The sequence below is a fragment of the Atractosteus spatula genome, chromosome 3, assembly GCF_055471065.1.
Source record: "Atractosteus spatula isolate fAtrSpa1 chromosome 3, fAtrSpa1.hap1, whole genome shotgun sequence".
NCBI classification, from domain to species: domain Eukaryota; kingdom Metazoa; phylum Chordata; class Actinopteri; order Semionotiformes; family Lepisosteidae; genus Atractosteus; species Atractosteus spatula.
In genome coordinates this window covers 6,622,492-6,765,179 of record NC_142708.1, presented here as the reverse complement: position 1 = coordinate 6,765,179, position 142,688 = coordinate 6,622,492, and the positions used below count along the sequence as shown (strand labels likewise).

At 47.8% G+C, this 142,688-nt stretch overlaps 5 protein-coding genes and 1 long non-coding RNA gene across 9 annotated transcripts; 2 read left to right on the top strand and 4 right to left on the bottom strand.

Annotated features, from left to right (window-relative positions):
* Positions 1-13,968: 13,968 nt before the first annotated feature.
* On the bottom strand, positions 13,969-17,949 carry LOC148837316 (uncharacterized). Its single transcript, XR_016090833.1, has 3 exons — positions 17,783-17,949; positions 16,992-17,096; positions 13,969-14,706 (listed from the first exon to the last, which is right to left on the bottom strand). It is a non-coding gene; the product is annotated as an uncharacterized LOC148837316 (long non-coding RNA).
* A 1,334-nt stretch (positions 17,950-19,283) lies between these two features.
* LOC148837315 (uncharacterized) lies at positions 19,284-25,926 on the bottom strand. Its single transcript, XM_088910464.1, has 5 exons — positions 25,456-25,926; positions 23,207-23,731; positions 22,419-22,562; positions 21,112-21,202; positions 19,284-20,829 (listed from the first exon to the last, which is right to left on the bottom strand). The coding sequence occupies exons 1-5, from the start codon at positions 25,511-25,513 to the stop codon at positions 20,616-20,618; spliced, it is 1,032 nt and encodes a 343-aa protein (XP_088766590.1). The 5' UTR covers positions 25,514-25,926; the 3' UTR covers positions 19,284-20,615.
* Positions 25,927-32,764: 6,838 nt separating this feature from the next.
* LOC148837314 (uncharacterized) lies at positions 32,765-40,316 on the top strand. Its single transcript, XM_088910885.1, has 3 exons — positions 32,765-32,972; positions 36,586-37,245; positions 37,783-40,316. The coding sequence occupies exons 1-3, from the start codon at positions 32,915-32,917 to the stop codon at positions 38,679-38,681; spliced, it is 1,617 nt and encodes a 538-aa protein (XP_088767011.1). The 5' UTR covers positions 32,765-32,914; the 3' UTR covers positions 38,682-40,316.
* Positions 40,317-40,763: 447 nt separating this feature from the next.
* On the bottom strand, positions 40,764-44,084 carry c20h2orf81 (chromosome 20 C2orf81 homolog). Its single transcript, XM_088909903.1, has 3 exons — positions 43,848-44,084; positions 42,890-43,099; positions 40,764-41,726 (listed from the first exon to the last, which is right to left on the bottom strand). Exons 1-3 carry the CDS (start codon positions 44,082-44,084, stop codon positions 40,764-40,766), a joined length of 1,410 nt encoding a protein of 469 aa, XP_088766029.1.
* A 2,996-nt stretch (positions 44,085-47,080) lies between these two features.
* Positions 47,081-57,507, top strand: wdr54 (WD repeat domain 54). Its single transcript, XM_088911740.1, has 10 exons — positions 47,081-47,301; positions 49,658-49,922; positions 51,099-51,161; positions 51,284-51,350; positions 51,486-51,542; positions 53,538-53,665; positions 53,882-53,982; positions 55,543-55,705; positions 55,921-55,995; positions 56,171-57,507. Exons 2-10 carry the CDS (start codon positions 49,698-49,700, stop codon positions 56,300-56,302), a joined length of 1,011 nt encoding a protein of 336 aa, XP_088767866.1. The 5' UTR covers positions 47,081-47,301; positions 49,658-49,697; the 3' UTR covers positions 56,303-57,507.
* An 8,110-nt stretch (positions 57,508-65,617) lies between these two features.
* Positions 65,618-137,919, bottom strand: rhobtb4 (Rho related BTB domain containing 4). 4 transcript variants are annotated; one of them, XM_088911553.1, is made up of 11 exons: positions 137,851-137,919; positions 93,253-93,454; positions 92,539-92,642; positions 86,337-86,522; positions 84,289-85,102; positions 83,265-83,484; positions 79,467-79,585; positions 69,474-69,624; positions 66,793-66,881; positions 66,272-66,377; positions 65,618-65,893 (listed from the first exon to the last, which is right to left on the bottom strand). In XM_088911553.1, the coding sequence occupies exons 2-11, from the start codon at positions 93,442-93,444 to the stop codon at positions 65,715-65,717; spliced, it is 2,160 nt and encodes a 719-aa protein (XP_088767679.1). In that variant the 5' UTR covers positions 93,445-93,454; positions 137,851-137,919; the 3' UTR covers positions 65,618-65,714. The 4 variants fall into 4 exon arrangements, with proteins under 4 accessions (XP_088767679.1, XP_088767680.1, XP_088767677.1 ...); XM_088911554.1 differs by lacking the exon at positions 137,851-137,919 and adding an exon at positions 125,675-125,723; XM_088911551.1 differs by lacking the exon at positions 137,851-137,919 and adding an exon at positions 108,206-108,249.
* Between the last annotated feature and the right edge of the window lie 4,769 nt (positions 137,920-142,688).

Here is a 142,688-nt window from a genome sequence, read left to right as displayed (position 1 = left end):
CTGGTCTAATAACTCACCCTTCGTTCTGTACTTTGAAATGTTTCATCTGTGTAGTTTTAAGGAGACTGAGAAAAGAATACAGCTGGTAAATTGGATCTTACCCCAGTAAAACAGCCTTCTTGCTGTCTGAGTTAGGCCCAAAAGTGCTTGTGCCTTTAAGTGTTGACTTCTGTCCTGTAAAATAAGACAGATGAACCCTGACTGTATGGTCTATATGGTCTACATACTGACTGCATTGCAGGGAACACTCAGAAATAATAAGATGGGATGAATGTTATCTCTGTTCTTACCGGGTGCTGTGCTAAGTGCTCCCTGATAAATTGTTTTGATAGCTAATTGATTGTAATTTTTATACAAATTGTTATTCTTCAGTTATACATTTACTGTGCTCTGTTTGAGATACTGTGACAAGATGTCTCCCAGTAAAATAAAAACAGGCTATTTTAATGATATAGGTGCTCTATGTGTAGGATGTACAGTAATGAGTCCTTTAAGATAAGGGCCCCCCCACTCCGAGGGAGAGACAGCATGAATTTAACATCTGAGAAAAGAATTCGGTGCTCATCTGGAGTAAAGTAAAAATTCGATTAACTTTCCAAGAATCTAAACCACTAATGAGAAGACACTAATGAGAGGGTGGAGATGGAGGAATTCACTCTTATCAGATGATATTTCACCCCGGGACTCCTCATCTTCTTCAGATAAACACAGCATCCTCAGCAAACTTCACAGTCTGGGGGCTGAGTTCCTTCTGATGCCAGTGGCCACAGAGATGTTTGGCAAGGCAGTACCAGGCTATCTCAGGCTGAGACTCAACTGGACAAAACCTGGACCTGGACCTGGACCCCTCCCACATGAGCACACAGCCCTCTCCTCACCACAGAGACGGTACAGCTTTCTACAGCCAGAGAGTTTAGTCTTCAGTAGCTGCTGAAGCAACTGAATGACATGAGCTGGAATAGGTTTCTTTCTCAGTGATCAGAGAAAGAAAAAACAAATCCATTAAGTTGCATTTCTTCATTTTTATGTTTGCTCTAAGTTATACAGTGAAGTAGCAGAAGTAAGCAGTGGAAATTACATTGTCTAATGTGCGTGGCTTGCAATCAGAGATCAGGTGTAAACTGACCATTAGATGCTGCAGTCTGTATCATAATCTTTAGGGTATAATTTGCCACCGGCTGCTTATGTGAACTACAAATATAGAAGAAATGTTTCCTTCAACTGCCTGTGCTTTCTGAATTAACACTACAGTATTCCTTGACAAGCTTTTCCTGTCTTCAGACAGATTGGAGTAATTCAACAGGAAAAGAGTGACTGGTCTGTGATAGTCTTTCCTTCCTCTCTGGTAACAAAGTCCTTTAGGTTCAATGACAATCATTCTGCATGGATCATACACAGAACATGAAACACAGCTTCCCTACCACATTTTAATAGTACTACCATACCCCTCCCACATCTTCCACAGTCCTGACCACACCCATTGTAATACCCCTCCTACATCTTCCACAGTCCTGACCACGCCCATTGTAATACCCCTCCTACATCTTCCACAGTCCTGACCACGCCCATTGTAATACCCCTCCCACATCTTCCACAGTCCTGACCACGCCCATTGTAATACCCCTCCCACATCTTCATCACCGCACATCTTCCACAGTCCTGACCACACCCATTGTAATACCCTTCCCACATCTTCCACAGTCCTGACCACGCCCATTGTAATACCCCTCCCACATCTTCCACAGTCCTGACCACGCCCATTGTAATACCCCTCCCACATCTTCATCACCCCACATCTTCCACAGTCCTGACCACACCCATTGTAATACCCCTTCCACATCTTCCACAGTCCTGACCACGCCCATTGTAATACCCCTCCCACATCTTCCACAGTCCTGACCACGCCCATTGTAATATCCCTCCCACATCTTCCACAGTCCTGACCACACCCATTGTAATACCCCTCCCACATCTTCATCACCGCACATCTTCCACAGTCCTGACCACACCCATTGTTATACCCTTCCCACATCTTCATCACCCCACATCTTCCACAGTCCTGACCACACCCATTGTAATACCCCCCAAGTCTCTCTTCCAGGATGTAGTCCTGCACTCCAGCTAATGGCTCTAGGCATTGCTCTAGGTTGCTATGACACTTACCTAGAATAAATGGAAGTTATTAACTGAAGCTCTGGAGGGATAACAATGAGAAGTCAATATCTCACACCACTGCACCTAATCACCATTACCACCAAACTAGCTACATAAACTCAACTCAAATGCCTCCCTTCACATTCGTCTCCAGGATTCCTCCTCCTCCACCATCTCCACCTTGCAGCTACCCCACGGTTCACTCGGTCAGAATGGTATTTGTGCCTCTTTGTCCTGTGGCCAGGAGGCTACCTATTAACCAAGCAGGTTAAGCCATACTTCTCTCACCAAGTATTCCAAGCATTCCCAATCATTCAATCCCTGGATGTCATTGTCCCTAGTGAAGTAGCTTTTTGATTGTTGTTGGATGGATACTGTTCCAGAATTGACTCAAAGTTTATATAACATCAGAAGATGGAACTTGGCTAACAGATTTTCATAGAATGAGGACTGGATAACCTGATTAATCAGTGCTTTTCAGCCAGAGGCAATAAATAAAAACATTCCAGGTGATGGCTGGCAGGCAGTCAGATGGGCTGGCAGGGATGCTGACTGAGTGTTGAGTGGAAGATACCGAGTCTACAGGTCAAGCTGCTGACAGCCAAGATTGCTGTGAATTGTTAAAAATTTGGGTTGAAACTATCAGGTTCAAGTTAAGTACATGCGAGATATCAGCTCCTTACACCTGAATGTATTTCCATCTGCTCACACTGAGATAACACTTGTGCGGCTATGCTTCTGGGTGTGTTCATTTGCTTTTCATGCTGTGTGCTGTGTTTTATGCTGGTGTGTACTCGTGGCTGTTTAACGGCAGGGGACCTTCATTTCTGAACCCCAGCAGGTCTCCCCAGTTCACGTGCGAGGTCCCTGAACAGGAAGCTGAGCTCACAAAGCAGAAACTAATCAGAGTGGTGAAGCTCAGACTGCAGTTACTCCACACACGTAAAGCAGGCCGTCAGCTCCAGAGCTCACTCTGACAGATGACTGCTGTGAGGCGACCTGGGAAAAGCACAATGTGCCACAGTAAAGCACAGAAACATCCTTGTGTTTGTGTGGGAGGGGGTTTCGCATCAGAAAGAATCCTGCTGTAAATCTTGCAGGTTGTGTCTGGCCAGTGATATATTACTGAACTCCTCTCGTGCCAATTGGACATAAATTAAAAGAGAAAAGGGGCACAGAGAAAGTTATAATTCATGGGAAACCATGGCAATTCACTGCAAACAGAGTGTACACATGGGGACAAAATGTAACTTTTGCAGTTAATATTTTCCAAGATAGATTTTAGAACACAGACCAGGGAAGCCCTGAAAAGGCTGACAGGATCTTGCCCCGGCTGCTGCGCTCACACTCCTCACCGGCGCTGTGGTGCTGTGCCACCTGTCTCGGGAGTGCCGTTTCTCAGGCCTGTCTGTTTGCGCGCTAAGGGCTTGGCTGCGGAGGTCTGTTTGGGCAGGCCAGCGGACTCAGAGAAGAGACCTCCCCGCCCCTGACCGGAGCGCCGCTCGTATTCGATGCGCAGAAAACAAATACAGAGTCCTGCAGATTGTTTTTTTTGGCCAAGATTATATTTTGGTCTGAAACGTGTATTGCCATGATGATTCACAGATACCATCCCTGTTAACATTTGCCAAATGGCTTGATATCAACTTAATTTACTTTCAATGCTTTTTTTAAATTTCACTTATGACTGAAGGCCGCACAAAGCATGTAAAACTGCCATCAGTTTAAAAACACAATTTTACGGACTCCATCCAGCATGCAGCCCATCCCAGCAAGCAATGGGCACAAGGCAGGATACACCCTGGATGGGATGCCAGACACCAAGGCCAAATTTCCCAGAAGCCAGTTCACCCACCAGTATGTCTTTGGACTGTGGGAAATATCCAGAGTGCCTGGGGGAAATCCACACAGAGAGCACCCCAGGAACTGACCTCAGATCTCTAGGACTGCAAGGCTGTGGTAATTAACGTGTTCTGGAGATTTAGGACAGGTGGAAAGAGATACTTCTTAAAAGACAAAATCATGAACGTGTGAATCAGCATACAAAGTAGTAGCAGTTTAAATACTGGATTTTTAATTTAACCTTGACAAGCCTGAGTGCCCATTCTATGTTTGTACAGTATTATTGTATATTGAACACAGACTGCTAGAACTATAGATAAGATATTTTCCTCATTGTCACTAGAACCAGGCCACTTTGGGAGACATTTCTAAATAAAGGAATCCAATAGCATCTCTGAGTCTGTACTAGGAAATACAATTATATTATTCTCCACTACAGTATATATATATATTATACTATGCTGAAGTGGTAGGAGTTTCTTCTTCCAGATTTAAGAATGCTAATGTAAAGAAACTAGAACTAGAGACAGCTTCTATATGTTATTATATACACAGAGAAAATAACACAAGCACAATAACAATATGTGCATACACACCTCCAGCAACGGTGCTGTCGGTTTGTGGTTTAGTTTAGTGCAGCAGGTGACTCTGACACCTGCTGGCCAGTTGGCCAAGTGTGTCTCACAGGGAGCGTGCCGCCCCGAGCTAGAAAGAAATGGCTTTTCTATCCTCCTGTTTTAATAATAATAATAATAATTTAATAATTGCTTACACTTATATAGCACTTTTTTGGGCACTCCACTCAAAGTGCTTTACACCACCACCAATGTGCAGCCCCACCTGGGTGATGCGACGGCAGCCATAATGCGCCAGAACGCTCACCACACATCAGCTATCAGTGGGGAGGAAAGCAGAGTAATGAAGCCAATTCAGAGATGGGGATTATTAGGAGATCATGACTGGTAAGGGCCAATGGGAAAGTTGGCCAGGACTCCAGGGTTACACCCCTACTCTTTTCGAGAAATGCCCTGGGATTTTTAATGACCACAGAGAGTCAGGACCTCGGTTTTATGTCTTATCCGAAGAACGGCGCCTGTTTACAGTATAGTGTCCCTGTCACTATACTGGGGCATTAGGACCCACGTGGACTGCAGGGTGAGCGCCCCCTGCTGGCCCCACTAACACCTCTTCCAGCAGCAACCTTAGTTTTTCCCAGGGGTCTCCCATCCAGGTACTGACCAGGCTCACACCTGCTTACCTTCAGTGGGCTGCCAGCTTCTGGAGCCAGGTAAAGGGGAAACACTCCGGGTCACTGGTCCACCTCCTACAGTGGGACTGTCTCGCTGTCTTTTGCCTGCTCTGATGTGAAGTGCTGGGGTTAAAGATAGAGCCAAGGAAGGGAGCTGGAGTGGGCACAGACCTCACCCTTCCTGAGCACAGCGAAGCGGTCTTCTATAGGAATTGTTCTAAACAGGAATTGTTAATTAGAACGGAAGCCCCTTGTCTCTTCAGAGCCTCAGTATTAATCAATGTTAATTAATGACTGCTTGTGCTTTCCTGTATTTAGGCTGGACTTCTTGTGGCCTTGGATCTTTTAACTTTACATCGTACACAAGTCAGGAAAGGAGAGAAGCGAATGCAGGAAGCTATCAGCAGGACTGCGTTCTAGAATTGAGAGCACTTCCGGTCTGTGGAACTACTGAAGACATCCTCAGTTCCCAGGCAGAAGGCTTAATCTAGACTCAGACTAAGACGGGGATGTTCTTTAAGTCTGTCTGTATCAGGTCAGCTCAAATGGCTCTGAATGTCGCTTACCAGGAGTCTGGTCCAGTCGCACTGTACCCTCTGGAATTGGAGCTCCCTAACCATGAGCCAACTGGAGCTTCAGCACCAGCGCCAACAAGACGCTCCCTGACTGAGGCTACGGCCGAAATAAGAGACTGATTCTCCAGTTAAACACTCTACAGCTTTGGCACCTAGAAAGGGGCTCAGAAGAGAGGATTAGCCTAACTGACAGGCTGCAGGTTCAAGCCATTGCTCCAGTCATTGTTGCACGTTCGAGGAGGTACTGAACCACCCAAGAGCATTTCATGCAATGTACCTATTACCCCATGGCAGACAAGTGTGGACGTGCAAGGGGGCTTCACTGAAGAATAGGTTGGCCACAGACACAAACTTCAATTTGGTGGGTAACTCACAAAGACACTTTAGGTATTTTCTTAACCTTACATAATAACGATGACACCAGAGAACCCCAAACAGCTTGAGGATTTTCAGGGACGACCCAAACCCACTTGCTTTTAGCCGTGAGTGAACCTAATCTAAGGGCATCTGAAATGTATTGCCCAGAGTCTAACACTTTCTGTAGGAGAGCAGCTGGAAGTAGGTCACCCGTCAAGCAGGTGACGCCTGTTATGGGCATAAAAAGAGAGCTACAAGTCTGTACCAGGTTTTAGTATGATGTAACATGCCACTGTCAAGTCAGTTAGTGCAGTGCTTTCTAAGGCTGCGGCAGTTTGGATCTGGGAATGAAATGGCAGACAGCCATTGTGGTTTAAGCTAAACCCTATTTCAACAACTGCCAATTGTATTAACAGTAAATTGATATCAAAGGAGGAATTAAGTGTCCAAACAGCTTGTACCCAATAAGTCTTTGCTGTGTGGGATGTTTATTGAGAAGATGTTGTTTTGCAATATCATACTACATTAGCATCAACACTGGCATGCTACCTTCCAAGTTTGAAGCTACTGTAATTGGACAGTTTTAGAACATTTGCAAATTTGGTGGTTTCACCACACAGGTGATGCACAGTGTGGGTGTTTAATGAAATCTGCACGCTCGTTAAAAATGTTAACTATAAGGTTTGGTGTCAATAGGCCAAATGTTTGTTAAACGGGAGTTATTTGCGTGAGAAGCCACATTTCTCCAAGCAATTATGAAATGCTGTGGGCGGAAAAAAATAATTGCAGCAGGTTGAAATTTGCAGATTGGAAATTTACTGTAGTTTCAGTTCAGCTGGTGAAGCAAGACAAAGGCAGTTTGACCTGTCAGAAATAATGTTAGCTTTTAGTGTTACGGTGTTATCAATAATGACTAAAAAGAAATAGCAGATAGCCAACTTGTTTACTCAGAAACTGCACTAACCTCATGTTTGAGTCTGTTAGTACTAAAATTACTTATAAAAATTGGATTTAAACGGACAAAAGCTTTTTGGGAAAAAGGAGTTGGTTCAATGAACCACGTATTTCAGAGTAGTCCATGACATGTTTCAAAGGCTGTCATTTTATTTTTCATGTGCAAACCTGAAAAAGCTTTTTGTAAAACATAAAATCCACCAAGCAGGTTCATTCAGCGCAGCCGTTCTGAAGAAGAATGTTGTGAAATTTACAGGTCTGGTCACCACGGCGATAGACAGAGGCCCCACTTTTTTAATGATTTATCTGGGTAATTGTGGCACAGTGGTTAGCATTGTTCCCAAGTAGCGCTGAGGGCCTGGGTTCAATTCCTTGGGTGCTGTCTGTGTGGAGTTGGTATGTTGTCCCATGTTTGAGTGGGTTTCCCTCGTGTGCTGTAGTTTCCTCCCACAGTCCATAGACATGCTGTTACTGTGGGTTAATTGGGTTCTTGGCAAATAGGCCCTGGTGTGGGTATGTCCAAGTTCGTGCCAGGCAATTGACTGGCATCCTGTCCTGTGGGTAACCAACCTTGTGCCCACTGCTTGCCAGGATAGGCTCCAGCTCCCCCATGACCCTGTACTGGATAAAGCAGTTAGGAAATGGATGGATTGATCTCAGTATTCCTGCTTCGTATGCGTTTGCTACTGTATGTTTTCCACTCTCCGAACACAAGCTAAGTTTCAAAAGCGGGAACAGAAAAAAACTCTTAAAGTCACTAGAGGCTTGTAGTACTTGAAAGCCTAATGAGAACATATGAAAGGTTTTAAATTAGAGGGAGGTATTTGGCCCACATTGCTCAATTCCACCCTTTACAAGTGATCTCATCTGTTTGGCTTTTTCGTGTACAAGGTGTTTGGCCTTTCAAGATAAAAATCTTTCTTTTCAAGAGCTTAGAAAAAAACATCTAGGCTCATTTGGAAGAAGACAAAATCTCGTGCCCACGACTGAGACAATACCTTTACCCAAACCACATTCCCCAGAATGCTGTGGGGCGTGGGCTGCTGCCCTCGGTCACCTGACCAGTTGGGAGACAACAAGTGATGATTTAAAACTCAGGAAACAGGGGGCTCCAAGGCTGATCTGCCATGTGGGAACAGAGGACAGATCTCCTGCAGGTGAGCTCACCAGAAGGACCGACTGCGACTGGAATGTAAACGGTTCAAGCAGGGAGCTGCGTCAGCATGCGCAGGCTGCATAGGACCAAGCAAAGATTTATTCCCTGCTGAAGAACACACCTGAAAAAGGTTCCACAGCAGAAACATTGTATTTCTTTTCGTCTCCTTTTTGAGCATGGGATAAACCTTTATTTGTTCCTTATGGAATGTAAGCATTGGGTTTTAGAGACAATTTGTGCGAGTAACAGAGAGCAACTCAGTTTTGAGAAGAGAATCAGAACAGGGACCTTAATGAGAAAGCTGGCCCTAGCTGCCCAGTGTGTGTATTGAAGAAGCTGAGGCTGGCATAGTACACACTGCTGTACCCATTCATGCGGTTCCTTCAAGAAATGGCTAGCTGAAATCGATTAACTACTAACGTCCATGTTCTGAATGGCTTCACCTTTGTTACCTTTCTTCTGTTCCTTGATCTTATTTTCTGAGCTAGCTCCTCAAAGAGGAGCTCAGGCTTTTGTTTTGTGTGTGCTGCTTTGTCTTCATTTCCCCTCATCATGAACAAGAGGAACGCTGTTTTCCTACCGTTCGGCTGTGATTGTGTTTATTTTCCTGACCCCATCTATTTTAAAGATCCCGTTACAGCGCCCCAGCCCCTGGGTGTGTCGCCGCACGGTATTGTTTTATTGTGTATTCCTGTGTGCACTGCCCTGTTTCTTACATACAACCACCGCCACTGAAACACCTTGCATTTCATTCCACAGGGCCTGACAAGGAATGTTGCCAAATTAACACACTGTAAAAAAATTAATAGCAGCAAGTTTAAAAGCTCTATTCTATTCTCTATTCTGCAGAACAAGCCACAAATTTCAAAGTAATTTTCACAACAAGATCATTCTAGTATGAATTTAATGAGGAAAACATAATTAGGTTTATAAGTAGTTTCCTACTTGAAGTGTTTTCAGAGGGTTAGTATGCAGGAATATGTTCATTGTTCAACATTATGCAGATGCAGATCAAATAGATGCTCAATGATGAAACCGGAGCTTTAAAAATTGTTTTGCAAAAGTTATTGTTGCTTTTCATAGTTTCCTGAAATTAAGTAGATTAATTCAATAATATCTCTTATTCAGTATAGCTCATATACAGGTAGGTGCTGTGTTTCCTTGGGAATAAATACAAATCTTGTTTGGAAATCCACAACTGGTCATTGTGCCCACAGGTGGAGCTGGTTCTGTCTATTGCATAAGACAACAATGACAACACCCCTCCACTCCACTCCACTCCCTCTCAAAGCACCAGCATGATGGCTGCCAGCTCTACTGCCGCTACAGAGATGGCACAGAGCCAGCAGCCTCTCACTGTGAGGTCACAAACAAGGGGTGAAACAAACAGAATGTACCACAATGCTAAATAATGAAAGCAGCAAAAAATGCAACAAAAAACAGGAAAGTAATACAATCACATCGGTCCCAATCCCAGCAGCCCATCCACTCTGGAGCTAGAGATAGTCTCTTCCTGTCCTACTGTTCCGGCATAACAATACGAATCGCAGAGGCCTTTGGGTGCAACATTGCCCTCACCTGTGACTGAGCATCTCTGTAGGCTTCAGGCCATCCCCCCAGGCAACTAAGACATCTGTATACTAAATAAGTTCTCCATATAACCAGGTGCTGTCTGTTGGAGCTCTCTGCTACCCCTCTGGGTTCCCAGCTCCACTGGGAGACCATCAGTCTCTTAATTATTGTTCATGGTTGGAGACTCCAGAAGAAAAAAAAATCACTTCCCCTTGCTCTTCTGGGATCCTACAGTTCTCTGCAGGGACAGGAGTTTCTCTGCCCTCCTGGTTCTGTAGGGAGTCAACTCGTCATGACGAAGCACCACCGCTGACCCATAGTGCTCGGCAGTCCCTGGAAAATCCTTGTCTGATTGCTGGCAGTGGCTCTCCCAGGTTGGGACGTGGGAACCGCCTTGTACTGTTGGAGCTGTAGACCCGAACAAGTTTCCCAGTGGTCTTTTATTGGACTAATAACACTCGACCAATAGAAAGGCAGCTTTTGAAAGACCCTTTGGGGCCATATCTAGCTGCCATTGCCCACTAAATCAGTGGGAATCAGAGATGTTCTCCACAGCCTCATCAATACACAGTAAAGGATACAAGGTTTTTTTTTTTGCCTAAGTGGCAACTAAGACATCTGTATACTTAGTTGCCATTGTTCTGGGTCAGCCCCTCTTTGCAGTGGCTTGACCACTGTACCAGTCTTGGTGGCGATCTCGAAGCAATGCCACCCTCTGATTGTTTTTCACCCACAGTCAGCACCTTTTTCAAGGGGTGAGTGCCTTCCCTCCCACAACTGCTCCATCACAGTCCTAAATGTGATGCTCCAACCTGTACAAAGACAACATCAGGACCAGAGACTGGTTCCTTCTCCTGGCTGGAAGTCAGCTGCAGGGATTTCTCCCCGGCAAAACTAGCTGGTCTATAGGAAAAGCTTTCATTTTTGGTGGTTGGACTGGGATAGTGTCTCAACATTGTTAAAGTGTTTGTGCAGGAGGTAGCTGCCCAGCAAGAGACAAGTCACTACCAAGATGCTAGTAAGGTACAGTAGGAAGATACTGACACCAGATAGCCATCGTCCAGGAACAACTCGCTGCGTAAAAAGAGTTCAGCAGTGTTCAAACAGAATGAGCGCAAGACCAGCTGATAAATCAAAAAGGAATGACGGTGAACAGGGCAAAATGTGGACGTAGACGTGGATGAATACCTGGCTTCCTGGGAGAATGGCAGGAAGGTTAAGTAAGCCTGAGGATCTGGACCTGTGGGCTGTGAAAGTAGCACCAATTTACATGAGCAAAGCCCATGTCAAGCCACAGATTTCTAAAGGTTGATGTCAATCACACAAACATAAAATTGTACAACTATAAGCCCGAGGTAACAGCACGGTCCCAGATTCTGATGTAAAACATGTTGTTTGAAAATGGCTACAGCCTGAGTAAACCCCACCCACTAAGACAGTAAATTGTTATTTCCAGATGTTTATCTAAGGAGCCTTTCCACTGACCTTTGTAATTACACTGGGAGAGGTGATCCTAGGAACATGACCAAGTTCATGGCCCTGGTAAAACGGAACCTATCATCTAAGGAAGTGACATACTCTATTACCCTCAGCTCTCCCTGGACAGATCCTGGGAAACTGACAGTAGCCAGGGCCTGGGGAGGGATGACAGAGTTTCTCCAACAATGCCTGAAAGATACACAAGAGATTACTAGAGGACCCAGACTCCCCGTGCACAGTGCATAATGACAGGGATCTGACAGGCAATAAGAAGTATTGATTTATGCTCCGTCTTAGGTGAGACCGCCTGTACCATGGGAAGAATAACCCAGTAGCTGAAAAGCATTTATGGCCAGCCAAAAGAGCTGTCAAAGCTTCTCTATCTTACCTACTGGCTTGGTTTGCTCCAGTCGCAGACCATGCTGGACTCTCCAGGATGCAGGACGACTGGGGGAAGAATGCACGGGGCCAAGCACTGGTCTCGGACTCTGCAAGCTGGCTTGTTTAAGCCTGTGGTGTACAGGCAGGAGCACAGCATGCGACTGCTGATGCCAAACGTTCCAAGAGCACGTGTGGGGATTGTAATGCGGTACATCAGTGGGAGGAGAAGGGCTTCCCTTTATAAGAAGCCATTCTGCCACAATCTGGTAGACCTTTATATTTCAGCAGTGGTGGCAGCTGTTGTGTTTGTACATCTTTTGCAGCTGTCGTTTTCTGTAAGAGATGTACAACACTTTCGAAGGGAGAGGACAGCAAACCCTAAATCTGGATAAGGTGTCCCAGGCTTTTATAGATCTGATAAAACCTCTGATGCCCAGCTCTTTTGCAAGCTGAGAATGCAACTAAATTCAAACCAATCACCACTTCTCCTCTGTGCAGAGTGGGTATTCAAACGAAAGACCAGCCCCCTCTCCCAGCCGAAAGTGAGCTGCAGGTACTTCCTCTTGGAAGAGACCCATTAGGCAGCTGAGTTGTGTTTAGGCCTTTAATTAAATTGTGCTCTTGTGTTTTTGTTTATTTACACAGACCTCACTCGGGAAACTGGAGTATTATCTCACATCCTTTCTAAGGATGGCTTCTTCTAGTTTGTTTATTGAATGTAATTGTCTGCAGCACTCGATGACAGATGAGCTGACATGAGTGCATGGTAAAACCTTCCCTATTGTTAACGTTTTTCATTAGACAGCTGACATTGTAACAGTGCTTTTTGTCTTGCATAGCTGTGCTGCCGAGACTGAACACACAGTAGGTGTGTGCGTTTGGAACAGGATCAGAAGAGGACAGATAATTTGCCACAGGGCACATCCAGAGTGACACAGAGTGACAGTGAACGATAATGCTCCATAGGTTTGTATGTAAATGTATTATGGCTTGTCTTTGTTGTAAATGTCTGTAGGTTTTATTTTATTGTTTTGTTTCATGTTAATTTTTTTTAAAATTTGCTTTGGCAACACTGATCGTACTCATCGGTCATGCCAATAAAGCATCTTGAATTGAATTGAATTGAAATTGACACTGGCCCAGAGGGTAATTCCAGGGATGCCTTATCTGGCCGTATCTGAGCCAAACACCCTGAGACTAGATGTGTCTGAGTGTATGTTAACTGCAGTCATTTGATGGCCTAAATTCACTTAAACAATTAGAAATTGTATTAGTACAATAGAAGTAAATACAGAGTGAGTTATACAGCTACTAGTAATCCATCCATCAGAGCCATCAGCAATTTACAGACAGAGATTCAATGAATACAAGGTAACAGCATTATTAGCACACTAATAAAATGTGGTAATTAAGCCACTACAACAGTTGGTGTAGAAGAGAGAAACAGACAATCAGTATTGCCCCCATTGACAGCGGCCTGGTCTGGGTGCCGGAATTCCAGGGCATCCTGGTTATCTCAGGAACAGTTCTATGGACCTTGACCACTTCCTGGATTTAGTTTTAAGGCATGATAAAGATGAATATCCTCATCTTTGTGAACGATCAAACTTTTGCTCTCTGGTGTAAAAGAAGATCTGCATTGTACCGTGTGAAGTCATAGCATACAATGTACTCTAACTAAATGTTGTTATCCCTTTTACATATCTTTTATTTCAATATTGACAGTTATTATCAATTTTTAGTTTTTGATATAAAGCAAAGAAGTCTGGATTTGTTGCATTGTGGCGTAGTGGAAACGCTTTCCAAAATGCTTTTAGAAAATCTTTTTATCTGCTTTCATTGCACACATTGCTAAGCCCTTGAGCTCTTTCTCTGCCACAGGTCAAAGCTATTCTGACTTCAGCCGATGTGACTGCAGGTCAGGGTTTGTCGCGTGTTTATAAGGACATGTTCTCTTCAGGAAAGCCTGTAAACGTGCTGTATCTTATTATTATACATGTTAATGGGCAGACCTGGGGAACACATTTTGGTTTCGTGGGACTACTCTATTACTCTACTGTATGTAGATTTGTCCCCACATTGTCGATTATTCAAATCAAATCGACCATATTGATAACAATTCCTATAAGGAGACAGGTTTCAGAAATAATGTGTAATTAAGAGAAATCCGAGAAACACAGCCTGGGATATTCCCCGACATGCTGGGGATTAAAGTGCATGCAGATGACTTGACCTTAATCAGTAAATTATTTTCTTCTTTTTTTTCCCCAAAATGTTATTGAACAACAAATTACAGAACCAAAGGAGAAAAGGTATCCAAAAAGTTAAGTGAACCTCAAAAAAATCACGTAACACCACACTGCCAGAGGGAATTACAAATCGGAACATCAAAAACTGAGATTCGTCTCTTTTTTCCATTTGTGAATATGATATCTACCCGTTAATCAGCGCGTTTTGGAGGAAGGCCTGCTGAACTCTGTATCAATGCTCAGTGCTAACGTGTGATGTGTTGCCATCTAGTGGAAGAATGTGAAAATGAATATATTCGGCGAAGGGAAAATATTCCACTTCCCGGCCCACTAACTTCAAAACGACGCTAAAGATATATTTCAAAAGGAAGACTACAAACCATCGAGAAATAGCTTTCTCTAATTAAGAAAATCTAGATTTGAAAAACTTTATATATATAAAAATCTACCTTAGTGGCATTGTCCTTGCTTCCAGGTTGGCCAATTCTGCACATACACAATCGGCAATAATTATATATTGTAGCACTCCGGGGTTCACGTGGGTACGCGCCCTCGCCTCTGCCGCCCCAAGTCGGCCCCCTACCGTCGGGGACTCGAACCCGGGTCTCCGGCGTCGCTCAACAGGGACCCACCCTCTTAAGCCAAAAGGAAACCTCCCATCAGCCCGACAGCTGCGGTCCCTGCTATTCACAGGGAAGGGTGGTGACGTCACCGCGCTGGTAAGCCGGCTCGAACAACCTGCAATGGATTTTGACATTTTATTGTACTGTTTAGTAGAAAATTTGGAAAAAGAGCATTTATTTATAGTCAATTTATTAATCATTCTTGGTAAATTTCACATCCATAAATCCAAATGGTCTAATAATACTCCCCTTTTTAGTGCTTTTGAGGTGGAGCTGAAACACTATTTAAATTCTATTAAAAATGTGAGAAATAATAAAGCACGGAAAACATATGATATATGTAAAAAATACAATTTAATCATATAACTTACTTATTACCTCTGGCGGTTAACTGTTTATTTTTCTGTTTGTGTTTGTTCTCTTGTACCTAATTTGATCCTCTGATTGTATTTGTATTTGTAAATTCTTTACACATTTAATAAAAATTCTTTAAAAAAAAACAACCTGCAACGGTGGCCGTATGCGTTACAACATTACTACCTGATGTGAAATAGCTAGCTGTATAGTTTTCACATTTTGGCTCACAGCTACCAGCCGCGCAACCTCGCGCAGGAGAAAGTTCCCCATCCGCTCACATTTCAGCCACTCGCTTTCCAACACGTCACACGCAGGCCCGCCCCCCGCCAGAGGTCTCGGTGCCAGTTGCAGGGGAGGCGTGTCCGTCACAGACGGTACTGCGGGAGTCGCTGTGTCGCGAGATCCTGCCCTGCAGTGGGCGTCGCCCAGCGATCCCGGTCACGGTCGGCTAGTGACGCGACCCAGGCTCGAGCCCCCGCAATCGCTACATTACCTTTGCCTACTGCCCTGTCTTTCTCACACCTGAAGAAGGCTCCACGGCCGAAACGTGGTGTTCTCTTTCTTCTCTTTTCAGCAGGGAATAAACCTCTTACTTGGATCTTTAAGAGTTGTATTTTCTAAATGAAATGAAATCCCAAACCCGTGACTACAAACAAAATGCATATATTCTAATACTATGAAAATCGAATAAAGCAGAGGTGTCCAAACTACGGCCCACGGGCCAATTGCTGCCCGCCACTGTTACTGAAACAGCCCGCGAGTTAATTTAGAACTACAATTAGGTTTGGCCCGATATTAAGTTAAAAATGCAGTTCCTATTTTGAACACTCGGTGCCGCCATCACATCTAAAATCACATCTCAAAACTGATTAGCTACCCCCTTCCCTCCTCTTTACCCTCTTCAAAACTTTAATTCTGCAATTTAACGTTAGCAAGCTTTTCAAAATGGCGGAACCAAAGAAATGAAAAATTGACAGCGAATGCAGGAGATTCCAGCCATGCTGGCAAAATGAATACTTTTTCACCGAGTTCAGAGGCAAGTGTGTGTAATTTGCCAAGAATCAGTTGCTGTGATGAAGGAATTTAATGTAAAGAGACATTATGAAACGAAACACCTATTAGGGTAGTCCCCTAAATTAAAAGGCAATTTGGTTATTGGAATGCACTCATATCTGGTATTTTTTGTTTATTTTATTATTAGAGGTACAGCAGTCTGTGGCCTGCTGCTCCATATTTTGTTTCTCCATCTGGCCCCCAATAAAAAAAGGTTTGGACACCCTTGGAACAATGCGACTTCTTAGATTAAGTAAGGCTTAATTATCTAACTGGGGTGGGATGGAATGAACACCAGCAAATGTGTGGATCACCAGGACCAGCAGTGGGAACCGATGATTTAAAGTTCGCTTGTTCTGTAGGGTCAACAGGTCATTGGATGGTGCCGTTCACTGCATTTTGCAACATCTACAGTCTTCAGGCACTATGTAAAAATGATTTCAGTGCAATCCTGTGTTTAATAGTGTCATTCAAGAACTCCTTTACAATAAATTGTTACTGTTGAATTTCCATCTGCCAGTGGATTTACTGTGGCCCTTATCTGTCAGACTGGTAGGATGTGTGCTTTGCCCATTACCCTATTCCTTGTACACCAATGACTGCACCTCCAGCGACTCCACCATCAGACGAATTACATTTGCAGATGACATCACATATGTAGGTCACTAATGATGATGAGACCCTGTACAGGAGGGAGGGAGGTTGGTTGGCATCATGGTGTGTTAAGAACCACCTGGAGCTTAACAGCCTTAAAACAGTAAAATCTTTCCAGCAACATTCTCCAGAACCTCTCTCCCTGGCAATCAATGCTGTGGCTGTGAGTAATATAGGAGTCCTTTAGGTTTTTGGGAATGATGATCTCTGATACAATTAAATTGGACATGAATTTCACCAGTGTCATGATGAAAGCAGAGCAGAGAATGTACTTTCTGTGACAACTCAACCAATTCTGTTACAGCTCTGTGGACCCATTATTGAGAGCATTCTGACCTGGTTTTGCAATGCGTCTTCCCACTTCAAAGGCAAACTGCAGTGTGTTACTCGCTCTGTGATCACTGGCTGTCATCTGCCCTCCATTGGCCATTTGTTCAATTCCTGAGCAAAAAAGCAGGCATGAAAGATTGAAGCCTCCTCCCACCCACATTACCATGTCTTTCATAAATGTCCCTCAGGAAGACAGTAACGGACCATTAAAACCAGAACTACAGTACTTGACCGGTTTCTATCCTAGGGCTGTTTTTTTTTGTTTAACCAGAATTCCTAGTTATATATGCTCTGACTTAATGAAGTCTATTGTCTTGTTTGTGTGGTATACTGTATGTAGAATGTTTTTGCAACACCAAGTACACCTGAGTAAATTCCTTGTACATGAAATGTACTTGGCAAATGAGGGTGATCCTGATTCTGGGTCTGATTCTGAAATATCATTGGATCATCTCGTCAACATAGAGCTGAGTACACAGAAAAGGGATGAAGGAATAAGAAAATAGAAAGGTATTGGATTTCCAATACCGATTTTACAAAAAAGTAATAGAAATTTGTACGTCAGTTGCGAGAAGCAATATCCTTTATCTCAAACTTCAGAAGAATATTGAGAAGTAGGAAACAACAGAACACGAGGTCAAACCACTCCCTGTGTGTTTTCTTTCACAGAGAAAGCACCTCGTTTAATTACCTCAGTGTAATTATTAACATTTGGCTGACGCTTTTATTCAAAGCAACTCACATCCAGTGTGTACCCATCTGCACAGCCAAGCATTTGTACAGTCTGAGTGCAGTACCTCGCTCAGGGGCACAACGGTGGCGCCCCACCCAGGATTTCAGCCTCCATTCTTCTAGTTACAGGTCCCAACATCCAGCCACTACCGCCTCGCAGCCTGAAGAACAGCCGTCAGGAGCACGTCAGGACAAGACCCGCACTTCCACCGCCATCCGCCGCCTGAACCTCCAAGGCAACAGAAGGGTGAGAAAGCGCCAGAAATGAGAGTTACCGACCGGCATCTGAGCTGATCATTAGAAATTCTCGGAAAGCCTCTGCGCTGCCAGCACTCTGACGCCTGAGCTGACCCCACCTTTTCCAGAAAATTAAACAGAATAATGGATATTGAATAAAAACAAGCTACATTACCTCATGAAACCACGGCTTTCTCCAACAATGGAGACATTGACAGCAGATGCTGTTGTTATACTAAGGATTTGGCCCAATATTGGCAGAGGTTTAACAAAGAGAACGTCAACAGGGCTTGTACAAGAGTATTTTTAGACTGGTCTGTTTAATCTCTTCTGCATGCCCCCATACCTCTGTCCTAGCAGCAAAACCCCCTACATTCACCCCCTACTCAGAAGCTCGACAATTCCACGCCAGAGACAGAAAGGCTTGTATGAAAAACAGGTCTGATTTACTGTATGCTGCTTTCTGATCTTGCCGGAAGAAAAGAGTTGAACCAGTAATTGTACACGAGCACAGGAACAGAGAGGTCGTTCTGCATCGGTACATAAAGCCAGTTGTCACACTGTCAAATGCCAAGGTATCGCCGATGCAACAGGCACCGGGCATCAGAGAGCAACACTGGGTTCGCCAGCGGGCGGGGAAGGGTGGCAAAGGGTCAGCAAGAAGAAAGTACATTTAATTATTGTAGAAGCAGTGGGAAAAAGTGCTAAATTATTGTGCAACATCAGTGTGGCAAACATTCTTAGAAGAAGGGAACATCCCAGAGCTGTGCCTTGAGAGCAGTTTGAGAGGGAATGGGTGGGGAACCATTCCTGTGAAAAGGTAGGGGAGGAACTCATGCAGGAGAGATTTTGTGAGCTCTCAGTGGGATTTGGCAATCACCCTGGGGTTCCACCCCTGCCCTTAAAACTAGTGCCTGGAGATCTCAGGGCCTGAGTCCCACCTCTGTGTCCTGGGAAAACTGTCAATCCCTAGACAGATACTCTCAACAGGCATGCCCTGAGACACCTCCAGTGCACTGGGGTACCCCACACTGTGAGCCAGCCTCAAGACAGATTCGAAGATTGCAGCACAATTGGTCTTTTTTAAAACTGAATCATCATAATTGTAAGCAAACAGTAGTAAGTGTGAAAGATTAGTCCTAGTAACGTTAACTGTATTAGCTGTGGCGTTATTATAGCGTGAGTAGTTGTATATAAAAACAAACAGGAAACCTGTCTCTCCAACTCCTGCACTATCCAAAATTCACCCTACTGAACCTGCAGGCTTTGATTCTCAGCAGCCCTCTCTTCCTTACCGTCGCATAAATCACTGACACAGAGCAGTCCAGATTCAAGCCCGTCCTTTATTGAAACATTAGGTCACAGTTTTCAAGTGTACAGATCCTTGTGTTAATTGTTGGCTATGTCATTTAAAAATCTGATACACCCTCAAAGCCTTTACAACAGAAACTGAGAATCACCAGTTAGACAAATACAGCAAATAGTGAACCCTCATAAACAATAAGGGCTTTCTTGCAGCTACTGTACATAGAATAGCACAATCGGCCCAGAAGAATTACAACGCCTTACAAAACATCTGTGAAGGCAAGGGTTCTATGAATCAACCCTCTAAATACACTATGATGTTATACTGGAATGTATAAGAATGCCAGTAAGGGCACCAGCTATGGTCATTTTAAGCAGATGTTTAGTATTTTCTAGAATTAAAATAGTAGTGTTCAAATCATTTTAAAACTGAAAAAAACATTACATTTTGAACCACTTTCAAGTTCATAAGGTCAGACATTCGGTGGCATTCCGTTTAATACACAAAAGAAGGATGTAAGAATGTAATTAATATTTTTCAAATTATTAAACATTTTCTGGAAAATAACAAACTGGTATTACAAAGTGCTGTAAATGTCCCCCTAATTTAAAATGAAGAAATAAAAAATAACTGATCAAAAATGATGTGCGATCCTGACAACAATTTCTGAAAGGGGATGTTTTATTAATAAAGAGTTTCCTTCTGTACTGGGTAAAACCTGTACACCTCGCAGCTCTGTTAAAAGGTACTGCTGTCTAGCTCTCTTTTCCCCATTTACCCTCAGCAACAGACCAAGAACATGCTGGATCTACAACACACAAACGCAATGTGACACAGCTTTCTCGCACCCACGCACACTGGGGTACACGACCGACTGATTTAAATCTGAGCGACTGAGCGCCCATCGCTCTGCCCTGACTGAGCCCACTGCTGGCCCACAACCCCCTCCTTGGCCTGAGATGGGTTCCCGAAGTCACTGTCAGAGTTCAAGGGAAGGAAATATTGTCCCCTTGGTTCGAATAAGCTAATGGTTGGCTAGTAAGAGTCTGAACAAAATATTGGAGACGCTCCTCAAACGGTATTTCCCCATAGCGGAAATACAAACACTAAGATTCTGAATTTTGAAATATGGGAGGAAAAAAAAGGGGGAGAGGTTATCCTGGAACACACTAAATTATAAAAGATTGATTTCTATATAATGAACCGTTGATGAATAATTCAGAATCCTCGTTCCCCTCCAGGCACAATCCATACATACAGATCCGGCAATGTTCACGTGAACACACACACGCGTGTGCATGCACACACGGGCGCACACCGCCCTGACACGGGCACTCCCGCGCAGACACGTCCCATCAGTCTATCATGTAGCTGCCATTGTCGAAGAGAGGGGTGACCGTGCCGTCCTTCCACTCGATGAGGATCTCCCCGCGCTGCAGGGAGGGGGAGCGGGAGGGCTGGGGGGGGCGCTGGGTGAGGGGCGCCCTCTCGTCTGGCACCCCACAGACCGCCTGGCCGCTCGTGTCCCCCTGGCTGTAGGACTTCAACACACACACTATCTTCTTCTTCCTGAGGGGCACACAGCGGCAAGAAAAACACACTCAAGACCACGGCCGCTGTCTGTGACACTCTGTTAGCCAAAACATGTGCAGCACGTCAGGGTGCAATGAGCTTTCTGGCTGTGGCTTTGTTATAAAGCATTTTAAATTGCCCGTATTAGTCCCCTTATTCATGTATATTACAGGAAACAGAGCTTCCAGTCAAACTGACAACATCTCTTACCTGTAATAGAAGATAAAAAACAGGTCGTGCACGAGGCACTAAAGACTGATACCCAGACTGGAACCTCACCTGTTGTAGTGGACATTGAGGATGAGGATGGTCAAGCCCAGAAGCAGAGCCAGGGAGCACAGAACCAGCATGGCGATCTTCCAGCTCACCCCTGAAAACAGCACACAGGGTCGGTGGAAGAGGACAGCAGCCCCAGGTCAGCTCTCAGCACCAGAACACACTGCACACCCCGTGCACACACGTCCTGAAGACTCTAGGGGTGGGAGCTGACACAGGGGATAACATCCTGGTGGTGATGGCGAGGGCTCCATCAGCCTCTTGTTCTTTATCATTGGAGCTGCCCCTCTTTGCCATTTTCATGTTACTGTCATAAACAGAGCCTATCCTAGCAAGCAGAGGACGGAAGGCAGGACACACGCTGGTTTGGTTGCCAGTCCATTACAGGGCTATACACAATCACAGACATGCCCACACTCACACCAGGGCCAACTTTACAGATGCTGATAAATCTACCAGTACAGTAAACAGTAAACATGGGGAGGACATACAGTAAAACCTCCATGAAAATAGCACCCCAACTCCAGAACTGGACCCAGGGCCAGTTGTGTGCGACAGCAACGCTAACCACACCACCACAGGACACTGTGCCACTAAACAGTATTGTACTCAGAAAGTGCTAGTTTTCAGGTTCAATGATGATATGTTTAGTATTAATTCTACAGAATACATCAGAAAGGACAAAGGTAGGCGTTTCTCCCACTTAACTAAATAAAGTAATGCAATGATTTAACAAGAATTAGGATTGACAACATGCTCATCCAGAATGCTGTTAAAACTTGTCAGCGCTTTGTCAGTTTGAGTACAAAAGCAAACTTTAAAAGGAGCTTCAGGTTGCAGTAATTTCTGCTTCTTTTTGACAGCAATCCAAGTCTTTTCTTTTAAAGGCCCTCATGCTGACAAGCTTTTAAAAAATATAATTAAAAAATGTATATACAGAACATCTGTCCATTTCCACATCTGCAGGATCTATTCTTCCGTTTAGATTTGCTGATGCATTTTATGGACAATGGCATTACAATCCTCCTGGGTTTCAGCTCAGCCTCCCCCATCCTTGTCCTAGACTGCCATCACATGGACAGGCCTGGAAAGGACAGACTCCGGAAAGAGCATTCAAGAACAATTAAGATCAGCTCCAGACCAGTGGTGAGGGAGCCCAGTTGAAACTATTGCATCCATCAATTTCATTAAAAAATAAAGACTAATCCAGCTCCATAGGCACAAGGAGTACAAGTCTAGAGTATCAGCAAGTGCATGATGCGATGAAGATCTCCTAATGCTGGGCCAGAGCGTCGCTGTCCAGTACTCACCGTAGTCCGCACTAATGAAGGCTACAGAGGGCTCCGCTGGGGGAACGCTGGTGTCAGGGAGAGGTGTGAGCTCATTCTTCCAGGCTGCACCAGTAGGGGCTGACAGCGCAAAGTCATCTCCCACTGGGGCGCCCATGCCAACCTCTGGAAACACAAGAATTTCCATTCAATATGAGACAGTCCTGTCACACACTCTTGTAAAAGAGAAACTGAATAAGTGCAAACATGGTCTAGTTTAGAGTTCCATCCTTCATGTTACACTTTGTTCACTGTGTGTGCAGTTGTAGTCTGCATGTGTAGCTCTGCCACTTTGTCCCCAGCTATGACATTAATTGATTACTGAACTTCATCTGCACCAGTGAGGTCATTCAAGACCTGTCTCCAGTTCTCCTTGGTAACGTAATTAAACCGAGGTATGACAGTTTTCCTATGGAGTTCACGATTTAAAGATGCTTTCAAATCAAGAGAGCGTCACAGTGAACAAGAACTCATCTCGGACTTTAAAAAGAAGAAACGGGATTCTGAGGTTCTTTACTTCAGACCTGAAAACAACAGTTATGGCGTCTAAGAGACAAACAGCGATATTAATAAGGTCCTGATATGCTATGCCCATCAGGACTCTGCAGAGTCAGATGATGTGATGCGCTCTAAAAAGCAGATGAGACACTAGAAGCACACAGGTGTGGTGTCACTACAGAAACAGGCGTGCGTTCTACAGGAGCTTCTACGACTGGCATGGCTTTGCTGCTATGATGCGTCTCCAGCTGCAGCGGGGTGACGGCTCTTACTCTCTGAGGAGACTGTGCTGCCAGACAGGGGCGTGCTGTAGGCGGGTGGTGTTTCCAGGCGCTGAGCGGTGGTTGTCATGGCTGCCGTGCTGTCATGGCGATGCTGGGAGGGTGCCTGGGTAGCCCCAGCACAGATGCTCTGGTTGCCCAGAGTCCTCCACTTGCTGTTGCGGCCGCGGTCTCTGGAGAGGAACACCTTGGCAGAGCCCAGCCGAGCGCTGAGGTGCAGCGCCTTGCCATGCAGAGTCAGGTGGCCCTTCCTGGAGCAGCCCCAGGCCTGTCCTTCCCCGTCTGCCGGCCGGCAGGGCTGCAGGCGCACTGGCTCGTGCTCCTGGAGCCGTGGGGCGCTCAGGCACTCCCCAGTCCGTAGGCTGGTCAGCATCTGGGTGTCCGGGTGCCAGCGCCACAGCTGGAGCTCTGACCCGGGCACGCAGTCCTCCAGAGACACCCTGCCCCTGCCCTTGGCCGCCCACATCTGCACACACCTCCCCAGCTGCGCATTCCTGATGCTAAACCCCACAGCCTCTGCCAGCAAGAGTGAACATGAGGAAGGGTTACCCTCTGGCAGGAGCCTCTCTGCCGATTGCTCCCAGTGCTACTGGGTGGCTATGGAAGGCTGTAGCTGAGAATGAAGTGCCGGATCTGTCAAGATCGTCATCCCTCCTCTAGAGGGCGCTCCTACCCTTTCGTATTTAAGTTTCGATATTGCGTGCGCCTGCCCCCTGTTTGCTGGTTATTATTTAAGTGTAGCGTTTCCATAGCTCTCGACTCTGCATTTGGAAGATGGACGCTACAAGGCTTGCCTGTTCCCCGGGCTCGTGCGTAGCCCAAAGGTGGGTCTTATTCCCCGGCATCCTGACCGTCTGGGTCCGGGGCTCGGAGCACCCGGCTCCATTGTGATTTTACTTTGTTGTTCATGATTCCTCGTCCTCGTCCCCGTTCCTGCGTCTGTTTGGATGGATCACCCGGCAGTAGACTTCTGGACTGCTACCTGGTTTCCCCTTCCGGATTGTTTTGAACTTGTTTGCCTGCGCCACGCCTCCCCGAGCACCAGAATACTGCCATCACGCCCCCCTGTCAGTCATCCCGTCCTGATCCTGTTGTGTTTCCCTGTTGCCCTTCTCCGGTCTCTTCCGGATTTTACCGTCTGCATAGGGTCCTAAAGATGCACTACACTACACGGGAGTCAGGACCGGCTCCCGTTACAGCATCGTCTATTTCAAAGACCACGCCATCCCCTTAAGGAAGAGCTACACAACCGTGAGCTACACCGAGAGTTCTGTCAAGTCCGGGTAGGGGCCTGCCTCAGCATGCACAGGCTGCAGTGGAACAGGTAAAGGTTTAGTCCGTGCTGAAAGGAAAAGAAACACCCCCTTTCAGCTGTGGAGCCTTCTGCAGGTGTGTGTTGACGCCTGAAGAAGGCTCCGCCAGCAGAACGCCTTTCTTTTCCTTTCGGTATGGACTAAACCTTTACCTGTTCTGTAACGGGGCCTCATTGGAACTGAGTATTATGCGACGTGAGTTCTCTCCATCATCCGATAGCGGCCTGCTCCTGGTTAAGGATTGATGCAGCCTGGAGCACAGAATACAGGGCAGGACTGTATGCAAGTCAGAACGGCAGCCCATCACCAGGCACACTCATAAACACCAATTAACATGGCCAGGGGAGCGCTTGCGAATAGCCCACGACCGCAGGAGAGCACGACAGCTTCACGCAGTCTGCAGTCCAGCGCCAGCGCCAACCAACACCAGACTGCCCTGCCCTGAATCCGGCTCCCCAAGGCGCTTGGAAGTGCGGCAAGTTTTGTAGTTTACCGAATCCTGATTTGATTGATCAAAACTAATTAAAATAACGACAGGGAGGGGAATGCTCAGCCTTATGTCTGCTGCTCACGTTCTCCTCCATCTTCTTTTTGCTGACTTTTACAAAGTACGACCCTGCCATGTCGATGTACTGTACGTGTAGCATTGTACTTGTCCGCAAACTCGAATAACCTCAAGCGTTGCTTTCTTCGGCACAAACAGTATACATATACCAAAATATCAGCGGATTAATTAAGAAGCCTAAATACAAAGGCTTTAAAATAAACCCCTCAAAAATGATTTAGACTCCTTAAAATCCAACAGTATCCTCTGTACGGGAGTTTTTAAAAACGCTTGTAACGCTCTCGCGGAAAACACGCCGTTTCTTTACGCGGAAACATGTATGGTTTGGTTAAAAAAAAAAACAACAGTAAAAAAAATCTCACCTGCAACAGCGAGAATGTGCAGCAGGAAAGCGGCGACCAGCAGCGCTTGCTTCTCCATGACTCCAGAACCCGTCTCCCTTAACAACGGGGAAGGAATTTGAAGTGCGCTGGCCCGGGAGAAATCCAGTCACAGCCCTACTTACCACCCCGGGCTCGGCCCGACAGGAACTCGAGCAACAGTGCAAGTGCCCCTTTTTTTACTTTAAAATCTACGCAAAAGGTGCTTCATGTAATTCCAGTACGAGTTCCCCCCCCCCCCTTTTTAAAACAAACAAAGTCTTAACTAATTACACTCCTGCGTGTGAGTTGAAACTTAACATTTGTTTCCCTTTTTTCCTCTCCGTCCCAGATATTTACAGTATAAATCGTTTGTCTCTCATCAGGCCCAAGACACATTTCAAAGGCGTCTGGGGACAAACGGGTGGCGCCTTGAGAGATCAGCGGTGTCTCTGCGCGCAGAGGAGTGGGACCGGGGTTAGATGACTGTGCGGAGGACAGAGTCGTTGTGGGGAGAATACTAATGACGAACAGAGATGGCAATTTTCCTGAAGGGATGAGAGCAGCGACTAACCCTGTGACTGACTTCTCGGTGCAGTATTTAGCATTGAAGCCGTACCAGTTCCACAATGCTGAATTTGACGCTTAACTAACATCGAATAAACGAGACTAATAAATCCACTGACAAATATGTGCTGCCTATGCAAATCCTTTATTGCCAAGGGGGGAAAAAGACCAAATAATGGAAAAGTCCAAGTCAGCAAAATTTCTAGAGTATTACACTGCGAAGAGCCCAAATAAACGAGTATCCCTCAGACGCCAAGAAACTACGGAAGCCAGTTTCCGCCAGGGAGTGAAAAAAAAACGCGCTATCGTATCTCAGAATTCCGACTTTATATCTCGCAATTGCGACTTTTTGTCTCACATTTGCGACTTCGAAATAGCCCACATTTCATTGTCTGTCCTTTCGTTATTGTAACGGATTCGGGTGCTAGGGCTTGTGCGCTCGCCGCTCCCACCCTACTTCGTGATGCTACTCTTCAGTGCCTTCGCCTCGTTTCCTCCGGTGTTTTTACTTCAAAAGTGATGTGTTTTTTTGTTCCTCGACAAAGGGAAGGGAGGTTCTCAAAGCCCCCCCACCAGTTCGGGCAGTTCTTCACAAGAGAAACGCAACCACACAATCGCAGGAAGAGAAACGCGAATGAAGCCCGTTGCACAATGGGATGCAATGATACACAAGTTCTTGGCCGGTTCTCATGCCTTCTGGGGTGCCATTACACTCCACAAACTGTGCAAAGCCTCACCCCCTTCCCGATCGCACTACACACACACACACAACACAGGAGCAGCGAATGTGATCTTCTGCCCTGTCCAAAACCAGTATTACTCTGCTTTGGCTTTAGAATTCCAGCACACTCTTGCTGTATTGTGTACAGCAAAGTGAGCTGTGTGTGGGTGGAGGGAGCAGTTTTCTGAGAGTGATATCACCCAGCAAAACCGCAGATCCTGCCTTGAGCGAGCTGAACATGCTTCACTCCAGGTGCGGGTCTGGTGTCTTACTCGTCTAGAAGTGCGCTCCACAAACTGCACTACAGGGCACACAAACTGCACTCCATCTCGTCCACGAAAAGTACCTGGAGCGGCTTTTGTTAACACTTAATGTTTCAGGGTGTCATGCAGTTTGACGTCAATCAGTTTTGACGTCAGGAGTAACGTTTATCCCCTCGTGATCAAGTTTTATTATGCTCCGCGGAAAATGAAAAAAAAAACCTCCAGCTTTTGGTATTTGTTCCCGGACACAGGCTTCCATGTACGCACTTATAACTAAGACAGCATCCGAGGGTGGGCACAGCAGGCTTGTTGGTGCAATTGTGTGTATTTGTATACAGAGTCGTAAAATGGTCTGAAATGCACCGGTACATCATGAAAGCATTCATTAAAACATGCAGCTAGCAAAAACTCGATGGCTCAAAGTGCAACGCACCGAGGCATTTTAGTTTGTATTACGTCAGCAGAAGTAGAACCAGGACTGATGAAATATTCCCCATATTGTCTGACGTCTCAGCGGCGACTGTGCTCTGTTTGAAGAGCCCACAGAGAGACTAGCTTAGCCTCTCGCAGGGCTACTCGAACTCAGGAGCACCTCAAGTTAAAATAAACGAGCAAGTCTTCCGGAGCGAGTGGGAAACATTTACAGCGAACTCGACAAAACCGGGGCACTTCAATTTTAAAGGCTCTTGTCCGTCTCGATCGAGGACACCGAACCTTTCATCCACTTGAAGTATGTGCTCAAGTACATTGTGATGATTCCTCTTTCAGTAAGTGGGCCTCATTAGATAAAAGAACATAATCTTGGCAACACCAGTGTAATCCCTACGTTCTCTGTAAATACAAACATGTAGGGTGTAAATACAATTCGCCTTCCCTTGTTCTTATACTAAGCAGGTGTTACATATGGAAATGGACAAAGTTTATATAAGCTAGAATGAATCAAACTTCATTCTAATATTTATAGAAAAATATTTTAGTTGAAAAATACCCGATTGCTAATCGAAATTCAGTCCAATCAATCTGACGTTGTGATTTCAAATCTTGGGCGGTGCATAGTGAGATTTCCTGCACATTTCACCAAATTGTGAAGTTGCCAGACTCTCTCTTCTCTTCCAGATTTAACGGGAATGAAAACCGTTGTTTCTCTTTAAGGCGCACATGGTGCTGTTGATTAATGAGATTATGAAAGTCACTTGCTGACGAAATTGAATTTGAAATGACAAAACTGAGAAAGAAACTATTTCACCCCACTGTTTTTCAGGCGGCAGCAGTAATGTTACACAGTTGTGTTTGCGCTGAGGACGTGTATCAGGCTGTGGGACAACAGGTGTCAGGACTGTGCTGGCCTTAAGCTTGAATCACATGGCCGGTGTGTCCCTGTGGGTTGAAGTGTTTTCCCTCTTGTTCTGTGAGGTTCCCTTGATCACAGCTTCTCCTTGCACAGACACTCATTATAACCCAAACAGGGCTTGCAAGACGCGTGGAACTGAGCCCCAGACCGAGATGCTAACATATTAAATATTAATGGGCTAGTTGGGCTGAAAGCTAATTTTTCAGATATTCTTTCTTATGTTTTATGGGTCGGTTATTATCTTTTCAGTTCAGAATATTCAGATATTTTTAAAGTGTCTGAATATAATTCATAATTTTCTGAACATACAAACCATCTTTTTCCGATTCAGCATATGGATCAAGTTAGCAGTTCAAAACAGGTGACACATATTTAAACACAAATTTGAAACTGACCACACACGTTTTTCGCGTTCACAATGTCAGCAAGAAGGCATTACAGTATGAGTCTGAGGTTACGATTTTAGTTATTTGTCTAAGAAATATTTTTAAACGTTTAAATTGGTGAATATCATAAACCCGGTCAAGGTCGACAACTTTTGCTGGGCGTGTTATTTCAAAATTCCACGGGTTTTGTTTTTCCGTTTGTGGTGTTTAAAATGTGCAATGGGCGCTGAAGACAAGAGTCCGTACGATACGATCCTGGGCTCGGAGACCAGGGAAGCTGGAGCTGGTGTTTCCTTGGGAAGAGTCTCGGAGGAGATCTCGATGAGAGGAGGAGAGCGGAGTACGAGGGAGCGGACAGTGAGCGATTGTCGCAGGGCTGGAAGACTGGGTAGGTAAGTTCAAGTTCATTTGTCATTCCGGCCGTTTACAAGTATACAGTGGAACGAAATATCGTTCCTCCTGGTCCACGGTGCAAATACAGACGAGACACTGGCATAGACATTGTAGACAGTCTAGACTTTGCATCTGGGCAGGGGCAACATTGACATTGACCTGGTTTTGGACTAAACAGTCAACTCTCTGCTACATCTGGCTTTCCCGTGTAAACTCTCCCGTTTACAACCGTTTTGGTGCAATATATGCCTGGGACTTGCAATACATTTATATTTATATTGTCCAATACAACTTTTTGTGTACTGTTCCTGGGGTGAGTTTCCCGAAAGCATCGTAGCGCTAAGAACATTGTAAACTTGCTCTTAAGATCGATCGTTAATTTACGAGTGTTTCCCAAAACCCATCGTAACTAAAGTAGCACGTTAAATCCTTCGTAATCTACGTGCTCCCCGACCCACTCGTTAATCACTAAGTGCTTCTTAAACTGGCTACCTCTTGCGCCAACCTTAGCGACAGAGCTCGCCAGACAGAGCACATTCAATTCACGTCATGGGAATTCTCTGGAAATATAGAATACTAAGATTTTATATTAAGGATTTTGATATTTTGTTGTACTATGTAAGAGGAAATTCGAAAAAAGAACATTTATTTATACAGTATTGAATTTATTAGTCATCTTGGGTAAATTTCATATTCATAAGTCAAATGTTTTAATAATACTCCCTCTTTTAGTACTTTTGGGGTGGGGTTTAAATTGTTTTTAAATTCCATAAAGAAGGTGAAACATGTAACATGTATTACAGTGTAGCGCCACGCAGGGCGGGCTGAGAACAGCACCTGGGGACTACCGGACTGTGTATAGTGGGACGGAGGCTGAGATACAGTCTCTTCCCTTCGTGTGTGTGTATGTTAGTGTAGGTGCAGCGCTGTAACCCCTGTCCCTGTGTGTGTACCTTTCCTGATTCGAGTTAATAAATGTGTTGTTCAACCCCATTCCCTGAGTCCCACGCCTGCTCCATTCCGTACCGAAACCCGCGGTCGATACAATATTTTAAGTTCGAATGCCTTTTTATGTTCTGTCGTGATTGTTGACGGTAAAGCTTAGACCTACTTGTTTTTAAATGTGATTATAGGTCCTGTATTTGTTGAGTGACACGTGCCAAGCTTAGTAGTTAATTTTTCCAGATGTCATGTTAATAAGACCAATTAAAATGGAGTTCCAACACACCCAACAACTTTAAATATCAACAGTATTTTCTCATGAAACACTGTGATTCTTAACGATGGCAGCGTGACAAAAAATGTTGCTTTAAATCAAAGACGTTGTACAGGATGCATACACTGTCCACGCAGTTAAACTTGGTTTTCTTTTACGGCATGTCAGTCATTTGTTTTCTTTTCTCTTAGAAACAGTAAGTGTCCCATTTTGTGCCTGTCTATACACTTTCGCTTAAATGGTTGTTAAATTATGATGTCATGTTTGCTTCATATACCTTTTCACAACTTTATTTCATCCCACTGAAGGACCAAAACCGACACCATATAATGAAACTATTGTCAATCGATTGTTTGTCAATCGTCTTGTGATGCTTTTTGCTGAGCGACTTCAGGGGAGGGGTTAACAAAGAAGTACTTTATACTCGCTCGTAAAATGATCGATTAAGAGGGGTTTTGGGAAACGCACGAAAAAGTAGCACGTGCGTAACGTACGTACATCGTAAAGTTGCTCGTTAGTCTCTAAGATTAATCGTTTTTCGGGAAACTCACCCCTGGTTTGTTCTTTGTATGTTATGGACTGTGAGTAACTCTTCTTAGTGCACTTCGACTGATTGCATTGTACAGTATGTATTGTGTTATTATTGTATCATTCGTTACACTGTGCTGTGTTGACTGTGTTAAGCTGCTGTTGCACTGCGATTTCCCTCAAGGGATCAACAAAGTATCTATCTATCACATACAGTAGTGCAAATTACTACTGATACTACTAATACTAATATTAAAAAAAAAAGAAACTGAGACAGTGTAAGGAGTAGGAGAAAGAGAGTCCTGCAGCATTCTGGGGGCAAAACAGGAGAAGAGTCACGAGCGAGGCCAGCGATGCCACAGGCTCCAGAATATTCTCCTGGATCAGAACGAGCGGTCTGTGGGGGTCTGTTTAGAGCCCCCCGGACACATGGGAAAGTTTGCTCGGCGTCAGAATTGTTGCCTTGGCAACAGTGTCTGAGAAGCACCCACAGATGTTATGTTTTCCCGACCGTGTAGTGGGAAAGGATAAACTCACGGCCCTAACAACCATTTTAACAGAAGGTGTTTGTTTGTTTTTCTGATAGAGTTCCGGCTTATCAACAAACACGGGTTTCTCCAGAGAGATGGGTGCTGAGATGTTATACAAGTTATGTGTTTGCACAGATGTTTGAGAACATCGGCAAGTCTGCACGTGAGAGATGGCCATGTGGCTCATCCAACTCACTCGGTTTCTCGCAGTGTTAGTGGAAAGAACAGAGGCTCCACTCCAACCGTTTCTTGATGGAAGCCAGGATACCAGCTTGGTGAACACAGCTTAGTTTTGCTCACACTCCCACAAACATTTGTGTGAATAATTACCTCTTGTTTATTTTGTTTCAGTGATACTTATGCGACACATTCTGCTGTTTTACAAACTTTATAAATCATTCACAACATCCAGCAGCCATATCACCCTGTAACTCCCAGCTGGCAGCCGACTGAAGCTCAGCAGGTGTGAGCCTGGTCAGTACCTGGGAGACTCCTGGGAAAAACTAAGGTTGCTGCTGGAAGAGGTGTTAGTGGGGCCAGCAGGGGGCGCTCACCCTGTGGTCTGTGTGGGTCCTAATGCCCCAGCAGAGTGACAGGGAGACTATACTGTAAAAGGGTGCTGTCCTTGGGTGAGATGTAAAACTGTCCTGAATCTCTGTGATCATTAAAAATCCCAGGGCGTTTCTGTCCCTTACCAGTCATGGCCTCCTAACCCCCCCCCCCATCTATGAACTGGCTTCATCACTCTGCTCTCCTTCCCACTGGTAGCTGATGTGTAGTGTGTGCACTATGGCTGCTGTCGCAGCATTATTATAATTCAGCTGCTAATGTGATAACATGCTGCTTTTCATTTAAAAATCCCCAACCGTGCTGCTGTGAACCAATATGTAAGAATCGACTGTTTCAAACGGAGGAGGTATGGAACCCCAGACACAAAAAAGATACGAGGACGTATTACTGTGCACGCCTGAACGTTAGGGGTACGTGTGTTGAATCCCGGATTCCTGTATACCCTAGTTTGATGGGGGTATTTATGATCACGCACTCGTGCTACAGGGCTCAGGAAGACTTTTTAAAAATTATTTTCCTTGTGAAATACATCCCTCGTGGTCGTTCTCGCACCTCAAAGAGCAACATGCTTTCTCTGATCCGCCCTCTGTAAGATCTTAATCACGAGCTTGCGGTCCAACGCTGATTGGTCGGATGGGACCAAGTCGCTTCCTAGGTGGAATTTCATTGCCAGCCGCTGATTGGACGTCCTCTCCTTTCGTCACGCAACACCAGCGCGGGATTGGTGCGTTATTGAGAAGGGGCGTGTCGGCCGCTCTCCTGCCTACTGCGCCTGCGGGCTTTCTGAGGTTGCTCTTAAATGGCTGGTATTGAATAATGCCCGTGTGGAGTGGACGAGATTGCGTTTTTAATGCGTTTGTTTGTCAGTCGCCCGAATTTAGCTGACCTGCATTTAAAAAAAAAGTACTCCAAATAAAGACAGTGAAGGGCGACAAAAATGAAACTGCGACCAAAAAAAGGAAACGGGCCGAAATGTCCGTCTGCCGTGCAAACAGGTGAGATTGTTATTTTTCTTCTTTTTAATGGAGCCGCAGACTTGAATTTTGTGTGCATTTTTATAAGTTTTTCTGTGGGGGTGGCGGCACTAAGAGCTTTTATAAACGTTTAAGAAGAGGCTGGCGCTGGCACGGGTCTTATCAGGATTGTGAGAGCGGAGCGGTTTTACTGCTGCAGTTAATAGTATGATTTTGTGGTGACAGGCTGATTTGTTTTTTTTTTAAGTCTGATTTGTTTGCATGTAAGAAAATAGCCTGTCTCTAGCCCTGTCATGTATGTTTCTACAGTATATTGTTTAGGAAATTAGGTGACTCGCAGTTGGTGGAGCACTGACTATGAAGACCAGAAGCAGTAAGATATCCACCTCCCAAACTGGGGTGTCTGTAGAACAAAATGCCCAGATGCTGGCATTGAACTTCAGCAGGAGTTCTTTGGGATTTCCAGGAGAACTGGATTTCCTTGGAGGTCTCTCATCCTAGGGCGGACCAAGCCTAGATCACAAAAGCTGCTGAAATTGGGCAATATTTGTCATTTCCAGCATCTCCAAGCACTTCTGCAATCAAAGAGAGGTGGCCATGTCCATTTTTTGGGATATTTCAAGGTAGATAGAACCATCCTAGGACTTTTCTTGCAAGTCTTTTATTGACAGTGTCTTTACTGTGTCTCTTGTTGGATTGGAAACATCAGTACCATTGATTATAAAAGGCTGGGAAAGTTAGTCAGAATAAGTAGCAAATTACTGGTGGCAAATCAGATCGTCTTAAACATCATCTACAAACGGAGGGTGGCAAAGAAAGCAAAGAGTATTCTGCATTGTGTCTCTCAGCCCCTCTGCTGTGTTCACATTCCTCCCATCTCCCAGTCTGGGAGGTGCCTCTGTCTCCCCAGGTGTCAGAATACACACAGCTGATCCTTCATCCCTGCTGCAATATCTCTTCTCAACAAATCTACTGTAGCAATCCTCTCGCTTGTCTTGCTGTCACACTGACCTCTTGGTTGGTAAATGTTGTCTGTCACTGTTATGTTGGGAGTGCGCTGTGAAATGAATTTCCCCAAATGGAACAGTAAAGCTGGAACTGAATGTACAGGTTAAAACAGCACATTAAAGAGAATTAGAAGCTCAATTATAGAAGTGTGTTTTAAGGCAGGATTGGGAGCACTTACGTGCAAGGTCTTAAGTGGGCTGGGAGATCATTCCACAGTCCCGGAGTATCAGAGTGTTCGGAGCCGGGAACTGGGAACTGGAAGAAGGCCCTAATCCAATGAGAGCAAATGACTTGTAGGTGTGTAGAGAGAGAAGAGTTCACTGCCATCGAGCCCTTAAAGCTGAGGAGCAGCATTCTGAATCTTTCATTTTTGCTCACAGAAGCTGAAACAGATGCTATTTTATTGTGTGTTTTAGTTTCCAATTCTGAACAAGCTGTGCCTTGTCATGAACACATTTGGACGCTCTGGCAAGCACTGCAACCAATTACTAAGCCTGGAAAAGGCGGAAGCATGCTTCCGATTCCTGTCTCGGACTGGTAGGGATGTGTATGGATACCCACGTTGTTGTGAAGATGAGAAAAGTTAGTACGAGTGCACACGTGATCTTAACTTTGCATCTGAAGCTTAAAACTGCCCTGGGATTCCTAACCATTTCTGTTCCAGCAATGAGAACTTTTCATTTTGGAAGGAAACTACTGTGCAATAGTTTTCTCAGCAGCAGCAGTGCAAGAATGTGCACTGGTGATCTTGGGCTTTGGTTTCTTGTCAGTCAGATCCTAGTTTTGTCTGTCAAATGGGGCTTGATGTGAAAATTGACTTGCTTAAGTGCCCCAGGGTAACACTTCATGAGCTCAGGACAGGTGCCTCTTGTTCATATGGGATGTACAGGGGTATTGTCCGATCTTTTGCAGGTCTAAAATGTTTTTCCTAAGTCTGAGCTGTAGAATAGGCTTCCTTGAATGAGAATAGCATTAAATATATCAACTGCAGTTGCCCCACAGTGCAATACACAGTATATATAAGAACAGAAAAATGAGAAGATTTGTGGGAAATAAAAGAAGTGGGAAAACAGTTACAGATTCGAATTATAGTGTATTTGAATACACTCCCATTTAACTTTGTTTGAGAACTAGGCAACTATATAACAATTGGTTTCACAAAATATTTGCTCCGTGATTGAAAAATAAGTAGAGGAAATCTGTGCATTTTACATTCTAACTGTCCCCTACTGTGGTCTGTGCTGTGAAGCTGAGCGTAGCCCTGGGTCCGGAGCGCAGTGACAGCTCCCTGGGGTGATAGGTGCAGCCGGCGTGCGTGTCTCTCTTGCACCGTCAGCTCTCCGAGTGCCAGAAGGTGAAATTCAAAGTGCTTAAGCAGCGCAGTAGAGTGTGCGACAGGCGTGGGATCGCCATCTCTGTAAAGAAAAGAAGCTCGAGAGGAGACGGGAGGTTTGGATCCGGTTAATTAAACGCGGAGTGTGAGTTTCCACTACAGAAATATTAAAACACGCTCTTCCAACACACATGTCCTATGTGGAGCCAAAGCAGTACGTTAACATGCACAAATCAGAATTAACATTGCTGCTGTCTGCACTGCTACCTGCGACTTAACACATTCATAAATAACATTAAAGAAACTCTTAACATCTTTAGACAACATCATGAATTACAAGAAATCACAGGCGTCCTGTGCCATCGTTTACAGGTATAAAGGAAAGGCAGGCAGCTTGCAGCATTAGTCAACAATGTTGTTTTTCCTGTCCTGTAAATAAGAGGAGACTTCTAGTTTGAGTGCTGTTGTTGACCCTAGTGATTTCGCCCAGGAGCGTGACTGAGTGACCGATCCTGTGTGACCACTGTATGAAAGCAATGTTTCCAGTCTGCTCTGCAGTGTTTCAGATGGGTGGAAGAGCTGGTCAGGGGTATTGGTAATAGTTGTGCTCTGAATCATATGACTCTTATTTGAATTTTCAAGTGGTAAAACCTCCCTTACTGCAGCTAATAATTGCTTACACTTACATAGCACTTTTCTGGACACTCCACTCAAATCGCTGGACGGGTAATGGGGATCCCCTCCACCACCACCAGTGTGCAGCCCCACCTGGATGATGCAACAGCAGCCAGAGTGCGCAAGAATGCTCACCACACACCAGCTCTCAGTGGGGAGGAGAACAGAGTGATGCAAATCGAATAGGAAAAAAAAGGCGTGAGAAATATCTTTTATTGGAATAACGTCTGCTACTCACACAAATGGATGGTTTTACAGCACAGCAGCTCTCAGTGGGGAGGAGAGCAGAGGGGCGAAGCCAGTCCAGACACTCATAGATGTTCATGTTTTCAGCTGAGCCTGTGCTGTAAAAGCGTGGCGTTGTGCGGTGTTTCTCTTGCTCATTGCGATGTAGTCCTCCACTGTCCAGCGGTCAGGTGTGCCGATCTCTCTGTGTTTCACCGCTGAGGAAGCCGGGGATTAGTTAGCAGAGCCCTGGAGGGTCTGGAGGACTGGGGTTGTGGGGGGGGGAGTCTAAAACATCCTGTGTCTTGGCTTTGGGATGAGGTCTACCCCCTCCGAACCTCTGAACCACATCCCTCTCTGCCCTCTTCCCTCTCGCTCCCTGCCCCTTCACAGACGCCAGCAGGGCACCGCCCGCAGTCCCGGAGGGCCCTCAGGTCAAGGAAGAGCCTCCTGACCCCGTGGAGATCAAGCAGGAGATGGCGGAGCCCCTGCCCATCTCGGTGAAGCAGGAGGTGGAGGGGGAACCCCAGGAGCCCCGCGCTGCGGCTCACGGCCGCCGCCCGGCCGCTGCGGGTCCCGCATCGGCGACGCCCCCTCCTGCCGCCGGCGCCACAGCGCAGAGGAGCGCTCGTCTGAAGAGGGCGGCAGCGGGCACAGCCGGGCACACCCCGCGGGCCCGGGGCGCGGGGGGCAGGCACGCTTGCCGGGACTGCGATGGCGCTTTCGCGAGCGTGGCGGAGCTGCGGGCCCACCAGCAGGAGGCGCACAGCGAGCTGCGGCCCTACGCCTGCGGGCAGTGCGGCAAGCGCTTCCGCTACTCCTGCGTGCTGACCAACCACCTGCGCACGCACACCGGCGAGCGGCCCTTCGCCTGCGACCAGTGCCCCATGCGCTTCACGCAGCTCAGCAGCTGCCGCACCCACCAGCGGCGGCACTCCGGCGAGCGCCCCTTCGGCTGCGCGGTCTGCGGGCGCACCTTCTCCCGGCGCAGCGACCTGGGCACGCACGAGCGCACCCACACCGAGGAGCGGCTGCACGGCTGCGCCGAGTGCGGTGAGTCCGGGGCTGTGGGTTTGCAGGTTCAAATCTGCTGCTGCTGCTGCTGCTGCTGTGCCCTTGAGCAAGGCTTCGCTCCCACCAATGTGAGACGGGTTTTGGCTCAAAGTGTCAGCGGGATTAATAATAATCTAGTAGATGGTAGATGCTCGGTATGAGCCATGTTGAACCACGGGAAAATTCATGTTGCCACCAGGCTGTTTCCGTGCTCTTTGTTCATTTTTATTTACTGCAGCCTTCAATCGTGTGCAGTTACCAGAAGCCTTTCAAGTGTCAAGGGCTTAAAATGTTTTTTACAAGCTCCTGATTTTTAGAATACTTGTGCAGCACCTCTAAGAAATATTTATGGGTGGGTAATGAAATATTTTAAGTGTTTTACCTGAGAATTTAATTGCAAACTGCACTAGAAGAGTGTCGAGGGGGAATCTCTGCGGTCTGTAATGCTTTGAACAGACGAGCCCTGCTGGATGAATTCAATGTTGCGGGCTCTGCGGTTCGTGGCCTAACGAACGTTTCTTGTGCCCCCCCCCCTAGGGAAGAGCTTCCGGCGGGCGGCGCACCTGCGCTCCCATGCGCTGATCCACACGGGGGAGCTGCCCTTCCCCTGCCCGGACTGCGGCAAGCGCTTCCGGCACCTCACCAACCTGCGCACCCACCGCCGCATCCACTCGGGCGAGCAGCCCTACCGCTGCCCCGACTGCGGCAAGGGCTTCCGCCAGCGGGGCCACCTGAAGCTGCACCGGCGCGTGCACACGGGCGAGCGGCCCCACCGCTGCCCCGACTGCGGCAAGGACTTCGGCCGGCTGGTGTACCTGCAGTCCCACCGGCGCGTGCACACGGGCGAGACGCCCTACTACTGCGAGGACTGCGGCCGCTGCTTCAGCCGGCCGGGCAACCTGCAGATCCACCGGCTGGTGCACTCCCAGGAGAAGCGCTACCGCTGCGGGCAGTGCGGGAAGGACTTCCGCCACTACAGCGGGATGAAGGCCCACGAGCGGGTGCACACCGAGGAGCGGCCGTACCGCTGCGGGGAGTGCGGGAAGGCCTTCCGGGGCTCGGGCGGGCTGCAGATCCACAAGCGCAGCCACACGGGGCTCCGGCCCTACGCCTGCCCGCAGTGCGGCAAGTCCTTCAAGGAGTCCGGCGTGCTGAAGAACCACCTGCGGCTGCACTCGGGGGAGCTGCCCTACCACTGCCAGGACTGCGGCAAGCGCTTCCGGCAGCTGGGCTCCTACCGCACCCACCTGCGGCTCCACAGCGGGGAGAAGCCCTACGCCTGCGCCCACTGCCCCAAGCGCTTCCGCCACTCCAACAGCCTGCAGGCGCACAACAAGATCCACACCGGGGAGGCCCCCTTCCCCTGCCCCGACTGCGGCCAGCTCTACAAACACATGAGGAGCCTCGTCCTGCACCGCAAGACGCACACGGCCTGAGGGCGCCCGCCGCCGCCGGGCCGGCCCTGCCCGAGAGACGAGACCCGTACACACACGCACGCACGCGCGCGCGCGCACACTTGCTAGGAAGGGAGAGAGGCACGCCGACCCTGATTGACCCCAGCTGCCACAGGGGAGACGGCAGTGCTGCTGGCGATGACTGCACCGACGTGCCCAGGGGGATCAGATCAAGAGAGCCCGAGAGGTGTGAGTACAGGAGCTCAAGCGGGACAGTCGTCAGTGCAGACGTTCAGGCGAAGGAAGAGAGCGCTTGAAGAACAAAGCATGGGGGGAAGAGAGCTGGGATCAGTAAGGACCACGCCATCCTCACTTAAGCCGCGAGTTCTCCCAGCCCTGTTAACTTAATGACCTAACGGTATGGGCTTGCCTGTACCAGTGCAGCGACCCCTGACTCATCAGCCCCTTCCTCTGTTTTTGAAAAGGTAGAGGAAGTGGCATTGGTTTTGAGTGACCCCATAAAACCCAGAAATCGAGAGTGCCAAGGCTGGTGGTGCGACAGCTTGGTAAGAAGCAGGTGTGAGCGCGGTTTTGGTTTAGCTCTTCCACAGTCCTTGCTGAAATGAAAGGTTAACACTTGCTACAGCGTCCAGGAAGCTGTGGGTGGCAATTGGCAAGGATGAACCGGAAGCACGATGAACACTTCTGTCGGCAGCGGTTTTCCTCACGCGAATAAATAGATCTGCTTTTTTTTCTGGCAGATCTCGGCCATATCAGTAAGGTTTTGTACAGAAAGTGAACCTATGTACCCAAGTATTCATACATTTGGTCACGCGTCCCTGGACCTTAACACAACAGCTGTTGTTTTAGTGGAAGCTGTGCATTGGGCTCGGTGTAGCAAGGGACTTTTCATTTTGTGACTCTGTAGGAATAATGTAATTTGTCATGGTTAGGGGTCGGGGCTGGGGCTGATGGGATGATAAGGATGTGGAAATTGTCCAAACTGCTGTTGATGGGGGTGGGGTGGGGTGGGGTGGGGTGGGGGGATTAGCCACCCCTGTTTTCCGATCATAACTTACAAACAGGTGGCCTTTGCTAGTCCATCCTTTTTTTTTGCCTGTTTTTATTTTGCCTTTTAATTTCTACAAGAGTAAAGGAGAGTGTAATTACAGCCTTTAGGCCAATTATTTTTTTTTCCCATTTAAATGTACCATGTCTGGTTGTATGCAAATATGTACATACTCCGTGTAAAAACAGATTGTTTTAAATGACACTGCAAATCTCATTTGTGTCAACAGATTTGTTTCACTCCTTTTTGTTTCCAGTTCTTACAGTGCTGTGGGATGCTTTCATGAAAGGCACTCTGTAAAATAAATGTAAATATCATTGCCTGTGATTTAGTAGCTATTTTGGCCGTAATTCTTTGTTTTTCCTCTGTCATAGTTAATGCCACCACATCCTGTAACTCAATAGTTTATATATTATATATGACGCTTAATAATATTTGATTGGTTGAGTCTAATCCTGATTTGCTGAATACTATGATCCATGTGACTGACTATGCAGAATTGGACACACCTGGTTTAAAGGTAATGTGTAGCTGGATTCTGTATAGAATGTCAGAAAACAATAACTGAGAGCAGCTATTTCAAAAAGCCAAATAAAGTTAACATTGAATTACATTTTTTTCAACACCTTTTGAATTTCAGAAATTCCTATTCATTTGAATGAGTTTATCCCAACTAGACAGCCATATGGAATCAGTGTCCATAAGAGATCCATCCTTAAAAGTCTATAATAACACTAATTGCACGATTAATGCTGGAATAATCACAAAAAAAATGTCAGGTGTTTGGCATAATATTGGAATTTAATAAACTGCTAAGGCATACATCCATTTTGAATGGCAGAGAGTGGGCACAAGGCGGGGTGCACCCTAGACAGGATCCCTGTCCTAGTCAGCACACGCAAAAGCACATCTGCACATTTTACAGCCATGTTGGTTTTATTTCCACTTTTTATAAAAACACGTTTTACACTGTGCATGAGAGTACATAAAGATCACTTTCGTAGCTATAGATTTCATAGCTGCTGTCCTGAGGCACTGTAGGGGACCCTGCGGCCCTAGGTCTGCCCGGCCAGTGTCGTCTGGGGTGTGACCTGCGGGTGGTGCCCTGTGATCAGCTGCTCCAGGGAGATAAGAGGGGGAGACAAAGTCGTTCTGATGGGTTTCAGAGCTGTGCTGCTCCGGGGCTGTGCTAAGGCTTCCTTCCAGGGGCCCGTGCGGATACCACGGGTATCCTTCAGTGACACGCCGGGGGAGAGCTCCATGGAGTCCAGCAGCAGGCTGGCGGCGAGGGGCAAGGGAGCCCGGAAAAGGCTGGTATCCTCCCAGGCGTCTCGGTCAGCGGATACTCGAGAGGAAGTGCTTGGCAGCGGTACGTTGCTCCTCTGAAGTTTCTGGGCATCTCTGTTTGATACGCGGACCCGTGGAAGAGGAGGAGAAGCCCCATCCTGTTTATGTCGTCTCTCCAGCACGGGCCTCGGCAGAAGAGCACCCCCTGTCTTTCCAGAGTTGCACTGCAGGGTTTCTGGCTCCAGTACCTCGAACCCGGGGCAGATCCGATGTCGTGGCAGGCGAGCTAGGCTCAGCTTCTGCATGGCTCCCTCCACTGCACTGATGGCGTTTAGCGGCTGGGGGAGGCACGCGTTGGGGGCTGGCCCGTCCTGCTTTGCCTGGTTGGGCTGGGATTCCTGCTGCACTGTCGAGCCACCCTGTGACGGCAGGGACTTGGAGGGATGCTGTGCCAGGGGCGTTGGCGCGGCTGCTCGATGGGAATACTGCTTTCTCCTTTTCTCCGTCTTTGGAGGGGGGGCGGGGGTCAGCCCATGAGGTTTTGGTTTCTTCAGGCCTTGTGGTCCTTTCTTCTCGTTTTCACCTCTGATGTCAACATCCAGCCTGTTCTGGGACAAATGTTCCGTAATTGCCGTTTCCCTCCTGGTCCCCTCCTCCTCTGGCTCCATTTTGGTCTCGGGCTGTCGACTGCCTGGGGAATCTGCCTCTCCAACAGTGGCTTCCACTGCCCTCTGCGAAAAGACAGGCTTGGGATTACACTGGCAGTAAAAACAGAAAACTCCTGAATTGCAATATTAGCCATTTCTTAACCCATTGTGACTTATTGCATGTTGAGTTAGTTTTGAAGTATCTTCTTATCAAGCCTGTAACTGTAGTTCTAGGGAGACCACATCTAGCAGATTTTACAAGTAACCATTACAGTCATTCATTTCTGAAGACCTGGAAAAATGTAGGCGTGGTCATTTAAGTGGGTCATGCTAAATTAATTTCGATACCGTTTGGCACACATATGAATGCCCTTTATTCCACAAAGATCAGAATTTCTTTATTTGAAGAAATTCCAGTAATTGCTTAATCAATAACTTCCAAATTTGTATTCTTTAGAAAGGTTTAGGTTATGCTTAGGATAGAAGTCAATTAGACTGACCTGTAAGACCTACTAGATTAAGGCTCTCCAACACCAGTGTTGAAGAAGCCCCATTCTAAACATGCTCACTGTTTTACAGACTATATACATTAACCAACCACATTTGTCAAAACCTGCATCAAGAACCGCTTTGTAACACAGCTTCTATTACAACACACTCAAAAATGTGTCAAAACTGGTTTTAACATCAATAAAATTAGTGTTTTAGTGCCAATTATATTACAAAACCAAGACCTACATCAGAGTTTGCTAACCTAAAATTCACGACTGGGCAAACACCTGCCCAGGCAGCCGAAGTGTAATGTAGACAAGTGCAGAGTTTTGCATGCAAGTAATAAAAAACAATTCTAAATACAAAATAGGAGCTACTGAGCTTGAAGACCTTTACTTATGAAAAAGACTTCTGTGTTTATGTTGACACATCATTTGCATCGTCTAGACCCTAGACAATGAACAGTAGGAAAGCAACTGAAAAGGCAAAGCAAAACTGAAGGACATGTAGTTTGAAGTGCAGAATTTAAATCAAGAGATGTTTGGTTAAAATTGTAAACACACTAGTAAGGCCTCATTTAGAATACTGTATACAGTTTTGTTCACCGTTTAACGAAATCGCCGTTCTGGAATCTATCTAGCCGATAGAGAAACTAGCCGTACAGTATATGTGCATTAGAAATGATATCCAATACAAAATGGGATTTTTCCCCCCATGTTCTGAAGGCCTTGCACTTATTCAGTCTCCCGGGGTACCTGTGTGAGAGGGGTGCGCGGGGTGAGTCCTGTGTGCAGGACGGGCACGCAGCCCTGCGCCCAGGAGTCGGGGCCACAGGGCTGGGGCTCCAGGTCCTCTTCCCAGGAGGGGGCGCTCTCGGGCCCCTCGCCTTCATCCCGCACGAGGAACCGCCACTCCACCATCTGGATCAGCGCCTCCCGCGCCTGGGACACTGTGAAGGGCACCAGCTGGGCAGGAGAGACGGCACGTTCAGTACAGGAACATGAAGAAGGCTTCACAGCCGAAACGTTGTGTTTTCTCTCTTCTCTTTTCAGCATGGAATAAACCTATTACTTGTTCCTGATCATGTGTATATATATATCCTGGATGAATGGGTAAGCGTGTGAAAGAATTAGAGAGTAAGATGTAAAACCCTCCATACAGTACTAAAAGAAAAGTTTATTTTGTTACATGCACTGGAATTGAACGGGTAGTTTTGTTTAATACATATTACATAGCCACGGAATTACAACGAAATCCATCACTTCATTTGGTTCAGTGACCCTTAACTGTCATCAAGAGACTGGTGACAGCCACCGCACACCTTCCATTTTTATTTTAAAGGACTCTCTACTGGTAAAATGAGCGTCTCAAAAGCTTTGCATCCAAAGCTCACTGGGAACGTGCTGTGTGTTCCAAATAGATTTCGACCATTTTGTAACTGCAAAGCTTTCGCCAGTGTCGTGGGACCACCCCTAAGCAAAACCAACCATAATGAAAAACGTGTCAGAACGAGCTAAACAAGATATGAGAACCTTATGATAACAGATAACGAGGTTAATTCCATCCTGACGAGCAGACTGAAAACAGTGTTGGATGAAGCCTGACAGCTGTTACTCAGCGGGGAATTGCACTTGTTCTCTTGGAGCTCGAGCACTGACCCAGCACCATGGTCGCTCCCAGGAATCTTCCTTGCCCAGCGGCCGCACGGCTCACCTGTCTCTGCAGGTACACTCTGTAGCACTCCTCCATCACCCGGGCCATCAGCCCCTCCACGACGTCCACCACCACCTCCTCGCCCTCCTCCCGCGTCACCATGGAGACCCAGTCGGACTCGGCCAGCCGCCCGGGAACGATGTCCGCGGGCGCAGAGGCGCTGGGGGCGGGGGGCGCCGCGGGCACTGAGGGGGCACGAGACTTCTCGGCTCGGGACTTGGACAGGGAGCGAGACATGCTGGTGGGGCGCGGGCCAGCTGGGTGACAGGGGAGAGAGCGATCCACAGTACAGATGGGAGAAACACACACCGGCGCTGCTGGTCAGCAAGCCATCCCGTTTCTTTGATCGAGAAACGCCTGCCTTAATACCCAGCGTCCCCATTTCCTTTACCTCTCACGCACTACATAGCTGAATGAGCTTATGGAACACAAACGAATGGACACAGGAAAGGTTACAAATGACGGCCCATTTGGCCTCTAACCCTGTTCAGGAATTAGCAGCTAATTGCTGATTGAACCAAGGATCTCATCCAGCACTTTCTTGACTTAAAAATAAAATTAAAGAAAATATCGGCTTCAACAACATGGCTGAGCAGCTTGTCCCAGGCTCCCACAATCCTCTAGGTTAAAGACGTGCCTCCTGTTCTCAGTTTTAAATGCATTTTCATGTAGTTTTCACTTGTGTCCTCTGGTTCTTGGTCCACTGTTCATTCTGAAGAAATCAGAATCATGAGCTGACACCATTTAAATGAGAATATGTACCATCTTCTAATGATCTGAACAAATGGCACTATGGGAATTTTGGAACAGGACTGTGGCATGGACTTTTTCTATTATTTAATAATACTGACGTATACAGTTGTATGCAAACTTTTGGGCACCCCTGGCCAAATTACATGTTTTGTTGAGTTTCTAAGTGAAAAGAAGTTAACACAACCTCTACAGCGAACAAACATAAATGTGACATATTTCTGCAAATTTTAATGCACGGGTACTATTTATTTGCTGAATTTAACAGATTGGAAAAAATAAAACAGTAAAAGTGGCATGTGCAAACGTTTGGGCACCCTGTCAGTCAGTACTTAGTAACACCCCCTTTGACGGAAATCACAGCCTCCAAATGTTTCTTGTAGTCAGCTAACAGTCTTTCTATTCTTGCTTTAGGATTTTTTCCCCACTCTTCCTTGCAGAATGCCTCTAGTTCAGAAATATTCTTAGGTCGTCTTGCATGCGCTGCATGTTTGAGATCTACCCACAGATTTTCAATAATATTCAAGTCTGGGGGCTGTGAAGGCCATTCCAAAACCTTAATCTTTTGTTTCTTGAATAAGTAAAATCTAACTTCTTTCAGCTTCAGTTTCAGTTTCATCACTGACATGAGCTTCCAGGATTTGTTGATAGTAGAATCCATTCTTCCCTCTACCCGCACAATACTTCCTGTGCCACTGGCTGCCACACAACCCCAAAGCATAACAGATCCACCCCCATGCTTAACAGTTGGCAAGGTGTTCTTTTCTTCAAATGCTTCTCCTTTCTTTCTCCAAACGTACCTTTGGTGATTATAGCCAAAGAATTCAATTTTTACTTCATCAGACCACAGCACTTGGTTCCAAAACACTTCTGGCTTATCTAAGTGCCATGTTACATACTTCAGACGTTCCTTCTGAAGACTCTTCCATGCAGATCGTGTTTGTGTAAGCAATGCTGCACAGTGGACCGGTGCACCACTACTCCAGTGCCAGCTAAACCTTCCTGCAGGTCCTTTGCAGTGATATGGGGGTTTTGTTTTGCATTCCTGACCAGTCTACAAGCAGTTCTATCGGAGATTTTTCTTGGTTTTCCAGATCTTGTCTTGACTTCAACAGTTCCCCTTAACTTCCATTTCTAAATGACATTTCCAACAGTGGATATTGCAAGCAGGAAGTGTTTAGATGTCTTTTTATAGCCTTCCCCGGCTTTGTAAGAGTCAATTATCTTCATTTTCTGATCCTCAGTCGACAGCTGCTTAGGGGAGTCCATGGTTTTGAGTGTCAACACACCACCCTGAGAGGTTCGAAGTGTCAGAGAATTTATTAATCTCTGGAATTGTACTCACCTGACTTAGATTAAGGCCTTACAACAAAATAACACTAGTGGATCAACTTTTGCACATGCTACATTTACTGTTTTATTACATTTAAATCTGTTAAATTTAGCAAATAAATACTAACTGTGTATTAATATTTGCAGAAATATGTCAAGTTTAAGTTTGTACGCTGCAGAGGTTGTGTTAACTTCTTTACACTTAGAGAATCAACAAAACATGTCATTTTGGCCAAGAAAACAATCAATTTGGCCAGGGGGGCCCAGACCTTTGTGTAAAACTGTAGTGTTGAATAAAAACAGTTCTGGGAAGTTAAGTTTAAAATGACGAAAAGGGAAAGTAGTAATCCCATTAGGACGTTGTGCATGCCCACTTAGAATGTGGTGTGAAGTTTTGCTTTACATTTATGAAAATAGATAAGTTACTACCACAAAACAGTGACCATTAACCATCTTCCAGCAGCACTATCACCTGCCACTGAAGCTCAGCAGGTGAGAGCCTGGCCAGTACCTGGATGGGAAACCTCCTGGGGAAAGTAAGGTGCTGATGGGGGTGGTGGAGGAGGGGGAGTTCCCGTTACCTGGAAGGAATTTTTAGTGGAAAAGCGCTCCATACATGTGTAAGGAATTGTCATTACAAAAAAAAATAAAAACGCGTGACGATGCTCATCACGGGGGGGCATTGAGAAATTCTAGTTTTTTTATTTTAAAAAGGAAGAAGACTCTTTATGAAAAGTTGAAGATCACACGCCTGAAGCTCAAGAGTGAGCGAGCCCCCACTCTCCGTTGAAGGACCTGCAGAGACACGCCTGCGGGTTTAGGCAAATCTGAGCTATATCACCTCCCGAGCAACCTTTCGCGTGTTGTTAAAGAGATCGAATAGCGTGCAATAGCTCTCATCGTCCAGCAACACTGCAGAAAACATGTTTTCCAATGAAAAACACGGGAATACACAACTCACCTTTACGGCAAAGACGTTGTTTTGGATGTTTTTTTTATCACAGCTCCTCCACTGGGTTTCTCTATTTGGGAGACGCCGCCTAGTTGCTTAGCAACCGCAAACGCGCGGCCGGTGGTGACGAGAGATGACGTTGAACACGCCTTGTCCTCCTCTCCTACACAGCTCTCGGTGACGTCGGCGAAAACTGACCTGTCACTATGGCTGCGGTCGATGCGATCTGACGAGGGGGCGGTGTAACAGAAGAAGATGTTTTATTAAGCCAACGGCAGCGGATAGCAAAGGAAAGGATCGACAGATATTTTTAATTTCATTATCCGTCGTCAAAGACGGAATTGCCGCTGAGCACGACAGTTTTGTCATACCCTGGTGATATCCTGCCTACAGGACCAGAAAGACTAAGCTGACATCAGGGTAAGCCGGTTAATTAAAGGATTGTGGCGAGATCTTTATTTCTATAGTATTTTAACACATTAATTTATTGTATTTTCACACATACTGTCATCCATGTTATTTGCTAAATTGTATTATGCATTATACGTGTTTAGAATTTCAGCGTGTGTGTATTATTAAACTCCCTGCAGTTTCTGTCTGTTTCAGTCCACTTTGCTCCAGACTAATCAGTCTTTATGATCAGTTTCTACAGACCCCCACCCATTAACTCTTAAGCAATACGATCTTGTTAAGGACTGCACCGAACTGGACTCCTAAGTATAGGATTGCAAAGCTGGGCTTCACCCTGGCTGGACTCCTGGCCATTTCAGGACACGCACTTCAGAGACACCAGTTGACCTAGCCTGCGTGTCACTGGGAGGTGGGAGGAAACTCTTTGAGTACAGGGAAACCATGCTAGCTCCTCACAGACAGACATCCCAGGCTGGAATTGAGTGCAGGACTCAAGAGCGGCACCACACTGTGATGCCCACATAGACAGACATCAGATCAGATAACCCCGGACATCCTCATCGTACAGCCGATACCAGTCCTGACGTGTCCAAGTGAGATCTCTCTAGCGAGTATCAGTGCTGGACAGAGATCATTGCAGCACGATTGTGGTGAAATATTCAAATTGAATGGCTTTCTAGGGAGGTCCTGGTGTCAGTAATCCTAACGCAGAAGATAAAACACATGAGAGAGAGAGAAGGCACAACTGAACAGTAGGAGCAGCTGTTCATCGCACTATCCATTTCTTCTCTCTTTCATATGCAGAGAATAGACATCCGTAAATAAGCGGCCAAAATATGTTGATAAGTTAGTTAAATGTTGGAGAAGTCCCTGTCGTGGTGACCCGTGGCACTGGTTTAATGTGAGACAGCAGTGCACTCGCACCCGCAGTCCAGACTCGCAGGGGGGCAGGGCTTGCTGAGAAGCTTTAACAGGGGTCCGCAGAAAGCCGTCCAGAGCCCCCGGCAAAGCTGGGACTGCCCTGTCCTTCAGCGCCTTGATATAAATGACTGGACCTGCATCCATTTTCAGGGCTAAAGTAGCTCTCTGCTCTTCAGTGGTCTTATTTTCTCTCTGTTCACGTCTGTACATCACTTTGGATTCCAGTACTGCATGAGAAGATTCCCCCTGTCATTCTGGGCACTGGTAGGGGATTAAGAAGAAATGTACTAAAATAGTTCTTAGTGTCAGGGACCAGTAGGTGGCAGATTCAGACCCTGTGCGGGGTTGAGGTGAACGGGCGAGGGAGTGAGAGAGTGTCCAGTAACCGAAGTCCAAATCGTAATAATAATAATAATAATTGCTTACACTTATATAGCGCTTTTCTGGACACTCCACTCAAAGCTCTTTACAGGTAATGGGGATCCCCTCCACCACCACCAATGTGCAGCCCCACCTGGATGATGCGACGGCAGCTATAGTGTGCCAGAACACTCACCACACACCAGCTCTCAGTGGGGAGGAGAGCAGAGTAATGAAGCCAATTCATAGATGGGGATTATTAGGAGGCCATGACTGGGACTGGTAAAGGCCAATGGGAATTTGGCCAGGACACTGGGGTTACACCCCTTCTCTTTTTGAGAAACACCCTGGGATTTTTAATGACCACAGAGAGTCAGGACCTCAGTTTTACGTCTCATCCGAAGGATGGCGCCTGTTTACATTATAGTGTCCTCATCACTATACTGGGGCATTAGGACCCACACAAACCCCAGGGTGAGCGCCCCCTGCTGGCCCCACTAACACCTCTTCCAGCAGCAACCTTAGTTTTTCCCAGGAGGTCTCCCCTCCAGGTACTGACCAGCCTCTCGCCTGCTGAGCTCCAGTGGGTTCACAGTAAGGCAGTTCCGTGGTCAGGAGGAGGGCAGAGATCGGTAAACCAGAGAGTCGAGTGTGATTACCAAGTCCGATCCGTGAGGCAGGTCCGTAGTCGGTGGGAAAAGCAAAATCCATAATCCAAAGCGGCGAGACAATGAGGCGGCGAGAGAGGTGGAGCTCAACAGTGAGCGTGGAGAGGTGCGCTAGAAAGGGAAGAGTAGAGAACAGGGGGGAAAGGCTGCTGGATGACAGGTTGATGGCGGTGAACAGAGCGCGTTGGAATGTGGCGGCGAGTGCGTGGTTGCATGGAGACTCTGACACGTAGGCAAGAGAATGTCTGAGTCCCAGAACCTAACGCTCTACTTTTAAATGAGTTCTAATGGAGCAGACGGATTCATTATCTGCATGTTTCTGGAGCATATCTCCAGTGTATACCAGAGCTTGACTGCACTCCTTAAGGGCTCCAGCTCCTAGTTCCTGACGCGGTTCTAATTAGCCTGCCTTCCAGTTCACAGTGGTGCCCTGCCTCTGCCCCCGGGGCCTCCGCCATGTACCACAAGGAGAAGAGCATCCAGATCAAGAGCAGCGCCTCGGCGCTCTACAACAACCTGAGCGTGCTGCCCATCGCCGAGCGGAGCCTCACCTACTTCACCGTGGTGCACGGCAACGTGGTCAACATGGTGAGCGCCTCGGGCGACGGCCTCAACTTCTCCCACCGCCAGCTGCAGTCCAAGGAGGGCAGCATCGCCGCCAGCTCCTCGCTCATCATCCAGGTGCGTGAGAGGGCCCGTGGGCGCCCCCTGGTGGCTCCAGCATCCAGACGCCCAGCCGCGTCCCGCAGTCTGTTCCTTCTCCAATCCGTTGTACCAGGGTGGGATTTTCCTTTCCTGCTGCTCTGATAATCAGGGCGTGAGGCAGCAGACGCCAAACTCATGGCACGACTGTACCTCGTACTGCAGACCCAGTGATCTCATACTCCAGTCCACCACATACAAACACCACCTGACTGTGTTCATACTGCACAATTAGACATGGACAGTGCACAAGCAGACCTGTCAGCACTCATTTGTAGTGTAGAACTGTAATGAAAGGTATATTAGATGCTTTATCACTGGATTAAATTATTTTGCGATTTTGCATGGAGCAATGATGAAAAGTGTAATTGCATTTTTATTTTTATACTGCTTGAATTCATTTATGCTTTCGTTTTCATGTTGGTGCATTAAGAATAAATGTAGTAAAATACTTATGTGAGTGTATGTCTGAGTCCCAGAACTGAACCCCCCTCTTTTTAATTAATCCTAATGGAGGAAATTGATTAATTGCTCTTGATTCTCTATACAGTGCATGTTTCTAGAGCATATCTCCAGTGTACACCAGGGCTTGACTATACTCTTTCAGGGCTCCTGCGGACTCTCATTGAGTGCTTCTTCCTGAGCTGCTAGTTTCTAATATTTAGCCTGTTTACATACTGGACAAAAACCGCTTCTCACCAAACTACAGTTTGCTACCCCTGGTGCACAGCCGCACAGAAGAATATTCAGAAAGTATTAACCCACGAATAACTAGAGCCCTGCTCTCGTCTTCGAAGCAGGGATGTGTCTGGTCATGCAGGAGTATTTAAAGGTTTGTCTGTCACTGGTGAGTCCTGTCTCGTATCTCAGAGACGTTAGGAAGCCGGGCACTTTCTCACAGTTCAGATGAAAAACCAGTGATGTCTATCTACCTCAAGTCATGGAGGACCGCCGAGCTTTCTGCTTTCTGTTCCAGCTCTTGATGAGTTCATCTTCTTAACAGACGCAGTCAGAGTCAACAGCTTTCCTGGAGACGTTTTGCAGTGTTTCATAATAGACATTTTTCTTAAATTAATCATTTTTACCTGATTAAACGGGCGATTAAAAGGGGTTCTGCACTTTTGAGGTCTCTGAGTGAACTGTGTGTCTGTGCAGGCGTCCTGGTGTGTTCTGCCTTCGCGGGTGCTGCTGGTCCTCACCTCACAGAAGGGAATCCAGGTGGGTTGGCGGCTTCTGACCTGCACTGAGCTTGGCCACTGTGTGAACCACTTCTGTGACCTGTTCGCTGGTACTACCGCCGCTGCTACAGTGTTTATGCATGTGTCTGGTCTGTGTTTCAGATGTATGAATCAGATGGGTCCATTATGGTGTATTGGCATGCCCTGGATATCCCAGAAACACCAACAGGTAAGGCCGAAGATCAGGGGCACTTAGATAAAAACAGAAGAAGCAGAGCATGGCACAGGCAGACCGAGAGAGAGTGAAAAGATCAGTGCACCACTGTGGTATGTGTGTAAATGCTCCGGGCCCTGTCTCTTACAGCTCAGGCTGTGTTTGCTCGGGGGATTGCAGCAGCTCGGGGAAACTACATCTGTGTGGGTGAGTACAGTAGCTTCTCTGGCAAGCAGCAGTAACTGCCAGAGTTCACAGGTTAATGCACAGGCATGTCCTTCACTCCTTTCAGTGTATAAAATGGAGTAATCGCCACTGTCACACTTTGACTACCTCACTCACACTCATTCTCATTCCTTCACACTAACTTACACTACACCACCTCACTCTCTCCCTCACACTGACCACACTCTCGTTATCTCACACCAGCTCACACTCACACCATCTCACTCTCTCCCTCACACTGACCGCACTCTCGTTATCTCACACCAGCTCACACTCACACCATCTCACTCTCTCCCTCACATTGACATCACTCTCGTTATCTCACACCAGCTCACACTCACTCCAACTCACTCTCTCCCTCACACTGACCGCACTCTCGTTATCTCACACCAGCTCACACTCACACCACCTCACTCTCTCCCTCACACTGACCACACTCTCGTTATCTCACACCAGCTCACACTCACACCATCTCACTCTCTCCCTCACACTGACCGCACTCTCGTTATCTCTCACCAGCTCACACTCGCACCATCTCACTCTCTCCCTCACACTGACCGCACTCTCGTTATCTCACACCAGCTCACACTCACACCACCTCACTCTCTCCCTCACACTGACCGCACTCTCGTTATCTCACACCAGCTCACACTCACTCCATCTCACTCTCTCCCTCACACTGACCGCACTCTCGTTATCTCACACCAGCTCACACTCACACCACCTCACTCTCTCCCTCACACTGACCACACTCTCGTTATCTCACACCAGCTCACACTCACACCATCTCACTCTCTCCCTCACACTGACCGCACTCTCGTTATCTCACACCAGCTCACACTCACACCATCTCACTCTCTCCCTCACACTGACCGCACTCTCGTTATCTCACACCAGCTCACACTCACACCACCTCACTCTCTCCCTCACACTGACCGCACTCTCGTTATCTCACACCAGCTCACACTCACTCCATCTCACTCTCTCCCTCACACTGACCGCACTCTTGTTATCTCACACCAGCTCACACTCACACCACCTCACTCTCTCCCTCACACTGACCACACTCTCGTTATCTCACACCAGCTCACACTCACACCATCTCACTCTCTCCCTCACACTGACCGCACTCTCGTTATCTCACACCAGCTCACACTCACACCATCTCACTCTCTCCCTCACACTGACCGCACTCTCGTTATCTCACACCAGCTCACACTCACACCATCTCACTCTCTCCCTCACACTGACCTCACTCTCGTTATCTCACACCAGCTCACACTCACTCCATCTCATTCTCTCCCTCACACTGACCGCACTCTCGTTATCTCACACCAGCTCACACTCACACCATCTCACTCTCTCCCTCACACTGACCGCACTCTCGTTATCTCACACCAGCTCACACTCACTCCATCTCACTCTCTCCCTCACACTGACCGCACTCTCGTTATCTCACACCAGCTCACACTCACAGCCTCTCACTCTCTCCCTCACACTGACCGCACTCTCGTTATCTCACACCAGCTCACACTCACAGCATCTCACTCTCTCCCTCACACTGACCTCACTCTCGTTATCTCACACCAGCTCACACTCACTCCATCTCATTCTCTCCCTCACACTGACCGCACTCTCGTTATCTCACACTCACGTTCTATATACTCACACTCTTATACTGATTCACACTCACACAAACTAAAACTCATTCTCTCACACTCACATCACTCTGTCACTGGCTCACTCACATCATCTGACTTTTTCCTCTCAGTCTCATTTCTTTCACACAGGCACCACTTCTCTTGGACTAACGCCCGCCACCTCACATTCATTCTCTCACACTAACTCTGACACACACCAGCTCACCATGTTTGTCTCACACTGCCTCGCACTCACTCTGCCTCACTCTCTTTCTCTTTCGCTGACTTGTTGACGTGCCCTCTGTCCTGCTCGTCCTCTTCCTGTCTCTCACTCCAGGTACTTCCTGTGGCTCAGTGTTGGTGTTTGACGTGCCCAGTAAAGGCAGCAATATCACGCTGTCAGAAGTGCTAGAGGAACACAGGGAACCAATCACTGACATCGCCTCAGAGTCGTCCAGAAACGAGGTACAGTGCTTCACCCTTGGAAAAGTTGTTTTAGCACTGGGTGTCCTCATTGCTGACAAAGGTTTGGTAATCAAACATCCAGTTGGATCTGTCCAGTTGATTTTGGCTCCTGTACTTGTGTCTCTGACTGTCCTTGTCCTGTCTTTCTTCTGTACTGATCTATCACCCTCTTGACCCACAATGCCCCTCTCTTTCCGAACCCCTTTGCCCTGTCAGGACGGTATGGCTGACCTGGTCACGGCGGACGACTCGGGGCTCCTCTGCGTGTGGAAGTCGGGAGAGGACTTCAGTCTGGTCAACAAGATCCCTGCTTACGGGTGAGACTGGGGAGCGAGGGAGGGCCAGGTTTAGAATACCGACCAGTCGCCTCTAAGTGCACAAAGCTATTATCAGGAAACCGACTGTCAGGTGGCAGAGGTATTCCTGTGGTATTCCGTCTCGCTCCTGCTGTTGCAGGCTGTACTCAGTGGTCTCCGCGCCCGAGATGCCACACACCAGCCCAGCTCATTCCACATGTAAATCAATAAAGCGGAAGTCTGGCAAGTACAGCTTCCATGGCACAGCCGTCGCTGTCGTTCTGGTGTGGCAAGAAAACCAGCAGCGCCAGTTAAAACACTGTCCTGCCGGAATGTTGTCATGTCAGGATGCGTCCACAGGGGGGCAGCAGTGGAATTCCCAGAACATGATCAGCTTGAGCACTCCTGCCAAGACCTTCACAGCTAGGTTATGACTTTTCGATTTTAGACAGGAATCATAACTAGGACTAGCTTCTAGGACTAAATCTCAGACTTATGGTGACTGTGTCATTTCTGTCACTGGTCTGTTGTTATGGAACGCCCTTTCTAAGACCCCACGAGAGACAAATTCTCTCTCTTCAAATCCTATCCTACATTCTATTATGTATAAAACTGTATGCTCTTGTTTACAGCGTCCTTGGGTTTGAAAAGGTTCTTTATAAATAGAAGATATTATTTTATGATGATGATGATGATGACTAGTGATCTTCTAGACCATGGCCTGTCCCCGACAGACTGTTTGTCCAATAATGTATACCAGGTAAAAAAAAATACTGTCTGGGAACACCCCAGAGTGAGCAATTGTGTGCTAACTTAATCCAGCCTCCAACATACTGACGGCACTAAGACATTGTTCTCTGAATAAACAAGGCTTATTCTGTGTACTTCTTTCTTGACTTACAGCAGACATGACGCTGAGCAGGTTAAGTCACCTGTGCCCAGACCATATTATGGTCAGTCATGGATTGTCAATTGACCAAAAATGATGCCAAAAACTTTTATTCAATATCAAAAATATGTGCACTTTATTTTTTTAATACATGAATAGAGCATCTTTGGATGCTCTGTGTATATTGACGAGTAGTAAGAGAAGGAAGAGGAGAATAATGAGAAAGCAGCAGACAGGTGAAGCAGGTATGTGGTGAGAAAGCAGCATCAGAGACAGTGGAACAGGAAAAGGTTTATTCCATGCTGAATGGAAAAGAAAAGAGACAACGTTTCGGCCGTGGAGCCTTCTTCATGGTGCTTTGTGAGAGACGTAAGGACATATTTTGTCTCGTAAATGAGGAATATAATTTTGGTAAAGCGGGCTCTCTTTTTCACTCTGCAGGAGACATTGATTGTGGGTGAAGAGTCTGAAGAGATGTAATAACAAATGAGCATCTGCTCCAACTGTTCCTCTCATATGTCTCTCTCATACTGTTGGTCTCTGCCTCTCTTGCATGCTTCGTCTTTTGTTGTCGCTAACGCTCATACTCCCTCTGTCTTTCCTGGTGTTCCTGTGCTGGCGTAGGTTTTACAGCGTCTTTCTCCTCTCTTACACTGAGACCCGCCTCTCTGTCGCCCCCTGTCGGCGTGCAGGTGCAGCTGTTCGTCAGTGAAGCTGTGGTGCGGGGTGGTGGTGGCAGGGTATGGCAGTGGCCAGATCCGGCTGTACGACGGGGTGTCGGGCTCCGTGTACGCCGAAGTCAACGCCCACGCTCGCTGGATTTACGCCTTGGACGTGGCGCCGGACACCGGCACAGTGAGTCTCACGCTAGCTGAGGTTTCTAAGAATCATCTTTGTTGTTGTTGTTGCTGCTGCTGAAAAAGCTAGCAGTTCAGGTGTTGACGAGGTGGAAATGAGAGACAATGTACAACAGTTTAGATTTTGATCAATCTGAGGTGTGCTTAACCTGCAGTGCTCTTCCAGCCCGTGCTGGCTACTGTGATAACACCTGTCTGTCGGTCTGCGCACAGCTGCTGTCGGGCGCAGAGGACTCTTTGGTGCGGATCTGGAAGTTGAGCCGGACCCCAGAGACCGACAGGATTGAGGTAACGACAAACTCCCAGCCCTTGTGGGCTCGGGTGTACGCAGCACTGTGATGAGCCCAGAGCAGCTCGAACCTTGTGCCTTGCAGCCCCCTGCTCTGCCAGATTTAGCATCGGCTCAACCACTGCTGTCAGTCCATTGATCCGTTCGGCGTTTCTCTTTCCCTGTCCCTCCCAGATCGAGCATCGGCACACTGAGTGCGTCACGGATGTCCAGATCTGCGGCGCCAAGTTCTGTGACAGCGAGGGGAATGCCTTTGCTGTGACAGGATATGACCTGAGCGAGATCATCCGCTACACACTGGTGTAGGACTGTGCAGAGGCCGCTTGTCCCTGTCTGAGCAAGGCAGGCACTGTTTGTGTGGTTCTCTGCCCATGTGGCTTTGCATGTGGCTGTTCGGTGACAAAACCTGCACAGAGCAGTGAAGTCATTCCCATAAACGGCAACAGTGGGCGACTCGCCACAAAGTGACCAAAGAAAAGTGAAACACGCCGGAGAGTTTCAAATTTCCTCCCAGCATGGTAGCACCCTGGGCAAGGGATAACAGGCGGTAAAGAGGTTGTTTTTTTACCTGGGAGATTTAAACTCAATCAAAAAAAAAAACTGACAGAAAAGCTACATGAAAACTCTTTGGCATGTTTCATCTTGGCAGTGCAAAGAATTGTTAATATACTGTAATAAAATACACTACACCTCCATAGAAAGAAAAAGAGAGGAATGTTCAGCTTGGATTAATGACCAAATCAAAGAATTCAAAATGGAGCAGACATCAAAAGCCCTTTAATAGAAACCCACCACTAACCTTGAGCCCCGAGCAGATACGCAGAGCGCGTGTGGAGGAGTGTTAGCGGAGCCCTGTGCAGAATGCTGCTGGACTGGTGTGACTCTCCTGTGATGAGACTGTATGCCGATGCTGTCCTTGCTGAAGTCCTGGTGTTATTTTTGTAACGGTCTGTGTAGGCGTGAACGCGTTTGTGAATGTGTCTTATACACTCTCGTCCAAGCCAGCTGCTTCTGAAACAATGTGCTGCAAATCACGCCTGTGCTGCGGTACACGCGTGGGTCATGCTTACAGGAGTAGAGCCTCAGAGGTCATTTTTAACAACCGGATTGGAGCAGCAGATTCGAAATTACTGTAGCCATCTTCTCACCCTAATACGTCTAGATCACTGTAATAGTTTTCCAGAGAAAAATCTGGATTCTTTAAACAGTCAATAGGGCGCTGTTTCAACCAGCACAATGTAGTCACAGGGGTTTTTGTTCTTAGAATGACCATTTACGTCCACTTAATGTCTGCAGTACCAGTGTAAATCTGTGTATTAAAGAGTGGAAATTGGGTTTCTGGAATCTTCTAAAAAAATATTTGATTTTATTTTTCAGTCTGCTAGGCTTCTAGGTTTCTTTGTATTATACGGAGAAAAAAAAAATCAGGAATTACTTTAGTGCAAAAAATAGCAGCGCAAGCCAAGCCAGTCTTACCTGATCGTGTTCTGTTAACACCATGTATTTGTGAAAATCACTGCAATAAACACTTAAAAAAAACGAGAAGGCTTTAGCCAGCATGTTTAAGCGACTCGTCGAGGCTTTTGCACTCACTCCAGTGAGGTACCCACCCTGTGCCGGTTGCTTGCGGGAATAGGCAACTGTACTGTACTGAATAAAGAGGTTAGTAATGGATTTATGGATGGTGACCACTAACTGAGGTCAGGTTTGAGTGTGTACTGTATATGTGCAGGGGTTCAGCTATAAGAGAAACAAGACTAGTAGCAGCAGAACTGCTCTGACTACACAGTACTTCAGTCCTGGTCCAGCAGGTGGCAGTCAAGGACTGCCACCCTTCTCTCGCTCTTCACAGCTGCTGCCCTCCCAGTAGACTGCTTGTGTCTTTTCCTGTTGACACATTTCTTCTTCCGTTTCTTCTCTTAATTGAAGAGCTGGAGAGCACTGTGAAAGAGAATTGGCAAGAAGCAGAAGACCTCACTGCTGTGCAGCCCTGCTCAGTACGAGCCTGGTCCTCTGTTCCCGGACTTGTGCGCTCTTCTTTCCTCTGAGACCTCTCTAGCGCAGCCCTGCCAGCCCTGTTACATACTGTACATGCTTATTTCACTGTGCATCTTCATCACAACACTTGGCATTTAAAATATAAACCAGGAGTCCGGTTTAAATAGTTTAGCAAAGTTTTAATAAAAGTCAAGTCAAACATTAAAATACTGAAATGGCAAAAAGTTAACATTTTTCTACATTTTTGTTTAGTTTTTGTACAAATCACAGTGGTTCAAAAATATTACAAAGGATTTGTTTACCTTTTTTTTTTGCAACAGCAGCAAAACATTCTGATTTTATTTTTAAAAAACAAGCCCTTAAAGTGTTTTTTTTTCTATTTTGTTGTTCTAACTGTTTAAGGTCCGCACAAAGAAGCTCAGAAAGATTCTGTAGAATAAAGAATAAAAGTGCACAGGTACTTAAAAATCATACCAACAGAAAAAGGTAACAGCCCAGCACCCCTGTGGACCAGTCACAGTTACTGAACCCCCTCTCCCAGCTGCGAGCATGCTCCCATAGACAAAACACCCCTCCTTCAGAAACCGCAGGAAATCCAACTGGGCAAACTGGTGAGCTGTAACAGCCAGAGAAGGGGGAAAAGTTGCTTGTGACTGGTCAGGTAGTCAGTGTATCTGGGTAACAATAATAAAACAGTGCAGGTAAGTCCTTCAGGTGAAGAGTGCTGAGTGCAATTACAGCTGTACCTAGAGCTGAACAGCATGGTTATTCCCATTTTCCCAGTGTTAGGAACCAATGGAAGAGTATGCAGCATCCTTAGCTTAATATTGAAGGCAGTGAGTGGGGAGAGAAATTGGAGTCTTAGGTCCCAGGTTGCACACGACTGTGCAGCTAATGGAGTTGCCTGCCATTGAGGAGACAAGCTGATGTATAACTACCGGCTACCAGAGACTATGTCATATAAGGACACAAGGTGAACACCAACTGTGCCCCTCGCCGTTTGGAAAAAAAAAACAATTATCTGATTACTTATTACACCCTGCTGGGACCCAAGCAGGAACTCCTATATCCTGGACCAAGCACGCTACACTTTCGCTGAAGAGGAAACTTTTTGCAGGTTTTAAGTGTCTTTGTGTGCTTGTCTCACTAGCATGAGTAAAAAATAAAAAAAAATCACAAGACCAAAAGCAGTACTGCACTAATGAAACACAGACAGGTTGAAATACCGCACTGACACTGTGAGAGGTTTGATTGATACAATCGATCAGCATGCACACTAATGTTTCAAGAGTGTGCATAGCTAATGTGGGAAACTAAATATAAAGTAACACCTGTACAATTGAAAAGCATGCTCTTATTTTTTATATATAGGCAAAATACCTGACATTTGTGTCAAAAAGACCTTGTTTAGAGGGAAGTAACTAGTTTCAGGAGCAGTAAAGTTCATGTTCACTATTAATACTTTTTTTCCCAAGATCTTCTTGAGTTCCTCCCGTGTTTTCTTTCTTATAACTTACTTTCTACCCACTAATCCAAAATCATCAACCCCTTCACCCAGCTACCGCTAGTACACAAATCAAAATGCCTACGTATCCAAAGGGAGCTGGCTTAAAGAATTCAGCACGGTCAGTACAAGGGTCCAGTTCCTTACAAACGAACATTTCTAGCTGAACTTTGCTGTTCCTACTTATTGCCCACTAGTTTTTAATGTGTTGCATATTATCTTACAGGAGAACAAACACGAAACTCTAAATAGAAAAGGAAGAAAATTCCAAAGGCAGCTTTCAACACCTTCCAGCTTGTGCCAGCACTTCTAACTTGGGAATACTCTGTAACAGGGCTCGTGAACAAACAGACGTTTAACACTTTGGACATACGAATCACACTTTAAATAAATACCAGCAAAAAAAAAAAAAAAAAGCATGAGTTACAGAAATAACATCCACCCCGCCACGTGTCAAGCAAATCACACCTGTGAACTCGACGTGAATTTGTAAGAACACCCAGCTGATCATCTTGTGGCTCGGCCTGCGTGACTTCTTTGTCATTCCAAGCCAGCACTTCCTACCCATTCCCTGGCTGTGTGTTTGTGCTGGAAGCACACGGTGCGGAGAGGCTGACACGACCGGTCTGATCAGACTGAACCAGCACACGAGTTCACATCACAACAGCGAAGACAGCAGCAACGAGCAGACTGACACCACATCACTGCAACGTCAGAATGAAAGAGCTGCCTCACAAGCATGAAAACGCATTGGCCAGCGTCCACTCGTATGTGTTGGCTGCAGGACCGGTCTAAACATGAGCACCTGAGCTGAGAGGTCACAGGCAGCGTGAGAGAGGCTCTCCACAGTCCCACTCGGCAGGGTAAGGCTGCAGAGACAGGCAACACAGTATAAGAAGGCACAGGAAATACCAAGGTTAAACAAAAGGGGGCGCTCTCTCATTCTGCCCCGGTTAAGGAGGCCCTGAGCAACACGTCTCTCCCTTTACAGCTTAAGAAGTGATGCTGCCTCGAAGCCCCACCCCAGCCCAGGACTTAGTCCAGGACTTCGTCCTCTCCCTAGCTTGAACAGCCCTTGGTCGTTGTGCAACTTTAAAAAATAACCAGAACCAGGAGGTAAAGCGTTGTTTGCAGTTTCAGTGGTGCTGGAAGTCAGGCTGTGGAAGAGACAGCAGATTTGTGCACTAAAGTTGCACTTTAACAGGTTTCTGCCACTGAGCTACTCCCAGAGAGAGTCAACACTCGCACTACAGTACAGTCACATCCATTGTCATTCTGATTTCCAGGCATCATTACACACAATGTTCAACACTGACCAATTACCACCTGACCACTACCACATTGTGAACAACAGTATTCACATCTCTCCCCTGCAAGCTGAAATGAACAGAAGCTGCATACCAACAAATGTTACTTACTTCAGTCTTCTTTCCTCAACCACAAGCATGGCCTGCACTCTGTGGGTCAGGAAAGATCCTGCGTAGATCCTGAACATTACACTATGGAATTAGAGGATGGGAACTCTGCGGAGACAGGACGTCCTAGAACGGTTCCCAACAGGGAGGGCAGCTGTGTGCCCTGATTGGACAGGGAGGATATGTCCTAGAACTCATTCTGATTGCCGTGGTTTTTAAAGAAGTGGACACCAGAGCCGCCAGTGAAGAACTGCAGTAATGAGCAGCAGCAGACGAAGAAATGTCAACTTGGCATTAAATCTACAAAGGAATCTCTCATGCTGCTAGCAGGCTGCGTCAGCTATTGTTCATCTGAATGAAGCAACAGTCTCAGACCTATACCACTGCTGTATATAACCAGCAAGCCCTGCACCACTAGAGCTCGCAGCCCAGTCACTCACCCACATCAATATGTTTTAGCTTGCTCAGAGTTTTGCTTTGTTGCACGCCTCTCTGCAGTTTTCCACCCCAGCTCTCGGCCAGACAGACCCTGAAATCCCTGGATATTCCAAAAGATTCAGGATATCTCCTGCACCTGAATGGGTTAACGCTGTCCACATCTGGCGTGCAGCGAGAACAAGGAAATGAAAACTCCCCCCTAAACTGTCGTCCATATTTTCTTAAACAAGTCCACACGATTAATTCCACCACCGGGGAACAAACCAACCTCCTTTCAATTTGTTTTTTTAGCTTTTTCCCTGTCCACATCCCCCGCAACACACACACGAGTCCCATTAAGGTTCAAAAGACGTCTCGAAGCACAACTAAATACCGACATGCATGCATAAACGCACAGCATTTTAAATTTCAATGAACACTCAAAGTCAAGACAGATTGCTATATGTCTTGCAGAATTCAGGCGTTCTCTGCTGCTACCCGCACTCCAGCGCAAACTGGAAACTGCCAGCCGCCTGAAGTAGACAGTGCTCGGCGCCAAGTGAAAGAGCTGCTCTGGTGAGAAGCCCAGGAAGACCTGTGAACAGGCCACAGTGGAGAAGGAAGACAGGTGACACTGACACTCCAGCCCAGGCCCGACCTCACAGTCTGGAGCGACCTTCTATCACACTGAACTACCGTCTATATGAGCAGAACAACATTATGTAATAATACAGAACACAAAGGCATTTATAATTTAGCAACATTTGCAAAGAGCCCATGTGAGACTACTCATTTAAACACTACCTTCAGAAGCTACTGCAATCTGTCCAGACAGACTGACCCCCGCCTGTCAAAAAGACAACACAAGCAGAGAATAAAGTGCTCTCAAGACACACCTTCAAACTGCATCCATACAGCTTGTGTGGGAACCACTATACTTGAGAGCGCGCCAGTTACAGTATACACACGACAAAGATGCACGACGATATATCAAAGGCCCTCTGTCTTGTACCTACAAAGAATTACTGTATATAAAGCCAAGCCTAAAAGTTTGCAAATCTTTTATTACTAATGAGAAAATAAAGAGGTGTGGAAAATAAAGTGTTTAAAAACAATTATGCATGATCTAAAATAAAGTCCTGCTCCAGGAGGCCACGTCAGTGCACCTGTGCGCAGTACGTGTGCTCCCGCGTCTCGTAAGAAAAATTCCTCTGCATGCTTTCGTTATCGCAGGTTTTTCTGGAGAGCCGTGCACCAGCAACAGCGAAGACAGTACATGCTGCTGGTGAGGGGCTGTTCTAGCTCCAGTCCTTACTGGCTCCTGTTAAGCAGCTCTGTCACAGCCTTGCAGGCCTGCTCAGACAAGCCCACTGCCCCCACTACACTGTTCATGTCGCCAGATCAGGGCCCCTAGACCTAGACATGATGCACTGGTTCGACAGTGCAGCATGGCGCGTACTGGACACAGGTACACACCTCTAATTTTTTAATAAGCAAACCTCAAGACAGTGGAATGGTCTCAACTTTCAGGCTCGGTTTCTGCTCCTGTTCCTTCATTTTCAGCCCAAGTTTCATGACCATCTACAATCAGGCCCTGCGTGTTTCTAACTTTTTTCCTCAGTCCTGAGATTGCAGTTTATTGCCATGGTACTATTTCACGGTCTGTACTAATCATCCTACTACAGAAGGGATCTGTACCTCAGATCCAAATGCAATTTATAAATACGATTGTGGAGTAACGGTATCTGGCGCAAATATCTGCAAATATCTGCAGCACTAATACTGCTCTTGTTTACAGCCACAGCTGCACTGAAACCACAACGCCTATCCCCTTTGTGGTGTTATTGTTTACCAGGTATTCCAGCATTAGATTGTTAGGTTTGCTCTACTTGTCGTTATCAGAGAACATGCACAAGTAATGCCTCTCACACACATCGCACAGTAAATGGAGACAAGTTGGTGTCACACACACACACACACACTAGCAACACACCAAGCAACTCAATAAGGAGAACTACTCAGGAAACTAGGCAGGCAGGACCCTGTTCGTAAAATATCCATTGTACAATTCTGGAGAAACAATAAGAAGCTCCCCTGAAGTTAAGCATATAAATGACCAGCAGAGACTCGGAGATTGGAGCTCTTAAAGATCTATGGGAGAAATCATAACTTCGCAGCACAGGTTCTTACGAGAAAACAAAGGTGTAAATGTTTTGCGAAAACCTACAAGCACTGTGCCCGGTGTTCTGTGTAGGCTGATCTTTTGAAACTGTAAGCACAGCTCTGTTCTGTCTGCACAGCTTCTATAATGAGCTCCCACAGTTTTGTAACCTCTGTTTCCACAACACTACACCATCATGTTGTCTGGCCACCTGGACAGCATCCCGTCTCGACCGCTCTCGCTGTGCCAGGGGGAGAAAGAGGAAGGCGGGGGGGGAGGTCAAGGGTCTGGAGAGTCACATTGTGCTTAAAGTCAAAGAACCTTCACAGCTTCGTTTTTGGTTTGCGACGAGAATTATGGGTGAAGTACAACCACTTTGTAAAAAAATAGATAAATTAGCCATTAACTACTGATGTCAGAACAGTCAACCAAGCTGACCTCACAAAGCTTTGAGGAAAAAATATTAATAAAGAAAAACAGAGGAGAAGTCTTGGGGAAGGGGGACTGTGTGCTGTGGAAGTGCTGCCCTCAAGTGGTGAGGAGGTATAAAGCCGAGACTAACGGGGTTCGGAGGAAGGGTGTGTGTGTGAGTATTAAGGGGAGAGTGGCAGACACTTGTTCCCACTTGGTGTGTCTCAGCAGCTGGGCCTGGGGTCCCAGGCGTCCCACCTTCCTCCTCCTCCTCCTCATCCTCAGTGCGATGGTGCGAGCAACAGGAGCTCACGGTCTCCAGAGAACAGGCGCGGCCCGGCCCAGCGGTGTGGGGCAGGGAGCCTGTGTGAGCACTCCTGCCAGACAGACGGTAAAGAGGCAGAAGGTCAAGAAACAACAAAAAAAAAACAGGGGTGCAGCTCCTGCAGGCAGGCGAGGCTGGACACTTCTTCCTTTAGAACAGAAAATCCGGTTCACCCATTTCCTTTCCTGCCACCTTTCCCATTTTCCGACAGCAAATCCGATTTTCTGGGGGCCATGACTAAGCCTGTAAGCAGTTTCCAGGTTAGAGCCCTCGTCAGGAAAACCACTTCCCATCGTATCGCTGATCTCTCTGCATGGAAAGAAAGGCTTTATCGCACTGACCTGGGGCACTGCTGTTTTTTTTGCACGTTGTACAATAACAGTCTAAAAAAAGAGAAAAAATGCCCCCCCCCCCCAAAAAAAAGATCCTGTCTCTGAAATCCTGTTTTGCGGAGGGAGCCTGGAGTTTGGGCGCTGTCACGTCCCGTCAGGATCCATCCCAGTCTCTGGGTCCCGGGCCTCACAGCGCCACTGTGCGTCCTCACCGGAGACTGTGCTCTCTCACGCTCCATCACATCAGATCAGGCACTACGCACCTGTGCAGCCACTGAGCAGGGTAATCAGCCCAGGTTTTGCCATTATCAGAAGTGATTGCATAAATAATGATCAGCGAGTGTGCGAAGTGTGGAAGAGTTACCGTGCTCACCAAGTGCAGATGCGACCTGAGCCGGTAACTGAGCCAGGCGCTCTGCGCTGCGAGGAGCTTTATCATCAGTCCTAGTGTTAAAACGTCACCTCTCCCGATGTTTTACCAGTTTCGGAGCAATCCTCCTCTCTCCGAAACGAATGGCAAAAGTCTCAGAACTGGTCAGTCCAGCATGAAACATGCGATTAAGATCCAATAGATGATGATGATGATGATTATTATTATTAGCCTTGTTAACAGAATTGGAAAACGAACTGGCAGTTTGCTTGGAGAAGGGTCATTTTTGCACTGGAGCAAAAGAGCTTTGAAACGAACGGAGACGTTACTGTGGTTCCCTCACTCCAGCTCCATCCTCATGAGAGTGCGCGGCTGGGGGTGGGCATGAGGCAGGCCGGGCCGCTGCCCCGACAGGGAGCACAGCGCTCAGCGGCTCTGTCTGTCGCCGGCAGTTCCTCCTTATCGCATGAGAGCAAAAGGAAGTGACAAAACGCATGGGGCCACGCAGCCCATCTTCCTTGTTTGGTTGCTAGTTGCTTAGATGCCGAGTTGCTTATGACCCAAGATTCCCACCTCGCCCCTGCCTGGAGGATCCAGAGCACTCGTCTCCAGAAGCGGCCCGGCCGGGATGTCTCCTGGGGTTAGCCTCCACGAGGCCTTCTCCGAGCGCGAGAGTGAGAAACTGGGGTGTCTGCCGTCCTGGGCGGGGGGTGGGGGGGGGGTTAGGGTAAGAAAGATCTGGGCGTGGGCCCCCTGCCCTGTGCTGGGGTGTCTGGGGGGGCCCCTCAGGAGATGTGGGGGGAGGAGGGGGAGTGCCTCCAGAAGCACCAGCCCCGTTTGTGATGCTGTTTGCGCAGGATCTCCTCCTCCCGCTCCCTCTCCTTCTGCGATCGCAGGTAGCGGTCCTCCTCCTTCAGGAACCACACGGGCGGCCAGCGCTGCTTCTCGAAGTGCCGCTGGTTGTCTGCGCGGAGTCGGAGCAGCAGGCGGGGAGGAGGAAGAGCGAGGGGGAGAGACGGGAATACACAGAGTTACTCGGATCTGTGGCACAGAAGCACCTCAGACACGGCCAGGGAAAATGAGTCAAGCGTGAATTTAAAGAGCTGGCGCAAGTCAATTCTCATTGGAAAAATGAGCAAAATACCAGAGTCCCATAAATAAGCAGTTTTTCCTCCTGGGATTCTATTGCATTTCGAGCTATACTTCTGTTGACACAGTGCACTTATTTTGGGCATCAGCAACAGAAAAACAACATGCAGTGGAGAGCACATGTTAAACCCTTCCCCCGTACACTGAAAGAAACATCTCACAGAAACGGCAGTGGGAGGGGTCGGAGCGTTACCTGGGGACATGGCCTTCATGTCTTTGGGGAACTTGCGGCACACGCTGTTGTAGTTCGTACAGATGTGATGCAGGCACCAGGCCGCCAGCTGCTTGGCATTGTGAAACTGCAGAGCACCGGAAAGGGAAACGGAAGAAGCTGCATCACAATACTATCAGCGCGCTCTCCCTCAGAGCCCACAAGCTCCCCGCCGAAGTGAAAGCAGAAGATCGGAACACAATGAATCCTGGGCTTTCAGGTGCCTTTCTGACAGCTGACAACAAGTTGCTGCTCCAGGGAGGCGCGAGGAAGCAGCTGTGCTTTGTTACGAGCTGCAATGAGCAACTCCGCCCCAGCCTCCCTGACACTGATCCAAGGACGGAAACAGGAGCGAGAGCCCCGAGTCCTGAGCCCTTCCCAAAGTACTGCTTTGCCCCGGCAGACACCTCAATACGACGGCGCTCCGACCTCCCACCGCACAGGCACGACGGGGCTAATGTGTCCCTACAGTCTACGCCATGTGGGTGCGTGCTGCTGCTCACCTGAGCCGTCTCCAGGTAAGTGAGCACCTGTCCATCGATGTCGACGCCCTGCACCGCGGACTGCAGCAGCTCCTCTACCGCGTGCTGCTCTGTGGACAACGAGACAGGGGCAACGTGAGTATCCGGACCGTGCACTGCACTCTGCAGACCCTGCGTCAGTGGCACACTTCTGAACGCACAGGATTTAACCTCACTCCAATTAATGTCAATTAAGCCTCAGACTTTTAAAAAATTAATTTAATCTCGCTGTGGGACACGCAACAGGATAGTGGTTTGCAACAGCCTTGGAAATGCATAAAAAAAGGTGGCAACAAACATTCTGATATATACAGTCTAGCAATCTTCAGTGCACCTTGCAACAACTGTTAGATGTGCATTTTAATATCTAAGGAAAAATTAGGAACATATGGAGTGAGCAGCAATTGGAGTTATACCGTCGCTACTTTAAAACTGACCCTTTTTCCACAACAGCCAACGTCAGCGTCAATGTTGGCCGCTTTAAGAACTTTGGGAAAACACAAGCGATGCTGTCATGGCCGCGTGCCAATAAAGTCCTCTGAATCCGAGAGCGGTGGAGAGACGGTGAGGCAGGCAAAGAGGAAGAGAAGGAACAGCCCGTAACAAGCCAGAACTCCCCTCGTCTCTTCCCTGGCTGCCATCCGGCCATGCTGTTGCCATGGAGACGGGTTCTTCCAGGCTCTCGGCCGTGTAAAGGAGTGTGTGAATACAGGCCAGTCAACTGGGAGCAACAGACACCCCCCCCCCCAGGCCCTCCCCCCCGTATGGCGCATCCTGCTGGAAGCCAGCGTTTACTGAAGAGCGAGTCAGGAGTGAACACGTTCAACATGCTACAGCTCATGCCAGACCCCGCGTGTCCAGCTGGGGTCCCCACTGTAGCACTCCGGGGCCAAACCTGCTCCCCTTTTCATGTCGCGTAGTAACCAAGACGTAATTTCACCCGGAAAAAACAATCCAGGCTGAAGTCTCACTGGAATTGTACATTTAAACTGGTGTCATAGCTCCCTGCAAACAGGAAGAGCGCTGCGTTATGGAACAAAAAGGCTTGAAAAGGAGCCTCTTAATGGGCTGTTGAAAAATGTTTTTTCCATTAAGATGTAGGTAAAACAATATTAATATGATAGCTTCTGTCAATATTTGATTAAATACAAATGGTAAAAAGTTTACTTTGGCTGATTTTTGACAAATTGCCAGTGATTGCAGCACCAGTCTCCTCTACTCTCAGCTCCTCACAGTCTGTCTCACTCCTCAGTTTCCTCTCTTCTCCTCACAGTCTGTCTCATTCCTCACAGTCTCCTCTCATCTCCTCACAGTCTCCTCTCATCTCCTCAGTTTCCTCTCTGCTCTTCACAGTCTGTCTCATTCCTCACAGTCTCCTCTCATCTCCTCACAGTCTGTCTCACTCCTCAGTTTCCTCTCTGCTCCTCACAGTCTGTCTCATTCCTCACAGTCTCCTCTCATCTCCTCACAGTCTGTCCTACTCCTCGCAGTTTCCTCTCTGCTCCTCACAGTCTGTCTCACTCCTCAGTTTCCTCTCTGCTCCTTACAGTCTGTCTCATTCCTCACAGTCTCCTCTCATCTCCTCACAGTCTGACCTACTCCTCGCAGTTTCCTCTCTGCTCCTCACAGTCTGTCTCACTCCTTAGTCTTTTCTCATCTCCTCACAGTCTGTCTCACTCCTCACAGTCTGTCTCACTCCTCACAGTCTCCTCTCAGCTCTCACAGTCTCCTCTCAGCTCTCACAGTCTGTCCTACTCCTCGCAGTCTCCTCTCAGCTCTCACAGTCTGTCCTACTCCTCGCAGTTTCCTCTCTGCTCCTCACAGTCTCCTCTCTGCTCCTCACAGTCTCCTCTCGGCTCCTCACAGTCTGTCCTACTCCTCGCAGTCTCCTCTCAGTTCCTCACAGTGTGGCCTACTCCTCACAGTCTCCTCTCGGCTCCTCACAGTCTCCTCTCGGCTCTCACAGTCTGTCCTACTCCTCGCAGTCTCCTCTCAGTTCCTCACAGTGTGGCCTACTCCTCACAGTCTCCTCTCGGCTCCTCACAGTCTGTCTTACTCCTCACAGTCTCCTCTCATCTCCTCACAGTCTGTCCTACTCCTCGCAGTTTCCTCTCTGCTCCTCACAGTCTGTCTCACTGCTCACAGTCTCCTCTCTGCTCCTCACAGTCTCCTCTCGGCTCCTCACAGTCTGTCCTACTCCTCGCAGTCTCCTCTCAGTTCCTCACAGTGTGGCCTACTCCTCACAGTCTCCTCTCGGCTCCTCACAGTCTCCTCTCGGCTCTCACAGTCTGTCCTACTCCTCGCAGTCTCCTCTCAGTTCCTCACAGTGTGGCCTACTCCTCACAGTCTCCTCTCGGCTCCTCACAGTCTCCTCTCGGCTCTCACAGTCTGTCCTACTCCTCGCAGTCTCCTCTCAGTTCCTCACAGTGTGGCCTACTCCTCACAGTCTCCTCTCGGCTCCTCACAGTCTCCTCTCGGCTCCTCACAGTCTGTCTTACTCCTCACAGTTTCCTCTCAGTTCCTCACAGTCTGTCTTACTCCTCACAGTCTCCTCTCAGCTCCTCACAGTCTGAACGCGAGCCGACTCCTCCCATCTCTACTGCTGCCTTCACCACCACTCCAAAAGACGGACCCCTGGCCCCCGGCGCCGCCGGCCCAGCTACCTGTGAGGGCGACGAGCCGGGGCAAGCACAGCCGGTTGGCCAGCACGATGAGCTCCATGGGCTGCAGGGAGGGGGTGGGCATCAGCAGACCGCAGTACAGGTACTCCAGCACCGCTCGCATACAGGCACGACTGGTGTTAGGGATGGAGACCTGGGGGAGAGGAGGAGACAGAACAGCATTACTTCAGGCCATTTCAGGCCTTCCATTCCACATGAGACGGACTGGAGGCACCCGCACAAGCACTCCTGCAGCTGGCCGTCCCCATGAAAACACAGCCAGCGCAAAAAGGCTGACAGATTACGCCATAGCACTCGGAAGGTTTGTTTTCAACACACCAGAAAGTTGCAGCTCATGCTATCGATGAGATACAGTATGACCTGTAGCATAATGGTAGCTGTGGTTCTCTCTAGGGGAGAGAGAGAACTGCTCACCTCTGTGTCGCCTGTCGCCTGGCAGCTGAGCTGCACAGAAACGCACCAGGGCTGCCGTGCAGAAGGCTGGGGACACAGCTGTTTCTGAGACCAGGCGCTCCAAACGGCTCATCTGGCTGTTTGCAAGCTTAGTGACCTGGAAAAACTTTTCGAACTACATTTCCCGGAAACATCCCAGAAAATTGGCCTGCACAGGCTAGTACATTCATGCCTCTTGCAGCATTGAGAATCCTGACCCCAACCTCATGTACATGTGAAGAGTGCTTTCTGGGTTTTTGGTCTGCAGAGGAGGTGCTGATCTCCACACTTCAAGGGCTGTGGCATCACCTGGCTTTGAATCCAACCTAAGCTCTTAATTACTGGAATGAACAATGATTTGGTTAATTGAACAATAGAACCTTTTCCATCAGGTGTCTGTGGTTGGTGATCTTTATGGCCTGTAGACCCAGCTGTGCAGGACCTATGAGTAAGCACTAGGGTAATGAGGGCTCACCTAGAGATTCACTTCACTCTGCAGCAAAACTGCTGTCAAGCTTTAATGATTTGCTCTTTCCTTCATACCTATACTTCAAAACGGCTGCTGAAGCACTGTTGATTTAAAGTCAATCCTTGGGTGTCCAACTGCACGTATTTCTATAGCACACAATTTCTCCCAAAACAAGACTGATGTAGAAACTACAAACAAACCATGCCTGGTCCTTACCTAAGAAGGCGTGAGATAAATAACGGTGGAAAATTAGAGCTGAACCAGCAGCACAGAGACAGCAGAACACAACACACTTTGATATGGAGAGCAAGAACTGATGTCACAGGAAAAGCAGAGACAGGTGAAGTGCTCTTCTGCCAGACGCAGAGAGAAGTCAGCTCCTCTGTAAAGGGCAGTCTCACTGTGGGGTCTTTTATCCCGTGCAGATAAAAGCCCAGCTGCAGTAACAAAGATACTGATGGCCAGGCCAGCAACTTCGTCCCTCAAAGCCCCCACTACAGTCCCCGTTCCAGCACGCTGAGCCTCCCTGTCGACACCGTCAGACAGCTGGCCCGAAAGACCATGACGTCCGGCTGGAGACCTTTCTGAGCCCTGGATAAACACTGAAAAATGCAAACAATGGCGTACTTTCCCTGAATGGTCTAAAGACCTGAACCGATGGTGTAGGGATGAGAAGGACTGCTGGGAAGAGAAAGTGCTGGAGATGCACACTGCACTGTGCCACATGCAGAGCTCCCTCCCATCCCGCCTTCTCCACTTACAGGCCTCAAAACAGGCTCTGACCCCTGCTCTCCCTCCTCAACACCCCGCACCCACATCCTATATCCCACACCTGCACCCCTCCCGATACCCCCTGCTCCCAGCTGTCGCCGAGGGAGATGGAAGACACGCTTGCGGACAGCAACCCGAGAGCCTGGCCCCTCTTGTCCCACAGCGAGCGGTCATCATGCAATGTCTCCTTGCTACCCCTACAACTTCTGACGCCTTCGTCCCATTACAGTTTTGAATGAGAAGCAGACGGAGGCACTGGGTTATGGTGAGCAAAACTGGCTTAGACAACATTTTTAGGAACTTTCAGTCTTCAAATGAAAGAAACACCACCAAATAAATGCCACCTTCCAAATGTATTAGTTACGATACGATCCACAGCCCCCCCCCACAGTAATCTGTGTGGATCGGCCCACAGAAAAGGTCACTGTGCCCTGGGGGACAGAACTCCCTAAGGGAGGGTACAGAAGCTCCATGGGTGTCCTCACCCTGTCTGAGCCCTCAGTGCCAATTAGCAGAATGTCAACTTTGTTACAGCCCTTAATTACTTCAGAAAGGTCAGGATGGGGAAAAATCAAGTAGATGCCAGCTCTTAAAGCCAGCGTCAGCCCCATTAAATAATGCAGAGCCTGAGGTGAGATGAACAGTGCAGCTGGCAACAGGACTGCCATGCCCTCGTCACACCCAGACACACACACGCTGCCTGAGCTAAGAGCAGGAGGCACTTCCTTACACAGAGGGCTGTGAGAGGCCGGAACAAGCCATAGAGCCACGCTGCTGAAGCTGATGCTCTTGTTTCCTTCAAGAATTAGCTGGAAGAGATCCTTGAATCACTTAGCTACTACTGCATTGATCGACTGTGGTCGCAGGATCTTAAAGGAACACAAGCAGAGAGAACGCCAGGTTAACAGATTGCATTAACTGCCTGTGGCTAAACGCCCATGGAGATCAGGGCTATCGCGAGCGTCCCAGGAAGTGGTCAACCTGTGGGAGGGTGGTCCGAGAGACAGCAGCCCTGCGAGCTCGTCACTCTTCTCTCGCACAGCGCGCTCAGGTAGGCTGCGTTGCTATAGCAACAGGAGTCTGGTGATGTCAGAGCAAGTCAAGGCTGCAACATCCCTGGCTGAACGGTGCTGTTGTGGCTCTATTTTTAACTCAATCGCATGCACGGTGCAGGTGTCTGTGCTGTAAACACAGCGAGAACTGACACATGCCCTCTCCGTCTGCTTTCTCAGCCCATAACAAGATCCCTTCGATATAAAAAAAAATCCTTTACCCTTGCTCCTACTGGAGCTGAACCACAGCAGCCTCTTTCCGTGTTTAATTATCGCCCGACTATTTGAGTAAGTGTCCGAATCCTTCTGAACATCAGGAATTCATCCTGGTTTATCAGTGAATGAATGACAGACAGTAAAAAGAAAAAAAAAACTGTGAGATTCAATTCAGCATATCATATATCTGTCAAGGACTAACCAAACACCATACTGTACACAGCACCCATCCAGCATGGACTGATGTTAGCCAAACGAAATACATCCTGTTTCTCGGCTGGAAATCAGCTGCAATCCTGTGCCCTGGCATTTTGATCTCATCTACACACAAGGTCTCCTTCCCACTTATTTGTTTTACCAGTGCTAAGTATGGAGTGTGTATACACAAGACAGGAGAAAATATCAAATGGCCTTAGTAACAATGCAATCCAACAACTTCACTACCCTCTCAAAAAGCTAGTCTGGTAAGCGACACCTGTATAGTGACAACCAACCAGATTTAAGGATTTGAGAAAATGATAAGACCCAGAATCACACCGGGCTTTCTATCTGGCCAGAACCAGACAGCAGTCTTCTACCTCCAGTGTAGTGGAAAAGGCAGTAAACCCCTTCAAGATGTTACGGTTTGCTGTATTTAGACAACTGATCTTCACCTAGTCCTCACCAAGTCACACCAGTAGATAAAGCTCACCTCATCTAACAAACAACACAAAGATTCCAATTTGTATTTACCTTTTCACAACACCAAACACCTGTACGTGGAAAGGCAGTTGGTCTGAAGGCTATGCAATCAGACCTTTGCTCAGCTTGGAGACCAAACCAGAACTTGAAGGAGTATGCAGCAGGTTACACGAGCTGGAGTGCACAGGCCTCCTAAACGAGCAGCTTCAAAGAGACGCTGACCTGGCTGTGACCCCTCAGCTACACTTCCTGACAGCTAACCCACTGCAGCAGATCACCGCCAGAGCACACTGCTTGTCAGAGCTCGGCATCTCAACACAGATGTATTAACGCAGGGCATTTCTGTTCAGACTTTGCAATGCGGCGAGGCTGTTTTTCCTTGCTCAAACAGAGCAGCAAACGCAGAAATGCAGAAAAGAATATGAATTTGGTCCTAAATATTACATCATAGGTTCTCTGTTGGCATTTATGCTGCTGCTTCTATTAGCCACTTTAACTAATCAGTTAAACAGAAATTAACTTCTGTGTTGCTCAAGAGCAACTGTGATCCCCTTCAACTGAGAAGCTGCTGCTGGCTGACCAGTGTCAGCCCGTGCCATCTTGTCTACTCCCCTGTGGTGTTCTGCTGGTTTCTGACCAGTTGTGTTTCCTGTGCCTGTGAGCTCCCCCAGTGAGAAGCACTGCTGAGGACAAGGTGGTTCCTGACTCCCAGGACATGAAGTGCGGCACTGGTGTCACCCCTGCATTATCCCTTTGTTACACTTCTGGGAACAAATCTTCCAGACGCTGCATTTGCTGGAGTGATTTGTCAACATGAGCATGGCAGCAGTGAAGCCCAGCAGACAGGACAGGATGCACAATTCAAAAACAACATTTTATCAAGTATTGGGTGTAAATTCATGATGAAATTAGATAACATAACTCAGTAATAACACTTGAATTCCTTCGTCCAAGTGCTGATACAGATCACGTTTAGGAATACTTGTAGTGTTATAATAGCACTTACTGCACTTACAGCACATACTATACTCATAGGACTTCTGCTGTTGTTGATAAGAGAAAATTCAGGGGGTGAAAGTGTCACTTTCTTGTCACTTAGTAACAACCCCGCAAATGTACAGTCATAAAGTAAGACTGTTTTAAGCTACCAGTACACCTTTAAGGGGAAGTGGAAAATTCAGGCCAGCTCTTCAGATCTGCTTGATTAATCAACATGAGAGCTGAACTCTTTCAGCTTTATGGAATCAAAAAAAGAAAAGAGGAAGGCGCCCTCATTAAAAATAGTCCCTGTCAACGCTGCAGACAAAACTCGGGATTTCTGCCAGCCTTGTGCTATCCGGTCTCACAAACACGACACTGTGCAGACACAAGAAGCTGACGGAAGGCATTCGAAAAGAGTGTTTTTTTATTTATGCAAGACGAGGTTGAACAATGCACAAAAACAAACCCCTTGAATAAGTAAGGTCCCACACACATCCTGCACCGCATCAGAGAGCAGCAGACAGCCCCAGTGTCTACGGAGGCTGTGTCCACGCCGTGCAGGTGGCCAAGAAGGAGCTTTTTCAGTCGTGAACAGAGTAGACTGTGAGAGGACCTCTATCCTCAAAGGCACTGACCAACCCAACCCAGGGCACGTGTTCAGAATCAACAGTGAAACAGAGGAGCAGAGGACACAAATGGAAGCCAAGTGCATTTCTTTACAAATAAAAATGCTGTGGGAGTCTGGAACAAGCTACCCAGCCGTGCTGTTGACTTGTGTCCTTCAAGAAACAGCTGGAAGAGATCCTAGAACCACTTAATGGCCTCCTCTTGTTTGTTCGGACACGTTTACAGTGTGGAAAGAAGCAGCAAGGTACTGCCAATAGAGTGTGGACACAGCAAATATCCCCGGAAGGACAGTTCCTCCTCTCACCTCTCACGACAGTGTGGGGATGTTTGAAACCAGATAAAAGCCATGCCAACACATTCGCTTCCTCTTCAGTCTTCGCACTGTGTGGAGTTGCACTGGAGTGGAGTTAAGAGCTGCTAATTAAAATGCAATGGAATTCAGAAGGCATCAATGCACACAGCCATAAGGAGGGCTTGCGCGCACGTCAGCCCCGTGTGCGGAGATCTCTCAGGGAGGCTCATTTCAGTATAAAATTCCAAAACTGGGGCACAGCTGGAGAAAGCAGCACGCAGCCGAGACTGTCTCTGGTAAACACTTTGCCGAGCAGCACTTTAAGAAGTAGCCTGGCACTATGTCTTGCCTTATTCCACAACTCTGTTGATAAACAGATAAACAAGCAACGAGGGTTGATGGGTTGTCAGGCAAAGTCCTTTGGAAAGGCCTTCACAAAAAAGGTTAATAAGTGATGATATTTCTATTTAGCTGAGGCCAGCTTTTCTGTATCAGAATTACAATACCTGCAGCTGAAGCTAATGAGCACCATCTTTGTAATACTGAAGCCCAAGCTGAGCCTTCTGGCAATAATTAATAATCTCCTCTGGGATGGGGCACAGCACACATCCTGCACAATGTCATGCCACTCCACAGCAGGACACCAGGACCCACTGCCAGTAGTCCTGGGAATTATTAACAGGGGGCAGAGCATGAAATTATCCAGAACCATAACTACAGAAACTGGTATTTGAGCAGGGTGGCGGATTGGGCAATGACACCAGGGCGAATGCCTCTGGAGATGTAGAGATCTGAGCTCTGTCTGTAGGGGGGCCAACTTCACGGAGCTAGAGATCTTTACTGAGGTATAACGCCTCGCACCAAAAACACCCAGTGGTGTTCGGCTGGCACACACGGGTGATCTGCAGCATTGATTCTCCACTGTTTTCTACACATCATGGCCGTGAGCAGCCTTGACACAGTAAGCAAGGATACAGCTCGACCCCAAGCACAAAACAGACACAAACGGTGTCTTGAGCATCACACAAGGCCTAATGCAGACAAACATGTAAAATGGTTAATCTGCAACTACAAACCAGTCACGAGTCAAGTTCTGTAGAACTGGACAACTGCACCATCCTTGGTAGAGCTTTTGGCTCTCTATCCAGATACAACAGTTCTTCACAGCAATCCTGCCAGCTCACAGAGACGAGAGTTTCCTCTGTTCAGACAACTACAGTGTTTCGGGGCAGAGCGGTGGCTCGGTGGCTCAGGATCTGCGCCTGTGGGTGGAAGGTTGCCGGTTCATATCCTGCAGCCGGCAGAGGAATCCTACTCCGTTGGGCCCCTGAGCAAGGCCCTTAACCCCAACTACTCCAGGGGCGCTGTATAAATGGCCGACCCTGCGCTCTGACCGCAAGCTTCTCTCCCTGTCTGTGTGTCTCATGGGGAGCAAGCTGGGGTATGCGAAAAAAGACGAATTCCTCATACAAGAATTTGTATATGACCAATAAAGCAATCTTATCTATCCTTTTAGTCAGCTGTTCAGGCTGTAAGAATATATAGGCTGCCAGCATCCTGTTTCCTCATGGCTTCCTGAGTGAGAGAGTGTAGTGTTGCTGCCCTGAACTGTAACAATATACAAAGAGCTCCCTTCCCCTGGGTCCAGTTCCCCTTCCTCAAACACAGCAAGGGCCCGGGGCGCACCGCAGTACAGTACTGCAGACCTGCTTTCCTAGAAAAGTGATCTGTCCAGTTCCTTTCCCCTGTAACCATAAACTGCATGCAATGCCATTCTGACTGGGGTAATGAGATGTAGGGTCACGCAACCAGAATGTAAAGGGATACAGATCGCACCCAAAGACTGCAGGCAGATACAGTATGGGCACCTCCCACAACACACACACCCGCCGAACGAACCTTTTACACAGTGCCTTTGAAAGCGGGCATCTCAAAGCACTTTATAACACACCTGGAAATAAACATGATCAAGTTAAATTCGTGTTGGAGCACAGCAAGAAAAGGACCTACTGTACAACAGCACGGTGCAAACAAACAGTGGCATCACATTAACTGGAATCGGCTGAGCGCAGATCACATGAAAGGGTGTAAACAGATAAAGCGCCGCCCAGATTCTCTGGATGTGTACAGTACCATGCAGAGACTTAAAAGTAAGCAGAAGGATTTTAAAATCTGACCTGAAGCCAGTTCATACGCTCTAAAACAAGAATTATGCGATCATTTGCGCGTGGCCTTGTAATTGTCTGCTTACGCCATTCTCTTGTTGCTGTGGTGTCTCCGCTTTTTACACCTCTGGGTTTCTGCTTCTGCCATTCTGGGTCCCCTGCCCCCAACATCAACCGCCAGCAGGGGGTGAAGGATGAGATCCCGCTGCCTGGCAGCCGCATGCCAGAACTGCGTCTCTCCCACCAGGCCTACAGGACTCTCGTACTCCTGCGTCTCATTTCCTCTTTGTCGGTTTTCACACTTTTTTGGGGGTTTTTTTTGTTAGTTTTTGTGCTCTGGGCTAATACGTACAGCTAAGAGGGATAAGCAAGAGACCAGATGCATTGAGATTTGCATCAAAAGGGGCTGAAGGGGGGAAAAAAATCAATCTTCACTGCCTCACTGTCAAAGCAGTGATCATAGCCAGACTCCTCACTGCAATCAACAGGGAAGGGGGGGCTTGTAGTGCATAGCAATTTCATCCACTTATGGCTTTATGAGCTGAAGGGCCTTGTAGAAACAGTGCTGTTAAAGCTGAAAAGCAAACAAATGTTTGACTTGCAGGACCTCTTTTCTACAAGACCTCAGGTTTCTGTGTAACAGAAGGATCAGACCTCCTTGCAAGGCAGGTATATTGTGGTTCTCACACTAGATGCATCTTCATCCCCTGCATGTAAAGTGCACCGTAACATACAGCAACGACAGCTGCAACGGGAAGTCTGTGGTCTTCGATCTGTGCACCATAGACTGCAGTTTATAAAACCTGCAACAGGTCAAACCCTTATGAGATGGGAGTCTTATTTCCATTCCCAGAATCGCTACTGTTGATGACCACCTTCTTTGTGTCAGTGCAGCAAAGGCCATCTTAAATCTATTATCAGCCAAAACCAGCCCTGAAGGGCTACACTCCTTCACTTCCAACTTAACAAGCTCTCAGCTGTCTCCGCGTATCAAGCTCTGTGTCCGGCTGAGGCCTCTTGGCCAAGACCAGACTGCAGACCTACGAAGATGGGGGAATCTCTTCGTGCACACCAAGACCGTGGAGTGCCATGACTGTTCTCCATCCTTTTATATCTGTATGGGTACTTCCTCTCTTTTAAACCAATGGCTTTTTTCCTCCCACTGTGCTGGCCCGTCCTTTGAGGTGATGCTATAAGTGAGTGCTGTTTTTGTTATCGCTGGAGCCTACACGAGCCATGTTCCACTCTGCAACTTGTTCAGACAAACCCCAGCAACCACTGCTTTAATTATTCCCACACGGCTCACTTTTGGGACCAACCAAAATTAAACCCACAAAAAGCACACAGGATTATTCCACAGGCCTGCCCCTGCCCCTGCCCCTGCCCCTGCCCCTGCCACAGGCCCAGGCCCAGGGCCTGGCGTGCTTCATGGAGAGGCCTCCCAGAGAGCGCCCAGGTCCCCAGCCCAGTTCCCCCTGTTGCCCCAGAGGGGCGAGAGCGTATTAAACACAATTTTCCAACAACAACCACTCGCTGTCCCCAGATGGAACTTCCTGGCGGTGGAGTGACGCAGTCAGGGAGACTCTTCTCCCCCCTTGGCCTCGCTGGCCTCGGGCCTGAAGGCCTGGGTTTGTCTACCACGATATAAACGGCAGGAGGCAGAAGAAACGTTCCGCCCTGCTCCCCGCACCCCTCTGCGAGAGAGACGGGAGCCCAGCAGCGTCCTGACGTATGGTGAGATATTGACTCAAGAAAACCCCTCCCAAGGGAAGAACAGCGCTGGGGCCCTGGGTTCAATTTCAGACCGAGGATGCTATCTGCGTGGAGTTTGCGTGTGTTCCCTGTGTTCTCGTGGGTTTCCTCCGGGTGCTCCTGTTTCCTCCCACAGTCCAAAGACATACTGGAAGGTTAACTGGGTTCTGGGAAAACCGGCCCTGGCGTGAGTGTGTGCACGTCTGTGTCTGCCCTGCGATGGACTAGCGTCCCGTCCACTGTGTACCCCACTTCGTGCCTACTGCTGCCAGGATAGGTTCCAGCTGCCACCCAGCCCTGAAGCTGTTTGAAAAAGGATAGATGGGAAACTCCAGCCACTCCCACACCCACTGGTCTGCACACAATAATGAAAGGAGCAGTGCTGTGTCTCTCCGAGAAGTGCAAAGCCCTGGCAAGAGAGAAGATTGTCTCTGCACGCTCTTTGCTCCTAATGAGCCCTGAACCTTGGGGTCTCACAGACCTCGCCCCCCTAGCGCTCTCTGGACAACACCGCTCCCCGGGCAGCCCCCGACCCACCTCCTGAACGTAGCTCTCCTTGAAGGACCCGCGGAACATGGCCGCCATCCAATCACAGCTGGAGATCAGCAGGGGCTTGTGGGCAGGCAGGCAGCCGTCGTCCAGCCGGAACACCACATCTAAAACAACCGGGAGGAAAAAACACACATCTCGGCGTGTGTCACAGAGTCGCAGCTACAGAGGAGAAGACAGACAGACAGACAGAGACACACAGACAAGCAGACAAATAAATAAATAGACAGGAAGACAGGGCACTAAAATAGAGACGCAGAGGTAGAGCGAGACACACAGTGGACCACTGGGAGACAGACAGTGAGGCAGAGGTGCAGATCCCCTGTCAGAGTCTACGCAGGGTTCAGAGATCTGGGGGAAGGCTCTGTGCCAACCACTTGCAAACTCTCACCAATTCCTTAGGACCTGATGCAAGCGCATTGATGGCCTTAGGAAGGTAAAAGCTTTGGTGACAATAAGAAAGAATTTAATTTTCAGTAAAACAAACTCACTTAATCATTGCATGTGACTCTGAGTCATCTCTCCTAGTCAGGCTGTTTCCCAGAATAAGCTCCATTTTGTTTGGTCCCATCATGCACAGGAAAAATCATTTTATCTCCAATTTTAAAGTCACAGAATTAAACTGAGGCACAGCTGTGGCAATTATTTCTTGATAAAAATTTCTTGATTTCAGCAGTATCCTTTAGACTCATTTTATAATGCTTCACACAATTAAATACAAACCAAAGGGGTAACAAAATACAATTAAATCCAATTAGCAGAGATTAAAATATATATATATACTACATACATTAGAATCAAACTAAATGAAATCAATATCAAATTAAAACATCCTGCATTATAAATCATTAAATGGAAAAAAAACATCCCCCTATGTATAACTGATGAGATAAAGGTAAATTAGAACACAGCACCAGGCACAACATGGAGCACACACAAACACTGCATGTTCTGGTGGTTTGGCCGTGAGCATCGAGGCCTCCAGCTGCCATTTCTGTGCATCTTCCCTTTGACTATCAAAGCATTTCCAGTACAGCCTCATTCCCGCCTCCAGTTCAGAGGAAACCATAAAAATCACAATAAATTATCCTTCCACATCAAAAATGGCCCCAAATAACTTAGAAGAACTGACATAAATCCTCGTGAATCGTCTGCATCAATAGTATGAATATCAGTCTTCTGCATGATCATCTACATATGGCCCTACATGATGTGCTAAAGGCCAGGCTGCCAGGCTCGGCAGTGCTCGTTTATGCTCGCCTGGCGTTTGATGGCGTTCCGTTATATCTGTGTTAAAGCTGCTCAATGGCAGAGATCTAGAGTCCAAAATAAAGAGGAGAGCTAGATTAATCGGGAACTAATTTATCCTGCAAATAACTGAGGATAAAAACGTTTTAGTGGGGATCTGAAGTACGGATGTTCAGTCACAATCCCACAGATGGGATGTTTCTGCCATCAGCCTTACTGTGCATGAAAATGGCCGGAATAGAAAACTAGGAGCCTAAAGTTGATGGAGAACATGGCGTTTTCTAAAAGACGAACAGCACATTTTCTGAACAGATGGTCCTGCAAGGGGGTGGTGGGGGGATTTTCTGGTTTAAATTCCTGTTCCAGGCTCCGAATTCAACGTTCGCCATTTGAACTAAAGAACTCGTGTGATGCTGGGTGGGAGGCTTCTGAATCCAGATAATTAATAAACACATCCAGTTAACGGAGACCTAGGAGGTGGAGGGAATTCCCTCCAGGAATTTCGGAATCTAGTTCACAGCTGTGTGGAGGACTGGGCAGGGCTCTGGACCCGCAGCTGAAACGCTGTGGGTTGAAATCCTGGGCAGGCCACTGCTGTTGTGCTCTTGAGCCAGGTGCGGTTCTCAGATTGTCCCAGTAAAACACCCAGCTTTCATAAACTAATAGTAATAAAGACAACATCCTCCGCATTCGAGAATTATTCCATACAAGCAGATTCAGAAAACAGGGTAGGTAGAGGATGGCCTGGCCAGACAGACACATGCACCACAGATACAGAAAAGGAAAAACACAGACTGGAGACGAGCAAGGCACACAGTCAGCAGTACTGAGGCAGCTGATCCACACAAAGCTTCACTCAGTCACAGTCTCCAAGAAGGCAGGATGATCAGCACAGCAGAGACGCCCGTGGGCTTCCACTCAATGCACAGGCATTTCAAAAAGGAGCAAATGAATACAAAGATGTTGTAAAAATAATAAGCCAGGGATTTTTTAAGAGCTCGTCCATTTCTGTATCTGCCTTCAATGTGATTAGGCCAGCTGAGGAGTGAAATATATTTATTCCACAGTGACACATCTGTTTTCCACATTCTGTCATTTCCACATTGTCATTAAAGCTCAGAAATGGCATACAGTACAGACTTCTACGTCCCTGTCTTATTAAAAAACACTGACCCTTTTTAAATAGAGGAATACCGTAAAAAGTGTGCTTTTAAAATAAGCTTCTATATACATATTGTACATAAAAATCTGTTCTCAATTATTAAAAATCCATTTTAACAATCACCTCGAAGATGTCTTGAAATGACACACCTCTATTCATTACACAAAGAAACAAGGGCTCAACCCCTTTTAGCTATAATGGAGAAAAAACTCATAGAAAATACTGAAATGCAGATTTTACTTCATTCCATTTCAGAAACTTCTGAAAAAAACTACTAAATGACTTCATTTCCTCATGTTATTTCTAAGAGCTCTGAAACTATGGCAATAAAATAAACCTGCTATTTGAACACATCCCATTTCAATTTCCCTTTCCACATTTGTTCTTCACAATTTTAAGTTTGCACATTTTTGTGTGACTGAAAACTACAGGAGAAGAATTTTGTGAGGGCTGAAAGGGCCACATATACTAGGTGATGGTGATAATGCGGTGCTTCAGGGACAGGAGAGCATGCAAATTTTTCGTAGAAAGAGCAAATAAAAAGAGAAAATCAGATAATTAGCCTGGCTATGTAGAAGGATCCAAAAAAAAATTAGATACACCAATTTACTGTACAGAGAGAAATAGCAGACGCGGAAAAGCTAGACAGACATACAGCAATCTGGGCAGATGGGGACAGGGAATGAGACATGAAGAGAAGGACAGATGGACGAGACGAAGAATGTGGACACAGGGAGGTGGCCTAAGAGGACAGACTGACGGAACAGGGAGAAGGCCAAGCGGTCAGGGAGAGGGGGCGGCGCAGACGAGAGGGGGCGGGGCAGACAGTTGAGACAGGCAGACAGGAGGGGGTGGAGCAGACAGTCGAGACAGGCAGACAGGAGGGGGTGGAGCAGACAGTCGAGACAGGCAGACAGGAGGGAGCGGGGCAGACAGGTGAGACAGGCAGCAAGCAAACAAGAGGGTGTGGGGCAGACAGGTGAGACAGGCAGACGGGAGGGGGTGGGGCAGACAGGTGAGACAGGCAGACAGGAGGGGGCGGGGCAGACAGGTGAGACAGGAAGCAGGCAGACAGGAGGAGGCGGGGCAGACACGTGAGACAGGAAGCAGGCAGACGGGAGGGTGTGGGACAGACAGGAGGGTGTGGGGCAGACAGGTGAGACAGGAAGCAGGCAGATGAGAGGGTGTGGGGCAGACAGGTGAGACAGGAAGCAGGCAGACAGGAGGGGGCGGGGCAGACACGTGAGACAGGAAGCAGGCAGATGGGAGGGTGTGGGGCAGACAGGTGAGACAGGAAGCAGGCAGACGGGAGGGTGTGGGGCAGACAGGTGAGACAGGAAGCAGGCAGATGAGAGGGTGTAGGACCTGCACCGTACCAGCGAAGGTGCCCTTGCTGAGGCACTCTTTGATGCGGTTGGCGCGGCGCACGTGGAAGGCCTTGGTGATCTCCTGGTTCATGAAGCTCTCGCGGTTCAGCACGTTGGCCACCATCATGCGCAGGTCGAACACCTCCAGCAGCTCCGCGATGGTGGCCACCTGCATGAGATCGCCCCGCGTCTCGTCCAGACTGCCCGTGTACAGGTACTGCAGCACTGCCTGGGGGGCGACAGACACAGGCAGGCCAGTCAGCTCCCGAGAGCTGAGATGCAGAGACTGCAGTGCTCAGAAGTAAAAAAGTCTCAGAAAAAAAAGCTATGACGAACTAATAGTAGCTGGTTTATATATAATCTTCTTCATGCCTATTTGAAAGGAAATGCAACCTAAAACATCTCATGTCTCTTTCTATAACTAAATATAGCACAACCTCACTCTCGACTCCAGCCCCAGGAGAGCGTGACTGCAAACACCTCAGCAGTGAAGTGGCTGAACAGCTCAACACGCTGCTGTCGTCTCTTGAAAACACACAGGGTGCCCTCAGACAGTAATAAAACAGTACATAAACAGTGCTACTGTTTTCTGTCAAACAAAACCAGGCTTTGTTCTACGTCATTAGATCATGTTCTTTTTTTACGCGGAAACATTCCAAATAAAAACGGCCCATGTCACAAGAATGCAGGAAAATGTGGATCTGGAGGGTATGTGCAGACAGTGAGGAGCGGGCGGCATGCCAAAAAGATGAGCAGCATATATAGATGGATGTGATGGAGGAGCCTGTCTGCACCTCCTCATGCTCCCAGTGTGGGGACCACGTCACAACCGGAAATTCCACAGTGGGGGGCACTTAAAATGAGGTGGATTACAGTTTTCAGGCAACCAGTGAATCTTCATGAAAGGCCCAGTTCATTAGCAGCACCTTCCATGTCTTCAGGCCTGCGAGATTCCCCACAGCACCTAAGGCTGAATGAAAGGGGTCCTGTCCTTAATGAGGGCCACCAAAGGGAGGGCTGCACCCTCACCTACCTGGAAGGGTCTCTTCTGAATCAGGCCATCCATGGACACCACCGTCATGAGTCTGGGCCTGCCCGTCACGGGGTCCTCGACCAGCTCCTGGCGCATGCTCTGGAAGCCGCGCCCCCAGCCGGAGAGCACACGGCTGGCTCCCTCCAGGCCCCCCGAGCTCTGGACCCTGGCCGGGAGGGCGTAGTCGCTCTGGGAGGCCTTCAGGGAGCCCTGCTGAAGCAGCAGGGGCTGCCTGGTTCTGCGGGAGCCGCGGCCCTCGCTGTCTTTGTCTATGTCCAGGCTCTTCGTGCGCCCGGCCTGCTCTTTGGCCCCCCGGCGAGTCTGCTCCGCCTCGTCGTCCCACTCCCCTTCCTCCTCCCCCTCCGCCCCCCGGTCCTCCCCCGCGCCGCCCCCGAGGTCCAGGGTGAAGAGGTCGTAGAACTTGGAGCAGGACGTGGCCAGGTAGACCTTGTGCGCAAAGACGCGCGCGGCGCCGCCCTGCAGGAGGAACAGCACGTCCGCGCAGAGGGGCAGGGCGAACAGGAAGGCGGGGCCCTCGCCGTCGCTGGGCGGGGGGTCAGGGACGCCCACCACGGGCCGGGGCGGCCGCGGGGGCAGGAAGGGAGCCTGCAGCAGAGGCCGCTGGACCTTCTTCAGGTGGGACTTCCAGAACTGCAGGTGGCGCCGCGAGATGAGGGCCGCGCGGATGGCGTTGTCGAAGACGTCCTTCACGCCGAACTGCGCCACCACGCTGGTCTCGTAGTAGGGCACGCCCAGCTCCTTCGCCACCTCGTGTCCCCGCTCCGGAGGCAGGATGTCCGTGGGCTTGATGGGCCTGGACAGGAGGGGTGAAGAGTGGAGGGAAGGTCAGGAGAAAGGTTTGTGAGGGCAGAGAGCAAAGCAAGGAGCATAGCGCAGGCTGAGCTAAAGCTGCACAGTAAAAACCTGCAGCACTGCACTGCTCATCTTCATTTTAATCATTTCATGCTGTTTTTTGGCTCTTCTCCTGTCTAATTTGTAAACTGTACGTTTTCACCATGTATGTGTACAGTGTAAGTATCGGTTCACGAGTCAGTACTGTGCGTGTCCAGGGTAAGAGTCAGTGCTGTGCGTGTCCAGTGCAGTTTGTGTCCAGTGCCATATGTATATACACATCTATTGGGCGGAGCGGTGGCTCTGTGGCTCAGGATCTGCGCCTGTGGCTGGAAGGCTGCCAGTTCAAATCCCACGGCCGGCAGAGGAATCCTACTCTGTTGGGCTCCTGAGCAAGGCCTTCTCTCCGTGTCTGTGTCTCATGGAGAGCAAGCTGGAGTATGCGAAAAGACAAATTCCTAATGCAAGAAATTGTATATGGGTAATAAAGTGATCTTATCTTATATGTGTCCAGTGCATGTGTCAGTGATCAGTAATTGTATCAATAGTGGCTGTGGGCTAGCATGAGGTGAACTTGGCAGGCATCAGTCTCCAGGTGTGTACAACACAAATCCCACTTGGATAATGGATAATGGAATACTCTTATTCCAGTGGAGCCTAGATATGTCCATGTCCTACCCTATGGGAAGCTAAGCAAGGCAGAGCCTGGTCAGTACAGCAACAGGAGATCTCTAAGTAAAAGCAGGTTATTGCAGAAAGTAGAATTTCCAAACAAATGCTCTAGTATGACAACCTGCCTTTGTATGAATCCTTAAGACAAGACCCTCATCACTTGATCATTAAAGAATAGATGACACTATTCATAACCAGGGAAATGAAACACAGTGATCTGCCTAACATCCACTCTGGGCTTCCCCTTCAATCCCATTGGTGAAACAGTTTCCTGCTGTATACGTTAAGCTTTCTGGGATGCAAACCGCTCAATAAATGCCATTACTTATTAGTACGATTTGTTTGCTGGGGGCCGGATGGATCTTAAAGAGGCCTCTAAAGTAGGCCAGGTAGCAGAGTACAGGGAGAAGCTGGCAAGTGCTTGTCACCCAGCTGCAGGGCTGGACTGTGTGCCTTGGGCGCACTCACTACAGACCCTGACTCGACAGGCCTGCATCTAAGGGTCTGGTCTCTGGGGGCCGTACTTGGCGAGAGGACGGCGGGCTCGGTTCACAGCCTCCAGGTCGGCGTATCGCAGGTCCAGCTGGCAGCCTACGAGGATGATGGGAGTCCGTGGACAGAAGTGCTTGATCTCGGGGAACCACATGGTCCTCACGTGGCGTAAGGAGTTCGGGTTGGCCAGAGAGAAACACAACACCACCACGTCAGACCTGTCGGGCAGAGGGAGAGGGACGGACAGAGACTTCAAAAACTGCCTCACACTGCAGCCTTTCAGATAGCTGGCGAGGGACATTCCACCCAAGTCCCTGTGGTACTGAGATATCGATAAATCATTCATAACAAGGCTGCAGTGAAAAGTGAAAACCGCCCAGCCATCACAGGAATATGAAGTTTAAAGTAATAGAGCATTAAGTAATGATGAGCATATGTTGTCGTGTGCCCATAAACTTAAGAGCTCCAACGGGACCATTTAACATGACTCTCAAGTCAAAAGAAGAGTAAAAATGGTTTTATGTTTACTCTGCTTACACAAACACAAGGCATGCAATAAATAGTTATGTGGCAGGGAAATTATGAAACTGAGCTTGACCAGAGACAATCTAACCACTGTGAAAGGCAGGACTCCCAGAGGACAGGAAACAACAATGTAGAGAGGAGCCTCTCAGTTGCACAAGGTAACAAGCACGCAGCCAGAGAGGCAGGCCTGACAGGCTGTAATGATAACACAGCTCAAACACGCCTGTTTCTCTTCTGCTGCACACTTCCCATGCCTGCCAGAGAGCCTCCTTCCTGCTGGTCCAAACTCCAGGAACATGTTCACTTAAGCTGGGAGCTCACATACAAACAGCATGCTCGTTGTAGCAAGCAGGCTCACTCGTACATGCATGCGATACATGCTCTTACTGGCATTAATTATTAATAGCAAGATAAACACACGCGATTTACAGACATAAATTATGGATCATACGACTTTGTGCTATAGCTCCCAACTTTATGGGTCATGTCTGAAATGTTACGCAATCTCACAAAGTCTTATTTATAACAGCTGAGATCAAATTCCCTGCACGGTCTAATTCACTTCCAAGGCCTTCTTGGAAAGTACTTAAAAGAAGCAGGTCGTATCAGTTCAATATTCAACATTAAGCAAGTAAGAGCCTAGACTTTTACCAGTACCTCCATTTCCTATCACGATCCCAATTCTCTCAATCCTCTCAGTAAATTTGGACAACCCAAGGAGGCAGTTCCCCAAAACCTTTCAAAAAAAGGGCATCTGGACTTTGGCACAAGGACAACGAGACCCTCACTGGTACAAATACAGTACACCTGCGTACATTACAGTGACATGATGCAGAAGCACAAGGCAGACTGGAACAGCATGGCGGAGAGCTGGGAAACCAGGGCAAAACGAGAGAAATCCATGGTCCAGGCATGGAAAACCATGGGAAAGCACAAGGCACACTTTCAGAGAGGGAGTCTTGCCAAACTATTCTTTTTCCTGGAAAGACCACACAATAACTTAGAAGAAGTGTGTAGAAGGATGCCAACTGATTTCCTCATCAAAAATATATACTGTATAAACATTCTGCACACACTGTAGCACTTTGGGTTTGGGTAAAGTAGTTTTTTAAAGATGCTTAAACTTGTTCACAACTGTTTAGTAGGTTTTTACTTTATTTTCCATCATTACTGCTATTTCACAGTAATTGGAATGTTGTTATTTTACTTTTTTTGCTTTGTTCCTCCCAAACTAAGGATGCAAGACATTGCAGAACAAATAACATGGCAGTTAAAATCCATAAGGATTTCTGTAGTCTTTTGGAGATAACCCGGAAACCCACAGAGAAAATACAGCGGGAATCTGGTGAGGACGGGATGCCCGATTTGGGTGCTGCAGGTCTTTTTTGGAGAGAAGATGGAAAATGACAGGACGTTGCGGCTGATTGAAGCCTGCTGGTCTGGTATCAATAACTGTGCAGACTGTAGCCAAGGCCCTGCCTGTTTTTCGCAGGGAGTGTTTCCAATGCGCATACAGCATATCTTGCCTCGTCTCGCGTGTGAGGCCTTGTGTGACTCCACTGGACGTCACAGCCTGTGCTATCAGGGAGTCCTAGTCCCAGGTACAGAGCACCATTCCAAACAACAACAGCATTCAGATCTGCTGAACAGCGCAACAGCTCTGCACAGAGTGCAAGCCAGGCCTCACAGTGCAGTGATGCCAGTTCCAGTCCAGGCTGTGCCTCTATCACGCGTTCAGAGGTGCGTCTGGGAAACACGTCTGGGACCGGATGGTTTGTACAGACAGTGCTGAAATTCTAGTTTCCCAAGCACCAGCACCCACACGGATTGTGATGGAGTCCTCCCCAGGGACTGAGCTCGTCTCTGTCCCGGCCGCTTAAAGACTATGAGAGGGGACAAATAACTGCCGATTCTGAATGCAAAACAAAACACCAAAAACGCTCGCCATCTTCCTTAAAATGCCTAAAGAAATCCTATCGCAAGGCTGAATAGCCAGACGTCAACAGCAGCGATAACAAAGAGCAGTAATAAAAACAAATATTTTCAGTCCATTTCTAAAATAATAACCGCCAATAGATTATTAACCGGATGGCAGACCTAGCACTGAGAAAACTCTGGGAGACCCTGCATGATTCCGGTCTAACCTGCTGCGGCTACAGTATACACCTCACTCTCTTTCTTTATTGTGTACAAATACCCCCCAGCTCCATAAGGACAAATGTGCGGAAAAGCTCAGACATAACACATGAAATGAAATGACGAAACCTCATCTCCCTGGGATTGAGGAAAGCTAAAGCAGGCCAGGCGGCAGAGAGGTGAGAAAGCAGCTGACTGCGTCCGTCAGCTGGCTGCACGGCTGGGTAGCTTGCTCCAGACGCTCACAGCAGCCAGAAGTATACACAACAGACAATGTGGGGAAGCAATAAAAAAGGGGAAATAGTGTGAGGACACAGAGGTAAAAACGTAAATTTAAAAAAACAGGGGAGGTTATATTGAACTGCAGTTCAAGGTTCCTGTTCGTAGGCTGGGCTATGTGGTCACTAGCCGACTATGACCGGGATGGAAGATGGCTACAGGTCTGACTCTCCCGTGTGCAATCACAGGGTTCATAACTGCGAGCGGAGACAATTGGGTTATTTTATATTGGGTGGGGATAGTAAAATGACTTGCAGCTCTAAATCTATAAAAACGTAGTTCACCATGCCCCAGTAAGGCCTCATTTACAGAACTGTGCAAAATATTGGTTATTACATTGCATAAAAATACTGCAGCTAGAGAAGCAGTCCAAAGAGCAATCAGATATGTCCCGGGGCTCAACTGAAAGGATAAAATAACTTAATCTTTTTGTGCTTGAACAAAGAAGACATCCACTGAGATGACAGAACCTAAAATAAATATTTTAAATTTTCAAAAGTCAGCCTAGTGCCCTTCTTCAGGAACAACAGCGCAACAAGAAGCCAACGACAAAAGTCAAAATTACAGTGAAGCACAGAGTCTGAGAACATGAGGCACTTCTTTACAGAAAGGGCAAGGGAATATGTAACAAGCTGTCCTGCCATGTTACTGAAACCAATTCCCTGTTTTAGGAAAAAGCCGGACAAGACCCTCGGATCAGTTAACTTACCGGTTAACCAGACAAGTCAGATGGATCCAAAGGCCTCTAACAACAAGACAAGTTACCTACATGGACTCAAGGAAAGAGCAGACTTCCTTTGCGCTGACCCGCTGTTGGAGTCTCATTTCTGAATTAACACCATAGGACCTAGGTCAATCAATGAATATTATTCTATAGAGCCTTTTGAATACAGGACAGTCTAAATTATTTTTATAATTATATTTACTATATAATTAATTAATTATTATAGTAAAAATTATTCCTAACAAGAGGCCATCCAAAACATGTGAATTTTAAAGTGAGATTTAAAAATATCAAACAGAAGACGGGGGGGGGGGGGGGGGGGTTACCTCTGAAAAACCAAGGTCTCCTAACGTACAATGTGAAGTCTGTGGAATGTTGAACCAGCAAAACAAAGGAAATGAACTGGGATATGTAGGGATAGTGACCCTCGAAGCCATGCAGGAGGCAGCCCATGCAACATCTGACAGATCAATAAGATCATTTTAAAGTCTATTCTGCAAGAGACTTGGAGCCACTGATGGTTTTTAAACACAGGAGAAATATGTTCATACATGGTATAAAAGAGTTGCCTGTATTTATATCTGTCCTTCTATTTCATCACATCAATCCAAGGAATTGACTATTTTTAGCCTGGAAACAGGAGATTTAAAAAAGAACTTGATGCAAGTCTACAAAATCCCAAATGTCACCGACCAATGCAATCCAGGGTGTCTCGTCAAGATCACAAACAGGAGCAGCACCAGGTCACGCCCAGAGGAAATTAGGTCCATGAATGGTCAGGGCAAAACTGGAGACTGTCAGCCTGGGAGCCACTCCTGGGCCACACCGATAAAGTGCCTCAGGGACAGAGAACTGCAGACGTTTTTACACACCAGCCATGCAAATACAGTAGTTACAGCATTTACACACCCAGTGTAAACATTTGCGAGCCTGAATTTCAAGTGTAAATAATGAAAGGGCAAACAAGTATTCCGTATTCCAGCTGTCTGTCAGTGAAGAAAAACCTGTGTATTAAGGGGACCTTCCCAGCAGTTGTGCATTACAGAAGGTCAACAGTATCATGAACAAAGCACATAGTATTAAGAGGCATGAGCTGGAGGGTGGGTGCAAATAGGATTTTAACACTAACTGCAGTGAACACAGCAATACAAGTGGCAAAGTGGAGGATTAGCGTCATGTACATCGCGTTTTAATGATTGCATGACATAAATGTCTCTACTGAGATGCACTTACTGACACAATACTACATAGGTGACGGGCTGGTTCTGCATTTACCTTACACTCAACTGGCAGCCCACTGGAGCTCAGCAGGTGTGAGTACCTGGATGGGAGACCTCCTGGGAAAATCTAAGGTTGCTGCTGGAAGAGGTGTTAGTGGAGCCAGCAGGGGGCGCTCACCCTGCAGTCTGTGTGGGTCCTAATGCCCCAGTGTAGTGATGGGGAGACTATACTGTAAGAAGGTGCCGCCCTTCGGATGAGACGTAAAACCGAGGGCCCAACTCTCTGTGGTCATTAAAAATCCCGGAGCGTTTCTTGAAAAGAGTAGGGATATAACCCAGGTGTCCTGGCCAAATTTCTCCCTGGCCTTTAGCAATCATGGCCTCCTAATAATCTCCATCTCTGAAATGGCTTCATCACTCTGTTCTCCTCCCCACTGAGAGCTGGTGTGTGGTGAGTGTACTGGTGCACTATGGCTGCTGTTGCATCATACAAGTGGGGCTGCACACTGGTGGTGGTGGAGAGGATCCCCATTACCTGTAAAGAGCTTTGAGCAGTTTGAGAAAAGCGCTATATAAATGTAAGTAATTATAATTATAACACTACTTGTGGTACAATACTAGAAAAAAAACCCTCCCCCTGCACTGCCCCTGCCCCACTGAGGAAGGGCAGTAAGTTAGACAGAATACAAAATTCTTGAACAAACATCCCAAAGCAAAAATACTCTGATTTTGCAGCATAATTAATTAAAACATTTCTAGATTCTCGACTCAGGCATGTCTGCTATATTTTTTGTGTCCCAGGAATGCCGGGTTATATAATTTTCAAACACTGTGACTCTATGGGATTCAGTAAAAAAAGGCTTCTTGCAAAATTAAGTAACTTGGAACCAAAGAAAAAGACAGGATACGAACAAGACAAAGGCTTTCAGCCATTCTTATGCTCCTATGTTATAAGAGGCCAAGTCACTGAAAAGGGCCACCAAGAAGGGTAGCTTTCCCAGCCCTTATTATCTGCTAGATGAAAAGGTCTCAGTCCTCTTTGACCCCCCCCCCCCCCCTTGACCTCAGCGGCCCTGAGAGTCAGACCCTGAGAGGGAGCAACATCAGAGTCTGTCAACCGGGGTTTTCGGTTCTGGTTTCCTGGGTGGCTAGCTTTCGGACTCACCGAAGACTCGGCAGTTGGCTGCCTCTGCAGCTCAGGCCCTGTTGTCCTGAAGTCTCAGGGGAAGTCCAGAGACCCATGGCTGCAACACTGGCTTGAAGCACTTGATCGCTGAGCCCGACTAGCCTGCCTAGATAAGGCTCAACAAGCTGCACAAAGAGCACTGAGGTGGCACGGTGCCTCCTTACCTGCCATAAGCGAAGCGCCGATCTTTGTGATGGTCCCCAAAGGTGTCCCACAGCCGCAGGGACACGCTGACTTCATCCACAACATCACGAGAGCGCTCGAGGACCTGGGGGACACACACAAACACAGAGGCACCTTGACACACAGTCACCTCCGACTGGCTTCATCTCGTTCTGAACCCCTGTAGGCTCTCAAACACTCTTCTCAGTGAGCAGCAATACGGCCAGAACTCTGCAGCTAGACTACAGACTCACACCAGACCTAGCAGCATGGTTGCCTGTAAGGTCACATATTTGATATAAGATCTTGTTACTGGCTTTTAAGGCCTGAAATAATCTGGCTCTATCTTACATCTGTGAACTCCTTCATATCTGCGCTCCCTCTTGAAGGCTCTGCTCAGTTGAGGCTGGTCCTTTGCTCACTGTACCTACTGCAGGACTAAATCTCAGGCATTTGACTCTCTTCAAGAATCTAAACTCAAAAATCACCTTTCAGCTACAGTATGTCTGGCTGCCCCACATTCTATCCTGTATGTTCTCGTTGAACTTTTTCTTTTAATTGTATTATTTTAATTTATTTTTGTACTTGTCTTTTTCTTTATCACTATGTACACTGTCCTTAGCTTTGGAAAAGCACTGTATAAATAAACGTTTTCTCCATGATTATTATCATCATCATCATCATCATCATCATCATCATCATCCGTGAGGTCTCACCTCCTGGCACACGCGGTACTGGTCAATGGCCCAGACAGTAGGCACGTGTGTGGCGAGGAGCTGGTACTGTGTGAGTGTGGCGTTGCAGGCACGGGCACAGATGAGCCGCGTCTTGCCCACCGCGTTGTCCCCTACCACCACACACTTAATGGTCTCAACGTTGGGCCGCTCATAGTCTGTGTCTATATCCATGGAGAGGGCCCTGCGGGGAGAGAGAGAGAGAGAAGGAGAGTCAGGGAGAGACACGCAAACACACACGCCTGTTTGGGATCTAGCTCTTTATCTGACAAAGATTAAAAACAGTACAGAAGACACTCGTCCTTGTCCTTCTGAACGAGTCAGGAACGTACCCCTCACTTCGAAATAACTTGCTGTGGGCTACAATAAGGAAGTATCTGCCACCAAACTTAATCTGCTGCGCCTGTGTCTCACTGGGAAGAAAATCACACAGCAGAATGAAGTTGTGAAGCTCTGCATTACTGTTTCGGGATGCCGACTTAAGGGTCCCAGAAGACAGCAAGTTACGGAAGAGGTTTTTTTTCTCCTGTTTGATGCAGCTAACATTGATAGCGTGCTCTCCTCCCCCACGTGAGCGGTGCTAATTTCGTCTGGAGGAATCCGAGTGCAGTTTGTAACCAGAGCACGTGTGTTTGCTGCAGGCGTGGTCGGGCTGCACAGCCGACCCCAGTCCTGAAATACACAGCTCAGGTGACCGCCTGCAGCTCCACAACAGAGTCCTGAAAGGCCATGCGCGATCGAACAGACAATGGAACCTGTCTGCTCCAAACTGGGTGCCTAGCTTGTTCAAGGCACCTTGTTCCATGTTGTTAACCTTGCTCTCAATCAATAATCAAAAGGGGATTTAATAATAACAGCAGTAGCAGTAAGAATAATTGACTATATAGCACCTTTCTTGCTAGAAAAAACTCAAAGCACTATATAAAGAAAAGTTAATCCTAATAAAGATAAAGATGATCTATAAGTGAAAAAAATATAAGGTAAAAAATCATTAAAAATGACAAAAACAAAAGCATAACATAAAATGAGAACTAAATTTAGCTGAAAACTATTTAGAAAAAGTGTGACTAAGCTTTACTGTCAGCAAGGAGGAATGTCTAATAGGTGAGTGTCAGTCTCGTGCACTTTATAACAAAATCAGCTTCTCCTTTCTTTGAGCTTCACTCCTGGGACACAGTGTACTGTCAGCTGATCCCACTGAGTATGCATGCTAGCATGGAGTCATAGCCTTGGATAATTAAGGAGCTTTGCACTCAGTGCCAATAACTGAAATGTAAAATCAAGCCTACAGCACACTGGAAGCTCCTGCAGTGAAGCCAGTACAGGAGTAATGCAAGCCCTTTTGATTCTGTTATAAGGCCAGTAGCTGTAGATATTACAGAATATTAAGACCAGAATAAAAAGAACAACAACAGTAATAAAACAAAATAAAAGCATGAATTAATAATTATATTAATAATAATGTTTCTGCAGCTGATGTGTTTAACTGAAAAAAAAATACAATATGAATAAGGAGAACAGCTCCTTATCGTCATTTGTTGCCAGTTTACTAGTTTTTCACACTGCAGTGAAATATGACTGGGCCTATGATCGGCACTTTATTTACACAGTGCCTTTAAAAGTAATTGTCTCCAAGCCCAGAACAATACATCAAGAACACAATACACACATTTTTGTAGAAAACTACAAAGCAAACAAAGTAGGTACAGAAGATCTAACCACCACCACAGTCTTTCTGGAAAAAAAGTGTGTTCTGGAATGGTGTGCCAGAAGGTGAGGTTCGGGCACAGCAACACGAGGCTCCATCTCCCAGAGAGAGCAGACGAACAGAGGGAACGTGGTACACCAGAATCGGCCAAGTGAAGGTCACATGGAGGGAGGGAACAGATTACATATCGGTTAGATACTGAGGAGGCATGTCATATAGGCCCTTGGACGTAAGCAGAAAGATACTAAAATCAACCCGAGACCTGACAGCAAACCAGCGTAGACTCAACCTAGCTGGATCCCAAAAATACAGTATTGCACTTTGCAGGTAGAGACTTAGTCTTAGAGACCCCTGCAAATAGGCTGCTGGAATAATTAATCCTGGAAAAAATCTGTGTGAATGCATTTTGCAGATACAGAGCCAAGCAGCACTGGAGGCCGCCAGGCAATATATCTTGCATGAAGGTGCTGCACTTTGGAAAAGATGCTAAACCAAAGTCCTGACTGCCTGGTCAATAAAGGTCCCATGGCACTGCTCAAAAGAGATGTGCTCCTAGCCCTGGTGTCGTGGCTAAAAACCACCGTAAATTTATACAATCCAGCCTCTGTAAAGTTCCTTCTCACTTCTTCACCTGACCTGCAATTTAGTCATGCTGCAGGTGTAGACATAGTTGAAAAATTAACATCAAGATTTAGTAGAAAGAGTAACAGTATTTCAGAAGAATCGGTGAAGCCACTTCTAACACGTAGCAGGAAGAATCAGAGATCTGCTGGCGCAGAGCAGCTCCTGTCTGTCACCCAGGGGTGGGGACTGCACTTCAGCAGGGAATGAAGTGGTTCTCCTCCAATGTGTAAAATGATTTGGGATCCTCTGGGATCAGGCTATAAAAATTCAATTATTATTAAACCAACATGACGAGACAAAAGAAAACCTGGATGTTAAAAGGAAAAAGCTATGCAATTGCAAGAAAGTCCACATTTAAATTGGTAGCAAGTATATTGCTTCTTTCTCATTCAGTTTAAGGAGCAAAGACAGTGGAAAATCACATTGAATAACAGGTCCCCTTTGACATTATAATGAAGAAAGAACATCAGCTCAAAGACTTTTAGAAAGCAGGATCCAGGAACAGAGGAGACTGCCTGTCCTGTAACACAATAAGCCCATCATGGGATGACTTGACCCTTTGGAAATCTTCCCCCTCTCGCCCACGGGACGCCCCCTCACCCCCAGACTCCAGCAGCGTGGCAGAGCAGGCAGCCACAGAGGACAGTGACCGCATTGTGGAGCACATGGCCCCTCATGGGAACTGTCCCCATCTGTCAGAATGGAGCCCTTCCAGCTCATCGAGGACAATGACCAGCAGACACGACGCACAGTGTGGACTCCCATTGCTGCCAAGGGATCAGCACATCAGGAGAACCAGCGTGACTTGTAATAATATCATCCTTCACAAAGTCTTCGAAACGAAGGATTTAAACAGATGATGTAAAAAACTCTGATTTTTCCTACTGTCGAAGGATAGGTTAAAGTGCTTGGGCACGGTGTAGTAAGAGCACCGTGCGCAGACGTTCTAGTGGGATGTTGTGCTCAAATCTGTCTTGTCTTTCCATAGGACTGCAGCATGAAACAGAAATGAAATTTAAAACTAAGCAGGAAATGTAAGGAAACCTTCTAATGACTCATGTTTATAAAGCTTTCAGGAATTAATTAAAAACACAATAAAACTGCAAAAGTGAAAAATTGCTTCTGTTAACTTTGCATTTTTTTCCCTGTTACAGCTTCAGAACGCAATAATTTACACAGTGGTTTGTGCAGAAACCGAAAGCCTAAGGGTTGGAAAAGAAGAAAATAATTTTCATATCTAAGCTTCCTAAGTCTTAAAAAAAGTCAAGACTGAAACCCCGAACACTGAAAAAGTAAGAAACGGCACATCATGCAAATTAAGCGTGCTCATGAAACTTTTATTCCTGTGCTGTACAGGTAGCTGCTTGAGCCTTATTGTCCTACTTTACCACTTCAGTCTCAAGATGGCCTAGAAGCCAGCTGCTCGTTCGTCCCACAACAGTCGCTGGGGTTTGTCCTCACAGAAACACAGGTGTACCAGGTATACACAGGTACAAGGGATGTGACTCGTGTCAGCCCCCCCCCGAGCACCACAGCCTTCCCTGAGGATGACCCATACGACGGAGGGGCAGCCCAGGCGCTTGCACAGCTCTGTGGCGAAGTGGCTCGGGCTCTGCATTTGTCACCAGAAGGTTGTGGGATCAAATGCCAAGTGAGGTGCTGCTGTTGTCCCTTTGAGCGTGGAGCTTCTCTCAGACTGCTCCAGTGAAATACCCAGCTGCACAAATAATCCGCTTTGGATAATATCATAAGCGGGGAAAAAAGCACCAATAATACCTGCAATAAGGAGCACAAGCATGACTGCTGAAAGGAATACAAAGAGATCCCATGTCCCAGAAGTCTCGACACCTCCCAGAATCAAGACGTTACTGTGGGCCAATGTCTCGGTCATTTTCACCCTGCTTATAATCTCTCCCTCTGATACCTGGAATCCTTCTCTACACAGACAGAGGCTGCAGGGGTCAAACACAGGTCATCTGGAACAGGGATTCTCAAACACACCTGCTGGCTTTCATTGCAGCCCAGCTTAAGCACCTAACTGAAGCCTGAATTGAATGTGTCAGAACTCTGCAGCTAGACTACTTACATGTACTCACACCAGACACTGGCAGCATATCACTCCCACAGTTAAGTCTCTACCTTGGCTGCCTATAAGGTCACGTATTCAATACAAGATCTTGTTACTGACTTTCAAGGCTCTAAACAATCTGGCTCCATCATACATCTCTGAACTCCCCCATGTTTATACTCCACCCTTTAGGCTCCGTTCAGCGAGGCCGGTGCTCTACTCACTGTCCCTAGGACTAATCTCAGACTGTCGGTGACCGTGCCTTCTCTGTCCCTGCTCTAGGGCTGTGGAATGACCTTCCTCAGACTTCAAGAGAGACACCTTGTTTAACTCTCTTCAAACCTAAACCTAAAACTTACCTTTGTACCAAGGTCTACGTCTGAGTGCCTACAGTCAAGCTGTAAAAACCTGTATGCTCTTGTTTTGTTTTTTCTTCATTTACTTTTATTGGACTTTGTTTTTGTCTTTTTTCTTTATTCATGATGTACAGCATCCATAGATTTCAAGAGGCACTTTATAAATAAAACTTGTTGTTGTTGTTTATTAAAAGAGTTGCTTGATTACAATAACTTTTTCTTCTACTCAGAAGTTTGGGATTTCATTCTACTTCTGAAATGAGGTGGTTTAAAGGTGCCATCCAACAAGTTTAAGAGCTGAAAACAGTCAAATAGTCAATTAAAGTCTCGACTGTGTAACAGAGCCCTGCTGGAACAAAACCCACCAGGTATGTGAGCCTCCAAGGCCAGGACTGGGAGCTACTGATCTGTAATAACATCCTGCCTTCAACTCCTTATGATTCTCAACACCTGTGCATGTCAGAGGAATTAATGGCTGGATTTCAAAGGAAACTCATGGGTGCGTGCTAGTAAAAAGCTTACAGATCAGCCCCTAAATGTCTATCCGCGCTGCCAAGTGCGGTCCCAGATGAGTTTACAGATGATTTTGCATACCGGAATGCATCCTTTTCAAGTGCTGACAGCTGAGGATCCATACCGGCCACAGAGCTGCTACAGCACAAATCTGATTCTAGCGTCCCCCTGCACACAACTGCCTCACTAAAGCACAGGCTGAGGAACATCAATGAGCATACAAATGGTCTAATATTTTACAGAGACTTTGGTTACATATAACTCGCTTCTTCAACCCAACAAGCACAAAGTGAAAACGTTACTTTGGAATCTGACTGGGATCTCTGAGCTTTGAAGGCCGAGTGCAGAAATGCAGTCCGAGACTCCAAACCGAGCAGCAGGGAGAGATTTTAATTAACCCTGAACAAGCAAAGACGTGCCACCTTGGTATATTACAGGCACTCATCTAATAGACAATTTTTACTCTTTTTTTTTTTACACACACTGAGAATTCTGAATTGAGGGAGAGAATACACTAAGGCTTTTGTATTCATTCCTCTTCACCAGCAGTCTGAGCTGTGTTCTTTGTTTATTAAAAGCATGGTGCTCCTCGGAAATGCTCTTTAACCATATCCCTCTGGGACACTGTGCATCTCCATGGGACCCTCATCTGTTTAGTACTGCATACAAGTGTAATACACAGCTGCACCCAAGGCCATACAGGCAATGAAAGAAACCCCTGAAGTCTTGACCTCCCCTCCCAGAGACCTGAGCTGAAAGTCAAAAGATGGCACATCCAGACACTGAGCAAGGAATAAGCTTAAAAGACCGTAATGAGCTTATAAGGGCTTGCTCTGGCTAACGAACAGTCATGGAATGATAATGCCGTGTGAAGCTGCTTAATTGAAAGGAAGGGATATCTCCACCACCACATCCCTGCCCCTCTGGCCTCTCTCTCAGCATGACAGGCGGGTCCGCGGATCTCACTGTAGAACAGGACAGGAAGAAAGCGATGTGGTGCCTGGGGAGGATAGAGGAACTGAAATCCGACAACAAAGAGACCAGACCAGAGCAGTGAGTCAAGGTAGAATGAGCTGAAGAAAAAAAGGTCGCACTGGCAAATTCCCTTAGTGATGCTTTCACGATCACAAACCTGAATGACGCCAGACGTTTGGTATCGAGTTCACCACTCCTCACACTAACATGCCCTCCCCACAACCACACCTGCTTTGCGTGGGACAACACACACAGCACATTCCTTGAGAAGTCATGCAAGTGCACAAAAGCACAATCGTCTTTTCCAAAAGAGCATCATTAATTTCCCCGTTGCAAAAACACCGTAGTAGGCTCCATGCTGAAAAGCAGGAACAAAGAAACTAAACCTGCAGTTTTGGCTGTGGCAGAGGTGGAAGAAGGCTCCACAGCCAAAACTGCAGGTTTAGTTTCTTTGTTCCTGCTTTTCAGCATGGGCCTGACCTCCTCTCGGTCCTCCACAGCCCGCACGCTGCCACAGTTAATTTGAACCTTTAATAACTAAACTGAAAGCATGTGCAGCAGCCCTGTGTATATTATTCAGTAACCCCGCAGAGAAACAAAATAAGAGCCAACAAAGACAAAACACAAAATCTCAGTTTCCTAACACATCTACAGATATTTAACAACTCAGCCTCAGACTCACTTGTCATTCATGTCACTGTGAGCACTGAAAGATCCACAATCTGCTAAAAAACCATGTGCCTGCCAATTGCTTCATTCACTGCTGCACTCCAACTGTGACAGAACACAACAGTGCTTCTGCTCCAGTCAGCCACACTGTGACAAACACAAGCACGCGTGGTATCACAGCCTTCCTACAGCCAGGAAGAAACAAACAGGCAGACACTTCAGAGGCAGCAGACAGCAGCTCTCAGCACCAGGACGCCCAGGAGAGATGCATCCATAAACACGGATGACCTGAGCCCGAGTTTATCACGGTAGCCCACTGGGCGCAGTGTACTCTTAACCCCTGTACACAGTTAACACCCCACAACAGAGCAACTGCTCTTGCACAAGCATGCAGGAGAGGCGACAAACAAGACAAGAGGAGGCCACTCAATTCCTTTAGCTCGGACGCTGCTAGCTGCATGATCCAAATATCTCATTCAGGTCTTTCTTAAAAGAAGATGGGGTATTGTCTTCAACAGCAGCTTGTTCTAGACTTCCACCAGCCTCTGTGTTGGAAAGGACTTAAAAGTGCAGACGAATGGATCTTTCTAGGTGTCTGGACATAAGCCTGTTCATTCCCACTCTTTTTCTCCCCCCAATGTCCGAACCCCTACTCCCCACCTTGACACAGGTCCACAATCACAGGAGAGGTTCAGACCTGGGGTGCCGTGGTCTGGCTCTGCTCACCCCAGTCACCAAGCAGGAGGCCCGCCAACGCCTCCCTGCCTGCAGCTCCCACTGCAAGACCAGGATTTCTCGCCAGCTCCCCTCCTCCCCCTGTCCTCCCCTGGCTCCGCTGTTATGCAACTGACTCGGCAGCAGTGCAGTCCAGCACTCCTCACAACCACCCCCCGCCCAGCGGCCGGGTGTGGCAGCGGCAGTCCCGACGGCTCCCCCCGCTCGGCTGCACATCTGGACCACAGAGCCCCCACACGGCAGCGCGCCCGCACGCTAAAGCCAAGCTGCACAGGCGCATGTGTGTGTGTGCGTGGTGGAGGTCTGGAAAACGCAGGCAGGCCAAAGCTCGTTATGTAACGTTCTCTAGGCTGGCAGGAATCAAGCCTGATGGAACAGTGCTCAAAAAGAAAGAACCGCAGAGTATCTTCCCCTTGTGCTGTCTTGCTTCCTTCCACTTGAGGAAAGTCTGGTCTCAAAATAATTTACAACAGGGCTCCCCTTAGATACCGGTAACAGGCCGGCTGTCGTTAATTACAGAGACCGGAGCAATCAGCTCTTTACAGGATCATTTAACCTTTACAGTTGTATGCAAAAGTTTGGGCATCCCTGGTCAAATTGCATGTTTCACTGAATCTGTAAGTGAAAAGAAGCTAATGCAACCTTTGCAGGGTATAAATTTAAACATGACTTTTTTCTGCACATTTTGACACACAAGTACTATTTACGTGCCGAATTCAACAGACTGGAAAAATTAAAACAGTGAATGCTGCATGTGATAATGGTAATACTAATAAATAATCATGCAGGAAAAAGTGCAGAAATAAGTCATGTTTAAATTTATACCCTGCAAAGGTTGCACTAACGTCTTTTCACGTACAGATTCAGTGAAACATGCACTCTGACCAGGGGGCCCAAACTTTTGCATACAACTGTATATGCTTCTCTAGACACTTCAACCAACCAAACTCCCTCACAATGACAGCTGCCGTGTTACAATACTGCAGAGTGTAATTTGTTTCACTAATTAGGTACTTATTTGTAATCTAGTCAAAAAATTAGCAAGATTTCAGAAGAGTCAGCGAAGCCACTTCTAACTAGTAGTGGGGCTGCTGGCGCAGTATCTGGGTGCTGAACTCCAGTGAGAGATGAAGTGTTTCTCCTCCAATACGCATCTCACGTTGGGGTCCTTTGGGATGAAAAGCACCACATAAATTCTATTTAAAAGTTATATTAAAAAAACCCAGCATCAGGTGGTGGGTCTGCCTGTTAGTTAACCCTGAAGTGGGTCAAACGGCAACACGACGAGGGCAGAGCACAGCTCCCCAGCGCGAGACCGCGGAGACTGATGGACTGACGGTCCACCCAAGGCAACCTGGAGCACAAGCGCAAAAGAAATAGAGGGTCTTTCAGCGCCTTCAGACTTTTTGGTAGTTAGGGGCTAATTGATTTGAGGCTCTCGTCAAGCCATTCCTCGCCAGAAGCCAGGGTACCACCTTCAGCAGCATGGCCATCTGAGAAAGAACATTCCTGCTGTTCTCACGGCTAAAGGCACATCCCTGTAGTTTCTACATGCTCTCTGCTCCAGGTTCATGTTTTGCTGTGGCCTCTGAATGGCCACGGAGTTGACTTTGTAATGTGCTCACATTCTCCATGTTAATATGTATCCTGACATTGTTTTCCTTTTCTTTTTGCTTCCTCACAGTGCCTCGCACATGAAAATGAATAAGCACCTTAGTCTTTTTGGCAAACAGCTTCTTGAAGCTCAGCGTTTCCCATTTTATAGCTATTGTTTAAGTTCCAGCTACCTGCTTGCAACAACCTGCATGTGAAATGCCCACGTGAAAAGCCATCTGCCAGGTGTTTAGCCAGTCCAGAGTTTGGTTTAAGTCTTTCTCAGTTTATTTTGTGGATTCTACAGAGATTGCCAACCCTCCTATTTATGGGACGATCTGTAAACGTGGATGGTTTGCAAATTACACTGGAGTCAAGATCACTGTGCAAGTCCGAGCAGACAGAAGGGCTGCTGGGGGGATCAGAGCTCAGGACTGACTCATCCTTCAGCCCCTCTCCAGACAGAGGAAACCCACAAGCCCTCTTTGAGACAGGGAGATGCCAGCTGCAACAAGCCCTGCACACAGCTAACTACTAACACTCGACCGAAAGTGACTTGCTCATCCCATCCCTTCCAACTGCTTGCTCAAAACCCTGCAATCATAAACTGATTTCATAGTTTTGAAGTTTCTTTGGAGCAAGAAACTTGCTGCTATTTCTGTCTCCTTTAGTGCAATATAACACAGGACAAATACTGTACAAGCTGGACTGGACTGTAGCTAACATCTCGTGAAAATAAGAAAGACGACAAACAGGAGGGGCCATCTATCTAGTCTGTTAGTGTGTAGCTACAGTAACAGGCCCGGGGATCTCATTAAGTGAAAGAAGCCGGAGTATCAGCTGCAACACTGCGGCAGGGTGGGCTGTTCCAGAATCCAACCACGATTTGGTGAAAGAAGAGCCTCCTGCTCTCTGTTTTAAATGCTCTTCCACACCGTTTCCAATCGCGCCAACTGGTTCGTGTTCCACTCTTCATTCTGGAGAAATCTGCCAAGTTGACATTTTCCACACTTTGGAAAATTCTGAAAACCAGGATCAGGCCCTCTTGTAGTCTCTTCTGTTCCAGACTGCTAAAGTCTCAGTCTCTTCGGCTTGTCGGTTTGGGACATTCCCCTCACACCTGGAATGTAGCCAAGATGCTCTTCTCTGGACAGACTCAAGAACAGAAATATCTTTTCTATAAAACGGTGAAAAAGATGTATGCATTATTCTAAATAAGGCCTTACTTATACATTATATATTTTTTACAAAACAGCCCTTGATTAAAAATTCCTGTTTTTAACAATATATCCAAACATTCTGCTGGCCTTTTTAATGGCTTCCCCATATTGTCTTGCAGATGTAAATGATATGTCAACATAAACGCCTAACTGTTTTTTTTTTTATGAGCAGCCTCTTCTGTTTCAGTGCTTCCCATCTTGTACGTACAGTTTACGTTTTACTACCTGCATGTAATACCCTGCACTCATCTACATTAAACATATAAGTCACCTGTTGGCCTTGTCTGGAATTTTACCCGAATCTTTCTGAATTTCATTTGCTGCTTCTACAGTGTTTGCTAATCCTTTTAATTTGAAGGAAACTGCAAACTGGGCTAGTTTACTTACTATTCTGGAATCATTGATATAAACTCCAGAAAGGCAGTGATCCTAGTACTGATCCCTGTGGTACAAATGACAAATGAATCTTTTCTGGGGGAACTTTATCAAGGGCCTTCTGAAAATCTAACTACACAAAGTCATATGGCCTATGGGTATCCATTACTGTTGTTGCTTGTTCAAAGAAATTCAACAAATTAGCTGGGCAAGACCTGCCTTTTCTAAATCTATGCTGCCTATTCCTTAGGACAGTATTTCCTTATATGTGATCCTCTATTGTGGTTCTTATCATCGTTTCCATTATCTTACATCTAATAGAAGTCAGACTTATGGCCTAGGTTTACTTCGTTCAGTTTTCTCACCCTTTTTCTGCGCTAGCAATTCTCCAGTCCCTGGGTACGACTCCTGGCTTAAGGGACTGTTGGAAAGATTTGCGTCAATGGCTCCTGAACAACATCTTTCATTTCCTTCAGTAGAACTGGCAAGATACAATTCATTATGTTATTCATTCACAGTAGTCGGGCGGGTGCTGAAGACAGGCCGGACAGTTTAATATGAGCCGGAGAGGGCTTACTTTGGTGAAGCGAACACTTCAGCAGAAAAACTCTGGTCCTCAGGCTGCAGGCCAGCCCACAGGGCAATCCGTTAAAGGATAAGGGAGCAATAATCCTTAAGGATTGGCTCAATCACATCTCACACATTCCCTGGGTGCACACAAGCGCTTTCTGGACTGTGATAAAAGGTGTCTGAGATCTGAGCTCCTGCAACAACAACGGATGCATGCCAATACATACAGCTGGGACTCGCTTAACACCTCATCATAAAGCCCCCCTGCTCACCCTGTCCCCCTCCCCAGGATCTCCCGCCGCGGCCCTACAGTGCTCCAAGCCTGTAGGGTTTGAAGGTCACCACTAAGCCACCAGTCCCAAAAGACTTGGAACATTTTCACTGTAATCTACTAAGCAGGTGATTAAGTAGTTAAATTAAGGAGTTTAGAGATCATTAAGCCATTGCTCACCCCACAATGTCCACAGCTATCTTGATCAGGCTGCTTTTTTAACTCCCCTACAACTGGCAGGCACGGCCAGTCTTTAGGAAGGGGTAATTTATAAGATGAAGTCGACTGGGGCTCTTCAAGTCCAGGTGTGGAGACCCCTTAACAAGAACACAAGAGCACTTACAAACGAGGGGAGGCCAATTCCAGCCAGCTGCAGTGTACACAAACATTGTATTGCGAATGACAGCAAAGTATAAACAGATATGACTGATTCTTGCGCACGAGATGTCTGCACAGTTTCAACTACAAGCCAGATGTTAACTCGTTGATGGCGCTGGACGTAAACCGAGGATTTTCACAGTTTAGAAAATCTTTCAATTTCTTCTACCGTATTTAAGGGAACTTGACTGGACTGCACCAACGCCTTGAAATAAGAACGCAAGAAAAGGTGATGCAAGAGACAAGCCCACTCCACTCATTCGGTGGTCGATACCCAGCGGACCCCCAGGTCTCAGGAGGCACTCTTGTGAAAAAAGCATGGCTGGGCAGTTTGTTCCACAGCCCCACGAGACACCAGCAACACCAAACTCCAATTACGAACACACAGCACCAACGCCTACACTGCTACGTGCAGATCAAATGATTCATTTTCATTATTGTGGTTTTCTCCTCAGAACAGCAAAGGCTGCCGACCCGAAGCAGGCGTTCAGACATGTCCTCGGTAATGCTGGCTGTGCCTGTTCCTGGCTTTGATCCTTGGCTAAATGCTGTAAATGCTCTGAGCGCAGCAAAGGAGTAGGTATTGAAAAGGGAGACTGGAGCGCAGGGCTAAGTGGGAGGACTTCAGTGAGCCTGCCTGGGTATGTGGTTTTTATCGCTTTCGATTAAAACAATCGGCTCCGTTTTCGTCCGATAGCTAAATCAATCGTACTGTGGTTCTGTGGGGTACGGTACGTACAGTTTACACAAGCTTTGGGTGTTTTTCTCCTGTTTCAGTAACGAACTGCATCAAGGGGCTTTCTGAAATTGAGAGACATCAGATCCAGGACCGCACACCTTTCTCAAGCCAATGAATGCAACAGATCTAATGCTACAGTACACTACAAAAAAAAGGAAGGGACCTCATCATACAGTCGCCTATTTCAGAGTTTCACAAAGAATATAACATGTTAAACCTGCCAATTTGCTTATTCACACCTTTTCTCCCTGATAAAAACCAGTTCACCCTCACAGGAGCACACACAAAGAGCTGATTCACTTACCCGCGTAAAGAACTGGACTTGCTTCTTGCATCAACAGGCTACTAGGGACCAAATAGGCCAGGCGAGCAGAACAGCATCTTTCCACTTCTGATCTTTTAGGTCCCTCGGCCACCCATCTGCTAAACCCAGTTTTCTTTTATACTATTCTTATTTATACAGTGTCCCATCATTTCAAGGTGCTCCAGAATAAAACAAGACAATGGCACAATAATATGCACAGTGACACTGAAGTGAGCACAGCAAAGCAAACAGAAACACGCCAATGTATAATTGGGGATCTTCAGCCAATGATTTGAAAGTGCTGACTGACCTGCGAGATATTTCCACTGCGACAGAACTGAAAGCATGTTCCCCAGGGCTGGCAGCCTCGTTTTGGGAAATGAGAGGACAGAGTCCAAAGGGCACAGGCAGTGTGTAGGTGTGTAGGACGCTGACAGTTCACTGATGCTGTCAGGAGACAGGCAGCCCGATTTTGAATTTAACAGTGAACTCCGCAGGGAGCTAGCACGGGGAGGTGAACACAGGGGGTACACGTTCTCTCATTTAAGTTCTCTTGAAACAGCAGACAGTCCAGAAAACATCTGGCAGCAGCTGCAATATACTGTAGACTCTGCTTCTTGGTTAAGTAAACCTGATCTTTTTGCTACATGACAGCAGTAAGTGTCCAAGTGTCGAGTCTCATTAGTAAGAGATAACTGTGGTTGGTTATCTGATGGGTACAACGTGGATGTACAGTACCATGCTTTCTAACACATTTCTCAGCTTTGTAGCTTTATTAGTTTATCTCCACCCTTATCGGTTCTTTCCTGGTCTCTTATGCAACACCAGTCCATGTCTCCACCAAGTACACTGTGGTGGTATTCACCCATGTGCCTGGCGTAAAGCTTCAGCTGTTTTATGACAGTAAATCACTAAAACAGTCATGCCTTGCCCGTTTTATTGATGTACTGCTTATGTAACTATGGATGTTTGCCCGTTATGCCTTCTGGCACGTAGGGGCAGCAAACATCCTGTTGCTGTTTCTGTAACAGTAGTTTTTTTTTTTACACGACAGAGTTGTTAGCCTTGTGCACAACCTCCAACATGGAGGACCTGGCGCCCGACGTGGGACACGAACCCACTACCCCGGGAATGAATGCAGAACAGTATTCACTCTTGCCTTGGTCTGTGGAGGTTCAGGTTTGAGCTGATCAAACTGTGCCAAGAGAAGGTAAACGATATTTTTTTTTTTCTAAACAAAGTGCACAGAAGAAAAAAAATGAACTTGATAAAAACCCAAAGAGCTACGCCCCTGCGCTGTATTGAGCGCTAATACGTGTCTCAACAGACAAGGATGTAGCAGTCCCAGGAGCGCGCAGAGACGTGGCGACGCTACAGGAATTCCCTCCCGTCTCGTAACTTCACACTTCACTCTACGGATGCAGAAGACTTTTTCCTGCCCCTCTTTTTTTTAAAAAAAAAAAACCCAACAAATATGCACCTTTAGAGTTCAAACTTCCTTTTTTTTTACCAGCTCTGCAGAAAACAAACGCACGCCCCAATATTTCTGACGTTGGGGGTGGAGGGGGTCTCTCCACTTCATGCACCCAACGCCCACCGCAACGGAACGACCACCCAAGCTCCTGCCTTTCAGCCAAGACGGACACGCGAGCTGCACGCACAAGCAACGGGTGTTGCACAGGGCTGGCGTCTTGAACTTCTCCCTCCCAACGACATCTTCATGCTCTGCCAAGGTGCGACGGAGAGGCGAGCGGTCCGACTGACAGGACGCGCTCCCGGACACGTGACGCCCCTCCTCCTCCTCCTCACTCCCCCGAGCCCCGGGATTCCCTCCTACCTTCCGCTCGCTCCTGCACCGACCCGCATGCCGCTCCCCTCCTGCTGGACCCACGGCCCCTGGGGATGAGTGGAGTGGGGGGGGGGGGGGTCGCAAAACTTGTTCCCCTCAACCGCTGCCCAGCCGCCCGGCGCTCCGCCTCAGCGGCAGCATCTCCTGCAGCAGCAGCAGCGCCAGCGCCAGCCCGACAGCCGTGGCCAAGCACCCCCCGACAGTCGACTTCCCGGGATCGCAGCTGCACTCTTCCGCTTGTCTTGTGCGCTTTCAGTCGCTATGTGCAGCAAGCACGGGTAGTGGAAGGGGGGGGCGGGGGGGTCTCTACTCCTGGCTCGGTGCTCGCTTCAGCCCTCGGCCGCTGCGCTTGTTGTCCCAGCTGATTCCCCAGCGCCACAAAAACACAACGCTTCCCCCCCCGCTGCCTGGATACGTCATCGCCCAGCACCAGCCAATCCGCGGGGAGCAACGGCCCGGGCAGCCAATGGCTGGCCGTCGCTCTCTTCTTAGCCCGTCCCCCTAAAGAGCTCATTCCTCCCATTTAACCCCCAGGATTCCGTTAGACGCCCGCGCGTGTGCGGTCGGTTGCGACGCGACTGAAAAGGCAATTTTCATCCCCGGGGGGACTGACTACTGTCTATTAAGCGCAGACCACCAGACAACTGGCAATTAAAAGACATTATATCACAGACGTAACATACTGCGGAATTCAGAACTACCTTCAATTGATATTAGGCGAGAAGGAGCCAAATTCTACGTTTCTTCACCGTTGAAACACACGACGTGCATCACTTTCAATGCACCGCGTCTGTACAGCGCCTAGCTGACCTCTTTCCTTTCCCCCTCAGTCTTTTCCTCCTTTTAATAAAGTTTTTTTTTTTGTATAACTGCAACATGTCCTTTAAAGTCGCAGCCGATTTCTGGAGTGACTTACTGTTGCCGGGTGGGCGATGTACTTGTCCGTTATAACAACTCATCTTTCATATTGCTTATCCTCATCAGCCGGCAGCTGTGTGTCTTCTCCTGCCGGCTGTGCCAGTTCCAGATCGGTTCTCTGCTCATTCAAATTATATTCTGTACACAGTACCACACCTTGAGAAGCGAGTGGCGCCTATTATTTCACTCAGTGCTTATGCAAAAACACAAATCGCCCGCCGAAACATTAGCCATTGTGTTTTACGCGAACACGTCTTGCTGACAGACCTGCATTTTGTAAAAGAAAAATCTAACTTACAGCTATGGGGATTTCTAGAGAGGAAGAAATGATTGGAATGACCAGGAGTCATTAATGAGATATGGCTGGTTAAATTATTAGTAGAGTACCTCATTTGGGCTGTGCGTGTGTGTCCGTTACCTTGAACACAGCAATCCGATTGTGATTTGAAGTAGATATTGTTGAATTCTAAGCATCGTTTCTCCTCTCCCAAACTAAGTTGCTTTGGTAAAAGCCATAGCTGCCCCAATAGTAGTAAACACTAGCCAGTCTTTGAGTTTGGTTCATGCTCGTAACATACATACTGTGACTCCTAGTTGATCAGTATATTGTATCACTGCAGCACAGTGCTGTAAAACAATAAAATATAAACATTTGAAAGGTTCGACACAGCTATGACTAGGGGACTCAGTTCAGAGTGAATACATGCCAATAAACACCATTTGTAAGTTTAATTCGCTCACACTCATGGTTGATGACAAACACAAGGAGAAAAACAGGGCTAATCCTCAAAGCCAGCATTACATGACAAACAGCAAACAGCTTTAAGGTTAATGACATTCTTGTCAGTACAACTGCAGAGAATGGAAAGAGGGTAATGTCACAACCCACATCACATGCTAAAAATAACACACAAACCAAGCAATAAAACACCCAATCGTGTGAGTAAACTAGATTTCTTACACTGGTCAAAGTACCGCAGGAGCCAAAATCGGCCACTCTGAACATCCCAGCAGGACATACCTGGACTGGTCAGTCCCCTCTGTGGTGACCTCTAAGGTGGAACAGCAGATCTTTGTGGAAGGAGTTTCAGGTGTGTCACAAAATCTCCTGCCTGGAGAACTTGTTTTCAGTTTCTTACCTTGATAGGGATAAACCACTGCTTTAAAGTGTCATCAGAGCAATCTGTACGCAAGCAATTATCATATTAATATTAAGCATCACGTTGAATGTAGTCCTGTACACCAGGGGCATGGATCCACCTGTAAGGCATTGCTCTCACTGGAAAAGCACCACCAACTGCTGAGCAAGAGATAGACCTGGTGGAGTTTGGATGAACTCCGGAACGGAATATATTTAAATTATTTCTATCACTTCTAACCCTAAACTGTGTGCTCTGAGTTCCCGGGTTCTGTACTTTTTTTATTTTTCCCTGCCGGCTACGTGTCGCAGCAGAACTTACAAACAGTCTTGGAGAAGAGTACAGGTGTTGCACAAAGCCGAACCTGTCACTGGCATGTCAAGATGTGTTCTTAAATGTGTTTCTTACTCTCGGATCCTCAGTGTGGCTCTCTGCGATGGCCCGGGGGTTCGGCACTGCCTGCAGGACACTGACCTCACTGCACTGTGCTGCCCTGCTCCGTACAGACTGAGTGCAGGACACTGACCTCACTGCACTGTGCTGCCCTGCTCCCTACAGACTGAGTGCAGGACACTGACCTCACTGCACTGTGCTGCCCTGCTCCCTACAGACTGAGTGCAGGACACTGACCTCACTGCACTGTGCTGCCCTGCTCCCTACAGACTGAACACAGGACACTGACCTCACTGCACTGTGCTGCCCTGCTCCCTACAGACTGAGTGCAGGACACTGACCTCACTGCACTGTGCTGCCCTGCTCCCTACAGACTGAGTGCAGGACACTGACTTCACAGAACTGTGCTGCCCTGCTCCCTACAGACTGAACACAGGACACTGACCTCACTGCACTGTGCTGCCCTGCTCCCTACAGACTGAGTGCAGGACACTGACCTCACTGCGCTGTGCTGCCCTGTTCTGTTTGAAAACGAGTCTACAGTATATAAGACAAATAATAATGGTGATAAGGAAAAGTTTAACGAGCACAAATACTATGGAAGGATTGCATTCGACAGCTCACCTGAAATCTCTTTAGCCTTGATTCCTCATGCCAAATTTAAAAATGCAATCGTTTAGTCACTGCCTCTAGTGAATATGCAGAGTATCACTGCCCCCCTTTCTTCCCTAGTTGCCTAGTTAGCCGAGAAAGACTGCTGATTCTCTCTATTTAGTCTGCTTATTTACTTTCTCTTGGTTACCACCTTGGCCTGTTTACAAAGGCATTATGGGTGTCATATAGTACATCTGCAATGTAGTGAAACCTTCCCGCATCACACTGTGCTATGAAGCTATTTCTAAACTACTGCAACCTTAAAAAAGAAAATAATAAGCTTCTTTGGACATTTTGCAGACTGGACGACTATTAAAGACGTAGGCAGGCAGCCAGTTATTCCTCCGAGAGTGAAACAGCATTACTTCATGGCTTGGAGGAAAACCGGCTGTGTTTTTCCCACAATTCATCAATGCGGTGCCACCACTCTTCCCTCCCGCTATGCCCCCTTGGCCAGGACAGGAATGCCAATGCCATGTCGGGTCCTGAGAACCCCACGACCCCTGACCCCTGGCTCTGCTGCATTGCAGCCAGGCTGAATGGCGCTTTCTGGGGGCTCCGGGGTGGCCCCAGGGGGCGGTGGGGGGAGCAGCGTGGCTCTGGAGGGGTTCCAGGGGTGAGCTCAGAGAGACTGGCAGCATTCAGCGCTGTGGCTGAAACAGCAGCCTGGGCCATCTGGAGGAAGGGGCTGGGGGAGAATATGTCTGGCACAACTCGCCTCTTTTCCTTTCATTTTGCGCGGTGCTGGGCTCCCTTAAGAGTCTGTCCTTCACTTTAGCGCCCAGCAGAGCTGCCTGAGACTCAGCTGAGACTCACGCTACCCCTGTGATGCCCACTCGGACTGAACACACTCCCAGAGGCCCTCAGCTTTTTGGCTCTCACCGCGGGGAATGCGAGCGCATCGTACTGAGATCAGACAGAACACCCAGTCACGAGGTACTGGATATTTCATTAAACAAAAGCTGCGCTTATTTCACAGCAAAATACAATCTTTTTGTTTCTGTACAAGTAAGAGAAATTCCATGTGTTTGTTTTTTTTCAGGATTTTTCTGCCTAACCACACAACAACATTTGGGCAGAAAGGAAGGCCGCCTCATGCCCAAGGACTGAACGAGCCGCTGGGCAGCACAGCAAACAGAACAGACAGAAAGAGAGAAGCATCCCAATGAAAGGTTTATTTCGCATGCTAAAAAAATCATTAATAATAATAGTATAGTGCTTTTCTGGACACTCCACTCAAAACGTCACTCCTCAGTGCAGAGGAGAACTGAGTGATGAAGTCACTTCAGACATGGGGATTATTAGGGGACCATGATTGGTGAAGGCCAAGGAAAAAATTGTCTAAGACACCAGAATAACACCCCTACTCTTTTCGAGAAACACCCTGGGATTATTGACCACGGAGAGTCAGGACCTCGGTTTTAAATCTCATCCAAAGAATGGCGCCTTTTTACACTATAGTGTTCCTCACTATACTGGGGCATTAGGACCCAGACAGACAGCAGGGTGAGCACCCCCTACTGGCACCACTAACACCTCTTCCAACAGCAGTCTTCCAACAGCAGTTTTTCCCAGGAGATCTCCCCTCCAGGTACTGACCAGGCTTACACCTGCGCGCAATTATCCATTTATACACGGGTATAGTATTTACCTTTCAAAGCCTAGACAAACAAGAAGACAGGATTTAGTTTAAAACTCTTATTTGAAAACTATCACCAGCACTGCTTCCACCGACACTACCAATTTAGGGTATTGGAAAACAGAATTAACCGGTCAAGAGTGTATAAGAGTGCCACCTACTGGTCAGTCTGTGCCAGTTCACACGCTGTCTGCCTGCTGCCTTCCAAGTTCAACAATGTCACACAACCATGTGTCAATGTCATCAGCAGGAGCCCTTCACGCCAGTCCCGTACATTTTATAGGTTTGTTAAAAACATCTATGAGATTTCAGACATCGATCATTTGGAAATATCGAAGAACTCCGTACATTCATTCAGCGAGAAGGGATATCCATGGTTGCTAAATGCCCAGCTTTGCCTCCAGCAGCCTCTCCTCTGAATTACAATATGTCAAGCGCTGTCTAATTTGTCACAGATGCACATAGAAGAAATATCTGTTAAAGAGAGCAGCATTTGTTTCACACCTGCTGTTATGATTACCACTGTGTCCAACGAAGCAGCCTTTGTTGATATTATTATCATCCTTATTTATTTGACAACACTGAAACCTAAGAGCTGATCAAAACACACTGCACACCGTATGAAGAAGAAGACGCACTGTAAATCTGACATTGTCCCAAAACAAAATACATGGTGGCACGGTACAACAGGGCACACCTGTCTGCTCCCGAACAGCGGCCCCAACATAGAAAGACTGGTTCTGCACTGGTCAAGACACTGGTCAAGACACTGGTCCTTCAGCGCTGGTCAAGACACTGGTCCTGCAGCACTGGTCAAGACACTGGTCCTAAAGCACTGGTCAAGACACTGGTCCTTCAGCGCTGGTCAAGACACTGGTCCTGCAGCACTGGTCAATACACTGGTCCTAAAGCACTGGTCAAGACACTGGTCAAGACACTGGTCCTGCAGCACAGGTCCTGCAGCACAGGTCAATACACTGGTCCTAAAGCACTGGTCAAGACACTGTTCAAGACACTGGTCCTTCAGCGCTGGTCAAGACACTGGTCCTGCAGCACAGGTCAATACACTGGTCCTAAAGCACTGGTCAAGACACTGTTCAAGACACTGGTCAAGACACTGGTCCTGCAGCACAGGTCAAGACACTGGTCAAGACACTGGTCCTGCAGCACTGGTCAATACACTGGTCCTAAAGCACTGGTCAAGACACTGGTCAAGACACTGGTCCTGCAGCACAGGTCCTGCAGCACAGGTCAATACACTGGTCCTGCAGCACAGGTCAAGACACTGGTCAAGACACTGGTCAAGACACTGGTTCTGCAGCACTGGTCAAGACACTGGTCAAGAAACTGGTCCTGCAGCACTGGTCAAGACACTGGTCCTGCAGCACTGGTCAAGACACTGGTCAAGAAACTGGTCCTGCAGCACTGGTCAAGACACTGGTCCTGCAGCACACGTCAAGACACTGGTCAAGACACTGGTCCTGCAGCACTGGTCAAGACACTGGTCAAGAAACTGGTCCTGCAGCACTGGTCAAGACACTGGTCCTGCAGCACACGTCAAGACACTGGTCAATACACTGGTCCTGCAGCACAGGTCAAGACACTGGTCAAGACACTGGTCCTGCAGCACTGGTCAAGACACTGGTCAAGACACTGGTCCTGCAGCACTGGTCAAGACACGGGACCTGCAGCACTGATCAAGACACTGGTCCTGTTCTACTGGTGAAGGCACTAGTCTTGCAGCTCTGGTCCTGCAGCAGCAGGGTCTCTGTGATTACCCTGGTGTGTCTCCTGCTGTCCACAAAGAGTGCTCAGGCATGCAGTCTGGAGTTTGCAGCAGCATCAGCGATCAAAAAGCACAGGGAGGTCAGCCTGAAAATAGGCTTATAGCTGTTAAATTGAGCAGAGGAGCCGGCGCAGAGCCCAGCAGGGGGATCTCTGGCCTGGACTCACAGCGCAGTCCCTGCCCTGAGGGTGAGCAGGCAAGACAAAGAAGACAGTCCAGCACTCACAGGCGCATGTTCCAGGGGCTATGTGCTGTGGTGTTGCTCCAGTAAAAACACTGTCTCCATTCTGGGGACCAGAACCTCTTCACCCCTGAGAGAAGTTGGTCATGGTGGAGTGAATCTCAAGTGGTGGAGTGCATGTGTTTTCATTACTCTTTGCTGTACAAGTCAGACAGCCGTAGGTGTGAAAGCCTTTTGTTCCCTCTCTAGAGTACAATTTCTAAAAACAGACAGTTAATCTCCCTGAACCACAGACCTGTGGTCTCAAGCGAAGATTGCCTTTCAATGGGGCTTTTACAGCATTCCCATTTCCAAAGAGCATGTTCCGTCACGCCTGCGTAATTGGAAAGTCATGGATCACCACATGTTTTTTTCACACTGCGCCTCATTTTATTCCCAGACTCCAATGTTTTTTTTTTCTCCTGTCCTTAACACAGCCCACCTGGCATTGTGAAACCTGGCTGGATGTCCGTATTGCTCACAGAGCAGGAGGGTTTGTGGGAAACTGCTAACCTGACATTACAACACCGCACGTCAGACACGCGCTCTTGGGGTCTGTTTGCACACGCTCAGCAGCAGCCAGGGATCACAGCCTCTGAGCAGGCTGGCTCACAGCTGCCTTAATAAAGCAATGTGTGCACACTGGGATTTCCACCAGAAACCTGTTTCTGTGCTGGGTGTGCACATGCAGAACGCCCAGGCCAGCTGAAGGACTCTTGAGAAGTACAACAAATGAGAGACTGAAGTCTTTTAATCTGACTATCTTCCTACTCTCCACCTCGCAACCTTTGTTCCTCTGCCCCTGGTCTCCTGTCTGTCCCCCAAGCCTGTCTACACTCTGTGGGTGAGCAGCTCTTCTCCTGCTGCGCCCCCAAAGCTCTGGAGCTCTGTCCCCAAGGATATCAGAGTCACCTTCCCTGAGCGCCTTCAAATTCACACTCAAAACCTCCTTCTTCAGAAAGGCTTTGACTGCATCGGTTCAGTATCTGCCTCTGCGTTCGAAACCCTTGTTCTTAATTGTTCTAGATGTGTCATCTCCTCTGCTTGTTAATCTTTCTTTTTTCTTACAGTGAAGAGCTTTGAGAAGCCACTTTTAAATGTGCTATACAAAATAAAGTTTATCATTATTATTATTATTATTATTATTATTATTATTATTTTTTAGACATCAAGGAAGAGCAGCATGAGGGTGGAAGTGCAGGCAGGAAGAAGCAGTCCCCTGAGGGCATCAGTGGATAGTCCATGGGTAATTAATGCACGAACAGGAAACACAGGAGAAAGGCTTATTCCATATTCTCTGCCCATACTCCTAAATAGAAACTGAAGGGCTGGTGCTAATTATTATTAATTCCAGGTTAGCCAGCGGAGCACCAGATCTCATTTACAGTGACAGCCTGGAGACCCGTTGAAACGTTATGTAACGAATACGCCCCAGCGTATAACAGGGATCTCAGCCGCCCGGGCTGAGGGAGGTCTCCTTTAGCTCAGCCGGCAAGTTCCCTGTTGCATGATGCCGGAGACCCGGGATCGCACCCAGGCAGTGAGGGACGAACGGGCAGGGGCAGAAACCCCAAGAACACTTACAAAAGAATATAACAGCAGAAAGAGCCATCCAAACCCACAAGCCTGCAGTCTGGAGCCCCAGTGCCTTACCCACTACTCTGGCCTACTGCTGCAAGGAGGGCAATCAAGATTACATTCCAGCAACACACGGCACACGACTTGTTACCCGTACCTTTGTATCTGTGCGATACGACATCAGTGCGGAACGCTAAGCAGTTTTGTCAAGGGGTGGGGGGGTGTGTGTGATGTCTGCAGTGACATGTGTGTGAAAGAGCACACGGGGATGATAGGAACTCAGAGGAAGTGTAGGAAAGGGCAGTGGAGAGAGAGAGAGAGAGAGACAAAGGGGTAGTGCCCTGGAGTGCGATCTCCCTGCCTCCCCGAAGCTAATCACAGCTGCCACAGTCACAGGACCTTGGACAGGCCACCCTGGGGAGTCCAAGGCTGTGTCAATAGAGACACTCACAGTATATCAGTATCTCAGCATGCTCAGTGTGCTCAGTACGTCTGCGCTCTCAGTGCGTCAGGATTCTCGGTATGCTGGCATTCCGCCGCCACTGCTGTGCCTGTCCTCCCTGGGCCTGTCTTTCCAGCGGCTCAAAGCAAGCACGTAGCCTCACTCCCTGCACATCAAAAAAAGACACAGCAGACCACAAAACAATCGTGTGCAGAGGCGCACATCAGAGGTAAAGTGCAGGTTTGATCTGCTGAAAGCCCGGCACCTGCTATTTTCTACTTGCAGAAACCAAAATATTCTGTCCGGCATCCTTAGGATTACTTATGTGATCGTTTAATTCACGTATCCTGGGGCACACTCCTACCCTGCCGTGCCACACAAAATTGAATCGAGTTGCACTCAGCAGCCAGCTCGGAAAATGGAAACTAGTGTTTAAAAAAAAATGGGTTCTAGCTACAATGCTGATGCAGGCCTCCTGCTCTCATGTAGGTTTGGCAGTAGCAGCCATTCAGTCCTCTCAGCATAGCAGGATTCTCAGTGTTGTCTGAGTTGCGTAAGCATGTTGGCTGTTTCAAAATCTTCAGCACCACAGCAGGATTACCATCTTCTAAACCGATCGGGTTGGACCTGGGAAACTCAGCCAGGATTGCTCCAGTCAGCTCTTTCTGGGGAACTCATCACAGGCTGGGCCAGATGATGGTACTCTTTCTTCCGGACCAGAATTTCCATGACACAGCTCATAAGAGCCGGGGTGAGAAGGTTGGCTGGATTTCACTCTGGGCTTGCACTGTCTGGCCTGCCCGTATTTCCCCCTTCATTGAAGTTGGTTAATGAATTGCCCTCTTCTCCACCAGATCCGCTGTGGAGGTTGTGCTGGCGCATAATTTCTTCCCTGTGTCACCCGGGTGGGGGGTGCACTTCACTGGGGGATGAAGTGGGTCTCCTCCTATATGTGGGATCTTTGGGGATGAAAAGAGCCACATCAATGTAGAAGTTTTTTTTTTCTCGGAATTCGATTCTAACTACACAATTCTTAATCAAGTCTTGTGCCATTGGCTCAAAATTCACACGATCTCATGTGCTATCGTTCTAGTCAACCTGCTGTCATCCACCTTCCTGACACACAGGCTTGAGTGCATAATGTTTCCGGCTTGAATCTCCCCACTATGCGTGGACCCCAGATTAACTTGTCCTGCTCACTTTCTGTCAGACAGCCTTAGATTTTTCAAAACATGTTTTTTACACCTTTTAAACCTGGGAGTTTTCTTATAGCACCTATCTGATGATCTGAGGGCTGAAACTCTGATGTTGTGAGCAGCACACCTGCAGTTTTGCAGTGTTCATATTGGTCCTGCTGCATGCTGCTCTCTAGGCCCAGTGTGGCCAGTCAGAAGTGTAGCAGCCCTGCTCTGACTGCAGGTACGGGCCCTGACTCGGAATACAGGATTGAAGAGGATGATCAGGATGGTGCAGGGGCCTGCAGGCAGCTGCATTCAGTCAGCCTGTGTGACAGGAAACAGGCAGGCTGATTGTACTGCCTTCATCACAAGATTCCCCTTGTTCGCCAGCACAGACTCTCACCCATTCTTTCAGGAAATGTTCACATTTCTACTGCCCATTTACAGTCAGTAACTCCCCTTTCTCCTTCCACGGAAAGGAAAGTGAAAATAGAGGCACAGTTCATTAACACAGTTTGGTTTGCGCCAGCTCTGGGCATCGGTTTCTCCTGGTATGAGACTGCGGAGTGCTAATACTCATATTGACATTGAGATTCAGCCCACTTATAATTTGAGGTCCACGAGTCTATCTGTGTAGGACACCTCTACTTTAAAGCCAGGAATTAACCTTTGACCAGAAATAAGATTAACAAACCCTGTAGAAGCTCCAAAAGAAATTCAGAAAGACTCTTCAGGACTGGGCAGACACCTGGCAGATGATATCGGTGCAGAGTTTTGGATGCAGGTAGTAAAAGCATAAACTATAAATACAAAATGGGAAATGCTGATATAGAGGAGGCTACATACAAAAAAGACTTAGGTGTTTATGTTGACACATCGTTTTCATCTCCAAGACATTCGGAACAAGCAACACAAAAGGTGAACAGAATGTTAGGCTTTAGAGTTAAAAGCACAGAATTTAAATTATGGGATGTTGTGTTAAAACTGTACAATGCACTGCTACAACAGTCACCATACTACAAATAAAGACATTTCTGCTCTGGAATCAGCCCAGGTCCATTCCCACAAACAGAACTGAACACTTTTCATCTTTGGGGAAGATTATATTGGGCCAAGTTTTCAAAATCCTAAGATGCACTGACAATCCAACCCCAGTGGACGTCTTCAAAAGGATCAGTGAGACATGAACTAAAGGGCACAAATGGAAGCTGCATGGAAGTGCACTTAACACTGAGAGCCAGAGGTGTTTCTTTACACAAAGAGTTGTGGGAGTCTAGAATAGCCATGTTGCTGAAAATTAGTAGAAACCAAAGCTTCCAAACCAAAGATAAACAGGTCTAATTGCCTGTTCTTCTTGGCAAACATTCTTAACTTTCTTTCATGCGAAGCAATAACCCTTTTGTAAAACTGTACACAGTGATCTAAACCAAATCTTATCACTGCACTGTAGAATTCTTGCTTCGTGGGCAGAGGAAAGCTTTGGTCCCTGCTCTGTATTTGGTTTATTAGGATCAGATTCAATGCCAGCAGCCCTGACCATGTGATTTCCGTGTGTTAATAGGAGCGGGTCCAGTGGGAACATGTGCAGGATGCTATAGAGCACTGTGTGCTTGTACAGTGCGTTATACAGCTCTGTGTGCTTGTGTGGAGTACTACACAGTGCTGTGTGCTTGTGCAGGGTGCTTTATAGTCCTGTGTGCTTGAACATGGTGCTATATAGTCCTGTGTGCTTGAACATGGTGCTATACGGCTCTAATTGCTTGTGCAGGATGATATTGAGCTCTATGTGCTTGTGCAGTGAGCTATATAGTGCTGTGTGATTGTGCACAGTGCTGTTGAGCTCTGTGTGCCTGGGCAGGGTGCTATACAGTGTTGTCTGCTTGTGCAGCTTGCTATACAGTGCTATGTGTTTATAGGGCACTATTGAGCTCTGTGTGCTTGTACAGAGTGCTATACAGCTCTGTGTGATTGTGCAGGGTGTTAGACAGTACTGCTTTGCCCTGAGGTCTGTATGAAAGACATGCACGAGAGGTGCATTGTAAGGATATTCAAATTGGAAATGGGTGAGAGATCAGGGCTGAGAACTGGAGGCACAGTCTGGTGTCAAGGCTGGTGTCATCCCACAGTGCTTGGCTTCAACGTTGTGCGGAGGACACCGAGACTCTGCTCCAGGAGCTCTGCAAACCACCGCAGCTAATCCCATTACTGCTTCACTCAAGCAGGTTTATGAAGGCTTAATTACTAAACAGGGCTGGTCGATTGCGGAGCTAAGTAGCGGAATATTGGGTTCACAGTGCTGAGCTGCAAGCTTCCCCAGGCTTTGCCTGGCTATAAAAGAAGAAGGAGATTTATGAGGCAGGAACTACTGTACACTGCCGCTTAGTGCACTTAGTGCACTGAGGCCCGCGTGGTCCAAGAACAATCACAGTATCAGTCCAATCACACCCCTTCTACTGCAGTGACACGATGCCTGACTGACACACCTCATTGTCCTTATGGGCTAAAACTGGAGAAGGAGAACAGACACCGCCTGGAAAGTTCAAGCACACTGTATGTTTTTGCTTTCCCACCTTTTGCTGTTCACATTGGCCTTTCTCAGTTCTTTTAAACAAACTATTGGGATCACTTCAGGGTGAATGGGTGCCCTTTTTTCAAGCAAGCCCCCCTCGTGTGCTATTGTGAAAATCACAAAATTGCTGGGCTGTCTTTGCGCTAGCCTCAGGGAGAGAAGCCGAGAGCAGCCCTTATTGCTCACTGTCCCAGTTCTCCGCTCTCCCAGCGGGATACCAGGCCAATCAATTCCTAACAGTCCGCAGGTTCTAAAACCATTTTTCCCTTTTTATCTCCTCGTCAGCAGTCTGGCAGCAGAGCTTGTTTGAGCAGACCTCGGTGCTGATGACCCCCGCAGGGAGCCGGGGATGGGGCAGAGCTCACTGTGGCTGACCCTGCCAGCATGACAGAGACTTCCTTCTCCGCTGATGTGGAATAGCCAGTTGTGAATGTTTCACATCTCGGCTCTGAGCGATACATAAGCTGTACATGGGCCGCATGAGACTCCTCCCACTCTCCCACCTTCCAGCCACGCATCTGTTAACAAATGACAGGCAGTCCCGCCCCATACTGAACGCTGAGCACTGATTGGAGGAGCGGTGCGTCCCTCATTGACAGCACTGCACGGCTGCAGGAGTCACTGTGTCTCTGAGAGCCGGGAACAGTCCTGGCCAACGAATTCCTCATTTGCCTCGTCAACATGTTAGGAATCCTGACCACAGTAGGTTAATGACACGACCCAGGCTCCTTTACTGTTTCAGCAATCCATCGCGCTTCCCGTGTGCAAATTCAGCTCCCCGTCCTGGTCCGACTCCAGGAAAGGCAGACGGACAAGCACAGAAGGGTCTCAGAAGCAGAGCTGGCGAGACAGACTCCCTTCGGCCGGACCAGTGGCGGCTGGCACAGAGACTCGTCTGTCCACCCATCGGGCACGTCCTGACAGCTGCTGCTGCGGTCCCCTGGCACCCCGGCCAGCGTGGGGCCCAGCACAGCTCAAGGCAGCAGGGCCTGTTGGGCAATGTGCCGAAGGATGAGGGGGAGGGGGGGGCTCACACCTCTGAGCTCCAGAGCTTAGCTCCTTCCCCCCATCTTCCAGCAGCAACTGCAGGGACTGAAGGCGACAATCTAGCCAGGGAGACAAGATCTGAATGGAGCAGAACGTAAGCATGGAAAGTAAAATGCATGTTACTTTTGCTTGAAGTTTCGGAAACGTGGCTACTTTACTGAAGGCACGTCCCATTGGTCTTGTTCTTTATTAGATTAAGAAATGGATCAGTCCCTGATAGGGTGCTGCTTCGCGTTCTGTCAGTGTGTGTCAGAGCAGGCATGTCATCTAGTGTCCTGTGGTGACAGCAGGGCCACGCAGAGCTCACTCTCGCAGTGCCGCCACTCCAGCGCTGCCCACTGCACGCTTCACATGAGACCCACGATGCCCTGGGATCAGTTATTTCTGAACAGTGTGCAGTAGAGGCTCTGACAGGACCAGTGATTTTCACACACCCTTTAACTTCATGATCGCGCCTGCTGAAAAGCGAAACTCCTTTTTACCCTTGAATTCCATTTCCATCTCTTTGTGTGCGTGGTGTGCTTTTCATCTGCGTGTAACAGCCTGACTAGCGTGCACTCTCTTTGGCCATCTCCTCTCTCTCTAGGTGTTGAGCCCAACAGCCAGTCCCAAATACCAGCAGGAACTCAGATCTCTTTTAGATCTGACACTTTACAAAGGCCAATGATGAGAAGAGGCCGGTCAGCCCCATCAGGATCAATGGGCTCTGAAACTGCGGGTTGTAATGGACACAGATCTCCCAGGCATGCAATCTCTTCCTTGAATTCTCATGCTGGAAAGGGACAATTGGATTGACTAGCCAATCAAAGCCAAGGCACATGATTTTGGGAGGTGGAAGAACTCCCAAGGAGCTCCTGAAAATAACACACATGAACAGCTGAAGCGCTGAACAGCTGATTCTGGGAGCTGAACCCAGCATCCTGAAGCTCCGAGGTGGAAACGTTACCTTGGTGCCCCAGACAGCAGCTATCGTAGAGGAAGAGGTAAAACCCAAAATGTTGTGCTGCTCATTCCTGTTTTTCAGCGTGAAGTTAACCTTCACCTGTTTCTTTACAGCTATCCTCGAGTGCCCACCAGAGGGCACGGGGGCGTGGGCGGTGTCGAGGTGGGCTGGGGCAGTGGGTGTGTCGTGATTCTGGTTAGCGACTTCCCAGACAGTGGAGAGTAAAGAGGAGGGTGAAGGGAAGGGCGCAGGAAGAGAACAGGGCAGCCGTGTCGCGTTCACTCAGACGCTCACCCTTCTTCACCCAGAGCTGCGTCGTGAATCTATTACAGTGTGCACTGCCCTCCTACAGGGCTGCTCTGTCTGGGTCCCCAGGGTCCACAGGAGGCTGTCTCTTTGTTCCAGCCCAGTTTCCCTCAGCGCATGGAAGGCGCCACATTCACAGCTCTGTAATGGACTACTTGCAAATTCAGTTATACAAAGAAAGAGGGAACATAAAAATCAAAATAAGTCAACCCAGTGGGCTTCTTCAGAAAGAACAGCAAAATACTGTAACGCGGCATGCCAATATCGCTCCCCCTTGCTTCTGGTGACATTCGAGGCACAGAAAACTGACTAAGTGTGGCCCTTTTCTTGCAGTGACCTAAGCTTTGAATTAAGGCCTTTCTAAAGGTGACCTGATCAGGCAGTGTTCCACCTGGACCTCGTTGGGTAAAAGTGCACCTAACGAGCTTTCGTGTGATTGGCAAGTTGCAGTGCCTCACTGCCCAAGTTGTATTGCTGGTCAGGGGGCTTAAAACAGATGGGCAACTTTTCGTGAAAGTACGTAAGCTATAACTATAGTATTCTCATTCCAGAAACTGTTGCGTTGCTTTTTTCCATCAGTATATAATGTAACGCATACGGCCAACACTGCAGGTTGTGCGAGCCGGTTGCCAGCGTGGTGACGTCACCGCCCTTCCCCATGAATAGCAGGGACCTGAGCCGCCAGATCTTCCTTTAGCTCAGCTGACTGGTTCCCTGTTGAGTGACACCAGAGACCCGGGTTCGAGCCCCAGCAGTGGAGGGCCGACCTGAGGCGGGAGCGGTGAGGGCGCATACCCACATGAACCCGAAAGCGCTACAGTACAAACTGAAGGGCACTGAAGTGGCAATGGCATGAAATTGCATTTAAAACCAAGAACACCTCTTTACCCAAAGGGTTGTGGGAGCATGGAACAAGTCTGGAACCTATTCAATTATAGAATTTGAATTGTTCATTAGGAACGAAAATCTCAATATCCTGCTTAATTGGTCACTAATACAGTGATTAATTAAAGAGCAAATGCAGTGCATTATTGAAAATGAAATCAGGACGTTCCTGGCACTGATGTAAATGTAGGTTTGGTCATCTTCTGTTACAGCCTGGTATCGATGGGGCGTGCCAGCAACACGCACCACAGCAGACGTGCAGATCAGGGCTAAATCCTGTACTTCACAAAAAGCTTCAGCATTAGGTGTAACTGTGGTACTGGGTAGTGAGTCACACTGTGTGTCAGCAAAAAAGTATTTGCAAAATGGCTCCTCCCCAGATACAATCCCTCTGTGTTATTGAAAAAAAAACAATTAAAATGATGGTAGATTTGCTCTCCTTTAAAAAAGCTTCCTGTTTCCCTTTGCATAGGCCCAGTCAGTGCCATCTCACTGGATATTTGAAGAAGTTGACCACATCCAAAACCCCACAATCATAATGAACAATATTCTTTGACTGACTGGCTCTCAGTCCTTTATCTCCCAAACTGGATCACATCATCTCTGATGATGGTGAACCATGTACACTCTAGGGTCCATGACAGTGCTTCTCAATACCGGTCCTGTGGGTTGCGTTCCAAATGGATCCTATTTTAAACTTTTTTTTTCTGGTTGCTTGCTGGTTTAGACTTTTTTTCTGCACTCAGACCTTAGAAATCAAAAATACTAGTTCAACTACATCATTTCCAGTGCCTTAAGCATTGTAAATTTTATGCAGTCTCTTAGTGTCTTCTCAAAAATTGTTCTTCCTCATTTCTGACTACACAGCTCTTAACGTGTTGTCAGTTGCCGATGCCCAGACAGGTGGGTGTCACACACTGTATCAGACTCTAAGAAGGGGTTTTATTTTTCCTTCTGCTTCTGCTAAAGTTCAGCCCACACACCTGAATGGCAGCAGGAGCTGGCACAGGGTTGAAACCAATTATTAACCCCATCTGACTTATTAAGACCTGGAAGAAAATCTAATAAGAGAAATAAAAGCTGATGTCAATTAGCCTGCGATTACGACAGTGTCTGGAGCCCAAACCAGAGGTCACAGCACTCCTCCGGGACCAGGACCGAGAGTCACTGACCGAAGATGATCTTGTTGTCCATTTCCTGTCCCTCACGCTCCCCTCAGGGGGACGGGAGACGCTCCTTCAAGTTCGCCAGCTGCCGATCTAATTACCTCAGCTGCTATTTCAAAAGGTCTAGTTTCTTCATCGTATAATTTTCTCCCGTTTCAAATTAGCTCCTCTCCCGTCACTGTGATAGGGGATGGGGAATTAGAAAAGTTAGATGAACTAGAATCCAAAAAAGCACCTGGGAGGCAGTCTGGGGCGTCACCTTGTCATTTCTGAAAAACCTCAAAGCTGAAAGCTTGAAAGGGGGGCAGCTGATCGTGTAACTGCGAGTCAGTGCAGAGAGTATCCCCAGTGCCACGCCAGCAGGGCCCTGATACTTTCTGGAAGGCAGCACTTTGAAGTGTGGGTGACTAGTGTGCTTTAACACGGAGCCGGCGTGTCTAAATTGGTGTGTCTTTCAATTACTGTGCAGTCATTTTCCGTGATGATCAGCAGACAGTTATTATTTGCCTTAGCAATCCGCCTGTGAAAATTATTCTTTTAAAATAACCAGGCGGGTGTGGCATAATGACAGTAAAAATAAGGAATCACACTTACCGTGCCTATCTGTAGGCTGGGCCTTGTTTAGAATGACAGTTTACTGTTTACGAGGCTTGGTTCTGCCCCGCCTGTGCTGAAGAAATCCATCTGGCGAGGCTGGGTGGAGCTTTAGGAGCCTCTGAAACCTGATTGGCTGCTCTCTTCCCTGTGTATCAGGGCTCAGTGGAGCTGAGCATGTCGCAGGAAGTGATGTCACCTCCTTTAATAAAACCTACACAATGCTGAATTATCTGGTGACGTAGGACCTCGTGTTTTGGTGTAGTACAGTCTGCCCCTGTTTAGGGCAGGGGTTCCCCGTCCTGGTCCTGGGGACCCCAATGCCCGCTGGGTTTTGTTCCACCAGAGCATCCAATGAAATAATTGAACCCTTGATAAAAGTAACAACAGAGTTAATCCGAGCTCTCTGTTTGTGTGCCCTTGCTGAATGTAGACGTGAACTACTGCATTTATTACGTCACTTGAAATCTCCAACCTCTGGGTAGAAAACGTCTTGCAAACCAAGTGACTTGTGACACCATTAGGGATTCACTGAAGTCAAGCGCTCAGCTACAGTGAAACGCAGCAGGTGTGGGGGTCCTCGATTCGAGGACAGTAACCCCTGCTCTAGGGCAGCTTCCCAGTCACGGCTGTTTGTTCCTGCTGAGCTTTCGGTTACCCACGCTAATTCATTTCAGTTTTCTAATTGAGGCCATCGTTTGCAATTTGGTTTCAGTTCCACAAAGCTGACTGTGCTTTGGTAAGAACCCGGAGCGAAGGAGTGGGTTTCAGGACGGCCCTCATTCGGGTGTGTCAGGTGAAGCATAAACTACTGGACTGAAGCAGGAGGAAAGACACTGACTCACTGGGGCAGCGTCTGATACAGTGGCCTCCTGGCCTGTGCTCATCATCAACAGATCACCTGTAACAAGCGGTTTAGTCAGAAGTAAGGGATACAATTCTTAGTTAGCGAGTTATGGAGATTGGACCGCAAACAGAAAGTTGTGGGAAATAATGCCCTTTAACTGGAGTATTTCTGAACCCAAGGACTGAGTGCAGATAAACCAGCCCGCAGATCAGTTACAGGCACCAGTCAGCACCAGTGATTGAGAGTCCTGCTAGGAGAAAAACCAGCAGACAGCAGAGAGAGGGGTCAGGACTAGCACTGAGAACCACTGGGCTAGGGAGTGGGGCTGTGTCTGCTCGCAGCTCATCGAAACCCAAGCAGGAGCAGAGCAGAGCAGAGCCGTGCCCATCACACACAGATAACATGTGACATGTGATGAAAACATCACAGATAGTTTTCAAGGTAAGAAGGCCAGCCGAATTACATTTGACCTCAACAGAGAATCTCGGACAACTTGACAAACATTCTCCTCTATCTACACTACGCTTCTCAATCCCCTTGCTGTAAACTTTCTTATTTGCTTCTCATCTTTCCATTTCACAGCTGCAGAAGAAAACCGCTCCAAAGGAAAGAGGCTGATTTGTCTGGGTTTGGTGTGCTTTGCGATCTGCCTCTCGAAACATCACACCCACCCACACCTCCAACCACAAGCCATTGTGTGGAAAGCACAGAGTTTGGAACGCCTTTCCATAGCGCTTTAAAATTAGAAGTTTTTTTTTTTAAATCAGAAGATATTTCCAGCCTCAATGTTGACACCTTGCTGATAACTGCTAAGGCTGATGACTGTCAGACTTTCCAAGTGTGACATTAGCACAATTAATTCAGTCTCAGTCGCACTCTGTGTACTCTTTTAAATACATTTGTTTAAATTTTGAGGCAATTTCTTCCTATATTCACTCTGCCATGGTGCACTCCGTCATCCCTGATGCTACGGCTATCACCGTCAGAGAAAATAGCGTCTGTTGTTTCATAAAAGCTGTGATCAACTTCAAACTGATTTCAGAGCCGCTGCTCCAGAAGGAGTTGTGTAGTTTCGGTCTCTGTTTTCCAAGCTTTTGTGAAGGTTTGTGAAGATTCCCATAAAAAAGTGCTTTTAGAAGGCAGCAGCATTCTGATGTAAGACTCCTACGTTAGGCTGATGCCCCTGGATCACCTCCAGTGAGATTCAGACTGTAGGCTGCAATTACTTTCCCCACACAAGCTCAGCACTAGCTGGGTCTCACGTCTTCAGTCCCGAATCTCACGGAACGTGGCCGTCGGGACAGGCCACAGTTACAAGGGACAGAATCAGCTCCCTGACCAGCAGTAGAGGCCAGCTGGGCATGCTGGGAGCAGCAGAGGCTCAACACTGTACAACAAGTGCAGGCAGTGTGATGTCAGCCCCCTTAATCACCTGGGGAGCATGACCCTTTAAACCTGACAAGAAACTCCTGCAAGAACCAGCAAGCTTTTACCTGGAAATGGGGAGGAAACTTGAAACGTTCTGGGTGAAGTGTGAATAATTTATGGTGGTGAGCTTTACTGGATTCTCTCTTACTGTATATGTCCTCCTCCCTGTCTTCTCTCATTCTCTCACCCCCTCCTTCTTCTCACCGTCCTCTCTCCTCTCTCACTTTACTGTCTCCCATCTCCTCTCCTCTCTCTCACTTTACCGTCTCCCATCTCCTCTCTCCTCTCTCACTTTACTGTCTCCCATCTCCTCTCCTCTCTCTCACTTTACCGTCTCCCATCTCCTCTCTCCTCTCTCACTTTACCGTCTCCTATCTCCTCTCTCCTCTCACTATACTGTCTCCCATCTCCTCTTCTCTCTCTTTCCTGTCTCCCATCTCCTCTCCTCTCTCTCACTTTACTGTCTCCCATCTCCTCTCCTCTCTCTCACTTTACTGTCTCCCATCTCCTCTTCTCTCCTCTCCTCTCTCTTTACTGTCTCCCATCTCCTCTCCTCTCTCCCATCTCCTCTCCTCTCTCCCTACTGTCTCCCATCTCCTCTCCTCTCTCCCATCTCCTCTCCTCTCTCTTTACTGTCTCCCATGTCCTCTCCTCTCTCTCTTTACTGTCTCCCATCTCCTCTCCTCTCTCCCATCTCCTCTCCTCTCTCTCTTTTCTGTCTCCCTTCCTCTCCTCTCTCTCTTTACTGTCTCCCTTCCTCTCCTCTCTCCCTGTGTCTCTCCCCCTCAGTTTCGTGCCCTCCTTTCTCTCTCACACACACACACACTCGCGGCTGGTTGCAGGGTGGGTTGCTCAGAATGCCCTCTACACACTCCACTAATGGGGTTTCTTAATTCTAATTTAATTAAACCCACACTGCCTGCTTTAAGCTGTGTGGGATTTTATTAAAAGGAAATGGGGGAGCTGAGAAGTAAACAGAGTCTCAGTGTGTGGGTGTGTGTGTGGGGGGGGTTTACAGGGAGAGCCCCCTCCATCATACAGTCTGCACACAGGAATAACACTAGCAGCCTGCCTGCCCTGGCCTCTCCTACTGACAGAGGTCCTGAACATGTTTCTGTATGAAGAAACAACGCCCTGCAGGATTGCTAAGGTGGCTTATTACAATGGATTACCAGAGGTTCATTCGCACAGCTGCCAACCAATCCAGATCTAAGAAAGACTGTGTTAACAGACTAGCCAGTGACATTTCCGTTTGGGCTAATCCAAAACCGCCGATCTGCTGAACATCCAAAAGGGTCCAAGTGAGAGGAGGCCCACCCCTCTACAGCTCCCCAGACAGCGCTGGTTGTACTGGGAACAAACCCCACAAGTACGAATTCCCCTTCAAACCCCCCCGAAAGAGACACTTTACTGTCACTCATCACACTTAACCCGCATGTCTTTGGCAGGCAGGAGGAAAGTGGAGCAAAAACCAAAAACTCCTAAAAAGAAAATTTGCAGAGAGAACATGCAAGCTCCACACGGACAGGTAGACCAAGCCAAGCTGGAATCAAACCCAGGGCCCTGGGGCTACGAGGCACAGATGCCAACCACTGTGGTGGGCAGCTCAGATGTAATTGGCAGATTGAGGGCTGCTACCACACTTTACAAAGACTCAGAAGATCTCAACAGATGGCACCGACACTGTACAAGGGGTAGTGTGACATGACAGAAGATTGTTAACCAAGCTGAATGCAGTGAGTAATCTAAGGCAATGTTTTTCTTATAATAACTAGTGATCTGTTGCGTTGCCGCCCAGGATAAAACAGAGACAATGGCAATTCTGGCGAAGGTTGGTGAGCAACATCGTGTTCATCTGAAAATCGAACCTGCCTTAAATGTGCCGAGTTCACTCAGTACAGGGCGTTCACAGCACACGACGTCTTGAGTTGCTGGCCATAAGCAGAAAAAATAGATACACTGGCGTGTTCCCATAATCACACAGCTTCGCCAAACTGAAGGGATCAGCCTTGATGTGGAGACAACTTGCGAGACTGACGCTGAAAGAGAGCAGACACAAACACAGCGGGACCTGCTAGCCCGGCCTTGTGTGACTTCTAGGGCCTGGCGTAAATATTTGTGCTGAGGCTGATACAGTATGTATACTACTAGCATTGTGGGGAAAAAACTATGTGATGAAAAGCGATATGAAGCTCAGTAGAACTGTGTAACTGGCCAAGCAGTTGATCGGATGGCTAAGATCCAAACCCCTGCTCTGTGCCGGAGACCTTTGTGCTGGAATGCCTCTGCCCTTATCTCGGTGGCGGACCACTTTGAAACAGATTGCTTTAGCGCCCAGACCCCACCGACACCGTGAAGGACAGGTTACCTCTGACCCAGCTGGAGCAACCAGTGAACCAACAGAGAGAGACACGGGGGGGGGGGGGGGACAGCTGGACAGAGAAAGACCTGTTAGACGTGCACAAGAGATTAAACTCAAGTTCAGCCAAGATTCAGGGAACCCAGTCGAACCAGCTACACTGGGCCTCAAACACAATAATATATGGGTGTGTAGTGGTATACCGTGTTCCCCGATGAAACACCTTGTAATAGGAAAAATTACAAGAGGCACATTTTTTTTACATAAAGGGTTGTGGGAGTATGGAACAAACTACCCAGATATACTGCTGAAGCCACGTTCCGGCTTCTTTCGAGGAACAGCCGGATAAGACCCTTATATTTAATCAGCATCCAAATGAGCAGAACGGACTGCTTGTCCTCCTTTCGTTCATAATCCTTCTTATATTCCAAACAAGATCTACCTAGCCAAGCTCTGACTCTGTGACGTCAGTCGGGCTACTGAACTGGGCAAGCCAAAAAATAAGACTCCGATGCAGACACAGTGACGGAGCAGCTCCGACCACAGCAGTGTCTATCCTGTGGCCCCTGTGCCACTCGTGTCGATATCTCCCTCCGAGGACTGATCCCCAGCACTGCGGCACGGGCCCCGCTGGGCCTCGCAGGGCCACACCTGCAGAGCACGCTGTGTCGGGATGCCAAACCGCCCGTCTCAGAAAGGAAAAACAGCCTCCCCGGAGCAGACCCGGAAATATCGGCCGGGAAAGTGCATCGGAAGTTTCCCAAGCTCACCGCGAGTTTATTTTTTTAAAGGAGAGAAACGGAGGGCAGGCAGGGGAGGGGATGGAAAGTTCAGAAAAACGCACCCTGACCTGCAGAGGAGCCACTCAGATGGTGTTTTATAAGAGCAAACTGGAACGTCTGGGACTGTAAGGGCAAAGGAACACCTGAAACTGTACTGCTTAAACACCACCTTGTGGGAGGGGGCATTAAGGGGCATTAAAAAACCTGGTTCACTTGGGATAGAGAGGGCAGGAATTCTTCACTTAATTTTTTTGTCAGTCCTAATGAACTACCTTTAATGACTTTCACTACTGAGGAAAAAACAAAAACAGTGCATCACCTCTCGCCAATCTATTGCTCCCTGTCCTCACAGTAAACTCAAATTTAAACAAGGGAACGAGCTTCTCATGTAACTGTGAGGCCCAGGATCAGAACTGAACAAATCCAAAGTGGATGCAAATCCAGCAGTACAGCCAAGCACAGGTCACTCACTCACTCAGGGTCCTGTTCCAGGGGCTGTCCAGCACGTCTGCACATGGTCCGTATGTGCCAGGAGGCCTGTGCTCCAGTTCAGGAACCTAACTGCAACGCACCCATGAAGAAAGAATGCCCCTTTGTTTAATTTCATTTACTGTTTCTTTGCAATGGTTGTACATGGCTGGGAATATATAAACAAGAGCCGAGACAAGAGCCGAGACTTACATTCCTCACTCTGCTCTTTCAATACCAATCTGGAAGATGTACAGTTGTGGATGACTCACAATTATCCACAACTAAACAAGAGTAATATCAAGGTGACTTTCATTGGCTCTCTCCATCAAGTCTCAAGGTTAGACCGTCTGAAACTCACTTTTCGTAATCCAGAAATTGTTCCCTCAAATCCTGTTAAAAAGCGCAACACATCCTGCTTCCATTTACAACACAAATTCTTTCCTTTACTGATGCTGAGAAATTAGTTCCTGCTTTCATCTCCTCAAGACTAGATTATTGCAGTGCTCTGCTAGCTGGATCATCCAAGAACTGGCTTCAGAAACTATAGTCTGTCCAGACCTTTGCTGCTGGAGTGCTGACCCAGTCTAATCAATCCAAACAAATTCTCTCGCTGGTCTATCAGCTGATCCATCCGGCTGTCTCCTGTGTGCCTTCATGAGATACTACACCCAGTCCTCCCAGTCTGCCCATTCCATCAAGCTGGCTCTGGGGTCCTCAGCGTTGCCAGGACTTCACATCATACGTTAGGACCCCGAGCCTCCTCACTGGCAGACCCCCGGCCTTGAAACTCTCTTCCTGACCATGTTAAAACCACACACCCTCTGCGGATGCTTTTAAATCGTGCCTTAAAAACTGCTTGTGTTTGAAGGCCTCCGGTTCCTAGCATAATTCTTCGTTTTAATTTAATAATTTATACATTTTGTATTAATCTTTTCCTGCTTCTGTACCTTTTTCTTTTCTATGTAGAAGTTATTTAAAGTGCCTTAGGAACACTCTGAAAGGTGCTGGGCAAGAATTCAATTGATTGTTTGGCTTATTGGTTGACCGACTGACCAATTGACCCTATCGACCTTTCGGATTCTTCCCTTTGCCCCCTCAGAGAGCCCCTTGGGGAGAATCTTTGACGTCTCTGCCAAGTCAGGACGACCTTGCTTCGATCCAAGTGGGAAAACACGGCACAAACGGTCTCCCTTTTGCCGAGTTAAAAAGCTGCGCCGAGTCTGGGCTTTTCCTTGCGGAGATCTCGGTCTCGGCAGGACCAGCCGGACTCTGGTCCCCCTGTCAGCTCTCACACAGTGTCACACAAACGAGCCGTCCGGCTACAGCATCAACAGCCCGCCGCCAGCCCGCCGCCTCTCACACTACCGGCGCGAGACAAACATCATGTGGTTTCAACGGGGATAGACTTTCGTGGATATAACTCGTGCTTTTCTCTTTTTTTTTGCAGCACACATTTAGCATGCAAAAGACAGAAGGACACAGAGTGGGCAGTGGGCAACGGCCACCCCCTCTCCCCCTCTCTCCTCCCCCTGTCCCCCAACAAAAAAAAACAACAACTTGCTTTTCAGGGGTTACAGAGGACATAGGGAGATATTGCCCAGCACAAAGACATGGCTTCTTATATAGCTTCCAGCTGCGCTCGCTGGCAGGCGCCTCTGCTCCCGAGCTGCATGGAATGTCTGGTTCGCAGCAAAGCTGGAAACACACAGTTGCCAACACAATCCCCACTCCATCAGCTAGCAACGAATTCCATGGGTCCCTGGCTTCACCCACAGAGCCGAATGGCTCGAATTCCACAGCTGATAAAGCTGCAGATTCAGACCTCACTACAGCACAGACCTGGTGTCGTACAGCAAGTCCCCGGCTACTAGCCTCATCATGACAGTCCCGGGCAGAACTGTCAGAAAAGCCGATATCCCAGACCCCAGCTGCCCACCTCCTTTAAAAACCTAGGCTATGCATGACATTAAGTGTGAGAGAATGTTTCTAACTTGCGCTTTTCCTAAGCAGACTCAATACATTTAACCCAGGCAAGGGGTTTCTTTTGCAGAGGTCTCAAAAGAAGAAGTCACCTTATGCTCTCAACGGCAGATTGGCGCTGCTCGAGGAAAAAGACACAGACGGTTAGGTGGAGAGCAGGTCATATCCCCCCTCCTCCCATCGCAGCTACAGCACGTCCGATACTGAACAAGAGAAAATGTAAATCTGGAAAAATACCTTTCCTTGTTTTCAAAGTGGTGGCTTGGAGAGTGGATTTGAATTTCAAGTTGGCCTCAAAAGATATTACAATGCCTGTTAGACTGAGTATTTCCCTATGCTAAATGGAGTACTGTTGCATAATTAACCTGGATAAGAATAAGAGCAAAAGTTCACAAAGTTTATTTGTATGCAAAATACAGAAGGTATGCTTATTCAACTCTCTGGAAAACAAGTCATATATACAGCATCATTCGCAGTGATTCTCCTGAATAAATCAGTAGCATTCTTGGGCTTTTCTCTTGGCCTGATCAACGGCAGGAATGGACTGCTGGTCGGATTAGTTTAACACATCACTGTAAAGGTGGAATGGATCCATTTCAACTCTCATTTCTTTCCATTCCAGAGCACTTTTATAATCCAACCTGCATCCCAGTGTCCTGGTAAGTCATGGGGAACCACTTCCTGTCTGGCAGAGTGTGTGGAGGTTTGAGCAATGACCATGAGGGAGATGAAAAACTCAGAATCCATGGACCAGTGCCTCTGATTCTGCCTGCATAAACTCTACATTTGGGAACAAGGAATAGGAGATGCACAGTCTCTTGAGGTCAGTCTGAACAACTGTTTCCCCAAGGAAAAAGATACTGGGTTTAAAAAAACCCTAGAAATTTTTATTTCATTTCTTAACAAAACAACCAGAATAAACATCCTACCTTTCTATCCACACAATGCACAGCTGCAGCAGCTGGAGGGCAGTGGCTCCTGTCTGGAGAAATTAAATCAAATTTCCAGGGCACTTACAGTATGAGGAAGATCTTTGTGTGGACTTTTTATTTTTCAGTGGGAAAATGTCCATCTGAATGATCGTAACCTGAGATTTTAGGACTTTCATTGCTGTACAGCATCTTTTCATTGCACTGAATTTTTTGTGTTCGCAGAGAGTTGTTTTAATGAAAAGGTCTCAGATGAGTGCAGTGTTAGTGAAAGACACAGAAACCCTGCCTTTCGCAAAAGGCTCTTAAGGAAATCTCCAGTGTGAATCAGCAACAGGAGAAAGACACTAAAGAGAAACTGTTGAAATACATTCACAAAAATGCTGAATCCTTCAATCATTCAAAGCCGTAGGCAGTTAAATTCTGCAATGCCACCATGACTGATATCTTCCATTAAGTGGGGTCAGACACTCGATGATGGGTCTATCAGCCAACAGCTCTGACAAAGCAACATAAACTGTTGAGTGTGCGATTTAGTCACATAGCTATGTGATGCTAGAGAGAACAGTGTGGAAGGCAAGGCAGGAAAAAGACCTCAATGTGTTTCTAAATAAACTGGCCACTGACCACTGGACACTTCCCACCCCACCACTCTCACACACTGACCACTGGACACTTCCCACCCCACCACTCTCACACACTGACCACTGGAGACTGTACACCCCACCACCCTCACACACTAACCACTGGACACTGTAAACCCCACCACTCTCACACACTGACCACTGGACACTTCCCACCCCACCACCCTCACACACTGACCACTGGACACTTCCCAACCCACCACTCTCACACACTGACCACTGGACACTTCCCACCCCACCACTCTCACACACTGACCACAGGACACTTCCCACCCCACCACTCTCACACACTGACCACTGGAGACTGTACACCCCACCACTCTCACACACTGACCACTGGACACTGTACACCCCACCACTCTCACACACTGACCACTGGACACTTCCCACCCCACCACTCTCACACACTGACCACTGGAGACTGTACACCCCACCACTCTCACACACTGACCACTGAACACTTCCCACCCCACCACCCTCACACACTGACCACTGGACACTGTACACCCCACCACTCTCACACACTGACCACTGGAGACTGTACACCCCACCACTCTCACACACTGACCACTGGACACTTCCCACCCCACCACTCTCACACACTGACCACTGGACACTGTACACCCCACCACTCTCACACACTGACCACAGGACACTTCCCACCCCACCACTCTCACACACTGACCACTGGACACTGTACACCCCACCACTCTCACACACTGACCACAGGACACTTCCCACCCCACCACTCTCACACACTGACCACTGGACACTTCCCACCCCACCACTCTCACACACTGACCACAGGACACTTCCCACCCCACCACTCTCACACACTGACCACTGGACACTGTACACCCCACCACTCTCACACACTGACCACTGGACACTTCCCACCCCACCACTCTCACACACTGACCACTGGACACTGTACACCCCACCACTCTCACACACTGACCACTGGACACTTCCCACCCCACCACTCTCACACACTGACCACTGGACACTGTACACCCCACCACTCTCACACACTGACCACTGGACACTTCCCAACCCACCACTCTCACACACTGACCACTGGACACTTCCCACCCCACCACCCTCACACACTGACCACTGGACACTTCCCACCCCACCACTCTCACACACTGACCACTGAGATCAATGCATCTTTTCAACAGGCTGTTCAGATACTGAGCACTGATCGTCGTACAGAGTCATAACCAACATACTCTGGAGGACAGTATGGGCACACTTCAACACTCTGCTAGGATTTGTACTGAAGCCTCCTTACCAGCATTGCTCAGCAGACTGATCCTGTGTCTACAAAAACAACAATCCAGTAAATGAGTTTGTTTTTCAAAGCCTTCGCAATCACATCCTCAGCAAGCACCACCACAGCAAGAGGAATGGACTATCTGTCCTTACTGTTACTCATCTTCCAGTATATGCAGCTCACTGTTAACTCCAGCAGGTTATACTGTAGACCAGACACCCCGGACAGGTGATGGTATAGCCCAGGCACCCTAAAGAGGTGAGGGTGTAGCTACTTTACAGTTTTTATGCCTTCCTAACTACAATTCTCCCAGCTCGCACGCACACCTAAAAGGAAGATAAAGCACATATTGTGTCTGGATGACGTTTTAAACGAGGGTGTAAAAATCATGGGAACATTAGCAGGTAGGTGTAGGGTGGCTCTAACGGTTGTACTAAAATACTTTCGCTGAGATTGGACACCAGGTGTGCACACGGGGGTGAACCCGCAGCGGACTGACCACTGGAGAGCGGACACGGGCTCCTCAGCACTTCCCCGGACAGCCTGCGGATACGGACTCACGCCGCCCCTCTCTCCCGGAGCCACCTGCCCCGGTCTGAGTCTCCCCGCTGAGCCTGGAGCCTCCCTCTGTGGGCTGGCTGAGCTACCGTAGCACACGACCACCCGACCACACGCCGAAACCCAGCCCAGCCCAGACCGAAAGGAAGACGCCACTCATTCAACTATGTTCCATTTCCTTTGTGCGCGTACTAAAGAGCGTAAAAAAGAGGGGGATAATAATCATAATAATTTACTTTGCTGATGTTTTTATGGAAGTTTTGTGACCATCGGCAGACCCCAATCTGAGCTCGTTCTTCGGGAGGAGTTTGTGGAGTCGGGGCTTCTGCTGCCTGGGTCCGCTGCGTGTCGGGCTCGGTCTGGGGCAAGACGGAGGCGAGGCAGAGCGAGCGCTGTCAGGGGAGGGAGGAGGGGAGGAGGGGTGGAGGGGCTGGACCGCTATTTGCGCTGAATCGGGGACAAAGGCACGCGATGAACTGCACGGCACTGTGCTTAACACGACGCCTTGCGTGGCTTTTAAAGACCCACACGGCGAACGAGCTCTGCGGTGTTCCACAGGACGAGAATTAAAAAGTGTGTTTGTTGGATTATTTTTTGCCTTGCATTGGCCTTTCGGCCAACCTTAACCCCCCCCAACACACACACACACACAACCCGATTACAACTGATGCCAACGTACGCGTCCAGGTTGGGCGTCTAAATTTCCCCCTTGATGCGCGCAGCACCGCACGTGTAAAAGCAATCCGGCGGTGTGCCCATCGCTGGCTCAAGTTGCGAGGACGCGCCAGGCTTTGTTCTAGCGAAAATAAAACGAGGTGAGCGCATTCGGAAGACCCACACGGATCATCGGCAAGGTTGTCGGCAATCTTGAACGTACAAAACGAGAAGCCGAATCGTCTTACCTTCGAGGATCATTCACGCACTAATCTTCCCGGCGGTCGCGCTCTCACGGTGACGCCGGACCTCCGGATTCTCCCGGTCTGGCGTGACTTCTTGTACTGCCCAGCCCAGAGGATCTGGGAGCGGAATCAGCGTAGTAGGGGGGGGGGGGGACTTGTAGTCCTGACCCCGGTTCGGGAGGCACGAACCTGACCCACAGTGAGCCCCCGAGTTCGGGACGCCCCGGTTCGGGCTCAAGCTGTGGCGGCGGGGCGAGCCTGGACTCACATCCTCCTGCCCGCAGGGCTGTGCCGGGCGAAGCGAGCTCCGGCTGGGCTGCGGCGGCGGCAGCGGTCCCGGCACGGGAGGCAGATCGCGGGCGCTTGCTCCTGTGTGACCTGGGTGGGGAGTGGGGGGGGGTGATCGCTGGTGCTGATGCGAGATGGCTCGCCCTGCTTTCGTGTGCTGTCACGCCTCTGGTTGAAAACAACCAAAAAACAAAAAGAGCTTTTGAGAGGCAGCAGGAGACTGCCGGAGCCTTCCTCCGCTCCCTGTAAAAGCCAACAGTCAACAAATCTCGAGTCCCGATTTCTTTTGTGTGTGTGGTGTTTTTTTTGTTTGTTTGTTTCCACGCAGTACGGGCTGCTGATGTCCGTTCTCAAGCTTTTCCCTCGACCCGTCTGTGCACCGGTCACATGTGAAGTGCTATAGAAACTGTTCACGGGCGGCTCAAGTATCCTCGTATCCTGCTGTCGCAATACTATTACATAAATCTGGGTTTTTTTTTTTCTGAAGTGTTTCGCCGAGAAACACTTCTCGCCACCCGAGTCTACCGCATGATCAAGCGGTGCTGCGCGGAAAACTGAACTACCTTCTCTGTCAGCAGCGGAATTCTAGGAAACACGGGGTGGTGGTGGTGTTGGGGGGGGTATCAAGAGACAGTCCTTTTGTTTCATCCAGCCCTTCGTGCGAGGCGTGTACTTCACGCGATTCACCGCGCCGTCTTCTCAAGCCGTGAGTGCGGAGAGGGGCTGTAGCTGCTGCGCCGGTTTGCCTGTTACAAGGAGTCCAGCCCCGTGCGCTCCGTGGTGCTGAGTGCTCTCTCTCCTCTTCGCTGGTCATACAGTACTAGGCTGCGGAGCCCAGCAGCGCATCCAGCTGCCTAGTAAAGAGAGCACCGCCCATCAACAAGCGCCCCGTGACGACACCCCCCGTGCCCCGTCACTCACCGGGCGCGGCCACACCCATCCATTCATAAAGTAGCGCACCGGGCCCTCCCGCGGACACAGGGACTCCGGGAGCCGGAGGGGAGAGTCGCTCTCCCCGCCGAACAGCCCTGCCCCAGGTCCGGAGAGCGGACTGGGGGCCCCCCGAGTCTCGCCGCCGTTAGAGCCGAGAAAGTCTGAAGAGGGGAGGCGAAGGACAGTTTGGGGAGGTTGTTCCGATTAAGAGCTGCGCCTGAATGAGATCTTTTTTTTTTTGTGAACGTGTGATAAGACAGGTAACACGTGGGGAAGAAGATATTGTTGGGGTTTTTTTTTTGTCTCCGCACACATAATGCATTGCATTACGCCAAGAGCCGAAAACGTGTATTGAATATGACGTTTTAATGGGTACTGTCATTTACATAACCAGGCAGGACTCGTCATAATGTGTCTGCCGCCGATACCCACGGTGCACTTCTGCTACATCCCTGCAGGGGGCAGTCTTACCGCGCTTTTCCTCCGTGCCGGGTCGCTCTCAGCCTGGGGAGCCGTGTTGCCGCAGTTCTGCACCTGCGCTGCGTCCTGTACTTTCCCAAAGCACCGTGAGGGCGCAGCTGAGGGCAGGGGTGTCTCGGGGGCGCTGTTCTAGCCAGGACTGCGATACAAACTGCCCCGAGCAGCCGCCCAAATGAGCTCGGAATGTCAGTTTCCCCAGAAGTGACAAGCCAGGCCATTGCAGTTCAGACTGAGGCTGTTGTTCTTGATCTGCTCCACTCCGTCACCGGTCCTGGTGATCCACACACCTGCCCGTCCCAGTTAGATAGACAGATTCTTTATTAATCCCGTAAGGGAAACTGCGGAGCCAGAGCAGCCTGGCACAATCAACACAGCACGGTACAGCATAGTAATACCATAATACAACAATACATCATCGAAGCCTTAATTGACCTAAGAAGTCGCTTCATTGGAATGTTTGCATTTTGTTTCTAGTCACAAGTTTGAGATTTCATTATATCCATTATATAACTACAGAGGTTAAAGCTCCGACAGATCAAATAATTTAATTATTAAATTATTATTATTCATATTATTATAGTAGTCAATGAAGTGGTTTGATTGTGTAATCAAGTGTTCGGCTGGAACAAAAACCAGCAGGTGTTTGAGTCACCAGGACCAGGACTGGAAACCGCTGTGTTGAATGGTGAGCTGTGAGCACTGGCTATCAGTTACATCGTATATGTATGGCCACTAAGCTGCATATGGCCATCTGAGGAAGGAGGCTGGTCAGAAAACAGGACATGATACGGCTGTATAACAGTGTGCCCAGGGATGGGAACCCAAATTATGAGGGGTAGGTGAGCACTCTTTATTACATAATCAGTCACACAATAAGAAAAGATTCTCCCACCTTCTCCACTCCCTGTATCAGTTTTTCTATCTAGTTGCACTGTGGATACTTTAATGTGATCATGGTAAACAATCCATTTGATTGATCTACTTTATTTTTTATAAGATCTCCTTTACCTTGTACTGCAGGGCTGGAAAAAAAGCTACTGTTTCAGCCGCTTCTAAAACTTCAGAAGTGACGGACGTGTGAAATAAAATGGGTGGACATGAGCAACTTGCATGCAGGCTGTTCTGAGGTGGTTTCTGAAAATGCAACAGTAATCATCTGGATTTCTTGTCCTTGTCGTCCGTGCCTGCTGCTAAACTCCAATCAGGAGGACAGTCATTAGTATGGCACAGAGTGTCTTTTGTACTTTGGGCCTATGAGGGTGTCGGAAAGAGCTTAATAAGAGTAGGATTATGAAGCCTGTTTCTTAGAATGAAACCTGATACACCACTTCAATTGTACCTGTGTACCTGAGTGTAATATTTTTCTTTTGTTTTGTCTTTTTGACATCACTGCCATCAGCTTGACACCTTTGAAACTTTGCCCCCTGCTCTTGTGAGATCTCCTTTGCTGAGAGATCTCTGAGGAATCCGGGTCGCTGCTGTGAAGTGGTGCTGGTGGACCAGTGTTGCTCTGTTCTCTGGAGCGGTCCAAACCTCAGTAGGGTGTCTGGGGGTGCCCGTGTTGAGGTGGTGCCATTCTTCAGCTGGGACGTTAATCCTGCCCAGCACTGGTACTGGAGGGCTCATGTGTTCTCTTCTTTCAGCCAGTGGGGAATATCCGACTTTGTGTTCCTCACACCTTCAGCTGCAATCCCTGTGACTGCAGGCAGGGGGCAGTGCAGGAGTGCAGGAGTGCAGGGCGGCTCCTCACACCCGCTCGTCTTCCAGCACGTCCCAGGAAGTGCAGTCTTGTGCAGGTGTTTCAGGGCTGACTGGCGGTGGGGTGCATCTGCGAGCCCACAAGGGGCGCTGTGTCACAGAGAGCCTAGGCAGCTCTGTCTGAATAATCCCACACGGCTCTCTGTAGCGCCCAGTCAATCATGCACGTCCACCGCCTGGGGAATCCTGGTCACAGTGTGGTGACATGACACAGGCTCGGACCCGTGATCATAGCCTGCACTCAGGCTAACTCCTTTGATGGCTGAGCCATCAGAACTCTTCTTACAGCGGCAGTGCTTAAAAGCTGAAAGAAAGTGTTGCCTTGATGCAATGAGGTCATTAATGATAAGATGCAGCTCCTTCAGTGTTGATTTGAAAATAAAACCCGCAGACAACCTGATCCCACAGGACTAGGATTGGATAGCCCTGGTGTAATGTCTCACCTAAATGATGACGCCTCTTTCAAGACAACGTACAAACCAAGGTCCTGCAGCTACTCCCTTGGCGCTGTTTGGAAGAGTGGAGATGATAAACATCTGTACTGAATCCCACCCCAGGCTTTAACAAACAGGCCTCAGCCTAAAGTGTCCCTCTGCTGCAGCTGGGGCAGTGATATCTCACGCCTCCGGCTGGCTTGCTGTGTGTCTCCCAGCTGGGGGCTGCGCTTCAGTACAGGACATCCTCCTAACATGTAGAAAACTTCAGGAGTGAAGCACCATCTAAATGAATGAATAATGAACTGAAGGAGTCAGTAATATATTACTCCAGGAACAGCTAAACCCTCTCGCTGCAGAGCAATGTCTTGCTTTTCTTACTGACACAAATGCATGCGGTCAAGCCTGGATTAAATCATTTATGTGTCACAGGGTCCCCTCAATGCAATAATTGAAATATTATCTCTGGATGCACTGAATACGCTTGAAGTGGGTAGCAGAGAGAGCTGAGCACAGCAGTGCTGCTCTTCAATCTACAGTATGTTTCCTTGGTAACATGACACCTTGAGCGTGATGCTCCAGATGTTTTCTGTGAGGGTGTCCAGGCTGGCAGCCGAGCGCAGGGGTGCGGCGCGTGCAGCTGACCCCGGGATTAAGTCCGACTGCGCCCAGGCCCTCCTGAGCAGCCACAGCAGCCGAGGGGGGCGGTACTCTGAAAGGGGACTAGGAGGGTTGTCACAGCTCACCTTGCAGTTTGTGCCCTATTTCAACACCTCCCCCATACACACACGCATGCTCTGCTCTAGCTGGGGCAGCAAGAATGGAGAAAAGAGAGAAGTTATGAATTATTAAGTTTTTTTTGGGGGTGGGATTCTCTGAATATTTGTTTCATGTTACAAAACGAATCAAAATAGAAAAGGAACCCAGCTAAGGACGTGAGCTGAATCC

What these genes read in the sequence shown, in the direction of transcription:
- wdr54 (XM_088911740.1), top strand. Translation starts at nt 49,698, where the DNA reads ATGTACCACAAGGAGAAGAGCATCCAGATCAAGAGCAGCGCCTCGGCG. An exon ending in GCTCCTCGCTCATCATCCAG is followed by an intron (nt 49,923 to 51,098) that starts GTGCGTGAGAGG and finishes GTGTCTGTGCAG; the next exon opens with GCGTCCTGGTGTGTTCTGCC. An exon ending in AACAAGATCCCTGCTTACGG is followed by an intron (nt 53,983 to 55,542) that starts GTGAGACTGGGG and finishes GTCGGCGTGCAG; the next exon opens with GTGCAGCTGTTCGTCAGTGA.
- LOC148837315 (XM_088910464.1), bottom strand. Translation starts at nt 25,513, where the DNA reads ATGGAGAAGCAAGCGCTGCTGGTCGCCGCTTTCCTGCTGCACATTCTC. An exon ending in GCACATTCTCGCTGTTGCAG is followed by an intron (nt 23,732 to 25,455) that starts GTGAGATTTTTT and finishes TCTTGCTGGCAG; the next exon opens with AGGCTGTGGGGTTTAGCATC. An exon ending in CTCAATGTCCACTACAACAG is followed by an intron (nt 20,830 to 21,111) that starts GTGAGGTTCCAG and finishes TGTGCCCCTCAG; the next exon opens with GAAGAAGAAGATAGTGTGTG.
- LOC148837314 (XM_088910885.1), top strand. Translation starts at nt 32,915, where the DNA reads ATGAAACTGCGACCAAAAAAAGGAAACGGGCCGAAATGTCCGTCTGCC. An exon ending in TCCGTCTGCCGTGCAAACAG is followed by an intron (nt 32,973 to 36,585) that starts GTGAGATTGTTA and finishes GCCCCTTCACAG; the next exon opens with ACGCCAGCAGGGCACCGCCC. An exon ending in GCACGGCTGCGCCGAGTGCG is followed by an intron (nt 37,246 to 37,782) that starts GTGAGTCCGGGG and finishes CCCCCCCCCTAG; the next exon opens with GGAAGAGCTTCCGGCGGGCG.
- c20h2orf81 (XM_088909903.1), bottom strand. Translation starts at nt 44,084, where the DNA reads ATGTCTCGCTCCCTGTCCAAGTCCCGAGCCGAGAAGTCTCGTGCCCCC. An exon ending in GAGTGTACCTGCAGAGACAG is followed by an intron (nt 43,100 to 43,847) that starts GTGAGCCGTGCG and finishes TCTCCTGCCCAG; the next exon opens with CTGGTGCCCTTCACAGTGTC. An exon ending in CGCGCACCCCTCTCACACAG is followed by an intron (nt 41,727 to 42,889) that starts GTACCCCGGGAG and finishes GTCTTTTCGCAG; the next exon opens with AGGGCAGTGGAAGCCACTGT.
- rhobtb4 (XM_088911551.1), bottom strand. Translation starts at nt 108,234, where the DNA reads ATGCGGGTCGGTGCAGGAGCGAGCGGAAG. An exon ending in GGTGCAGGAGCGAGCGGAAG is followed by an intron (nt 93,455 to 108,205) that starts GTAGGAGGGAAT and finishes CTCTCCCCGCAG; the next exon opens with GGCCCTCTCCATGGATATAG. An exon ending in CATGAAGGCCATGTCCCCAG is followed by an intron (nt 65,894 to 66,271) that starts GTAACGCTCCGA and finishes GACTCCGCGCAG; the next exon opens with ACAACCAGCGGCACTTCGAG.